The 144,179-nt window shown below is 38.2% G+C and overlaps 3 protein-coding genes across 3 annotated transcripts; 1 reads left to right on the top strand and 2 right to left on the bottom strand.

Annotated features, from left to right (window-relative positions):
* Positions 1 to 21,077: 21,077 nt before the first annotated feature.
* SUCLA2 (succinate-CoA ligase ADP-forming subunit beta) lies at positions 21,078 to 64,228 on the bottom strand. The gene is made up of 11 exons (XM_039218031.1): positions 64,088 to 64,228; positions 58,962 to 59,142; positions 46,937 to 47,036; positions 46,586 to 46,748; positions 36,071 to 36,199; positions 33,557 to 33,695; positions 29,500 to 29,661; positions 29,266 to 29,408; positions 24,369 to 24,489; positions 23,834 to 23,922; positions 21,078 to 21,857 (listed from the first exon to the last, which is right to left on the bottom strand). Exons 1-11 carry the CDS (start codon positions 64,175 to 64,177, stop codon positions 21,783 to 21,785), a joined length of 1,392 nt encoding a protein of 463 aa, XP_039073962.1. The 5' UTR covers positions 64,178 to 64,228; the 3' UTR covers positions 21,078 to 21,782.
* Positions 64,229 to 79,140: 14,912 nt separating this feature from the next.
* On the top strand, positions 79,141 to 88,036 carry NUDT15 (nudix hydrolase 15). Its single transcript, XM_039218032.1, has 3 exons — positions 79,141 to 79,310; positions 82,710 to 82,906; positions 87,441 to 88,036. Exons 1-3 carry the CDS (start codon positions 79,153 to 79,155, stop codon positions 87,578 to 87,580), a joined length of 495 nt encoding a protein of 164 aa, XP_039073963.1. The 5' UTR covers positions 79,141 to 79,152; the 3' UTR covers positions 87,581 to 88,036.
* Positions 88,037 to 94,952: 6,916 nt separating this feature from the next.
* Positions 94,953 to 114,173, bottom strand: MED4 (mediator complex subunit 4). Its single transcript, XM_039218033.1, has 7 exons — positions 113,992 to 114,173; positions 107,629 to 107,695; positions 102,796 to 102,966; positions 100,734 to 100,791; positions 99,408 to 99,494; positions 98,124 to 98,255; positions 94,953 to 95,842 (listed from the first exon to the last, which is right to left on the bottom strand). Exons 1-7 carry the CDS (start codon positions 114,114 to 114,116, stop codon positions 95,670 to 95,672), a joined length of 813 nt encoding a protein of 270 aa, XP_039073964.1. The 5' UTR covers positions 114,117 to 114,173; the 3' UTR covers positions 94,953 to 95,669.
* Positions 114,174 to 144,179: the final 30,006 nt, after the last annotated feature.

Here is a 144,179-nt window from a genome sequence, read left to right as displayed (position 1 = left end):
TGTCTTTCTCTGACTCATTTCACTTAGGATAATACCCTTCAGTTCCATCCACATTGTTGCAAATGGCAAGATTTCATTCTTATTTGTCACTGAGTAGTATTTCATTGTATGTGTGTGTGTGTACCACATCTTTATCTACTCATCAGGATCACTGGGTTCTATTCCTAAAGGCAAATGGCAAGATTTCATTCTTATTCATCACTGAGTACTATTTCATTGTATGTGTGTGTATGTGTGTGTGTACTACATCTTCTTTATCTACTCATCAGGATCACTGGGTTCTATTCCTGAAGGCAAATGGCAAAATTTCATTCTTTTTCATCATTGAGTAGTATTTCATCATGAGTGTGTGTGTGTGTGTGTGTGTGTACACATTTTCTTTATCCACTCATCAGAATCACTGGGTTCTATTCCTGAAGCCAAGACTACACTGTATATTAACTAACTTGAATATAAATAAAAGGAGGGAAAAAGAATTATCACAGGGAAGCTGAGGGTTCCGAGGCTTGACAAGGCAAAGGCTTCAAATTCAAGATTCAAATAAGGTTCAGGGAAACAGTTGGACCAAATCTACTAAAGCTAAATATATGATTGTCTCATGGCCTAGCAATTCTACTGCCAAGTATTATACTCACAAACAGTGTGTGCATAATGGACAAAACTTGACTCAATCCAAATGTATGTCAACAACGCAATGCATTAACTATGGCATATTCATATATTACAAAGAAAGAATAAACCACTTTTATATTCAACAATATAGATATAATGTTGAGTGAAAAGAAGGTAGATACCAAATGTACATACTATATGATTCCATTTATATGAAGTTCTAGAACAGGTAACACTAATTTGTAGTGAAAGAGGTCAGAAAAGGGGTTACTTCTGGGAGAGAGAGTGGATGTTAACTGGGAGGGAACATACAGGAACTTTTGGAATGCTGTGAATGTCCTAGATATTTGTCCTGATAGTGATTACATGAGTATAAACTTGGGTAAAAATTCAAATAATCTGCATGTTTTATATGTATATGAATATTTTTTAAGTTTATTTATTTGCAAGAGCAAGAGAGGGGGAGGGGCAGAGAGAGAATCCCAAGCATGCTCTGAACTGTTAGCTCAGAGCCCGATGTGTGGCTTGATCTCATGAACCATGAGACCATGACCTGAGCTGAAACCAAGAGCTAGACATTTAACCGACTGAGCCACCCAGGCATCCCTATATATTAAATAATTTTAAAAAATTTAAGCCGAGGCTTTGAGACTAAGGACTTCAGTCTTAAATTGGTGAGGAATAAAAGATTTCAATTAGAGGTGCTAAGGTTGGAGCTCTCAGGCTTCAGTGCTCAGCATTAAAGATAGTTCAGGATTCAGAGGCTAGAACTGAAATATCTGCAAACAAATAATGATAATCACTACCATCTGTTAAGCACTTTCTAAGTGCCAGCCTCTAGACCAGGCATTTTACAAACATGACCTCATTTAATATTTGCACCAACTTCAAAAGGTAGATGCTGTTATTATCTCCATTTTACAGAATAAAGACATGTCTTGCTCGAGGACATGCTGCACTGAGTGGCAAAGTCAGGACACAAAAATAGATCTGCCCAGGCTAAAAAGGACAGAATGATGTCAAGAGGGGGAAAGAAAGATTTCCGGGTTCGGCTGCTGTAGGTCTTCACATTTCTTGGTAAGAGACTAAAAATTTCAGAAACAGAAGTTCTTCTCCTTCCCTAGTCAACCAAGCAATCAATGCATTACTGAGGAATGCTTTGGGGGCCTGGAGGGCTTAGTCAGTTGAGTGTAAGACTTTGGCTCATGTAATGATTTCATGGGTTCCTGGGTTGGAGCCCCACATCAGGCTCTGCTGACAGCTCAGAGCCTGCTGCAGATTCTGTCTCCCTCTCTCTCTCTGCCCCTCCCCTGCTCATGCATGCTCTCTTTCTCGCTTTCAGAAATAAACATATAGATAGACAGATGCATGGATGGATGGATGGATCGATTGAAAGAATGAAAGATGATTGAAAGAACAAAAGAACAAAGAATGTTCTAAGGGAAAAAATAAGGTCAGATAAAATGGCTTCTGCTTTTGTCAGTCAGCACTCTTCCTCCCTTTCTTCTGGAACAGGACTAGACAGATATCAGGGTCCCATCACATCCTCTTCCTTGGGCACATGAGGCTCCAGCATTGACACATGGGTTAGAAGGCAGTACTTCACTGAGTCAGAGCCAGAAGCCCCTATGGCCAAGGCCAGAGGGCCACCTTTCACTGCCTTTCCCTTACTTCTTGTGCCACTTTGATCTGCCTTTTGTGAGCTGCCCCAGGGTATTTTCAATAAATCCTGTGTTACTGGGGCACCTGGGTAGCTCAGCTGGTTAAGCTTCTGACTTCAGCTCAGGTCATGATCTCATGATTTGTGGGTTTGAGCCTCCTGTCGGGTTCTGCGCTGACAGCTCAGAGCCTGGAACCTGCTTTAGATTCTGTGTCTTTCTCTCTCTACCCATTCCCTGCTTGTACTCTCTCAAAAATAAACAAACATTAAAAAATAAGTAAATAAATCCTATGTTATTTAATAGGGCTCTTGGCTATAGCAAAGGAGTCCAATTCGAACCAGCTTAAGTGAAAAGAGGAGTTCATCAGGAAGAACCATGGTGTTTCACTAAAGTCAAAGATAGAAACGCAGTCCCCAGAATGCAGGGGCAGCCTGGAGCCCTGTAGGAACCTGAAGGTCTCTTTACATCATTCCCTCTCTTTTCCCTGTGTATCTTCTCTCTGCTTCCCTGTTACCACAGACCAGTCTCCTCTGCCTTTCTAGCTGGAGAGTGGCATGTGGGCACCCTGCTCCCCGGATTTATACATTCTAGATCATGCATCCAACAAGAAGCCCATCTCTCACTCTTACTCCCAAAAACAAAATTGCAAGGAAAGGATTGATTGGCCAGCTGGGATTAAATGCCCCACCCAAGCAAATGTGGCAGAGGGTCAGGATCATCTAGAAATGGCAACTCCTACCATAATCATGTTAGATGTTTGAGGGAAGAAGAAACTAGTGGAAAAAGATGGTGGACACAATTTGACAGGAATCCACCACATGGACTAACTTAAGCAATCCTTTGACCATAGTGAAAAGCATCAGCTTTGGAGCTAAAGGGACTAACTCTACATTTACCATCTGATGTTAGGCCAGCCTCTGCTTTCTCATTTGCAAAGTAAGGGTAATATTATCTACCTCACGGTGTCACTGAGAGAATTAAGCAAGGAAGAGAGAATATGTAAAGCACTTAGTACACCGCCTAACACACTAAAAGTGTGGAATATTTCTAATTTTATTTTGAAATCAAAATAATCATAGGAAGACTAAGAGTGCCTTGCATATACTGAACTGTTTTTGCTAAAGTGGAGATTTTCCTGAGATATGCAGCTTGCTAATATATGGCATTTCACTGGGACATCTCATGGTTTCAAAAATTTGTTTTAAAAAATACATATAAAATTACCTTGTGCTTGTCACAAAAAAGTGAAAAGCAAGAGGAGAAAATGCTGCAGGTACCCTCCCTGTGAAGCAGATAGCAGTAAACTTTGTCCTTAGGCTGCTTGGATTTGCTAAGGATGAGCACTAAGTATGGACATTTATCAGAGAGAAGCTATAAATAAGAAAGTCCTAAAGAGGCCAAAAAGCTAATGAAACTATGGCAGGAGTGAGGGAGAAAGGAGGGGAACTTTCTAGTTGTCAGGGAAGGCACGTGGGAAGTTCCTCTTTCTTTTTCTTTCTTTCCACAGAGCAAAGATAACAATGTACTATTTTAGGAAATCCTGGCTATCTTAAACATATGTCCTTCCAGGACCAATTTAACACCTTGAACTTCATGTTATCAATATCAAGGTGGAATTTTCAAAACACAAAGACAACCGATACTGACTTTGATCACTATGCCAGGGCTTTGTGAAAGTGCCTTGTTAAAAAAAAAAAAAGGCCAGTCTCTTGAAACTTACCAGCTTGACCTATCATGGGTTAGGATTCCCAGCACAGTGAGCAACTGACTTCTGGCTCCTGTGGGTATCTGAGAGAACTCCCAATTCCTGCGTCTGAATAAGACTGGAGAAAGTGCTCCATCTATAGTACTTGCTGGAAATCAGCAAAGTGTGTCTAAGAGTATTCAGATTTAGAGCAGCATTTTGTTTATAAAAATTTATAAACAATAACCCACATACAATTAACATCTTCTATGGAATAACTGCTCCTCAGGTAAACAATTTAACTGTAACCTAAGGTTTTAGCCTACATTTATGATATGAAAGGACTCAAGTCTTCTTTATAAACCATTGAAAATTGAAAAGTTCTCTTTAGCAATATGAAAAATACAATGTGCTCACATGAGAATCATAGAAATCCTCCCGGCAGGGAAAACTTTTTTACAACAGTCCTACAAATAATCATCCAGCCTCTCACTTAACACTTTGAGATGAGCTACTCACTAACTTAGGGGGTGTCCCTGCCATCATTTTTCTCATTTACATTTATACTCATTGGTACTTATTAAACTTTGAAACAAAGCAAAATGAGCCTAACTTTTATACTAAAATACCTTTCCAAAGACAGGACAATTGTCATCGTGCCCAACCTCACCTTCTTTATACCCAGCTAAACTTTGGCAATACTCTCAACAAGACACTTTTTCCAGGTGCCTTAACATCATGAGCACCTTCCTCTAATGTGTTACCATCGCTCATGAAACTGGATATTGGGAACTGAACAACATAGCACAAAAAGTGAAGGAAGTTTATGGTCATAGGATGTAGCCAATGGCTTCCAAGGTGATATGAGCTTTCTTTAGAAACTATATCGCATCATTACTATTGCTTTAAAAACATTAGAAAATGAACTGCTTTCTTTAAGATGTTTTTCACTTACAGTCTTATACTTTATTTCTATTTTCCTTTAAAGCTGCACTTATTGAAGTAGTTATAGGCCAACACTGACCTTAAACTAAACCAATTGTAAAAGAACCAATTGCTGATGCTGGTCAAGAAATGGCTCTTTTGTTGGCAAGCAGAAAGGTCACTAGAGGGTCTTTATAGGAGTAAGCTAAAGAAAATGTCTTTCAAATTGGGCACTCTCTCGAAGAAAGACAGAGAATAAGAAATTATGTGGGCAGCAATTTCCTACACTGGTAGAAGAATAATGAGCCATGAAAAAAGGGAAAGTCACACAAAATTACCACCATGATCAAGTGGGATTCATTCCTGGGTTACAGGGATGGTTCAATATTCACAAATCAATCAATGTGATATATCACATTAACAAAAGAAAAAGTAAGAACCAGATGATCCTGTCAATAGATGCAGAAAAAGCATTTGACAGAATAAAGCATCTTTTCTTAATAAAAAACCTAGAGAAAGTTGGGATGGAAGGAATTTACTTAAACATCATAAAAGCCATTTATGAAAAGCCCACAGCTAATATCATCCTCAATGGGGAAAACTGAGAGCTTTCCTTCTGATCAGGAACATGACAGGGATGTCCACTCTCTCCACTGTTGTTTTACATAGTGCTGTAAGTCCTAGCATCAGCAATCAGACAACAAAAGGAAATGAAAGGCATCAGAATTGGCAAAGAAGAAGTCAAACTTTCACTTTTTACAGACTACATGATACTCTACATGGAAAACCTGACAGACTCCATCAGAACTCTGCTAGAACTGATCTATGAATTCAGCTAAGTCACAGGATACAAAATCAATGTACAGAAATTGGTTGCATTTTTGTACCACAATAGTGAGGCAACAGAAAGAGAAATCAAGAAATTGATCTCATTCACAATTGCACAAAAAAACCATAAGGTACTTAGGAATAAACCTAACCAAAGATGTAAAAGATCTGTATGCTGAAAACTATAGAAAACTTATGAAGGAAATTGAAGAAGGCACAAAGAAATGGAAAAACATTCCATGCTCATGGATCAGAAGAATAAATATTGTTAAAATGTCAATACAACCCAAAGCAATCTACACCTTCAATGCAATTCCAATCAAAATTGCACCAGCATTCTTCTCAAAGCTAGAGTAAACAATCCTAAAATTTGTATGGAACCACAAAAGACCCCAAATAGCCTTAAAGTAATGTTGAAGAAGAAAACCAAAATGGGAGACATCACAATCCTAAACTTTAGCCTCTACTACTAAGATGTAATCATCAAGACAGTATGGTATTGTCATAAAAACAGACACATAGACCAATGGAATAGAGAACCCAGAATTGGACCCACAAATATATGGCCAACTAATCTTTGACAAAGCAGGAAATAGTATCCAATGGAAAAAAGACAGCCTCTTTAGCAGATGTTGCTGGGAGAACTGGACAGCAACATGCAGAAGAATGAAACTAAACTACTTTCTCACACCATACACAAAAATAAACTCAAAATGGATGAAGGACCTGAATGTGAGACAGGAACCCATCAAAATCCTAGAAGAAAAAGCAGGACCCAACCTCACCCGCAACAGTTTCTTACTCGACACATCCACAAAGGCAAGGGAATCAAGAGCAAAAATGAACTATTGCGACCTCATCAAGATAAAAAACTTCTGCACGGCAAAGGAAACAATCAATAAAACTAATAGGCAACTGACGGAATGGGAAAAGATAGTTGCAAATGACATCCAATAAAGGATTAGTATCCAAAATCTATAAGGAACTCACCAAACTCCACACCCGAAAAACAAGTAATCCAGTAGAGAAATGGGCAGAAGACATGAACAGACACATCTCCAAAGAGGACATCCAGATGGTCAACTGGCACATGAAACAATGTTCAGAGTCACTCATCATCAGGGAAATACAAATCAAAACCACAATAACATACCACCTCATGCTTGTCAGAGTGGCTAAAATGAACAAATCAGGAGACTCTAGATGCTGGCGAAGATGTGGAGAAATGGGCAGCCTCTTACCCTGTTGGTGGGAATGTAAACTGGTGCAGCCGCTCTGGAAAACAGTGTGGAGGTTCCTCAGGAAACTAAAAATAGATCTCCCCTATGACCCAGCAATAGCACTGCTAGGAATTTACCCAAGGGATACAGGAGTGCTGATGCATAGGGGCACACGTACCCCAATGTTCATAGCAGCACTTTCGACAACAGCCTAAATGTCCATCAACTGACGAATGGATCAAGAAGATGTGGGTTATCTACACAATAGAATACTACATGGCAATGAGAAAGAATGAAGTCTGGCCTTTTTAGCAATGTCGATGGAACTCAAGGATGTTATGCTAAGTGAAATAAGTCAGGCAGAGAAGGACAGATATCGTATGTTTTCACTCATATGTGGAACAGGAGAAAGTTAACAGAGGACCATAGGGGAGGGGAAGGGGAAACAAATAGTTAAGGAGAGGGAGGGAGGCAAATAATAAGAGGCCCTTAAATACTGAGAACAAACTGAGGGTTGTTGGGAATGGGTGAGAGGGGAAAATGAGTGATGGGCATGGAGGAGGGCACTTGTTGGAGTGAGCATTGGATGTTATATGGAAACCAACTTGACATTAAACTAAAATAAAAGATGAACAAATAAATAAAATCTGATATCTGAAATTTGGTCGGTAGTAGGCAGTAGCTCTACCTCTCAAGAAAAGAAACAATCCTTGCAAATGCCCTTTCGTGAATCTGAGGTGACATAGTAGAAAATAAGGATGGACCTCTAACCAGTAATGAACTAGCTGCTTTGACCTGTGGAAAATAAACCTCAGGTTTTGTCTGTCTTTCAGTGTGACTGAGATTTTCATGGGAGAAAAAGCAGCCAATTATTGGCTGCTTAATTATAAGCACTGTCTTGTTGAGAAATGGAAAAAAAGCAGCATATTGAGCTATGTTGACCTAAGGTGACAGCTTATAAGAATATTAAGGCAAATTTTAAGCATAAATAATATGCTCCATAAGTTATTTCCTACCCAAACTTTTGTTCTTTGCTGATTAAAGGCAAAGCAGCAATGAACTGAACTGCTGGAGTTACTTCCAGCAAAAGAGAGAAGAGATCTCTTATCCTTGCAAATTAATGGGTGAGATGCTCATTTGATTTTGCCACCTGTGAGGGGTTAATGCCTCATTCCTCCTCACAAGATCTGGTATTCTTCCTACTTTCATGAGGTGTTAGCAGCTTTTTTTTGGAATGTGATTATAAACACACTGTCCAATTATACATTTGGTATCTGAGTCCTTAACCAATGCTCCAGCTTTGCTAGAGCTTACCAAGGAGCCTATTTTCATTTGGGTGAGTTGTTCTCACTGCCTCCTATCTTGGGGCATAAAATCTGTTGTTGGAGCAAATACATTTCAGTTTGGAGGCTTGAGGAGCTAGCTCACCATTGTACCTTCTCAGCAGATTCAGACGTACTTCGAGTCTGCCCTCGGCTCCTGCCAATGTCAGAGAATGGTTTAGCCCTGAAGTCACAGATCTTTCCAGTCTGGGAGATTAAAGCCTGTGAATCAGCAGGGAAGAGCAAAAAGAAAGTTAAAAGAGAGGAAAGGTAGGCCACTGGAAGAAAAGAAGGGAAAGGGACATGTCCCAGGAGCTGCCCCTGCTCCAGACCTCCTAGATGGGGGACATTTCTGAACTGAGTTTAGGGTTCTTCCAGGAACTATTATCAAATGACAGAATATTCTAAATCCTAACATCACTTCCACTTTAAAGTCAGCAAGGTATAGTGAAGGTATGTAGAAGTATGGTTTGAAAAACACAGATTTTGAAGTTAGAAAACCCAGTTCCATTAATAGACTCTGGACACTTACTTAAGCCACTCAGCCTTCTTTGCATCTCCTCATCTGCTCGTTGTCCTCATCTGCTAAATGGGGATAGCACCTGCCAGTGACATCATAGTAAGCACCAAATGACTATGCACATGAAAGTATTCTGGAAACTAATGCACTAAGCAAGGGTAAGTTTTCATTTCAACCATGGGTGGAGGGATGGTTAACAGACTTCTACTTCAGGGATTCTAAGAACTAAAGAATACACACGACAAGCAAAATCAAGATGCCATTGATTTACATCATTAAGTTACATCCACACTCTAATGGATCTATGCATATTTCTACACATCAAATAACATGGGGAGCCTTAAAAGGAACATGAGTATTTTTCAAATATTTGTAGGGCTGCCATGTGAAAGAGGGTTTAGATGTATCTAGAGTAGCTCAGAGATAGACCCTCAGACTAGCAGACAAAAGCTATAGGGAAACAGATTTAGGAACAATATATTTCAAATATTCAGGACTGTTTGAAACTGGGATGGCTCCCAGTAAGGAAACAAGCGCCTAGATGTTTAAAGTGTTTAAATTGTAAGGAACATAAGTGAACTCATATCTTCTTTGTTGGCTTATGTCCCCCTTGTGTCCAGAACAGTGCCTGGCACAAAGAAATCACTCAGATATGTTGCACAAAGGCATGAGCATATCCTGTGATCACTTTGACTCAAAAGCTACGATTTTGTAATAGATGTTCAATAATAATTCTCCATTCTGTGGAGTCTGTGTCAGTTCAGCAGCTCAGCTGGAAATTTCAAAAGCCATAATCATTTAAAGATTTTCTTCAGGTCAAATTCACAAACCCAGAAGGGCAGCTCTGTATCTTCAGACAAATGGGTAGCAGAAGGTCCAAGCTCATTGTTACACCAAGAGTGTGGGATGGAAAGTAGATAAAATAGTCAAGCCTACACAAATCTATCAACAAAAGCAAATGAGATTGAGGAGAGGGAGAGGGTGCTCTTGAGGTAGAGTTCCAAGAGACTCTGCAGTGTGGAACATTCTCTTGCCCATCCCTGTATCTCTAATACTCCGCACAGTGTCTGGTACAAAGTAGATGCTTAAAAATCATCTGCTGCGTTTAGTTGAACTGGAATTTATATTGGACAATCATTAAATTATTTGTCATCTCTTTTCTCATTAGGTTCACATTCAGTTTATCTTTATTCATATGCTTATTTTTATTTCATTGCATAATGTCTTTCTCCCCAGCTACACTATGAACACCATGAGGGAACATGCCTCTTATTTATCGCTGTATGCCAGTATAACCTTGATACACTGTATGGCATATAGGAGGTGCTCTATTACTATCTGTTGAATGAACTGAATGAACACTGGAAGTAGACCTCTGAAATAATTGTGGAGATAAAAGAATTCTAGAATCACAGAATCTATCTGTTATTAGAGATCTTGGCAATCCTTTCAATTACTTATTATTAAGTATTCCCATTTAGGCCAAACAATTTAAGAAATGAAACAATTTAGTCTATGTAAAGTAACAGTAAATGCAATACAAATATCAAGGATATTTCTTCTAAAATGACGTTCAAGAGTATTCACAAGAGTACTAGCAAAAACTCAGCTTCAAAATTCTTTGAGGGAAACATTTTACTTGTTTACATTTCCATCATCAAATTTCAGTCAATCCAAGGTTTTTAGATTAGCTAAAATAGTCCTCTTCTCTGGGCAACATATTTGGGTTTCCCTTCTCATTGCCACCTGCAACTGGGGACAGGCTGGGCAGGGAAAAGAAATCAAGCCAATCACAGGACATGAATTTTGGCAGCTTTTATAAAAGCCACGGGTGAAGCAGTGTTGTTATTTGGTGACTCCACAGTTGTCTCTTGGGAGCTTTTCCACTCAGAGTCATCTTCATCTCTTCACTCAAATGTCTATTAAGGCAGCGCTACTCAAAGTATGGTCACCGAATCCATTAGTTACCAGTGGGTGACAAATTAAGAACTTACACCAGCTCGTAAATCAAAACACTGAAGCTTCCTTCATTGGAAAAATCTTGCTGCCAAGACAAAAATATTTATCAGGTGAACTACACTGTGACATAACGGATGTACATCCTGGCAGAATATCCTTACCTGGTGGCAAATCAATAATAAGCAACTCAGAGACTGGCACTTTTAGTAGCATTATGCTAGGCATAAAACCATCACTCTTTCCTGGGGGATCTAAAGGACAATAGGAAGCTTCAAACCAAAGGAACAATTCCCTAGTTATGGATCCTGACACACACACACACACACACACACACACACACACACACACACACATAATTATTTCTAGATCAGGTGGACACAGTATTTACTTTAGGGAGGGAACCACCGAAATGGGGTATTTGGGCATGACCAGTCTGGTACACAGAAGGTGCATAAAATATTATCAACTCATTTTCTCCTACCCCTGCCCCAATCCATTGTTTTTCAAAGGACTACCTTCTTTAGAATCACCTAAGGAATTGATTAAATCTGCAGGTTGCCAGGTCTTCTGTATTAGAATCTCTGGTTAGAAGACCTAGGAAACTACATGCTTAACAGGCATCTGAAAGATTTTTTTATGTATACCAAAACTTGGGAGCCACTGGACTAGGTCAGCTGAGACTGCAAAAAAAAAGACCTTATTGCCCATAGAATTTTACAGCTGCCCAAAAAAAAAAAAAAAAAAAAAACAAAAAAAGAGGGCATTAAGTACGAATTCTTTTGTCCTGGACACACTTATTTCAGAAAGTATGTGACTACAGTGTAGCTGATCAACTAATGCAAATACTACTCAAACAATAAACAGGCTTTGCCCTCCAGTCTGTCTATCATTTACTGTTGAAGCAACCCAAATGTGTGGTATATGGAAGGACAAATTCTTCCTCTATACTTTAAGGTCTCCCTGCTGGATTGAGAATTAAGTTTACAGAAGACAGGTTAATAGGAATTTAAAAAGTTTTATTACTTGTGTGCAGAGCCCTAATAATGAAACTGAGTCCTCAAGAAATGATCAAGGCATGCCCTTTTTATATTCTTTAGACAAAGAGACAATAAATTTGTGAGGAATTGACAAGATAAAAAAAAAATAGATGTTTGGGAACTTTAATTAGTAAGAAATTCTAACCAGAATTTGGGATGAAGTAGGTTAAAAAAGAGTAAAAAAGTTTGTTTCTACAGCTTTCTTGGCTTTAAAGTTCCTATCTCTGGTGATAAGGATGTCTTTTTTTAACCACTTAGTTCAGGGAGAGTACATTTCATATGAGAAATTGATTTTTGCTTTCAGGGGAACAAAAGAGGGTCTGAGGGTCTTTGCATTGTCTGTTTCTTAACTCTTATTTAAAGTAATCAATATGCCATGATGGCATATTTTGAGGCAGCCTGCCCTTGGCCCATGTTTAACTGCTCTTAAACCTCATTGGATTCTTGACTCTGGGTAGCCCATTTCTCAGTACAATACTAAATTTTCAATTATGTTGATTTGAGGAACAATGGATCCTTTGGTTTTGACTTATTTTAACAGAACTTCCTCATCTTAGAAGTAGTCTGGATTTCAATCAATCTTTTTCTCAGCAAGGAAATTTCAAAATAATGGACTTCCTTCAAATAACATTTCTCTCAAATGTCCCATAACTACCTGGCATGCCAGACCCTGCTCAACTAAGCAGTTCGGTGGCACTGCTAGAAGTTAAATCATCGGCACTGCAGTGACAATGTAAAACGGAATGTCAATTTTTAAAATCCCCTCACCATACTGCCTTGTCAACAATAATACCTCTAGGGAGTGCCTGGGTGGCTTAGCCAGTTCAGCATCTGACTCTAGATTTCGGCTCAGGTCATGATCTCACGGTTTGTGGGATGGAGCCCCACATCCAGCTCTGTGCTCACAATGCAGAGCCTGCTTGGGATTATCTCTCTCCCTCTCTGCCCCTCTCCTGCTCATGTGCTCTCACTTTAAATAAATAAATATTTTTAAAAAACAAATAATGATACCTCTATAAGATAGGCACTAGACCAAGTGCTTTACCATAAAAATTACATTTGCCTGCAGTGACATTAATGCTCAGCCAAGCAACTAATCTCAGTACACAGCCAAGTACACCAGAAGAGGCATCAAAGGCAGAGTCTAAACCACAGGGTGAACACCAAGGAAAGGAGCCAGAATAGGCACCAAAGGTCAGGAACACTGGGTCTGCCAGGTAGCAGAGTTAGATACAGCCTCTTATCTGTTCAGCTGTCTCCGCGAGGCTGAACGTTTCATGCTGACTTGCGATATCAAACACATCAGAACCAACAGCCTGGGCAAGTTAAGTCTCCAGTTTTTGAAAAGTTGACTCATAATGAAAAGACTCTCACAAGCTGAAAACATGGTCCATATCAGCTGAATCACACTTTTTAAGAAAGCCATAACCCACTTGTTTATACTGTTCCTTTGGCTATCACTCTCGAGTATCCTTCCCAGAGTAAATAGTGGATCACAGACTCACTCCCAACCATAGAGGGACAAGGGAAAACTGAAGAAAGGCACAGGCCACTCCAGACTGGTAGGTGGCTGTCTCAATAAGCAAGGGGGTCTTACTTATGTGGCTTATCTTGGGCAATTGAGAGACGAGTAGATGTTCACACCTGCCTGCCCCAAGCTTTAAAAAGTATATATAGGGGCACCTGGGTGGCTCAGTCAGATAAGCATCCGACTTCGGCTCAGGTCATGATCTCACAGTTTGTGGGTTCGAGCCCCGTGTCGGGTTCTGTGCTGACAGCCAGCTCAGAGCCTGGAGCCTGTTTCAGATTCTGTGTCTCCCTCTCTCTCTCTGACCCTTCCCTGCTTGCTCATGCGCTCTCTCTCTCTCTCTCTGTCTCTCAGAAATAAATAAAATATAATTTTTAAAAAAAAGTATATATAGAGGCCTGCACTGGGTTCAGTCACGTTAGTCCAGATGGTCTCAATTACATGTTGCTCTCTCATGGCGGCGTCCTTGAAAATGGCTCCAGCTGAGGAAACGGCTAACAGGCAGAAACTACCTTCCAAAGATGGGGAGCAGGTAGGGAGCCTCTGACGGCCTAGATCTAGTTCAAGGGTCAACCAGTGATCACGTCCTCTTGACCTCCTCCAGCAGTAAGAAAAAAGATCAGATGCAAAGACTCAGATCTCTGCCTTCCCACTTCATGAGAGTTATGCCACACCAGACACAAAGTGGATCATCACTCAGACCAATATTTCCATTTCTTCCTATCACCCCCATCTGATGCCAAGTACTATAGCTTATTTTTCCTCTAGTAGATCTGAATCATCAGAACCAGGACAATTTTTCACACGCAAACACTGACAGCTTTGAAAACTAAATGAACAAAGGGGAAAACAAGTCTTCACCTCCACACCCTGTTATGGTTTTCAACACTTTCCTACCTCCTACTCCAAGTAAAACTTAAATAAAAAGTGTCCCTGCAAATGCTAGTTTCATATACACCTAAGAATATACAAGAAATTGGTACATGATAAAGATGGCACTCCAAAAGTGGTGAGGAATGGGTGAAATAGCAAATAATGTTTGGGAAACTGGCCAGCCATTTAGGGATAATTAAAATCTGCATTCATACCTCAGGCTCAGAACTAATGCCAAAATAAGAGCAACCTTTTCAAAAAAAATTTTAATGTTTATTTATTTATTTATTTATTTTATTTATTTCTAGGAGAGAGAGAGAGAGACAGGGTGAGCAGGGGAAGGTCAGAGAGAGAGGGAGATACAGACTCCGAAATTGGCTCCAGGCTCTGAGCTGGCAGTCAGCACAGAGCCCGACGCGGGGCCTGAACCCACGAACCGCGAGATCATGACCTAAGCAAAAGTCAGACGCTTAACCGACTAAGCCACTCAGGTGCCCCAATGTTTATTTATTTTTGAGAGAAAGAGAGACAGAATGTGAATGCAAGAGGGGCAGAGAGAGAGAGGGAGACACAGAATCCAAAGCAGGCTCCAGGCTCTGAGCTGTCAACACAGAGCCCAACGTGGGGTTCAAACCCACAAACTGTGAGTTTATGATCTGAGCTGAAGTCAGACAGTTAACCAGCTGAGCCTCTTAGACACCCCTAAGTGCAGCCTTTTAATACTAAGTATATCATGAAAAGCAGAAACCATAAATATTGTACATTTGACTGCATTAAAGATGACACATGGGAAGGATAAATACTGTATGATTCCACTTATATGAGGTATCTAAAATAGTCAAAGTCATAGAAACAGAGATTAGAATGGTGGTTGGTAAGAGCTGGAGGGGAGGGGAAAATGAGGAATTGCTACTCAATGGGTGTAATTTCAGTTATGCAAGATGAGTAAGTTCAAGACATCTGCTGTACAACCCTGTCCTGTAGCAAACAATGCTGTATGTGCACTTAAAAATCTGTTAAGAGGCTAGATCTCATGTTAAATGTTCTTACCACAATTTTTAAGTATCATATATGATAAGACAAGTAATATATAATAGGCAAATGGTTAATCTCAAATATGCAGAAGGTTCTTAAATATCAGTAAGAATGAATCATCAATAGAAAAATATTGGAAGAACATGAAATGGAAGTCACACAACACACACATGCTCCTGCACAAATGACTAGTACACAGATGAAAGCCTCATCAACATTAAACAGGGAAGACCTGTCTTTTGCCCATTGGAATTAGCAATGCGCTGTTGTCAAAGACTTGGAAAAACTGTTATGTACTATGAATGTGAGAGTAACCAGTACGGATTTTCTGCAAAGCAGTTCAGCTACTGCCATGAAAATGTTAAGCATAGCTATGCTTTTACACAGCTATCCCACTTAGGGGTTTTTATCCGAAGAAGAATTTATGCACCAGAGTGTTCACTTCTTTCATTCAGAACATTAAAAATGTAGATAACAAATTTCAATAGTGCAAGATTGGGTGTGTAAAACAATGGTACACACATTCTCTTATGTGTGCATTCATTAAAAATGAGGTAGACCTGTATTGGATGTGATGGAAAGATGCCAAAGTGTAAAGAAAAGCACGTTGTATAGAATTTGATCCTATTTATGTAAAAGTACATTCATGTATCTGTGCACATATGCTCATATGTAGAGAAGTCCAGAATATTTACCAAACTGCTAACAGCTGTTGTCTCTGGGTTCTGGTGTTGCCATGGAATCTTACTTGTCTTTGTACTTTATGTATCAGCGGGGTTTTTATCTGTTTTTACAATGAGTATGTGTCATTTTCACTGAAACAATGGTCTCTTTTTCTAAAATGAGGCTGCTTTCATCAAACACATATATTAGAAACAATAAAAAGATGCTTTCCGGCTTTTAGAACTGATCATAGGAAAAACCCTGAACCATTTAAGCTTTGTCTCTAGTTCCCATATTATGAAATGTCCATCACATCACCCTGGGACTATCACCCTGAAATGCATGACTGCAAAGTCTCAACTGGTGGTCAGTCAACTCCTACCAAAGACATTGACAATGTTCCTGTTCACATTAGCAACATACAAACCAGACATGAAGCTCGGGCCATCGCTGGCCCTTTCACTGCATACCCCAATTTGCTCAATTGATTTTCTGTATTAGCATTGACTAGACTCCAAGGTACACAGCAGTCTGTGGCTTTTTTGATTGATGGCCGTTGCTTCACAAATGTACAAAGCTGTGAATACTATCGTATTGACTATAAAGTATTCAATGTTGAGCCTCTCAACCATAGTCGTCTGTTTACATCCTACTTCCAATTTCAATGTTTACATCCTCACAACTGGATGTGATGGAGCTTTTCTCAGTCCTACTCAAAACATAATCTGTGGACTGATGCTGATCTGAACCACAAACAGTTCTCAAATCTGCAACAGAAAAACAGATAGTTAAGACTAAGCACTTGGAAACTTTTTAGCAATTTGAAGTTTTATCCTGTTGAAGAAAAATAAAGAATCAGGGCTCATGTTTTGTATGTTTTTAAAAATTCACACTTTCTAGTAATTGTTTTTATTGTATTTTATAAAGGAATCAGTACATGACTGATTAGAAAAATTTTAATTCCTAATTTTTACAAAATGGCCCTTCACCTCAATTTGAGAGGAGTCGGCTTCTATAACGAATATGCACTAGTATGAATATGTTAGTACATTAAGTTTCCTACCGTTTGTTTGCTATAACAAAGTACCACCAATTTAGCAGCCTAAAAACAGCACAAATTTATTATCTCACAGTTCTGTAGGTCAGAAGTCCAGATAGTCTTTGCCTGGTTTCTCTGCTCAGGGTCTCACAAAATCAAAATCAATGTGTCAGCCAGTTATGCTGTCATAAAGAGGCTCTGATAAGAAGCCACATCCAAATGCATTCCAACTGTTAGCAAAATCAAGTTCCTTTTGGCTGTAGGACTGAGATCCTCATTTCCTTACTGGCTGTCAGCTGAGGGCTGCCCTCAGCTACAGACCTCTCTGTGGTCCTTGCATGTGGATTCCTACATCTCAGAAGCAGCAATTGTATACTGAATTCTCCTCATACTGGAATCTCTCAACTTCCCCTTTGGCCACATCTCTCTTACCTCCAGCTGGAGAATATTCTATGCTTTTAAGGCCTGGTGATGAGACTGGGCCTTGCTATAGACTGGATATGTGCCCCTCCAAAATTCCTACATTGAAACTTGGTACCCAATGTGGATATTATTAGGATATGGGGCCTTTGGGAGATGTTCAGATTATGAGGGTGGAGCCCTGAATGGTATTAGTGCTCTTTTAAGAGGCCTCATAGAGTTCCCTAGCTTTTTCCTTCTACCATGTGAGGGTACAGTGAGAAGGCATCGCCTATCAACTAGGAATCAAGCTCTCACCAAATACCAACTCTGCCAGTGCCTTGAGATCTTAGACTTCCCAGTCTCCAGGACTGTGAGAGATAAATTTCTGTTGCTTATAAGCCACCCAGTCTCTGGTGTTTTGTTGTAGAAGCTCCAACAGACTAAAACAGGCCTACAGGGATAATCCAGGATCATCTCTCTATTTTAAGATCAACAGCTTTAATCACAGCTGCAAAATCCTTTTGCCATACAATGTGACATATGCATAGTTTCCAGGGATCAGGGTACCGGTAACTGTGAAGGGACTGTGATTTTGCCCTAACAGAGAGGTTCAGGTAAAGTCCAGGGACTCTCACATATTTGCTTATTCGTGGAGGTAAAGCCTAAAGCCAGAGGAGTGAGAGCAGTAAGGACAGACTGACAGAGGCGATGTGGAAGTATGCTGCCGACTGCATCGTCAGTGAGGTCAAGTGAAGGAAGGGAAGTGGGGGTGGCTGGCACAGCAGTACCCCCTCCCCATGAAACATGAAGGGGAGGCAATACACAGGAAAGCAACAGTGTACACACAAGATCAAAAGATATGAAAAGGAGAAAGCAGCTGGTTACTTGTGAAGAAGCAAAAGTTGTTCATAGCTTTATCTTCTTCTGAGGCAGAGTCATGAATAACAGAGACCCTCAAATGTCCTCAAAGTGGAAAAAGTAGCTGACAGAGCCGGATTTTTTAAAAGAAGAACAAAAAGTGCCATAGCAACAATCCTGAGAACATTCAGACAGGGGATGGCAAAACGCTGGTGCCCAAGGATGCCTGGCTCTATTACCTTAAGTCCTTCCTTTGCCCAGTCCCCTGTCTCTGGGCTGTCACTTGGGACACCAACTTTTAAATAATTATTATGTTATCCCTTCACCTTCACCTCTTCGCTTTAAATCAAACTTTAGACAAGTGAATTATCAACCTTTTGTTCTGTCTTCAATTTACAGTGTGAACCTCTAAATCTTAGATTTTTTTTTGCTACCACCCAATAAATCATACAAATCTGAAAACTGATTTTCCTACAGGTCTTATCTCACCTCCTTCCTTGTGTCTCAACAAAAGGGCATGATTGTAATTACAGTCCCCCTGCCCCCCAGCCTGCGAACATTTACACTCATGATCTTAAGATTTCTTTAAGTAGAATTCTTTGCCAGACAGAAACAACTCACCAAAATATTTAAAAAATTTTTAAAGCTTCAATGTCCTGCTGGGGTTGTTGGGGTTGTATAGCCTGCTTGCCTTCCTTCCTTCATTTTTCTTTCCTTCTTCTCTTTGTTTTTATTTTAACATGTCCCCTCCCCCCCCCCACCTTAATGTGTGGATTTCTAAAGTCCCATATGCTAAAAAGTATATCTATCAGGCTTGGTATCCTAGGTCCTGCTGTAAGGCTGATATCACAGCCAAAACTGGTTACATTCTTTGTAGAAAGTGGAGTTGTTTATATGGATTTACTCAACTGTAACAGAAAGAATTCAAATGTTAAAGTAGCCTTTTTTTCACAGGAAGCAGGTAGGGCTACAGGGACTGAAGTATCAAGCCTGTAAAAAGAATACTCAAGGGTGAATGGACGCTTGGGGGATGCAGTGGGAGGGTGTCCAAGTAGCTACCAGGTGGTTGCTTCAACTCCCCATTCTCCTCAGTACTCCCTGCATCTGCCCCACCATTACACTCCCTCATTCTCACCAAGTTGTTACATCCTGTGTCACTAGATACTGTTTCAATTCCACAGAGTTCTTAACTGTATCTGCCCCCATTGATCGCTCTATCCTTGAAACAATTCATTCCTTGCCTTCCCTGATAAACATCGCTGTGGTTCTCCTGGGCCCACCACTGAGGTGGGGTTTCACCACAGCAGCCAAGGCATTCTCCTTGTCAGGCCTGCAGACATCAGAAGCCTTCCCAGCTCCCAGATTCTCCCTACTACCTCAATCTTAGCCCCAGGTTAACTCAGCAACCAGCTTGCTCTATGAGCTTCCCAGCATAAGTTGTGATGGTTTTAAAATATGTTGATAAACTCTTTGATTCTTTTCCTGTCAAGAATGGAGCTGAATCCCCCTCCTCGTGTGAACTGGACTCAGTGAGTCCTTTCTAACAAAGAGGGTGGCAGAAGTGACAATGAAATGAGAACAAAAAATCTGAAATTAGAACACAAAAGGCATTGTGGCTTCCAACCCTTGTTCTCTTGGATCACTTACTCTGGGTGAAGCCATCCACCATGTCACAAGGATGTTAAAGCAGCCTTGTCGACAGGCCCATATAGGGAGAAACTGAGGCCTCTGGCCAACAGCCATGTGAGTAAGCCATCTTTGAAGGAGGCCCTCCAACCCTAGTCAAGCCTTCAAATGACTATGGCAGCAAAACCACCTAGCTAAACTGCTTCCAAATCACTGACCCACTGAAACTATGAGATAATAAGTATTGTTTGAAAATCACTACGTTTTAGGGTAATCTATCATGCAAGTCTAGATAACTGAAACACTGGTTTCTACCAACAGCCTATATTATATCCTCTCCAAAATACCAAACATTGTTTTAAATTCCTGACTAGACCCCAACTAATACAAAATGCCAATCTCTTCTCATCATTGGCTGGCATTCTTTGGAATAATTGTTTTTAATTAAAAACTAAAGTTTTAGACTTACAACTTTATCACAACTTTCAATAATTTTATGGCTCTAATTTAGTCTCTTAACATATGAGCAAGGGAAGACTAATAGATAATGATATATGACGAGTTGACTTGAATATTTTATATATCCTTTTTATATAATTTCTCCCTCCCCCTCCACCACCCAGTGTCCTTCTCTTTCTCTGTCTCCCTCTCCCCACTAAATAAGTTTAGTCAGGATAAGAAAGGAGTTAAGGAAACTGAAATACACTGAAATTTAAAAACTTGTCCAAAGTCTTATAGATAGTAAGGAAGCCAAGATTCAAACCAGACAGACTCTTTTCAAATTCTGTGCTCATAATCACTATGTTATGCAGTCTCTCATAATGTGTGTGTGTAATGATCACACATTAAGAACATCAAAATAGGCAGAAGTCCTTATATTCACCAGTACAGTTACATAATTTACTGCTCAACTGATGTTTCCTTCCATGGTATCTACACTGTGAATCACATGATATTAGCACTGTTAACAGTAAAATATCAACTGTTCTAAGCAGTAAACAAAAGACTGATACACACACACACACACACACACACACACACACACACACACACACACACACAAGGACACAAAGGAAAATGTGGGGTTTTTTTTAAAGATACTAGATGGTTCAAACATAAACATCAGAATTCAAGGGAAGTATTTGTAGATAGCTCCATAATATGTAATGTCATGCCCCAGGACATGATCTACAAATCAGTTCCTTAGAGATATTGAGTGCAATGATGAACACATCACCATCTACTGTATTTACTTAGAAAAGGGAAAAAACAACAACAACATTAACCCAAGTCACATTGGGAGATTTTTATTAACTTAAATTGACATTATTAATTTTGTCTGCCAAGTCTTTAGTGAATATACCTGTATCTGATACAAACCTACAGGTTCTTATCAATACCACAGGACCATGAAAACTTACAGTAATCAGTGTTTTGTAATGATTAAAACAATGTTCAAATAACAAGTTACTTCACTGAGATACTTAAAAGAATATTTTGGGGAGTGTATGAAGGCTCTGTTTATAAATAGTAATTGATATATTTATACAGGTATTTGGTTCTGAAGATAAACACTTCTTATATAAAACATTGTTTTAATACATTGCTCCACTAAAGAGGCTAGTTATTAGATATATTTCTAGAGCTAAAGAATAAAGCTTTATCTTCATATTTATTTTATTCATTTGACTCTCATCAATGAAGAATGTTGTATCTAACAATAAACTGGCATACTGCAAGTGACATTCCGTAGAAGTAAAAAAGATGGTTGCAACAAAAAAAAGAGATCACCGCGTTACACGTTCTTTATACAAACAGTCCACTCTGAACAGAATTAAATGCAGAGCAAATGCTTTTAAAAGTTTTTGTGCCTAGCTGGCAATTACAATCTTCACACAATCAAGAGAAAAGGAACAATAATAATAGAGAACACAGTATTTTTAACGATTACAGCACATTTAAAACCTTCAGTTATCCTCTGTTCTCTTAGATCAGATCGGCAACTGAAATTTCACGTCCACCTGGGCTTGCTTGGCTAAGGTCACTATTTCAGAGAGCTTTACAACCTGAAAGGAAAAAAACAAGCAGCTTTTATCTCTTGTTTTCATGAAACCATAAAATGAGAACTATTGATGAATATGAAATTAATGCATGTTAAGTCTTTTTCATTTAAAACATCTGGGCTATTCTGACATTGTTATAAATCACTTCACACTCTTATAAGCATTTGCCACTCTTGAAGGACAGTCAAATCTGACACTATTCACAACTCATGCTTCAGTTCAATACCTTCTGATTTTATATATATTCCAATTGAAGATGTATGAATATTTTATACCTATTCCAACGGAATATATGTATGTATATGTGTGTGTGTATATATATATGTATATATACCTCTTTTTTATTGCCTAAATATTTTCTCTTTTAAAGACAGAAACCGTGATTGTCTTAGCTGGATGCCACACAATGCAAAGCACATCTAAATAAATATCTGTTTAAATAATATGTACACATCTTAACTTGCAATATTGGGATAGGAGCTTGGGTCTAGGGAGTTAGTTAGTATTTTACTTTTTGTCAAGCTGAATTCCAATGTTGTCTCTATCATCTAAGAATAGCCAGCTGGTACCATACAAAATATTACACAAAATAAAAAACAAACAACAATTTCAGCTTCTCTCCTGTCCCCAAGAGAGTAGTAAAGAGAAGGTTTTAAAGGTAAGTCCCTTGGGTTTAAATCCCATTCTGATGTTTATCACATGTGATCTTGATGAATAATTTATTTAGCCTGTTTCTACATCTATAAAAACAGAAATTATATAAACGAATTTGTAATGAGAGAATACCTGAAGAGAAAGCTTAGCATTGCATGCACAATAAGTAATAAATAGCAGAAGATGCTACTATCATCATCACCACATTCACATTAATACTATTATAACCTCCATGACCTCATAGTCTGTAGAAAAGCACTAGTCACAAATTAAGCCAAGTGTTCACTTTTATCTGTCAGAGTCTATTTAATCAAGATTCTATTCTTCTACTTACTTTCCATGTCCACAATGCTTTCTGAAACACTTTCTGTCTACCATTCCCTTGCTCAAAATCTTAATTTAAACTCAGGATAGAGTATAAGTCCCTGTGTCACTAAAGTGCAGTTAATTTTATTTACTAGTATTTTCCCAAAGTATGTTCCAAAGAAGGATATAAGACCTTTACTATTTTTGTGAAGTAACATACTAACTTAGCAAATCTCAAAAGCCTATTGCTAATTAAACCAAACAGCCCCAGAGTATTCCATGAAATAGCTATAAACAAAGGTAGGAAAGAATCAAAATTTCTCATTTTAAAAACACCTCTATGGAGCGTCTACTATGGAGTGTAATCCAAGACAAAGTATTAGGTAAAAAAAATGAAGTAAAATATATGTAACCATCAAATAATGTGAGAAAGTGGATACGCGCGCGCGCACACACACACACACACACACACACACACACTTTAAAAACTGGAAGGATGAACTAAAAACCTCTTTAAAAAGTGGTTATGTGTGGGGATGGAAGAAACAGGAATAAGTATAAAAGCTAGATTCTCTGAATATACCTTGTTTTACAATTCTGACTTTGGAACCATGTAATATCTATATAATATAAAACAAAAAATCCTTTAAAAGTAATTAAATTATGGGTGTCTGGGTGATTCTGTCGGATAAACATCCGGTTCTTGACTTCAGCTCAGGTCATGAACCAGGATTGCGGGATCCGGCCTGGGCTGGATCAGGCTCAGTGCTGAGCATGGAGCCTGTTTAAGATTCTCCTTCTCCTACTCTCTCCTCCCCTCCCCAGACCCTGCCTCCCACACATGTGTATGCGTGCTCTCTCTCTCAAACAAACAAACTAATTTAGATTCTAAAATGAACCAGCTAATATTGGTAATGATGAGTATCTTAGCTAAATATGAGGAGCACTGGACCCCTTATACCTATCACCATCTTAACACACTTTGCAAATTTGTCCTTAGATTAGCACAGCCTATTTACCATTTTAGCAGCTTCATCCAAGTCATCACAAGCAAGAATTTTAAGTCCACTGTCTGTTATCAGCGCCTTAGCATCATCAACTCTTGTACCTGGAAATGAGTTATGCAAATATAAAGATGTTTTAAATATTTACACAAAATCATTTAATGTCTGTCACAATATGAAACTTCAAGATATTCAACATTACTTAATGTAAGTGCTTCTGAAACCAAAGAAAATACTGTAGAAGTCCAGAGTTACTTCATGAACTATCTTGGCTTACCATGTCATTGGTAATGCAGGAAAGTCAGATTTCAAGACAAAGAACAACAAATAAATAATGTGCCATATTATACCAAGCAAATCTATAAATTTTTTTGCCCCATGTCAGAAATTTTTTTAAATCCACGTACAAAAAATGTCCTATTATGTTACATTTATTTAAAAGACATAGCTATTTGAAAACTGTATTTTAAATGAACTGAACTCCTTGGGATTAGGAACTTTTAAACAATTGGAGTTCAAGGAACAGCTGCAAGATATCTTTTAGACTCACCTTGTAACCGTACCACAATAGGTATTTTAATTTCCAAATCCTTTACTGCCATAACTATGCCCTGTGCAATAACATCACACCGCATGATTCCTCCAAAAATGTTAACCAGAATAGCCAGTACCTGTGAACAAAATGTTTTTTGTAGATTAAGCCTTAAAAAGCAAAGAGTGGGTATCCTTCCTTCCCAGGAAAATACTAGTGTCTGTGCCTTATGATACAAATTAATTCCATGGTAACATTTTCAGACCAAACCATCATACTCTCTCTAGCTCTTGTCACTAAAATTTATCAGTCCACTACCCACCAGAACTTATTCTCCCCAAGTTGGGTAATTTCAACACCTGGCTCATATTCTCTTGTCTCCTCCCTATATGCCAAAGATTTCCTGACTGCATTTACTTGTTTTCTATTAAGCACACCCCATGACTGCCCCAGATCGTGATTTAAGATAATGTTACATGCAAGATCTCCAATATAGTGTTCACTACCTGACTATCATTCGTTCTTCATTTAACCTCATCAACTCAACCAACTTCTCACACAAAACAGAACCTCAAAATCACTCAGCTTCTCCTGAATACCCATTCCTGGCTACACTTCACATCCAAACTTCAAGGCCTGTGCAGATTAGCATTTTTTCATCATCACTGATAGGTCTGAATTACTGTTCTTCAATCACTTCCTCCCCTAAAATCTTTTTTAATTTTTTTTATTTTTTAAAGAGTCTTAGTTCAGGAGTACCTGGGTGACTCAGCTGGTGAGCACCAGACTCTTGGTTTCGGCTCAGGTCATGATCTCACAGTTCATGAGTTCAAGCCCTACATCAGGCTCGCTGCTGTAAACATGGAGCCTGCTTCAGATCCTGTGTCCCCTCTCTCTCTACCCCTCTCCCACTCATGCTGTCTCTCTCTCAAAAATAAAATATTTAAAAAAAAAAATTTTCATTCACCTATACCACAGCTTCCAACTAGTGAAATACAAATGATACAAACAGGTTACTGACATACCAAGATATTGCTCCCCTCTACCCTTAGGGCAGCTAGGAAGGTTCTGGAACAGCTAGTTACCTCTGGCCTAGTGGCCTCTGACTGTAAGCAACCTTCTCTATCTATCACCTGTACCCCTTTGAAATATCATTTTCTGTGAATGACAGGACATTAAAAAGGTTGAAACACACTGAACTATGATATGCATTCCTTACCTTTACCACTCTTATTTCTAGACCTTTAAGAAATGAAAAAATAGACTAGAATTCATAATGACCTTAGCACCCTCTCATCTCCCTCCCTCCCACCTCATTCTGGATAGCTTCAATACCATACATGCATCATCTAACACTCTAGACTTAAAGTTGCTGGATCTCTACCATCTCACTTTTACTTCCAATCCATTTCAACTTATTACCAACAAAGCTAAATCCTTGACCAGAATGAATATTTCTAAAAGATCAACTCTGTAAATCACACTCTCTGCTCAACCTCCTCTCCTTTTACCTATTACCTCTAACTCCATCAAAACCCATTAGAACTCCCTCATCCTTGTTCTCGTTTCCCCGACTCTCAGCTCTCAGTAGATCTTCCTTCACTACAGAGCCCAGAATTTGTGGCTCAGCAATCCAATGATACTGTTAAATGCATGCCTAATTCCTCATGCCCTGCATCTGTCAAAACCAGTATGCCTCTGCCATCCCTTCAAATAATGCACTATTGGATGATTTCAACCAATCAGTTTACTCACCCCAACTTCAAGGAATAGCAAAACAATTAGAACAAAACAACAACCCTGACACACTAGCATAACCTGAAGGGCAGCACAATAATGACTCTTCAGCAACCCTTTCTCTAGTGTTCTGCCTCCTACCTCTCACTTTCCTCATTAGTCTCCTATCCCACTTCAAGGGCTCTAATGTTTAGCATATGACCTTCCTTTCTCCATGACACCTCAAAGAAGGAGTTGAAAACTAATCTCATCCCCTTATTACGTGTTGTGTCTCCTCCAGGTCTTCACTCCATTACTTATATTCACTCTCTTCTTCATCCTCAAATCTCTTCTCTCTCCAGCTAGAAACAGCTCATCTGCTGGTCTTCTAAACAAACAAGCAAACATATACTAAATAGCTCTCCTTGACCCCACCTCCATTCAACTGCTAACACTATGTTCTTCTGTGCTTTCAGAAAAAAATACCCTGAAAAGGTAATCTCTCCTGGATGTCTCCAATCCCTCTATTCTAGATCACAGTTCAACCCATTACAACCTGGTCTCTGCCCCCTTCTCCCTACTGTTCTTGATAGGGTTCCCAATCATCATTACTCTGCCTGATCACTCCTACAGATGGATACTACTGCCCATCCCTTAATTCTCATAACTCTCCACCTTGCCCTTGGATGCCACCACTTTCTCCTGATCTGCAGCTGCCAGTTTCTTTTTTCTCTCTTTTATTGGGTCTTCCTGCTCTACTCAATCTTTCAACTTCGGGGGGGGGGGGTAGGAGGTGGGAAGTGTGGGTAGAAAGTTACATTCTTGGATTCCTCATCTCACCAACACGGGTCTCTTACCAACTCCTAACACTTCAACTTTTCTCAAAGTACTGAGGACTCTCAAATACACACCCAGCCATTACAGGAAGTAGAGTATCCTTACCACTGCCTGCTAGATACAGTCACCACAACCCAAACTAACACATTCATTCAGAAATACCGACTTTGCCTCTGACAGCACAAAGTATCACCACCCAATGATTCCCTCCAAACAAAAGTCCTAAAGTTAACCCAACCAACCCTTCTCTATGGCCTCCCAACAAAAAAGGAAAAAAAAGGATTTAATGATTCTATTTCAGAAATGCCTCTAAATCAGGTTTCTTTGCTTTCTTCTTACTGACACTGCCTTTGTCCAGACCTCCTAATATTTTCTGAACAAGCAGGTGTAACAACCAAATTGATCTCTCCTGACAATGCCTCTCTTCTCTCCATTTCACCTTATAGTAGCAGAGTTACCTTCTTTTAAATATATGTATATAATTAATAAATAAAGAGGGGATGGAGATATACATATATGTATACATACATGTATACACACATATATGATATATATAGATTATGGTAAGGGGTTAAAATCCAAACTAACTACAGATACAAAGATCTTTACAGTGTGGTCTCACTTGCCAACATTAATCATTCATTTCAATATTCTTACACATAAGCATCTTACCATTCCAGAAACACAGTGGTCTTCTTTGGACTCTATACGCCTTTGCATATTCTTTCTCTTGCCTAGCTCATTCAATTTCTCAAGACAGCTCAAGGAATCATTCATTCAGTGAAGGCCACCCCCATTCTCCCAGTTACTGGCACTGTCTTCTGTTCTTCCCCAGCACTACACTCAGTTTATCACCCCTGTCAGACTATAGATGCTTTGAGCAAAGTGACCATGAATTTCCAAATGCAAGTTCAGTGCCTAACACAAAGAGACATAATAAGTATATAGCTACTTCAATGCTATCTACATTGTCTCCCTGGGTTCCTGGCCTGTTTCCAACTCCAATGCCCTTTCTGTAAGCCCACAACACTGAAAGTCTTCATATGCTTTTCTCTATTCTTGTACCTAGACCCTAAAAGCCATACCTAGAAAAATAATTAGAATTCTAGTTCACATTAGTAAGTACTCAACAGGTAAATAATTAGATAATACTCTACTTTTTAGAGTTTATGGCAAAAGCAGCCACAGAAATACAGTTCCAATAAGATTTGTTAACTTTTTTTGAATAGTTATTAAACAAGGGAAATAAAGCACTTTTGTTTCTCATTGTAGGTCAATGCTTTTTGTAAAACTAAATATGGCAAATAATTCTATAGGCTCAAAGAATGGTAAATTAGATTTTTAAAAACAATTCTACAGTCTAATAGCACAAGTAAAAATGTACATTGTCAGCATCATCAATAATAAATACTTACCAGTGACCTCTGTGTGTACTGAGAATTATTCCAACCACAGGAAGATGAAACAGTAAGAAATTATCCTTACCAATGAAGAATTCTCAGTTCTAAATTCAATAAAACTAGTTCCATGGCAACCTCTATCTTATTTTTCCATTAAGTCTTATAAAACCAAATTGGCCACATAGTAGATATACTTCTTTAAAAAATGATTGATAATATGTCTATCTTTTGGATGTTTCACATCCTTTGTATTCTGATAGTCATTTATAAAGTCAAAGTTCGAGTTTATGGCATATCTATATATGACAGATTTCATAAATTCATTAAAATGAATGATTTACAAGCACACCTGAATGAATGCAAAAAGTGGTTCAACACATGTTCTCCAAAAAATTCAAAATATGTATTTTGAGAGATATATATGAATGGGTGAACTAGATGGCATGTGAATTATATCTTAATAAAGTTGTTTCTATAAAGATATATATGCAGACAGAGGATGATAGGAAGTGTGAGTATGAGAAATTGTGTGTGTGTGAAATATACAAGCATTAATAAGTCAAGAAAAAAACGATCAAGTCAACAGTTACAAAAATTATCTGAGTAGAATTTAAAATAATTTTAATTTTCTTCATTGTAGCTTTGTAGATTTTTGAGACTTCTGGGCTTTCATGGTCAACTAGTATCTCCAGAATTTTTCCACAGGAATGGCTTCCAAACCAGATCACTACCATTTATAGTATCGCCTAATACCATCTAAATATCTTCATCTTGTTCTCTAAATTACAGTGGGACTTTATCTTTTTTTTCTAGTTAACTTTTACTGCATTGATTTCAGGGGCTTTTGCCAAACTAGCGATGTCTTTTGAATTATAACACTCTACTACTGTAGTGACCACATCTACTAATTAATCAAATTACTTCTCATCATTCAAATTTTAAAACATACACCCTGACCTTACCTTTTTATCTGAAGTGATAAGCTTAAATGCTTCTGTTACTTGATGGACTGTAGCACCACCACCAACATCAAGAAAGTTCGCTGGAGTCCCTCCATGAAGTTTTATTATATCCATTGTGGCCATAGCCAAACCAGCACCATTTACTATCAAGAGGGGAAAATGATTTGTATAAGCAACAAACCCAGAGAAGAGAAACTAAGCGCAGCCAATCCAAATTTAAACAACACACAGTACCTAGACAGCCTATATTTCCATCAAGGCCAATGTAATTGAGATCTGCCTTAGCTGCATCTTTGTCCCTTTCATCCTCCTGGGTCCAGTCCTGTAAGTCAAAGATTTTCTTCTGACGATAAGCAGAATTAGAGTCAAAATTGATCTTTGCATCCATGCACAGCACTGTGAAGGAAGAAATAGGTGATCTTAATTTTAAGACAGACACAATAAACTAACCAATAGTAGTTCTTAGTTTAGGGGAAATTTAGGTTTTGTTACTCATTCAAAGTATTTCAATTTATGTTCACAATGTGTTCAAACTGTTTATTAAAAAGAATATTTGGGAATTAAAACTGCTCCGTCAAAGTTAGTAGTCCTACATCCACCCTGGACAGGTGATAACAGATAAAAGAGGAAAAAAAAACTCTTCAAAAACACTTAAAATTTGTTTTAAAATTACAAAAAATTAGCCATCCATGCACCTAGCTAACCTTGTGCCCTGGACCCCAATGCCTCTCACTTACTCAAATACATTATTCCAGCAATTCTATCTTTCCTGCATTATAAAGTACCCCCTTTACCTACTGGCTAAATCCCAACAACTTGTAAAAATGCTATTATTTTTCCCACCTTAAAAAACATTTCACCACCTCTTCACCCTTATCCTTCTCTTCATATACAGCAGAAGTTCTTGAACAAATTGTCTGTTTAAACCAAGGGTCAGTAAAAAAACAATATGGCCCATTGGTCAGATATGGCCTATGCCTGTTTGGTATTGCCTGTAAGCAAAGAATGGGTTTCACATTTTTACATATTTTAATGGGTTCTGAGGAAGAAAGAAGGAGAATAACAAAAATATGAAGCATCATTTGTGGCCTATGAAACATAAAATATTTATATCTGCCAGTATCTTTGCCTAAACTCATCGGACAAATTTTTCTTCTGCAATCCTCCCTTAAATCCATTCTAATCAAGTAATACCTCCAGCACTCTACCAAAATGACTCATATGAAGGTCACCTCTCTCAACTTCACCTTTCAGTGCTTTATCCCTTTCTCACTCTGATATAACTACAGCATTCTCACTGTTATACCTGATAAAAGGCTGAAAGAACTGATCAGTTTCAGCCCAGAAGCCTGCCCAACATGAGACAAAGTTTCAAGTGCAGCTAAGTTAACTACAAATGACAATAAAAATCAACATTCTTCCAGGGGAAGATAAAAGAATTTTGTCTCTAAACCGTATTTTACAAAATATCCAGATACAACTAAAAGTTACTAGATCCATGAAAGAAAAACAGAAGAATGTGACCAATGGTAAAGAGAAAAAGGAGTCAAGAAAACCAAACCTAATATGATTCAGATTTAGAATCAGAAGACTGTGAAAGTTATTTTAAATATGTTTAAGGATTTAAAGAAAAATATGGCCATAATTAAGGACCAGATAGGTACCCTAGTAGCAAATAAAACTATAATAAAAAGGAAAATTTAGAACTAAAAAGTTTAATACCTAAAATGAAAAGTTCACTGGATATGCTTAACAATGTATTTATTAGAGATGGATCAATGAACTTTAAGATAAATAAACAGATGTTATCTAATCTGGGGGGTGGAAAGTAACCTGTTAAACAGTATGAAGTTATCTAACATGTAATATTGGAAGGAGAAGGAAGAATGAGGGAGAAAGTATTTGAAAGGACAAAAAAAGATATATCAAGCTAGATTTGTATGTCCAGTAAAAATATTCTTCAAATCAAAAATATTCTTCAAAATAAATTTTCAATAAATAAAGACCTCATCAAATTAATTAAGAAAAACTATCCATGTTTCTTTTGAGTACTATAATAAGCTAAATAATGGCCACCCAAAGATACATAAGAACCTGTGAATATTACCTTATATGTTAAAATTTTTATAGATGTGATTAAAATAAGGAAAAGGAAAAGATTTTCCTGGCTTATCTAGAATGGCCCTAAATTACATCACAAGTGATTTTATAAGAGAGAGGCAGAGGTAATTTGGATACACACAGGAGAGGAAGAAGCAAAGGACCACAGAAGGAGACTGGAATGGTGACCACAAACCACAGAACACCACAAGTTACAAAAAGCTAAGAATGGAGGCTTCCCTAGAGCCTCTAGAGGGAGTACCTTGAATTCTGTGGCACTAATTTTGGACTTCTGCCTTCCAAAACTCTCAAAGTAGTATCTGTTTTTTTTTTTAAGACACCTAGTTTGTAGTAATTTGTTACAGCAACCACTAGGAGCTAACACAGTTACCAAAGGACATCAAGAGAAACTCTGCAGTCTACTGAGGAAAATTTATGTCCGATAAACATGAAAAATTCTCAACATCACAAATAATCAAAGAATTGAAAAATAAGACTCATGTCCTGATTAGCAGTTTGACAGAGTTGAAAACCAAGATAACACTCATTTCTAGCACAAGTAGGCATTGAAATGGACACTATGTATGTTAGAACAACTTTTCCAGGCAATTATCTGACAAAATACACCTCAAAATGTTATCATCCTGACCCAATAATCAAACATGTTAAAATATCATTACTCTTAATCCCAAAATTCTAAGAATCTATGTGAAAGCTAATCAAGGCTGCAAAGATTTTTATACAAATATAAATCTGTGCTGACAGCGTGGAGCCTACTTGGGGCTCTCTCTCTTCCTCCCTCTCTGTTCCTCCCCACTTGCTCTATCTCTCTCCCAAAATACATAATAAATAAAAGTAAAAAAAAAAAAAAAAAGGATGGTAGGTAATGAGATTATAGGAGTTTTTTCCAACCTACCTATGCTTCTTGGTACTTTGCAAATTTTCTGTAATAAATATAAAATGCCCTTAATCAGAAGAAAAAAAAACAACAAACTCCTTCAAAATATGTAGAAATGCATACAAAGAAAAGATAAACTAAAATACAAAGGGAAAAAATTGGTTTTTAAGAGACTTAAAGACATTCCCTTAGCAACAGAATATGGCTATAGAATTTCACAGCTGAAAGTCATTCAGGAGTCTTGCTTTCAATGTTATTACATAAGCAAAAAAATGAATAAAACAAAACAAAAAACTTTTATACAAATAATTCTCCTTCACTGAACATATTTCATTTTGAAAATGTGCATCAGCCTTTGCTCTTTATAAAAAATCCAATTTTTTTTTTAGTTTTATAAACTACCTCTATGATCACAAGAGAATTTATTCATTCTTTTTTATACAATCATATAAAAGACCAACTAAAAATCAATTTCTATAATAAATAATGTAACTAATTGTAAGTATACAAGCGAAAGATGATCTACAAATGTTTAAGAGATTAAAATGTCCAAAGTGACTTGAAATAAAATCAAGTAATATAGTTAATATAAAGTATCAAGAAAAATTTAGGCTACAATAATGCAACTTATATTTTTAAAATGGCTATACATGGAAGGTGTGATCATTCAGAATCAGATTTACCTTTAAATACATGCAAAATAAAAGGTGTCAGAGTGACAAGCTAATCTTACTTCTCTGTTGTATAAAAATATTAAAAGGAATCAAGTACCAGAGTCTACCCTTTGTATAATGAAGATCCATGACAACTCTAAAGTCTGAAACTTGTGGGAGACTAAGATGGCTAATTCCTCAAAACTGCTGCCATTTACTCACTACCATGCTAATTACTCTAATCAGCACTACCCAAAACTTTCTGCAGTGATGGCAATATTCTATATGTGTGCTATCTAATATGGTAACCACATGTACTACGGAGGAGTTGAAATGTGATTAGCTCAACTGAGGAATATTTTAATCATATATCATTTAATTTTAATTGCCACCTGTGGCTGGTAGCCTCCATACTGAACAGTGCAGCTTTAACTTCCCTGTGTGTACATAAATATATATTTTAAGTGTTTGTCTTAAAAGATATTTATTTTAAATATTTGTTCACATTCAATTTATTATAAAATGAGTTTCTACCTAGAAATGAATTCACTTCCTTATGAATTCAACTTCCTTACTGAAGCATACAATTGGTGGATAAATACATAATCAATATTTGATTAAAAAAAAAAAGATACCTTACCAGCTCCATCTGAATCCTCTACCATTGGATTTATTTCTACCATAGTTGCATCATACTTCAGGAAAAGGTTGTAAAGTTTCATCATATTTTCTGCTGCAGAATCCACAATATTAGGTGGAAATCCCATCTTCTGTGCAAGCTGAAATTAATTTGTCTCTTTATTAGCGGCATGTTGCATATGTCCACTCAACATTAAATTATTGTAAATAAAAAACCTTATAGCTTATCATTTAAATAATAAGCATAAATCATTCGTAGTCAAACATGAATGACTGAAATAGTCATTCTACTATTTCTAAATATACTACTACTAAATGGTTCAACAAAACTTTTTATTCAAAATTCTCACAAGACAAGCAGTATGGCCATTTTACAAATGAGAAAGAGATTCAGAGAAGTCAAGTTCTGCCTAGATTCCAGTCCCAGTGTTTATTCCATTGCCTCAATATTGCCTCTAAGCCTTTTGGCAACCCTAAACTAAAAGAGGCTTATATTTTATTAAAAGACATACGAAAGGCAGACTGACAATCCCTATGGTCCAAAGGATGGCAAAAATATTAAATCATTTGATTTTACCTTTTAAGTATTTATGAAGAGTATCTACCAAGTAGTTAGGACACATTCAATCAGACCAGTATAACTGCCATTCATTCAAAAATCTACTATCTAATATGAGATCGGCTCAAAAGATTCAGGTACTTAAGCTCCTGTTCTAATAGAGGAGTTTACAGTCTTGAGCAGAGATTCCTAACTAGAGATACACCTGAAGAAATTTTTTTAAAAATACACACACCAAGGTCGCAAACTAGAAGTTCTGGTACACAAGTCCGACAGTGGACCAAGCCATTCGTAATTTTTGAAGTTCCATAAGCAATTGTGAGCCACTGATACAGAAGCTCCATGCCTGTATGTTTATTCTAACTGCTGCCATTGCTCAAAAACACAACGAAGGAGGTTTTCCTCTTTTCTAATCCCTACTTAAGGCTGCAACACATTTGAATTTTAATTAGAGAAAATCTTAAATTCTTTAAAGGTGGATATGATTTTTGCAAAAAAGACAAATACCAATAAATAAATAAAGAGGATAATCAGCCTTAAAAATGTCATTTTCAATGAAGACTTACTTCATATAAAGAATAACAAATGGGAAAAAATTAAATATTATTTCACTAAGAAAGATTTTCACTAGGTTATAGTTCACCATTTTATATCGAAACATTTGAGAACTGCAAGAGAATTCTGATCAATCTAGAAAGACATTAATTTGGCAAACACTGTGCATTTCTGCTCTTCATGCAAAAAGCTGTAATCTTAGTAGATTATTCCTTCAAGTGTTCTTGGAAATCAAGTATTCTTTCTCATCTAAATTTAACTGTCCAGCCATCACTCTCACATAACTACCTAATGAATCAAGGCTCTGTCTCCTTTAAATATACCATTCTTTTGCTTAAATGACTTTACCAGGTTAATTTCACTGTCTCCTTAAACTTTTGTGCTAGTCAAAAATTCCTGCTCTACTGTACTTCAATATCATAAACTTATTTTGAAAGAGTTTCCCACTAAAACATGTTACTTTCATTCAAACTTTTCTTTTAAGATGGCTCACTTATTTTTCATATCCAAACTAATCAATTTAATTTAATAGCAGTATTACCAACCTTATCAATCAACTCTCACAGGCTATGGTATTAAACTTCATGCTCGGGGTTTTTTTGGAGGGGGTGGTGGATAGAAAGGGGAGAAGAAGCATACAAAAAGACAGCACAGAAAACTAGTTAAATTATAGGCAAAATTTATTGTTTATGTGCAGACACTAAAAGCTCATAGCTCTCATCAGATTCTCAAAAGTACCCATCAACCACTTCCCTCCAAAAAAATCACTGATCTATTATAGAGATATATAAGACAGTGTCCCTACCATTCCATATAATTTACAGAAAATAAAGGGAAGATTGGAACATATTAAATGCCACCATGGGTATGTAAAATCCAGACTATGATAAACAATAAAGCATAATCACCCCAGTTTCATCAACAAACAAAAGAAGGATGAAGAGATTCAGGGAAAGAAAGCCTATAAATTAGAAAAAAGACCTATGAGACAATAACCAATAGCAATGAAAGGCCTTATATGGATCCCTCACACAAATTATAAAAGAAAAAAGAAAAAAAAGAAAAACCTAAGACAAGGGAATTTGAATGAATGGGTTGGTAGTGATTGCAAGGAATTATTAATTTTACTAGGTATGACAATGGCACAGGGGCTAATTAAAATAATCCTTCCTTTTAAAAGACAGATATTAAAATATTTATAGAAAATATGAAAGAAAATATTGTAGATACTTCTGAAGGCTTCAATTTCAAACAAGATATTAACATACACTGACACTAAAAAATTTTTATAAAAAGAGTTTTCTCAATCACTTCACTTATACAAAGTTAATTCTCTTTCTTTTTTTAAGTATTATACTTATCCAATAAAGCTAGATAGAAATTTTTCAGAATACAACATACCCGGACAGCTTGCTCCTTTTTAATGCCTTCTACAATATCAATAGGTTCTTTAACTATGGCTTCAGGAGTCTCAGCAGCTACATCTTCAATGTTGACACCACCTTGAGAACTTCCTATTAATACAGGACCCTAGCAAGAGGGGAAACAGCCAAAACATCTAGATTTTATTTTTGGACCCATCGATAAAATTTTAAAACTTGTTTATGCACACTATCAGACTTATGCATCTATCATTTCCCACTTCTATCTTTAAATTGCCTTGAGGATTTATCCTTACATCTCCCGCACAGTATCCCTTTATAAATGTTCAACTGAAATAATGGAAAAGAAGTGAAAAAGTAGAGGAAGATAATAGCTCACCTATGAGACAAAAAGATTAAAAACAGACACAAAACTTATGCCAAATTAAGTTAATATAAATATGTATATATAAAATATAGCTTACATATTTTCCGTAAGAACTGAAGGACAACTATTGTTTAAAGGACATTTTAAAAAATAATTTAAAAAGGTACCGATATTTAAAAAAAAATCTAATGAATAAAAGTTGATTTTATAAGCTCTAGCCCTACTGCAAGTCAATAAAAAAGAAAGCTACTTACCTTGAAACAATAGTTTTGACTATGATCATGAATGATATAAGGTAAGATATAAATAATAATTAACTTTTAAGTCCTTTAAAATCAATCAAGAAAAAAACCTTAAAGCAAAATAATCTAATAGATTTGTTAATTTATGCACAAAACTGGAAATAATCTTAACATGCAAAAACAAGAAAATGGTAAAACTATATTACTGAAGATTACTAATGTATAGGAAAATGATCTCAGTAGTGTTATATGGAAAAAAATGACATAAAACTCTAGATTATTTTCTCAACTGTGTGAGGTTTTTTAACATAATGTTTAAATGTGCACCCACTCACTAATCACACAAACTGAAAAACAATGGGAACATATTAAATGGTAAGACTTTTGTTACCTTATGTGTCACTATTCTCCCCCTTCAAATTTTTTTTTTACAATGAACATAGTATTCTTAATCCAGGAGAAAAGAAAGGGTGACTTTCATGGGGATAGAAAAAACAAAAGCAAAGGACTATTTTCACTTTTCTATCCCAGCAACTAGTATGTTTCAGCAACAAACACATTTCAAGATTTAACATAAAGGAATAGTATTGTATTCATTACTGTTTGGAGAACAAAATAGTCCTTCAAATCCTCAAAATAAGCAATAGCCAAAGGGGGTAGGGAGGAACCTATTACTTTTTAAAAGAATTAATTGTTACTTAGGTGAAAAAATGACTTAAAAAATGGTACCAGCCGGGGCGCCTGGGTGGCTTAGTCGGTTAAGGTCCGACTTTCGCTTAGGTCATGATCTCGCGGTTCGTGGGTTCGAGCCCCGCGTCGGGCTCTGTGCTGACTGCCAGCTCAGAGCCTGGAGCCTGCTTCAGATTCTGTCTCTCCCTCTCTCTCTGACCCTCCCCTGCTCACGCTCTCTCTCTCTCTCAAAATAAATGACATTAAAAAAAAAAAAGATGGTAGAATAGGAAGCACTAGACTTGTTCTCCCACAGAAACACTAACAATAATATATGATCTGAATTTTTTATTCCATTTTAGGAAAATAAATCTCTATGGGAATGCCAGAAACCAGTTAGGAATCCATAGTATCTTAGGTTCAACTGCAATGAAACAAGTTAAAAAAAAGAAAAAGCCATTTCATTTCATACAAGTCAGCCCCTCCTCTAGGTTGACACAGCTTAAGATCAAGAGAAATAGCCCAATACTGTGCTTCTCCCTTGGAAAGGAAAGGGGAAAGTGGAATGTGCATCCAACACTTTTGCTTTTTGGGGGACTATTGAAGGAACTGGTTCCTGTCTTACCTAACTTGGAAAACTGACTGAGAAAAGCATAGTCTAATTTCCTAGGAGAGCTCAGCAGTTAGGGAAGCACCATAGAACTTATACCATTGCAGAAAGAAGCCAACATAGCTCTCACAAGTTGGGGAAAAGCAGCCAGCTCACGGATTTTTTTTAACAACTCAAGGAACCAGAAAAAGAACAAACTAAACCCAAAGTTAGCAGAAAGAAAGAAATGATAAAGATTAGAGCAGATACAAACAAAAGAAAATAGAAATAGAAAAAATTAATAAAACTAAGAGTTGGTTTGCTGAAGAGATCAACAAAATTTACAAACCCTTAGGTAAACTAAGAAGAAAAAACTCAAAAACAAAAATTAGAAGTGAAAGAGAAGACATTACAAATGGATGCCACAAAAACAAAAAGGTAAGAGATTACCATGAATAATTACATGCCAACAAATTGGATAACCTAGAAGAAATGGATAAATTCCTAGACACATACAATCCACCAAAAATGAGTCATGAAGAAAAAAAAAGCTGGACATATTATAAGGAGATTAAATGAGTAATTAAAAACTTCCCAACAAAGAAAAGCCCAGTACCAAACAACATCACTAAAGAATTCCACCAAATATTTAAAGAACTAACAGCAATCCTTCTCAAACTTTTCCAAAACACTGAAGAGGGAGGAACACTTCCAAACTCATTCAGCAAGGCCAGCCTTGATACCAAAATCTGACAAAGATACTATAAGAAAACTACTAACCAATATCCCTAATGAATACTGAATGCAAAAACTCTCAGCAAACACTAGTAACCAATTTCAGTAACACACTGAAAGGATTACACATCATGAACAAAATGGGATTTATTCCTGGAAAGCAATCATGCTTCAACCTAAAAAAATCAAAATAATTCACCATATTAAGAGAACAAAGTTAAAAAACCATATGATCTTCTCCATTAATGCAGAAAAAGCATTTCAAAAACGTCAACATCCTTCTATAAAAACACTCAACAAACTAGGAATAGAATGAATTACCTCAACATAAGAAAGGCCATATATAAAAACCCACAACCAACATACTCAATGGCAAACACCTTGAAAGCTGCCTTCTAAGATCAGGAAAAAGGCAAAGATGCTCATTCTTGCCACTTTATTCACTATAGTATTTGGAAGTCCTGGCTAGAGCAATCAGGCAAGAAAAAGAAATAAAAGGCATACAAACAGGAAAGGAAGAAGTAAAATTACCTCTGTTAACAATGTAGTCTTGCATATAAAAACCCTACAGAACCTCCAAAACACTAAGAACAAATAAATGAGATCAGCAAAGTCACAGGATACAAAATCGACATACAAATATATCTGGCATTTCTTCACACTAACATTGAACAATCTGAAAAGGAAAGTAAGAAAATGATTCCATTTACAATAGCGTCAAAAAGAATAAAACAGGATAAATTTAATCAGAAAGATAAAAGACTTCTACAAGGAAAACTGTATCCCAGTGCTGAATAAAACTGAACAGGACACAAACAGAAAGATACTGACTGGACGACTTAGTATTTTTATTTTATTTTTTAATTTTTTTTATTTATTTCTAGGGGAGAGAGAGAGAGACAGCGTGAGCAGGGGAGGGTCAGAGAGAGAGGGAGTCACAGACTGAAACAGGCTCCAGGCTCTGAGCTGGCAGTCAGCATAGAGCCCGACACGGGGCTCGAACCCACGAACCGCGAGATCATGGCCTAAGCGAAAGTCGGACACAGTATTTTTAAAATGTCCAATACTACACATAGCAATCTACAGATTAAATGCAATCCCTACTGGCACTTTTTCCCAAAACAGTATTTTTCCCATTATCCCTTTTCTGAAAAAATGGGAAAAAAACCCTTAAAATTCATATGGACTCTCTGAGGACCTTGAATAGTCAAAATAATCTTGAGAAAAAATAGTTCCTGGTTTCAAACACATTACAAAGCTATAGTAATCAAAACTGTATGGTTCTGGCCTAAAGACAGACATATAAACCAACGGAACAGAACAGAAAACACAGAAGTAAGTCCTCATATATAGTCAAACAGTCTCTGATAAATGTGTCACTGCTACACAATGGGGAAAGGATAGTCTCTTCAACAATGGTATTGGAGAAACTGAGTATCCAAGTGCAAATTAATGAAGAGAGACCCTTACTTTACACCACAAACAAAAACTAACTCAAAATGGATTAAAGACTGAAATGGAAGACCGAAAACAGCAAAAATCCTAGAAGACAACAGGGGGAAAACTTCCTGACACTGTATTTGGCAATAATTTCTTGGATAAGACATCAAATCACAAGCAATAAAAGCATAAAGAGACAAACTGGACTACATCAAACTTAAAAACTTCAATGATGTAAAAAACAACCGAGAGTGAAAAGGCAACCTACAGAGTGGGAGAATGTAGTTGCAAACCATTATGATTGATAAGAGATTAATATTAAGGATATATAAAGAACTATAATTCAACAACTAAAAACCAAACAATCCAATTTAAAAATGTGCAAAGGACTTGAATAGACATTTCTCCAAAGAAGACGTAGAACTTCATCAGCTTATCGTAGTATAACAAAGTACAGTAAACTGTGTGGTGTAAATAACAGGTATTTATTTCTCACAGTTCATGGTTCACAGCCATACTAATCTCCTTATCAAATGGTTATTCAGCCATATTCTTCATATTCTTTTGCAAATAGCTTTCTTATCATTTAGCATTTTAGCAGGCTGAGAATTTTCCAAATCTTTAAATTCTGATTCCTTTTTGCTGAGCTTAACTATCACTTGTTCAATTAGTTTCTCTCTTCTCAAAGTTTACTTAAGTAGTCAGAAGGAACCAAGCTGCCTCCTCAATACTATGCTTAAAAATCTCCTCAGCTAAACATTCATCCCTCAGGTTCTACCTTCCACAAAACACTAGAATGTAAACACAATTTAGTCAAGTTCTTTGCTACTTCCTAAGAAGGATCACCTTTTTTTTCTATCATTCATCCTTTCAGTCTGAGACCTCAAAAGAATGATCTTTCCATATCAATATCTATCCATATTTCTACCAACATTCTATTCATGATTATTTATATACTCTCTAAGAAGATGGAGTTTTTCTCTATAGCTTTTTTCTTTGAGTCCTCACCAGCACCTTTAAAAGTCCCTCTGTAATAATCCAAACTTTTTCTACCACATTCCTCAAGACTCTTCCAGTTTATTCCCATTACCCATTTCCAAAGCTACTTCATTGTTTTTATGTATTTGTTATAGGAGCATTCCACTTCACAGTACCAACATGACCTCACCTAAACATAATTACCAAAGGCCTCATTTCCATATATCATCGTATTAGGGCTTAGGGCTTCAAAATATGAACTGGGGTGGGGGGATAAACAGTCACTCCATAACAAAATACAAATGGCTAACAAGTATATGAAAGGGTGATCATTATCATTAATCACTAGAGAACTGCAAATCAAAACCACAGTGAGATAGTACCTCTAACCCTTTAGAATAACTTCTGTCCAAAAAAAAAAGGCATTGATAAGGATATGGAAAAATTTAACTGTTGTGCCGTGTTGGTAGAAATGTAAAATAGTATAACCATTGTGAAAAACAGGAGCAAGGGTCCTCAAAAACTTAAAACACCGTATTACCATATGATCCAGCAATCCCACTTCCAGGTATTCATCCAATAGAACTGAAAAATGGTTATCTCAATAGATATCTGCATACCTACATTATCTGCAACATTATTCACAACAGTCAGGAGGAAGAAACCTGAATGTCCATCAAGAGATAAAAAATAAAGAAAATAAGAAAAATACACACACACACACACACACACACACACACACACACACACACACACACATGAATATATCCAGCCTTTAAAAAATGGAAATCCCGAGGCACCTGGGTGGCTTAGTTGGTTAAGTATCCTGACTCTTGACTTTAGGTCTGGTCATGATCTCACAGCTCATGGGATAAAGCCCCACTTTGGGCTCTGCACTGACAGCATGAAGCCCATTTAAGATTCTCTCTCTCCTCTCTCTCTGTCCCTCCCCGACTCACATGTGTACTCTTTCTCTCAACATAAACTTGAAAAATATAAAAAATAAAATATAAATAAGTAAATGAAATTTTAAAAAGGAAACCCTGACACATGCTGCAACATTGATGAACCTTGAAGACATTATGCTAAGTGAAATGAACAAGTCACAAAAAAGACAACTACCACATGTTTCCATTTACATGAAGTTTGACTGTATCTAAAACAGTCAAACTCTTAAAAACAGACAGTAGAATGGGGATTGCAAGGGGCTGAAGAAAGGGGTAGAGGGGGAATTGCTCAATGGATATAGTTTCAGTTCTGCAATATGAAAAGTTCTAGAGATCTACTGTACAACAATATGCATAAATTTAACACTACTGTACGGCACACTTAAAACTGGTAAATTTTATTATGCAGTTTTTACCACAACTTCAACAAATGAAATTCAGTATTTTTTCTGTGTACTGTCATATATCAATATTCCAGGAGGGTGATACATACACACGAGGACAATGGAAACATTACGTTTGGAACTCTCCCAGACCTTGCATTATGTGTCTTCATTGGCTGGTTCTGATTTATATCCTTTGGCTATAGTAAAGCTGTAATCATAAGCATAGACTTTTCTAAGTTCTGTGATTCACTCTAGCAACTTATGAAACCTCAGAGGATACTAGAAATCCCCAAACCTGTAGCCAGCTAGTGAGCATAATGGTAACCCAAGGAACCCCAAACTTGAGGCTGGTATCTGAAAAGAACACAGGCATGAGGAGGACTGTCCCCTTGACCTGTGAGGTCTGACCCAATTCTGGGTGCTTGGTGCCAGAACTCACTACAACATATACAGCAAATTTTTTTTAATTTTTTTGTTATGTTTTATTTATTTTTGAAAGAGAGAGAGAGAGCGCAAGCAGGGAGGGTCAGAGAGAGAGGGAGACACAGAATCCGAAGAGAGGCTCTCAGGCTCTGAGCTTGCTGTCAGCACAGAGCCCGATGTGGGGCTTGAACCCACTAACTGTGAGATCATGACCTGAGCTGAACTCGGACATTTAACCAACTGAGCCACCCACGTGCCCCCAGCAGACAAATTTTAAATGAAAGAATTAATTGTGTCTTCTCAGCCTGAAGAAAGGTAGCAAGCTTAAGTAGAGAATTGTTTGAAATTATACTCTAATTTTCAGTTCTATAAACTTCAAATGAAAAGGTATTCTTCACATTCTTTCTGGCAAGGGTAAAGGTATTTTTCATATCCTCTTTAGCAAGGCTAGAGCTTTTACAAAGATCTAAAGACAAGGAGAAAACTCAGATTTAAGAAGAGCTTGTTCAACTAATATCATACTACTGAAGTAGAATATAGGTAAACTAATCTATAGATAACCCCAAAATATAATTTTATTCAACAAAAGAAGTAGAAACCAATGAACTTTTATTTATTTATTTTTATTTATTTCTGAGAGAGAGACAGCGTGAGCAGGGGAGGGTCAGAGAGAGAGGGAGATACAGAATCTGAAGCAGGCTCCAGGCTCTGAGCTAGCTGTCAGCACTGAGCCTGATGCGGGGCTCAAACACACGAACTGTGAGATCATGACCTGAGCCGAAGCCGGACGCTGAGCCACCCAGGTGCCCCGAAACCAACAACCTTTTAAAATATTTGAACATTTTATTTTAGTTTTACTTTTCTTTATTATCTACTGATAAGAGAAATAAAGAGCCACATAGAAGGCAGCATTACTGGGGGGGAAAACATAACATTAAATCCTCATTAAAGTAATGATTAGGTCTCCAAGAGTTAGCTGTAAGTTTGGGGCGGGGGGGGGGCGGGGGGGAACAGCTAAAAAAAAAATACAGATGAAATAATAACATAAAATAAAGTGAAGAGCTTCTCCCAATACTAATTCCCAACCAATTAGAAAGAAATCCCAAAACTATAGGCAACTGGTCAGAAGAAAGCTTACATGAGTAAATAAATATAAATCAGTTAAAATAATGATAATGACTATAGTTCTGTATTTGGTCGTGACTGCTGAATGAATGCTTTTACTGTTTAAATGATTTGGTTTTAACTTTTAAATTTTAGTAATAAATGTTCAGAATAACTAAATTCTAGCAAATTAATGTAATTTCAAACAATTTAATAATGCTATTTTCTCCTTCTTAACCTAAATTCCTCTTCTCTCATTGGTCTCACAAAAAAAAAATTGCCTTAAAATAGGCCTGAATTTTCAATAAGTCACTTAATAAAGATTGCTCTTAAAAACAATAAAAGTATGGAAAATAAAATTTGGAATACTTGTGGCACATTCTATATCTATTCCAAGGAACGTAAAAAAAACTTGACATAGTTAAACATACCATTTACAGCAGATTACAAATATTTTACTCAAAAAAAAAAATATTTTGCAAATGTGATTTGTTAAATTTGTCTCAGCCCAAAAGTATCCAATAAGCACTAGGCAAAGGCTAAGAAATCTAATTTTTAACTAGCGCCAAGATAGAGTAGTTACTTAAACTGATTTTTTGACATACGAAATCTAGTAAATATGATAAATATCTGCCCAAGCTTCCTGACTTAACACATACAAAAGAAGACCAATAGGGCCTATGACTCACTCCTAAAGGCAGATAAGGAACAAAAGCAATGTTTTATGATCAGTAGATTCCTATACACAGAATTTTATTTCAATCAAAAATGCTCTTTTCTTTTCAGTTTAAAATAGCTGATTTTTTTTTGTTGTTTAAGAGAGATTCCAAAAAGATCTCGTCAAAACCCAAAAGTAACACCAGCCCACTCTACATTGGTCTAATGTGATAGCATCAAAGAACATTTGGCCAAATGGTTTTACTGGTACTATCAAATTTTTAATCTGAATTATTACAACTGTGCAATATAAAATGAAAACATACCTTCTCAAATAGTTCTCTAAGAATTCAAGTTCTTAAAATGAATTCAAATTTGATTCTCTTCCCCAATGCTATATCTTTAATAACATGTATTCAGTGTATTTATTATATTTAGAACTTTAATAACATATTCAGTTTGCAATATTTACTCCAATCAAAATGAGGTACTCTGAATATGCAATATTATAAGACTTCTATCTCTATAACAAAAACTAAAAACAAAATAAAAGATGTTGATATAACATCAATGGAAAAGAAAACATAATGAAAATTAGTGAACTTATAAAAGTATAATTTTTATAAATGTGTATAATATATAAGGTTATTGTCACTGAGATTTCTAAAGTAACTTACAAATTTAAATTCTACTGTATAGAGAAACCTACAATGATAAACACAGTACTTATAAATAAAACAATGTCTTTTATCTTACATCCTGAGTTTTTACTACCATCTAGTGTTATACCTTAAGAAACACTTTCTTTTGTAAAAATTAAGTTATGAAAGACACTTTATAATATCACTCAAACATTATCAGGAGATGTAATTAACTATAAGAAAAAAACATCACACTATGGAAAATAGCTATTTTTAAAAAAGTTGTTTTATATATGAAAACTATTCAAATTATCCTTAAAATTTTTGTTGTATTATTAATTGTGTAATTGTATAATTTACATTAAATCCTTACTAGGGCTTCCAAATATGTACTCAGCTTGCCTTGTAAAACAAGGTAGAGAGCACAAAGATTTGGCCGATTAAGTCAAACCAATGCACTCAAAAAGCCAAATAATTAAGAGTATAAAATGGTTATCAATGCTCTTTCCATGGCAACGGGTCTATGAAAGGTCTTCTTCTACCCCAGATGCCTTAAATGCTAGCACTTTTAGGTTCCACAAAGAGAGGAGAGCAGAGCTAGGGTTATGCTCCCTAGAATCATATTGTATGCTAGTGAATGTCACCCTTCAACTTGTCAAATATGAAATCAGCTAGTGAAATAAACCCCAAACTGTAAAAAAAAAAAAAAAAAACACCAAAAGGTTGAAAAACCAGATGAAGCCACGGAAACATTCTTTTAATGGATTCAGAAACTCTCTTTACTAGATTTTACTCTGCTAGAAATTATTCTCTCAGTCTAGGGAGTCTGGAGAAGATTTAAGCTGCTCTTAGCAAATTAACAATTTAGAAATTCTGTGGGTTCTATTTCAGCAAAGTTGTGCCTATAGCTTCTGTTACCACAATATTAATATATTAAATTTCATGGCATTAACCACGTTTTTTAAGTAAATTTTATTTTTTTTTAATATTTTTATTTCTTTCTAGGAGAGAGAGAGAGAGAGAGACAGCATGAGCAGGGGAGAGTCAGAGAGAGAGAGGGAGTCACAGACTGAAACAGGCTCCAGGCTCCGAGCTGGCAGTCAGCACAGAGCCTGACGCGGGGCTTGAACCCACGAACCGCGAGATCATGACCTAAGAGAAAGTCGGACGCTTAACCGACTAAGCCACCCAGGCGCCCCTAACCACGTTTTTTTAAATGACACAAAAATAAATATTGTGCTCATGATAGATATAAATTATACCTTCTTCATCCTTCCCATACAAACAGAAATAATCAACTTTTGAAACTGAATGTAATAAAATCATCCTAAAGGTATCATGTCTACAATTACTCACTTGAAATGACCTTTCCATTGTTATTGCAAAGTAGTATTCTCTCCGGGGATATTTTCGCTCACAAACCAATACTTGATTGCATATTCTGCCCTTTTCTCCAGTTTGCTTGGTAAACAACTTCTTCCCAATCATTTGTGAAGAAACAGCTTTTGCTTCTTCTGGACTGAAATAAGAAAAAGTACTCAAATTCTTTTCTCCTCCAACTGAGGAAAGCAAAAGCACATGATAGCCAAAATATTATCTCATTTAATATTCAAGTTTCAGGATTTTTATCGGTTCAATAATAAGGGGTAATTTTTACAATGCATTTTTTTCTTTAATACTGATTTTTCTTTAAAAAACATGACTTACGAGAAAACTATCTTCACTCCTCCTTTGAGGCCACTCTCAAATGTTCCTTTTCCTCTACCACCAGCTAAAACCTGTGCCTTTATCACAACATCTTTTGAACCTAGGAGAAAAACACTTCTATTAGGTAAGCAGTGTGGAACAGCATGCAAGACAATAGTTTGTTATTAAGCATACATATTAAGTGATGTTATTAAAATAATGTAGTAGTCTCATTTACCCATAGTGTCAAAAAATGAAGTATTTCACATGTATGAATTTTCTAGATTAGAACATTAAAACATCCATCATCTAAAGATCCACAACTTAAAAAAATTAGCCACTCATATGACACCATTTCTTAAAGAATATTGAAAATAATTTTCCTTTTCCATAACACTAAATATCTAAGTGCTTTGGAAAGTAATTAAAGTATAAAATTGAGAGTCAAACATCTTCCCAACATGTCCTTCCCTTTCTACTCACACGTAAAATTGCTATTCTGTGAAAACTTGAGTTAAAAATGATACTTTGAGCAGAAATACACCATGACTTAAGGGGAAAGTACCAGTATTGATACCAAGTTACACTGTTCCTCTAAGAGAAAGACCCGTTAAAATACATTCTTGAGCTATACTGTTATGAGGAGTAACAGGAATTATATTTATCAAAAGATTCAGGGGAGTTATGTTTATAACATACAATTTTTTTTTAACATACATACTCTGAATTTTTCTTAACGGGTAGATTGATGTCTCTTTTATCTTCCTCTTTCTAAAGTGCTGAAGAAAATTAGCAAACCAGCTATATAGGCCTAGGTACCACACTCATCATTCATGATCCAGGGCTATAGCTCTTAGAGGGGCATTCTCTGTCTCCCCAGACAGGTAGAATTTCAGAACCTGCTCATTTTCCGTCTTACAGCATTTTGCTTATACTAACAGCAAAACACTAGTATTACATTATGGCAAAATAATAAGCTTTGATGTCAGGGTTAGGGACACTGTTTTATTCTTATTCGTCATAAGCCCAAAGCAGTCCCTGGGATATAACCACCCATCAATCCATGTCCACACCATGCAGAATGAGAGGGGACTCCCACCTAATCAGATAAAGCAACCAAGCCAAAGAGGTAACAAATACGGTTTATGATAAAACCAGTAAGATATGACTTAAAAGTTTACACTTAACTATTACAAAAAAATATTTAGAAAATTAATGACATAAATGAGTCTACATTTAGCAGTCAGAAGATGGCCCTGTGAGTAGGTCAAGGCAGTATTTAAAAGTACCCTCTTTCTCACACTCCATATCCACTCAGTCAGGAAATCATACTGAATCTATCTTCAAAATTTATGCAGAATCTTGACCGCTCCTCAGCACTTCATTTGGATCTGGTCCCAGCCACCATTATATCTCACCTAGATTACCCTTGTCCCTTACAGAATATCCTCAGAGCAGCAAAGTGAGCACATCCCTCCTCTACTTAAAATTTGCCATGTCCATTTTACTCAGAGTAAAATTCATACTCCTTACAATGGCCTACAAGGTCCTATAGAATCTCCCAGTACTCTTCCTATAACCTTCCCATTGCTCACTCCACTCCAGCTATACTAGTCTCCACTGTTTCCAGGCATGCTCCTGCCTACAGGACTTGTCTCTAATGCTCCTGCCACCATGAATATTAGTCATCCAAGTACAGGAATCCCCTGCATTTTCACAAGTTTGCATTACGCCACTTTGCTTTTACGGAAGACCTACATCAGCATGTTTTCACTAACCAAAAGAAATCTGAAAATGATTTTCACTTCTATAAGAACTGTGTTCAGTGCTTGTTTTGCAGAGAACCGTTACAGAGGGAGCATACACCCCAAGCTGCAAGAGTGGCCCCACCATGCTCCTTACCCGGGAACTACACTCAGTGCCTCAGCGTCAAGCCACCATAGCTTTGAACTGTGTCTGAGCATCTGTGCTTTATCTTGACTCATTTTGTGCATCTTTGTTAACAAGATGTGTTCTAAGGTATCAGAAAAGCCTAGGAGGGGTCATTTATTGGATCTGGGAATGCTTGAAAATGTTTCCATATAAATTGTTGGTAATTGCTCTTTTGCTTTATGCCATTTTAGCTTACAAAAAGTTTCACAAGAATGCTCTACTTCAGATACCAGAAGAGAAAGGTCCTCATTCCCTTCAAGTTTTTTCTTCTTACATATCATTGTCCATGATGCGTATTCTGATCACTCTACTTAATCCTACAATCTGCTACCTGTGACCAATCCCTCTTACCCTGCACTTTTTTCCCCACAGAATTCATCACCTTCAAACATAATACGTAATTTTCTCATGTTTATCATTTATTGTTTTGCTCACCCACGAGAATATAGACCAGAAAGATAGAATCTTTGCTGTGGTTATGATATTCTCAAGCTCCTGGGAAGGTTCCTAACATATATTTTCTGAATGTTGAATAAAAGAACGTTTAAAGGTGGAATGAATTTGGGGCACCTGGGTGGCTCAATTAAGCATCCAACTTCAGCTCAGGTTCATGATCTCACAGTTCATGAGTTCAAGCCCTGCATGGGGCTCTCTGTTGTCAGCAGAGCCTGCTTTCGATCCTCCCTCTCTCTCTGCCCCTCCCCAACAGCGCTCACACTCTCAAAAATAAACATTTAAAAAAATGAAAAGAATTTGTAAAAAATCTATATTTTCCACTGCTCTTTAAAAAACTCAAAACTGGGGGCACCTGGGTGACTCAGTCAGTTAACTGACCGACTTTGGATCAGGTCATGATCTCCCAATTTGTGAATTCAAGCCCCGAATCGGGCTCTGTGCTGACAGCTCAGAGCCTGGAGCCTGCTTCAGATTCTCTCTCTCTGCCCCTCCCCTGCTCATGCTCTGTCTCTTAAAAAATGAATAAACATTAAAAAAAATAAAAAACTCAGAACTGGAAATACTCAGCCCTGCAATGAAAGCTGATTAGAAGTGCCTTGTTTACACAAGATAGACCCTTTTTTATCTGTCACAGTCCCCACCATTCATTCCCAAGTGAAACATATTAGATAAAAATTAGAGAAAACTTAAGAAATTTCCTTAAAACTAACAATAAATTTCCTACTGAGAAGACAACAGGTAGCCTCAGGGACAATGACAAATTACACAATTCATGCTCAAACTAAAAGAACCAGCCACTAGTCATTTTACCTTTTTCCAGTTACCTGCCAAGTCCTGGTTTTCTGGTACTTTAGAAATACTCATTTACATCCAAAGAGGATAAATGTAATCCCAACAGTGTAAATATAATGTAAAAATGGTGAATAGTTAAAATGATGCTTTGCTGGGCTAAATTCAAGTACTCCTAACATTAAACTGAGGACTTAAAATACTGACCTATTCAAGTAATAAAGCTCTACTTTTTCAAAAACATTTTATAAGACAGAAGGCTCCTTCCTCAAGGAAGAAAGGAAGTTGGCACTTCCTTTCTTTAAGAATATAAATTCCTTAAGGACAGAGATGATTCTTCAAAAGTTCCTTCTATAAAAGTCTTTCACAACAAAAGAAAAGGAAAAAAACAGTTAATTAATGCAGTTTCATCAATTATCAAGATAAAGAGAAGGATTACAAGAGACATCTGAGGACAACTGATTGAAACAAGATTTTATTCAATTCCATTAATTCATTTAACAATTACACCTATATATCAGTTACTATGCTGGAGCTGTAGATACAACAATGATCAAAAGGGATCTACACTGCCCTTAGAGAGCTTACAGTCTTATTAGATTTGGCTCTTTGCTCTAGTTAGACAAGAGCTTTTATGGATTCCAAGATTTTAAAAAAATATATTCACTATCCGTCCTAGCTTCAGTTATTGACAAATTGTTTTAAGCGTTCTTCTATACAGTCATCTAATAAAACACTGGGAAGGAGAAAAAAGAAGGCAAAGCGCTATTGACTTCTAATGTCCCCCCCCCCAGGCTGGCATTCCTTAATTGGCAACCTGTGTATATGTTTATTCAACCAGACAGAAATTCCATCTTAATTATACTAGAATCCTAAACACTAGGTCTAAGACATGGAGTGGCTAAATAAATTAAAAAATAAGACTCATACATGTGCCTATAAGAGACTCCCTTTAGATTGAAGGAAATGAACATTGTGAAAGTGAAAGGATGAAAAAAGATATTCCACACAAATAGAAACCAAAACAAAGCCAAAGTAGCTATACTTATTTCAGACAAAATCAACTTTATAACAAAGACTAACAAGAGACAAAGAAAGGTGTTACATAATGATAGTGGGGTCAATCCAACAAGATGATATATCATTTGTAAATATTTATGCACCCAACAGAGACACCTAAATATATAAAGCAAATCTTAACAGACCCAAAGGGGGAAACAGACAGTAATACAATAATAGTAGGGGGCTTTAACACTCACTTACATCAATGGATAGATCATCCAGGCAGAAAAACCAATAAGCAAATATAGGCCTTAAATAACAAATTCAAGCATGGTCTAATATATATACATATATAGATCTATATATATAGATATGTAGATAGATAGGTACACACATATATTTATATTTATTTATACATTTATTAAATATATTATAAATATATTTAAATATATATGTGTATATATATTGGATGACATTCCATCCAAAAGCAACAATATATATTTTTCTCAAGTGCACATGGAACATACTCCAGGAGAGATCATATGGTAAATCACAAAAGAAGTCTTAATAATTTAAGAGGGCTGAAATCATATCAAGCATCTTTTCCAACCACAGTGGTATGAAACTAGAAATCAATTAAAGGAAGAAAACTGGAAAATTCACAAATACATAAAGATTAAACAACATGTTACCAATGAGTCAAAGAAAAAAAATTTAAAAATAAAAAAAAATACATTGAGACAAACAAAACGGAAATACACGAAAATTTATGGGATGCAGAAAGAGCAGTCTGAATTCACAGTAATAAATGCCTATTTTAAGAAACAAGTCTCAAACAAATTAACTATGCACCTCAAGGAACTAAGAACAAAACCTAAAGTTAGTAGAAGGAAGGAAATACCAAATGTTAGAACAGAAATAACGGAAATAGAGACTAAAAAAACAATGGAAAAGATCAATGAAAATAAGAGCTGCTGCTTCAAAAGGATGAACAAAATGGACAAACTTTCAGCTAGGCTCACCAAAAAAAGAAAAAGAGTGGACTCAAATAAATAAAATCAGACACAAAAGGTGAGATATTACAACTGATAACTCAGAAATGTAAAAGAAAAGAGACTATTATGAGCAAATACATGACAATAAACTGAACAACCAAGAAGAAATAAATTCCAAGAAACATACAACCAAGATTAGATCATGAAGAAACAAAATCTGAACAGATTACTGGTATTGAATCAGTAATCAAACACCTTCCAATAAACGAAAGTTGAGGACCAGATGGCTTTATTGGTGAATTCTACCAACATTAACAGAAGAATACCAATCCTTCTCAAACTCTTCCAAAAATGTGAAAGAGAACACTGGCAGTTCACTTTACAGGGCCAGAATTACCAATATCCAAATCAGACAAGGATGCCAAAAGGAAAGAAAATTATAGGCTAATATCCTTCATCAACATACATGCAAATATCCTCAACAAAATATCAGCAAACTGAAAGCAACAATACATTAAAAGAATCAATATCATAAAAAAATCATATACCAATATCAAATGGGATTTATTCCAGGAATGAAAGGCTATTTAAATATCCACAAATCAGTGAATGTGATATTAACAAAATGAAGGGTAAAAATCATATGATCATCTCAACAAATGCAGATTTTGTAGGGCAAAATTCAACATCCATTTATGTAAAAATCTCCACAAAGCATGTATAGAAGGAACATACTTCAACATAATAAAGGCCATATATGATAAGCCCACAGCTAAGATCTCATTCAATAGTGAAAAGTTGAAAGCTTTAGCCCTAAGATCAGCAAGACAAGAATGTCCACTCTTGCCACTTTAATTCAATATAGTTCTATCCACAGCAATTAGGCAAGAAAAAGAAATTAGAAAGGCATCCAAATTAGAAAGGAAGAAGTAAAACTCTCATTGTTTGCATTTAACATAGTGTTATATACAGAAAACCCTAAAGACTCCATCAAAAAACTATTAGAACTAGGGGCACCTGGGTGACTCAGTCTCTTAAGCAGGAGTTCAGGCCCCACATCCAGCTCCATGCTGACAGCTCAGAGCCTGGAACTTGCTTCAGATTCTGTCTACTTCTCTCTCTCTCTCTTTCTCTCTCTCTCTCTCTCCATGCTGACAGCTCAGAGCCTGGAACCTGCTTCAGATTCTGTCTACTTCTCTCTCTCTCTCTTTCTCTCTCTCTCTCTCTGTTCTCCCCCAACTTGTGCTTTCTCCCTCTCAAAAATACATAAACTTAGAAAGAACTATTAGAATAAATGAATTCACTAATACTGCAGGATATAAAGTCAATACAAAAATTGATTACATTTCTATACATTAATAATGAGCTATTAGAGAAATTTTTTTAAAATCCCATTTACAACTGCCTCAAAAATAACAAAATACCTAGGAATAAATTTAACAAAGGAGATAAAAGACCTGTACACTGAACTGTAAGGCACTGATTGAAAACCTGAAGAAGATGCAAATAAATGGAAAGATATTCATGGAATGGAATAAATACAGTTAAAATAGCCACAGCAATCTATAGATTCAATGCAATCCCTATCAAAATTCTAATGGCATTTTTCACAGAAATAGAACAAACAATTCTAAAATTTGTATGGAACCACAAAAACAATGCCAAATAGCCAAAGCAATCTTGCAAAAGAAGTAAAAAGGTGAAGGCATCACACTCCTGTATTTCAAACTATATTACAAAGCTACAGTAATCAAAATAATATAGTACTGACATACAAGTAAATACATAAAACAATAGAACAAAATAGGGAGTCCAGAAATAAATCCATGTATAAATGGTTAATTAATTTATCAAAAAGGAACCAAGAATATACAATGGGGGAAGGACAGTCTCTTCAAAAAATGGTGTTCGAAAACCTGGACAGCCATGTGCAAAAGCATGAAACTCAACCACTATTTTATACCATACACAAAAATTAACTTGAAGTGCTTTAAAGACTTGAACGTAAGATCTAAAAACCATAAAACTCCTAGAAGAAACCATAGGTGACAAGATCTTTGACACAAGACTTGGTGACGATTTTTTTAATGTGACACCAAAAGTAAAAGCAACAAAAGCAAAAATAAATAAGTGGGACTGCATCAAATTGAAACATTTCTGCACAGCGAAGGAAACCCTTAACAAAATAAAAAGGCCACCTACTGAATGGGAGAAAATATTTGCAAAGCATGTATCTGATAAGGAGTTAATATCCAAAACATACAAATAAATCATAAAACTCAATTATGAAAAAGAATCTAATTAAACAATAGGCAGAAGATGTGGATATACATTTTTCCAAAGACATACGGATGGCCTACAAACACACAAAAAGATGCTCAAAATCACTAGTCATCAGGGAAATGCAAATCAAACCACAATGAGGTATCATCTCAAGTCTGTTACAATGGCTATTATCAAAACAACTAGGAATAACAAGTGTTGGTGAGGATGTAAGAAAAGGAAACACTCATGCACTGTTGGAAATATAAACTGGTGCCGCCACTATGGAAAACAGTGAAGGCATTCCTCAAAACAATTAAAAGTAGAACTAGTAGGGGTGCTTGGGTGGCTCAGCCAGTTAAGCGCCTAACTTCAGCTCAGGTAGAGATCTCTGTTTGTGTGTTCGAGCTCTGCGTCCGGCTCTGTACTGACGATCAGAGCCTGGAGCCTGTTTCAGATTCTGTGTCTCCTTCTCTGCCACTTCCCTGCTTGTGCGCTCTCACGCTCTCTCTCTGTCTCGATCTCAAAAATAAATAAACATTTATAAAAATAAAATATGGATCTTAAAAAAAAAAAAAAAGAACTCCTATATGATCCAGCAATTCCACTTCTGGGTATTACATATCTGAAGAAAACACTAACTTAAAAAAATATATGTACCCCATGTTGATTGCAGCACTATTTACAGCAACCAAGATATGGAAACAATCGAAGTATTCATCGATGGAGAAATGGGTCAAAAAATTATGGTATATGTGTGTATGTGTGTGTGTGTGTATTCAGGCATAAAAAAGAATGAAAGTTTGCCACTTCCAACAACATGGATAGACCTGAAGGGCTAAGCGAAATAAGTCAAAGAAAGACATATTCCATATGAACACTCTTATATACTGGGGGAAAAAAAACAAAACAAAAACAAACAACTAAGTTCATAGATACAGAGAACAGATTGGTAGTTGCCAGAGGTAAGGGGTGGGGAAGAGGAAAAATGGATGAAAGGGGTCAAAATTAAAGAAAAAGAAGAAAAAAATGGGACTCAAGACCCATCTCAAACTTCTAACCTCATGAAATGTAAAAATTAATTTATGTTTAAGCAATTAAAAAATACGTACCAGATATAAGTACTATTATTAATGAAATTTATAATTTGGCAATTGAAGTGTACTCTAAAAAAGGTCAACAAAATATGGAATAAAAAGACTAGTCAGACAACATAAATTTCACTAGGTTGAACAATTTTCAAGCAGCACAATAATTACATTGTGTGTAATTTAAAATATGGAAAGCCAATGCAGATGCGGATTTATTTACAGAAAGAGAACTAAGATGTATTTGTATCTGAGCTATGTACTAGCGTTTCCCCTCTTAAAACTCTATGAAGCATAGCTTTTACAGTTCCTCGGAAAATTAGAAAAGGGAGAAACTTCCCAAGCCTAAATGATATTATTCTTGGCAATATAGAACCATGAAATTAATGAGTTGTCTACCAAAGGCCTATCATTAAAACTGGATATGGGAGGGGCACCTGGGTGGCTCAGTCAGTGAAACATCGGACTTCGGCTCAGGTCATGATCCTGCGGTTCGTGGGTTTGAGCCCCGCGTCGGGCTCTGTGCTGACTGCCAGCTCAGAGCCTGGAGCCTGTTTCAGATTCTGTGTCTCCCTCTCTCTCTAACTCTCCTCTGCTCATGCTGTGTGTGTGTGTCTCTCTCTCTCAGAAATAAATAAAACGTTAAAAAAATGGATATGGGAAAAACAGTCTACAAACAAACAAACAAACTAGAATTAGATTTCTTTCCAACTACTCTATCCCTAATTTTATTCACAACAGGCAAAACTTGCCTCCAGCACAGGTGTTTCCAGCTTTTTTCACATCATGATATACACAGAAAATTACAGAACTTGAAGGGAATACTGGGGAAAGAGGTTAGGACTATTGCAGGAGTCACCAGCTGTAAGGCTCAGTGGCCCCAGTCCCCATGCTAACCCAGCTTCTCTTGCTACCCACGGAATTGAGGGGAAGCAAGTTTATCTTGTAAATGCATCTGTATTTCCCTATATCGGTTGGTGATTTAAGAGCTTTTTAATAAATGGGAATTAATACTTTTGTGAATTTTTCAATAACTCAAGAAACAAAGTAGCCAAAATCAGCTTTGGGAATTGCTAGCTAGATGGACAGAACCAGGCATATTCTAAGGCACCTTATACCATATTTTGTGCAATTAGATTCCATAATCAGTACCTTTTGATATTAATGACTCCCAACAAAGGACAAAACTGTCCTCAACATCTTCATAGTAGTTGCTAAACATGTCTTTAAAAAGTAGCATTTCTGATCCTCTAAATTTAAAAGTCCTCATTAGTCACTAATCACACTTCCACAGTGTAATCATCATCTGCAGTGTTATTTGACAAAAACATACTTTCTAGATAAAGAAGATACATTCTGTTCCAATGGGCTCAAAATCAGAGCTGCCTACCTGCTCCTTATTTCGTAGAAGTCCTGGTCCCAGAGTCCTTGCCAGAAATACTCATAGTATATCCTGTACATATTAATCATTCTTTCTTCCTTTAATCATTTAAGCATCATTAAAATTTTTTACAAGGAGTAAAGAAATCAAGAAACTGGCATCCAAATAAATCCTACTTGTTTTATGAAAAAGTTTCTACATGATTTTTTTTCTGACAAAACAATGAACTTTGACTAAATGAGAAAATATATGGAAAAGATAGAAAAGCCAATTACAATAATATGGAAATAGGAAAATATAGCTTTTACTGACCTCATTACATATCAATCAGGCCTTGCCAACACTGGCATGAAAAACATTTTATGGTTTAGCATTATTACAAATGAATGAATTGGTAAACAAACAAAAAAAATCATCTCTCAAGAGATCAGACTAACAAAAATAAAAGAACAAAGTCAAAGGGTCTAAATGTCATCCTTAAGAACAGAACAGCAGAATAAGAAAACCTTATACTTAATCAATTGCATTTCTAAGTTTTCCCTCCTTCTTAGCTGGGTCTTCTATAGAAATTAAAGTTTAGGTCATATAGATAAAATCAAATCTTAAGGGAATAGTTATTAGAAAGAAGACTTTGCAAGACATACCACAGAAATACAAAGTACAATCACAAGTTTTCTTTAAACTTGACCTTAATATACAGTTTTGAGGGCAAAATTGAAGCACATCTTTTATCATGCACAAGTTCAAACTACAGGTCACCGTTAATTAACAAAATTTCAACAAAATTACTTATCAATTTATACAAGGCTTTCAATGAATAGAAAAAAGTTTGCCTATAATCTGAATAAAAAGGATTTTTTTCTGATTAACAAAAAAATTAAGCTGTAAATGAAAAATCATGTTTCCAGGTCAACATCTCATTCAAAAACATAGCTTATAATATAGGATATATTTCTGAACTTGCATATGCCCTCACTTTTGAAAGAAAAACTCATTCTAGAAACAAGTACAACATGAGTAAAACTTTTTAAAAATTTTAAACATTTTTAAATGCTCCATAGCCTTCTTAAAAAACTAATAAAATAGGGGCGCCTGGGTGGCTTAGTCGGTTAAGCGTCCGACTTTCGCTTAGGTCATGATCTCGCAGTTCGTGGGTACGAGCCCCGCGTCGGGCTCTGTGCTGACTGCCAGCTCAGAGCCTGGAGCCTATTTCAGATTCTGTGTCTCCCTCTCTCTGTCTGACCCTCCCCTGCTCATGTTGCCTCTCTCTCTCCTAGAAATAAATAAAAATATTAAAAAAAATAAAATAAAATAAAGTCTTCACCAAAGCACATTTAAAGCTGTATTAATCAAGTATACATACAAGAGAGATTGTGCTAATCTCCATAAAAGTGCTGGGATAGTAGATACTGCTAAAAATAAAATGCAGTGTACAGCTAGTACATTAATCATGATTAATGGCCCCATATTAAATCATTAAAACTGTAAAGTGAAGGATTTCTTCTAAAGTCATTATTTGTTTTTTAATTAAGAGATTAATATAAGTTAACAAAATTTACATTAACAAAAACTATTAAGGTTTCTCTTATCAATAAAAGAATCTACAAATAAACATGGGCAAATACTTAATTCATTTAAAACATAACAACAGTTATTGATTACCTATGTGCCAGGTACTCTTCAAAGAGTCTGGGATACATCAGTGGACAAAACAAGACAAAGAAACCCTGCTCTCATGGGGCTTACAGTCTAGCGCTCAGCTTCTTTTTCCCTCCCTTTGGTTCCATACTTTTCCCATCAAACCATATAAACAGCTAAGATTTCCCTCACCATTTCCTTGAAGAATCATCACAAGCACCAATCTTTTAAGCTTCAGAATATTAAACGGACCTTCCTTCCCCATAATTATATTCCAACTAAAAACAGGACTTTAGATTCCTGATGCCAATGGATTCTTAAGTTACTAGCACTATGGGAGCTCTTAATAACCTCATAATAATTTTAGAATGTCAACAATCACAAAGTACCATCTTCTCTTTTAAGTAATATTTATTTAAAAAAAATAAAGTTGTTATATTTTATAAAAGTAAGTTGTTATAGTCCCCATGTCAAAGTGGCAAAAGTTTTTCTTAAGTTAGTACCTAATTTTTTGGCAATTGCATAAGCTTCATCTGGTGATTTTGCCACGTGTCCTTTGGGGATGGAGACACCAGCTTCTTGCAACAATTCCATACTCATGTATTCATGTAGTGAGAGATTCCTTTGTTGCTGCTGCTGTATTTGGAGTCCATGGTTATTAAACAATCCAGAACTTCCCAGAACCTGGAGATATTGGAGACATATTATATATATGATAGTGATTTATAAGTTATTATTAAAAACACCTCCTCAAAATACATTTTTATATAGAATAATTGATTCTTCATAACTCTAATAAAACTGTTAAATTGAATCATCAAAGTATAATATTCAGACTACCTAAATTATAACCTAAGAGCTAACCTACCTGCTAAATATCAAATGTCACCCTTGTAGTTTTAACTATTTCATCATCATGTCTAGTCCTTATCTTTTATTTGAGCTTTATCTCTAATGACCTACAGATTTCTACCTCAGTGCCAAATTCAGCAGATCTAAAACCAACCTCATCTTTCCCTTTCTTATCTCCACCATTCTTCAAGCACCTAACAAATCACTTGGCACTAGATATGCAGTAGTTGAATGATCTAGTCCCATTTCTCTTTCATACACTCAAGATTCAAAACCCTGGTTTCACTTATAGTGGTTACTACAGGTGAAACCTATAGTGATAGGTGTGTGCTGCTCAGATTCCCCTTTCAGAGCCCCAACTGCTGGAGTGTTGGCTGCTGATAGCTCTCAGCTGAGTTCTCTCACTGGCATTTCCTTGCCCAAAGTCACACCTTCACATTGTCAACCTACATCCAATGACTGGCCAGTGGAGATTACGGTAAGGATATAAAGTCCTAGCACTTCACCCAATTTGGGATAATTCTGAAGGACCATGTTAGTTCCAGATCTCCCACAGGAAAGGGAAGGATCCTACTGCAACTACATGACAGTTCTACTTCTCCCACTACTCAATGCTCCTTCCTTCACTCTCCCACAGGTGTTGATCCAGATATCACTCTCTAGTTGACTTCCCCCATGAAACTCTTCATTTCATAGCCTGCAAGTATCATTCAAATTCCTCAATTCTACCAACCTTATATGGCAATATGTAGAACAAATTAAGTGCTATGAAAGCTCCGGAAGAGTAAATTGAAATTACACATTTAATTGTTATCCATACATTGCCATTTTCTATACACAGAAAGCAGAATACTGAAATATGGTTCATATGAAATACATAATAGAAGAATTGAATTTAAAGGACTCATATATAAATAGTCTATTTCTTAAAGGGGATTCATGAACCATTTGCATCAAAATGCAAATGCACCGGAGATGTGTCTAAAAATGCAGATTCTGGGGTCCCAGTCACATCTACAAAGTCAGAATGTCTGGAATGGGCCTTGGAAAATCTGTATTCATAACAAGTCATTCACCTGATTCTTAAGCACACTATAGTTTGAGAACCACTAGTCTAAAAGTCAATCATGCTTAGTAACATCTTATTTCTGATTCATCTGATAAATAAAAACCCTGGATAACATTTCATTAGGGTAGCTCAATTCTCTGATTTAGTGTCACTTCAATATTAAAACCCATCAACATCCCAAACTGTTCAGTACAAATCTACTTTCTGAAATCCCATTCCTGGGTATATAGCCAATAGAAATTAGTGTTCAGTCTATCAAAAGGCAAATATATATTTAAGGACACTTGGCTGACTCAGTTCGTTAAGCGTCCGACTCGATTTAGGCTCAGGTCATGATCTGTGATTCATGAGATACAGCCCTGCCTCGGGCTTTCGCACAAGAGCCTGCTTGGGATTCTCTCTCTCTCTCTCTCTCTCTCTCTCTCTCTCTCTCTCGGGCTTTCGCACAAGAGCCTGCTTGGGATTTTCTCTTTCTCTCTCTCTCTCTTTCTCTCTCTCTCTCTCTCTCTCTCTCTCGGGCTTTCGCACGAGAGCCTGCTTGGGATTTTCTCTCTCTCTCTCTCTGCTCCTCCCCCACTCACACTGGCACTATGGTGCTCACTCACACTCTCTCAAAATAAATAAACATTTAAAAAATAAAAAAAAAGGCTCATAGCAGGCTTATTCATAATAAAAAGTGAAATGACCCAAATGCCCATCAACAAGATAATAAATGTTATATTCATATACTCAGATACTACAGTGCAATTTTTTTAAAGCCTATTGCTCATAAAACAGTGTATTAACCTCAAAAACATAATTTTGAGGAAAAGAAGCTAGACACAAGAATACATACTTATATTTTTTATATAGTTCAACACCAGTCAAAATTGGTGATAGAATTAGTGGTCGCCTTCTGTTAGGGAGTATTGATAAGTGGTGTTTTTAAGGGCTGAAATTATGACATATCTTGATCTGAATGGTGGCTACACAGATGTATACATACATAAAAATTAATCTACCTACACACTCAAATTATACGCTTCATATAAATTATACATCAAAGTAATAATAAAAATAGGAGGGGAGGGAAGTTTTTAGCACAGCTTGGCAAAAATAATTATACACTCAAACATTTTTTGAATGCTTATATACCAGACACTGTGTTAGGGATGCTAAAGGAATAAACCCAACTTGGCGTCAGCTGCAGATTTCATGTAGTATATATGAACATATAAATGAACAACTATAACACATATAAGAGCATTAATAGAGTCATTAGGCAGTACTTAATTAACTGAACAGACTAGAAAAAATACTACAGAGACCTGATCTCAGTTTAAAAAAAAAAACAACTAATAGCTATAAAGAACACTTAGGTAATAACTGGGGAAATCTGAATCTGAATTTCCTAAGAATGATAACTATAAGTTTCCTAAGTTTATAATAACTATAATGTGGTTATTTAGGAGAATGTCCTCATTTTTAAAAGGTGTATGCTAAAACATCTAGGGATAAAGTACCATGATACCTGCCACTTACTCTCAAATGGTTGAGAATATAATTTTATACATATATAAATATATATATTCACATGAATATCATTTTTTAAAGATAAAGCAAATGTGGCAAAATGTTAACATTTAGGTCAAGGCAAGTGCTCACTGTACTACTGCTGGAACATTTCTACCAGTTTGAAACTTTTCCCAAAAGAGTTCAAGGCAAAGCAATAACACAAAGCTCTGAGTATATTTTTACAGTTTCTTTCAAGTCCCTATATTCACAAAGACTCAGTAGTACTCATAAGGTAATACTGATTGCTTTTATACGACCTTAAAGGTTTTTTAGCATCTACGGTATTGATAATCCTTTCCTTGCACCGCTAGAAGTTATGACTTGAAATATCAGTTTTTAAACTCATTGGCAATACAAATCCCTGCATAATCACAAGGATTCATACAGTTAAGTCTTTGTCTTTCTTGACATCATCACTTAGAAGATTCCTACTGCCAAAAGGCCACCAATTTCTGGCTAAATTTCTACGCCACCGCCCTTCAATGATTTACCTCATTTAAATAATATTTATTCAAAAGTGGGAAAATGTAGTTACTGGGGAACATAATAGAAACTATCTTAAATTAGTTCATCTGCTCATAACCTGAACTATTTTATCAAATATACGCTGACAAAGAAGATATTGAAACTAGAAGCAGTCAGAGAACTAAACAAAATGTTTAAGAGTATTAGCTAAGCTCAGTGTGTGACGGTGAACAAGTTTTCTAGGACCCTGCACCTCTGTGTTCTCATCTACAAAAGCAAGAGGTTAGATCAAGGGCCTTCCAAATTCTAAATCTATTATTTAATATGAGGGTGGAAGAGAAGAGATATTAAGACAACATGCTAGGCATCTCCATATGGAGAAACAAAAGCTTTTAAAACAATTTCCAAAGAATAAAGATTATGATGAAAACATATTTGTTCACCAAATCCTCATTTTCTAAAAACTAGATAGCACTTTTTAAAACTCATAAGAAGGAAGCTCAAGGCCAAAAAAAAAAAAAAAAATCACTCCTCCTATTAAAAAGAATACTCATAATATTCACTGCCTCCAGGTTTAAAGTATCAACAGCTTTCAGAAAAAGAAAAAAAAGGTCTACATCGATTCATTTTTGTCATGTCTAAGGAGTTAATTTCAGGACATAATCTAAAACTCTGAACTTGACTTATGAAGCCAACCATGCGCTTTCACAAGTTTGTGTCAGCGTTGGAAAGGACAGGCCAAGTTTTTCCGAAAAAAGTGAAGAGCAGATTCAAGCAAACAGGCTTTGGAGCCAGACAGTTCTGGAATTAGGCGTTAGCTTTGACTTTACCTGCTTCCTGACCTAGCCCAAATTACTTGTTCTCTTAGCCCCAGTGTCATCAACGACGAGTATCTTAATGACACCCTTAGAGCGTTGCTGAAAAGCCTAACGAGAAACTCTACGTAAAATACTTATTTAGCACAGTACCTGGAAATGGTAAACACCCCAAAACAAAAAAACTAACGAAACAAAAACCCGTGCTCATTATGCTATACTCGATACAGAAATGAGGTGATCCAAAAGATAACTGTCCTCCCCAGTTGGTAAGCTAATAAACATCATCTTATTCCCACGGTTAACACCAACAGCATACAACTCCTGGGGCGGGGCGGGGGGGGGGAGGACTTCCCTGCCTCGTCCCAAAAAAATGGCCAGTCAGCAAGCTGGTCCTGTGAAGTCATTCCCACCTATGACAGCTTCCAAGGGACACAAAAGTACATCTGAAGGGCATTTCCCCCTCCTCAAAGAAGGGCCGCAGAAGCCTCGGCCCTCCGCGCGGGGCGCAAGGAAAGGAGCTGCCCAGACAACTCCACCTCTACCTCCACCTCGAAGCGCCCCCACCCGCCTCCCTGCTGCCCCTCAGAACCTGGGTGAGCAGCCGCAGCCAGATGGCCCGGGCTCCTCGCAGGCTGAGGACCAGAGCACACCAGCGCAAACGTGGGCCCGCTCTCTGTCACGGCAGGCAGCACTCCAGGGCAAGCCGCCCGCGGGCCCGGCTGGGCACCCCATGTCACGCAATGTCACCTACTGCGAAGTGACCCCGAGCCGGGCCTCAGATCCCCTCACACCTCGCCCACAGGCGCCAGGTCTCCCACCTCGCCCTTCCTCCTGCCGGCCCTCCAAGCGAGAGCCGGCTGGGCCGCAATACCTGCGCGGCGGCCCACAGCGCCGGCCGGGACCCGCGGCTCCTAAGGGCGGCTGCGGCCAACAGCCGGCTGTAGAACATGGAGGCCGCCATTTCTGAGCCCGACCCCGTCCCTTCGGCGCCGTGCGCAGGCGCAGAGGCGCGAGGCTGCCGGCGACCCAGCTGCTTTCGACGCGCACTCCACCCCTCGCCCCACCCGCCGCGGGCGGGACCTCGGTTAACTGCAAATGCGGACTGTCTTAGCAGGAATAGCCGGCTCAAGCCAAGTCGGGCTTGGCGGGTACAGAGCAAACTTTGACCCTCAAAAGTCAGCACCGCAGCCTCGATAGCCAACCTGTGGCCAGAAAGCAACCTGAACGTTTCCTAGCAAACATGTGGTATTGGAAAGATGACCATCGTCACCATCTGTGAGACTAGTCGCCTTATCTTTAAGATGGGCTTCATTTATAAAAATAAGCACTCAGTGTCTCTTTTGTGCCAAACTCTGCGTTCATAGAGCAGTGAGGGAGAAAAAGCGATTCTGACTTCAGGAAAAAACCACCACCACCACTATTAGCCACTACTTACCAATCCAGACGGCACACCAGCATCACCTGGGAAGCTTTAGAAAATTTCCTTCACCAGGCCCATCTGAGGGGTAGAGTCATATTTCTTAGAGTTCTCAAAGTCATTGAGCATTGAAAACCCCAAGATGACGTGTGCCCCATCAATAATTGACCATTGGACAGATGACTGGGCGCTTGTTCTCTGTATATCTAGCTTTAAAATGTGTCGAAGTTTTCAGTGTATAAGATGTTAACCCAGGAATGGATGGGTGTAGCTGACAAGCATCATACAGACTCTGACACCTGCTTCTGAAGTACAGTGGCCCAATGCACGGAACAGCAATGTATAAAGAAAAAAATGAATCCCAAACAAGCAGGCTATGGGCTTATGGAAAAGAAAGGGGCTTTTTGCAGCCCCCAAATCTCTGAGCAAAGGAAAGACTTTCTCAAGGACTTTTTCATTTCATTGGCACTCATGGAGGACTGACTTCAAGGCTCTCTTCATCACTAAAAGATACCATGTGCAGTTAGAAACAGGGAGGGGAAAAACAGACATTGGTAGTTCAAATGTCTCTTGCTCCAACCTTCTACTGCCCATGATTGCCAATCAAATAAAATCTCAATAATCTGGGGTGCCTGGGAGGCTCGGTCTGTTAAGTGTCCGACTCTTGATTTCTGCCCAGGTCATGATCCCACGTTTCATGAGAGGGAGCCCCCAGTTGGGCTCTGTGCTGACAGCCCAGAGCCTGCTTGGGATTCTCTTTCTCCCTCTCTCTGTTCTTCCCCTACTAATACTCTCCCTCTCTCTCTCTCAAAATAAATAAATAGGCATTTTTAAAAATCTGGATAATCTGTCTAAAAAGCTGTGGCTGGGACCATATGTTCTGTTAGGAACACATACCCCATCAGCTATGAATAGGATGTACTTATTTTCAAGCCATTTCTTTTTAATTGCTAGTAAATACAGTAGTTAAGCTACCAGATCAAACTAACCATCTGAGTCTAAGGCCACTTATTTAAAGGTCCCATGGGCAAGTCCATGAACTTATAAGATGTAAGGCTGTAACTCTGCTAGGAGCCTTGCTGGCCACACACCCTTCAAGTCCAGCTCACCGGTGATCCATTAAACATGTCTCTTGGGGCGCCTGGGTGGCTCAGTAGGTTACGCATCTGACTTCGGCTCAGGTCATGATCTCACAGTTCATGGGTTCAAGCCCTACGTCGGGTTCTGTGCTGACAGCTAGCTCAGAGCGTGGAGGCTGTCTTCGGATTCTGTGTCTCCCTCTCTCTCTGACCCTCCCCTGTTCATGCTGTCTCTCTCTCTCAGAAATAAATAAAAAAAACATTAAAAAAAATAAACATGTTTCCTGGTATGTCCTCTTCAATACTAGCTTAAAAACAGGCAAAGCAGCAGCAGAAATATGGAAAAAGCCAAAGAGTGAGAAAGAGAACATGCAGATCTTGCAGGGCCGGTTCGTTGGAAGCCTAAGCAAGGGACACCCCTTCCTCAGCACTCCTTGACTGTGTTCAGAGCTCAGTATGTCTTAACCTCACTCAAAGAATTCAGTGAGGTAAAATGATGGGACTCCTACCTGCTGATTGTTATTAGGCAATCAACCTTAAAAAATGAAATTACTAAGAAACTACTTTTTCCACAGCAAAAGTTTTTGTAATTCTTCTCTATAAGGATCTCAGAAACTAGTAGTAGGCAGAATGTAGAAGGTAGAACATGTTAAGGTGGAGGGTGGAGGGAGAGTATATGAGGAAGGGTCGGGGGAAAGAGTTATCCTTCACGTACAATGGCCTATAGTCTCCCACTGTGTCTCTCTGCCTTCTACTTGGAGATTAAGGATGGGATGGTATGCAGGAAAAGGGGTGGGGGGAATGTTCTAAGGGAGAGAAGACTTTTAACTTTTTCACAGTCCTTTAAAATCATTAAAGTTTTTATATGCTGCACATTTTATTGCCCAGGGCAAAGCCTATTTGTTAGATGATGGGGATTAAGGAGTACACTTGATGAGCACAGGGTGATATATGGAACTGTTGAATCACTATATTGTACACCTGAAGCTAATGTAACACTGTATGTTAATGAACTAGAATTAAAATAAAAACTTTAAAAAAATCTCTAATTCACTTTACAAATAACTTTGCAGTATGTGAATTGAATGTAAATGGAGTTATAGAAGAAAGAGATGACTTAGCAATGTTAGCACTGCCTATCAGTGTTAACACTATCTAGATTTAGGAGACTCTAGATATGCAGCCAGTTAAGGAATGCAAACTTATAGACACAGATGAGAAAAGTGGCTGTCATCTATGACTTTGAAAATACAATGGACAAAATGTTGGAGGCTAATTCAAACTTAGAAATGAGCATGACAATTCCCTGAGGCACAGAAAAGATGCTTGGTTTGTACTGTAAGTCATACAAGAAGAAGGAGGCAAGTCTGAAATGTAGCTCAAATTACTCCTGCTTATTTCTTTTACAGAGAAATGAAACACATGAAATTCTCAAAAAATAATAAATTGTCCTGTTGTTAACTATAGAATTAATAGAATTACAAAGTGCTATAGAAACAACTTCCAATATATTTGCTTACCCTAAACTTTACTGAGGGCTGAGTGAATAATAGCTATTTACTAAACACTTAGTTTCTAGTGCCAGATTCTTACATACATTTTTTCTATCCTTTATGGTGCTGTGAGACATTTTCAGAATTCTCTGGTTTTCATCTTCTTCCATTTTACCCATCCAACCTCTGCCACAGAAAGAAACAGTTACCAGATTTATATAGTTTCTTGAACTAAAGTTTAGGCTTGAAGGAAGATGAGTAACAGAGTATGGGACAGCTGTATGTTTACACAGGATTTCTCTTAGTTCTCCTAAAGCCTTGGAAATAATAATAGTAACACTTATCTAGACCACCCTAGAATGGCAGTGGCAAAGGGCAAAGAGAAACACATCTTCTCAGTAATCCTCACAATCCTGCATTTCACAGAAGGAAAAACAGAGGCTCAGAAGCAATAAGTAACTTCCCCAGAGTCACAGCTTTTACCAGCACAAAATCTGAACCCAATTCTGTATTGGAAAGATAAGAATTTAAGATAATAACTGAGATTCATATTGTCATATCACATTCTTTAGCCTTTTACCTTTCACCACCTAAAGGAAAGAATGATGATGCAAATCAGCAGAGGACAGGTTTTGAGATGCAAATGTAAGGGCTGGAATTGCAAGGGACTGAACTTCAAGTTTCAAAAGCCAGAACCAAGATGGGCTCAAGGAAAGTTGATGTCTCAGAAATGGAATTATCTTGCCCCTATAGAAGATAGAGAGAGGAAAGTGGGATGGAAGCAAAGAACTTTGGTGGTTCCTTGATGAAATCCCCTATATATTGCACTCTCCAAGGCCACTGTGTCCAGGATGAAGGGTAATTCCACCCCCAAAGAGATTTGGGAATCTAAAACAAAGAGTATTGGAAGGAGACACAAAATACCTTCCGCAAAGTGGCAGCACAGGAGTGGAATCCTCTGGCAGGTTGGTGTGCCCTTTAGATGGAGCTGAATCATATTCTCAGGATTTGTACTCACCCTACCTACCAAAGCTGTGAAATCCTGCAAGGGCTTCTAGAACCCTCAAGAGCTATATAGACAAGCATCAAAAGATAGCAGGTGGAAACATGGAAGATAGACCTGTAATGAACAATGGCACAGAGCAAATGGGATGAGGGATGTGACAATAAATGTCAGCTTAGTTAGACAACAATACCAAAGATTCGATGTTCCCTGTTCATCTGTCACTGCATATATCCCCTGGATCTAAGGAGGTGGGAGGGGGATAGATCCTGATTTAACAGAGGTTAAGATTCTGGCACTTGATGTAATAAGGTTAATAAAGGAATTCAACTTCAGATGTAGAAAAATAGTCATATTTCTCCCATACACGAAAATATGAAATGAACGTGTATCAATGCTCCACTGCTCCATTGTGGAAGGTAGAAGAAGATTCCTTCATCCTTCCCCAGCCTTGTCATACTTTCATTTTGAGGCTCTGAGAGGATGTTGCCTTGAAGAGTCTCCTGAACCAGTCTCAACTTTGGCTGCATCCAAGAATCACTTTGAGAACTTTTAAAAATAGCTTTGCTTAGGCCCCACCACCAAAGAGTCTAATTCATTTGTTCGGAGTGGGAACTAGAGTGGTATTCTATAAAAAGTCCCCCGAGTGTTTCTAATAAGCACCAAGTAATGACAACCATCCCTGTCTTGCTCCTTCTGCTCTCCTCTCTCTCACTGGAGGAGGAGAACTTGGTAAGAGAAAAGGCAGCCACTATGGGTGGATTTAAATACAGTGGATTTAAACTCAGTAGACCTGGATTAAATTCTAGCTCTGCCACATGCTAGTTGTTTGGTTGTTTTTTTTGTGTGTGTGTGTGTTTTTTTTTAAGTTCATTTATTTATTTTGAGAGAAATGGAGAGAGAGAGAGAATCCCAACTAGGCTCCATGCTGTCAGCACAGAGCCTGATGTGGGGCTCAAACTCACAAACCATGAGATCATGACCTGAGCTAGAGTCTGACGCTTAACCAACTCAGCCACCCAAGTGCCCCTAGCTATATGGTCTTAAGGAAGCCAGATATTCTCTCTGAATTCCAGGTTCCATGTTTGTAAAAATGAGTGAGTTCATCTTTAATAGCTGCTGTAACAAATTGCCACAAACTTGGTGGCTTTAAAACAACATAAGTCTAGTCTCTCTCAGTTCTGGAAGCCATAAGTCCAAAATTGTTGTCACTGGAATGAATTCAAGCTGTCAACACTCCATCTAGGAGAACATCTTTGCCTTCCTTTTCCAGCTTCTGGTGGCTCCTGGAACTCCTTAGCCTGTGGCTACTTCTCTCCAATCTCTGCCTCCTTCTCTTCTATCTGTGTCAAATCTTTCCATTTATAAGGACACATGTACATTTAGAGCCTGCTATAATCCATGATAATCTTCCCAACTCAAGATCCTTAGTTTAATCACTAAGAGACAGAAAGATTAATTTTCAGGAATCAGCTCATGGAATTAGAGAGCCTGACAAATCTAAAATCTGCAGGGTGAACTGTCAAGCTAGAAACCCAGGGAAAAGCTGATGCTTCAGTCTAAGTCCAAAGGCCATCAGGTGGGAGACACATGAAGAGCTAAGGTTTCCTTCAAGTCTGAAGCCAATCAGGCTGGAGAATTCTTTCTTTCGGGAGAGTCCAATCTTTTGTTCTATACAGGTCTTCAACTGATTTGATTGGGTGAGGCCCACCCACATCATAGAGCTATATGTTTTACTAAAAAGTCCAATGTTTTAAATGTAAATCTCATACAAAAACACCTTCATGGATATACCCACCATAGTGTTTGACCAAATATCTGGGCATCATGGCCCAGCCAAACTGACACACAAAATTAACCATCACAGATATAAATGTGTGTTTGCACATTCTGTCCACCAAGGAGGCCCGGGAACAGCAACTTCAATAACAATAAGCCCTAAAGGGATTATAAGGCTTCAAAGGTACTTTAAGCAGTGGTACAGGAATTGTGAAGAATCAATACATAGTAAATTTAATAAAATGAAAGCTGTTGAGAAAGAAAACAACATGCAAATCACCAGCTAAGTTACTTAATTTTGATACTTATCATGAAACACCATCTATATTATATTAGAGGAAAATTCAAGGCTGCAAGCAAGCTTGCTACCTATAATGGGAGAAAGAAACATTTTAGGAAATCAGCATGACAAGCTACTAAATTAGAGGTAACTATTATTGTCTAATTGTCTCAGAGGGATATTAGTTTGAAACTAGATGAGAAAATTTTAAATTAAACATAATTGTCCCTTACTTGAAGCATCTACAAGGCTATATACCCTTTATTTCAACACAACTAAGAAATAGAAATGTGTATTCGTCTGCTTTAGCTAGATTATGCCACAGTAACAAACAACCCCCAACATCTCAATGGTTTACAACAATAGTTTATTTCTCATTCATGTTCCATGTCAGGGGTTGCATGTTGGTGGCGACTCTGCCACCATATTTCTTCTCATTCTAGGACCTAGACTGAAGGAACAATTTCTATCTGGATATGACATTCTTATGGCAGACAAAGGCGTTAACTTTGTGAGAAATAACAATGGCTCTTGAAGCTTCTGCTAAAAGCTTCTGCATATTGTAATCTGTCTCTCACTAAAGGAAGTGAAATTGCTAAACATAATAATAAGTCAGAGACTTATATTCCTTCCAAGGATGCACCACAAATAACATGGAAGTGGGCAGGGATATGCAATCAGTTTTGTAGGGAACGGGGTCAGTGAATATTTGGGAATAATAATACAATCTATCACAAAATGCATTCACTTACTGAGCAATTACTATGGTGGAAAACACTGGAAAAATGTGGTGAAGATGAAAGACATTGTAGCCTTAGTTGCTTAGAGATAACTACCATAGAATGCCTGCTATGGGGCATATACCACACTAGATCTTCTTCTACTTATGGTGTCCCATTTAAGCCTTCTCATAACCCTATAAGCTATTGTAGATACTCATCATTCTCATTTTAAGAGAAAACTGAGGTTGGCTAATGAATCCAAGATCTCTCTCATAGTTTGTAAAAATGGCCACAAATTCTTCTGCTCCCCGAAACCATACTTTGCAATGGAACATGGCAGATCATTCTGTCGAAAAGCACAAACAATTGCTCTACTCTTAAATCTGAGTTGGCCACGTGACTTGCTTTGGCCAATGAGACATTAACACACGTGATAAGCAGAGGTGTGCACACTGGGGCTTGCCCTTTTGCTGTTCTTGAATCATGCTGCTATAGGAACAAGTCCAGGCTACTCTGATCTGCCCTTAAGGATAGTTGTAAATAGAGAGGCAAGATGTGAGTGAAATGTCAGTTTTTTCTTTTCTTCAGCCTGCAAAAGGATTACATTAGTTGAGTGAGGGCAATATTGAAGGCAGAAGAAGATTCTTTTGTCCTGCCCCAGCTTTGTCACACTTCCATTTTGAGGCTCTGAGAGGAGGTCGCCTCTTAAAGAGTCTCCTAAACCAGAACACACTTGGTAACACGATATATAGTCAGGCAGAGGTTGGCTCTTGAGCAACTTTGGTTGTTACATGGGGACTCCAGATTTCCTGCCTTCGAGATCCCTAGGCACATGTTAAGTCCACATGGATTCAAGGAAACTGTCTTCCAAAAATGTTACAATATGTCACAAGCCACATATATCAACTTCATACATCTGGACATCTTAAGTAAAAATAAGGAGGAGAAAGGTGACTGAAAGGCCGAGAGAGACTGAATGTGATTTAAGGGGTCTGACTCAGTTATTCGACTGGACTCTTTTGAACCAGACTGAATATTTAATGAGTTCTCTACAGACCCATATCCCAACTAATGACAAAGAATTTGGGGAGAAAAATGGAAGGAAGGCAAGAAGGAAGGAAGGGAGAAAGAAAGTCATTTTTGTACATCTGAGTTATGATGTGAATTAAATTGTGATTCTGTTCTAATACATACAATGCCATACAACATAAAACCATAAAGTGGATTCTTGAGTTATTTACAGCCTTGAATATCAAATACAGGTCAGGCTGTGAGGAAAACAGTCCTCTCGTGGTAAAGTCCTGGAATTGGGCAGGGGAAGGATCCTTGTGTGGCTGGCTACCCCACCCTTCTGCTGGGAATCTGGATAAACTAGGAAGGAGATGTGGCAATAAGAAGCTGTTGGGTTCTAATGCTTCAATAACTACCCTGTCCAACTAGTTGGAAACTCTCCAAAAGGGAATTGTTACATGTGGAGTCTCTAGAAAACAGTAACAACTACGTGGGTTGATTGACACTTCTCTTGTATGATTCATAAACATATAAATGGTGTCTTTTCCCCTTCACAACTATTTGTATTTCATGTGGATCACACCACTGTTTTATATACGACATAAATGTTTTGGGGAAAACTGTTTTCTAGTTTGCTTAGATACATTGAAACTATTTTGTTATACCAGTAATTGACACGAAATGTTGGGGTTTGGGAGCTAATGGCTAAGAAAGAATTCTTAAGAACTCTTGGTGCAAAAAGGGTGCAGAAAGAGCTGCACCGGGGTTGTGCAGTGCAGTGGCTGATTATATACTTTCAAGTTGGGAGGAGGAATTTGGAAGAAAGGTTTCCAGGACCTTGAGGAGCTAGCTGCTGTTGGGAAAAGGTCATTTACTATTGTCTAGTAAAACCTTAGTCATGAGACCCTTCAGACATATATCAGTGGGCCATATGTTTGAAGGATAATTGCTAACATATATCTCGGGGGGTAATGGGCAGAGATAAAGGAAGTTTCCAAAGGGATTTTCATATGTTTAAGTAAACTTATAGGAACCTGGAGGTCAGGCTAATGTCAAGCTAAGGTTGCCTTTTGCCTCTATCTAGCAAAGTATTAACATAGAAGCAGTTGAGTTCCCGGACAAAGGTTGCCCTGCCTGTCCCAAGTACTTGTCAGTTGGCTGTAAGTTATAAGGAAATTAAAATTTTTTTTCTTTTGCTGTTGTTCTCCACATGAGTAATGAGGAGAGAAGCTTCTGTTTAAGTATTCATCTATAGGGCACTTACAGATGAGTCACTGCTCGGAGTCCCCGGGACACCAAGATCAAAGATATTCTCCTTGACCTCAGTGCTTCTCTGGGCTGATACTATTCTTTTGTCATATCTTTACAAGATTCTTCAAAGTGCAGGCAAGACCAGGCTGTAACATATAACCAGACTTTATCGAAGGCTTCAAGATAGTAAAATAGAATTATAAACTCCAAAGAGAAAATTTTAAACTGGCTACTAAATGTGACTTCTGAATATCACAGGCTGTCCTCACCAACCAACCACTCCTTTAGCCCCTTTCTACTACATGTTAGGAGTAGCCTACTCTCCTTAACAGGAATGCTGTGACCAGGAACATACTCACTCCTCTCCCTCCCCCAGCTAAGACTACCTCCCAGGAAACCCCACAATCTCTAGGAAACAGCTCCAAACACAAGGATGACAACTTTTGACAGTAGTAAATAGAGCAGTTTACCTCTCTGCCTTGAACCTCTCCACCGCTGAACTGCAACTTAAATTTTCTTTCCACAAGTCCATATCACATTTTTCTTTTTTGTCCTCTTTTTTTTTAATAGGGGATTTTTAAATTTTTTTTAATGTTTTATTTATTTCTGAGAGAGAGAGAGAGACAGCGTGAGCAGGAGAGGGTCAGAGAGAGAGGGAGATACAGAATCTGAAACAGGCTCCAGGCTCTGAGCTGGCTGTCAGCACAGAGCCACGAACCATGAGATCACGACCTGAGCCAAAGTTGGATGCTTAACCGACTGAGCCACCCAGGCGCCCCCTTTTTTGGCTTCTTTTAAAGTCAGGTTTATTGAGGTGCAATATACATACAGTAAACTTCATTCATTTTAATGCATAGTTCTGAGTTTTAACAAACACATAGTCATGTTACCGCTGCCATAATCAAGATACATAACAGGTGCCTCATCCACAAACATCCCTCTTGCCCTTATAGTCTGCCTCCTCTCTTGCTCAGGCTAAATGGACCTGTTTGCTATGTCTGTAGTTTTACCTGTTCTAGAATGTCATATAAATGGAATCATACACATGGCAGTTCTTTATATCTCTCTCATTTAATATAATGTAAATTTATCCATGCTAAATGTACCCTGTTTGTTCCTTTATATGGCTGAGTACAAAGTTACTACACTGTATGAATGTACTACAGTTGATTTATCCATTCTCCAATAGAGGACCATTTGAGTTATTTCCAGTTTTTGATAATTGTTAATAAAGCCACCATAATATTTGCATATAGGTCTTTGGATGAACATAAGTTTTCATTTCTTCTGGGTAAATAATAAGAATGGGATTGCTGAGTTGTAGGATAAACCTCTGCTTACCATTATACGAAACAGTAAATTGCTTCCCAAAGTGGTTGCACCATTTTGCATTCCCACTGATGTGTAAATAAATGGGGTTTGGAGCTGATGGCCAAGTGAGAATTCTTGAGACCTCTTCTGTGCAAAAAGGTGGTTTTATTAAAGTACAGGGACAGGATCCATGGGCAGAAGAGCTGCACTGGGGTTGTGAGGGGTGACTGATTATATACTTTCAAGTTGGGAGGAGGTGGGGATAGATAGCATTAAACCTCTAAGGAATTTTGGAAGCAAGGTTTCCAGGACCTTGAAAGGGTTAGCTATTGTTAGGAAAAGGTCATGTATTACTGTTTAGTAAAAACTCAATAATGAGACCCTTCAGATGTGTATCAGTGGGCCATATTCTTGGAGGATGATTGCTAACATATATCTTGTGGGGGTAGAGATAAAGAAAGTTTCCAAAGGAATTTTTATGTGTTAAAGTAGACTTACAGGATCCTGGAGCTGGGGATAATGTTAAGCTAAGATTCCCTTTTCCCCTAGCAAAGTGTCATCATCGAGGCACCTGAGTTCCTAGAGGAATGTCACTCTGCCTGTTTCAAGGACTTGTCAATGGGCTGTAGGCAATAAGGAAATTTAATTTTTTTTTTTTGCTTTTGCTTCCCACATCCCCTGCCATCAATGTATGAGAGTTCTAACTGGACTGCCAGCATTTGGTATTACCAGTTTTTGTGGTAAAAAAGAAAAATCTTATTCATTCTAATAGATCTATACAAGTGCCTCAGTGTAGTTTAAATTTTTAATGACTCATTGTGTTGAATATAATCACATTTATTTGCCACTCATATCTCTTCTTTGGTGAAATCTCAGTTCAATTATTTTGCCCATTTATTGGGCTGTTTTATTGTTTTTTGACTTGAAGTTTCCTTACAAATTCTAGATCCAAATCCTATGTCAGAAATGTGCTTTGCAAATTTGTCTCTGATGTCTGTAGCTTATCTTTTCATTTTTAAAAATACTGTATGTCTTAGTTATTTCAGGCTTCTATAATGAAATACCTACCATACACTGGGTGTCTTAAACAACAGACATTTGTCTCTAACAGCTCTGGAGACTGTTAAGTCCAAGACCAAGGTGCCAGCAGATTACTGTGAGAACCCTTTTTCTGGTGTGCAGACCGTCAGCTTCTTATTCCTCACATGCTGGGGAAGGAGAGATCAAGTGCTCTGCTTTCTGGTAAAGGCACTGATCTCATCATGAGGATCCCACCTTTACGACTTCACCTAAATCCCAAAGTCCCCATAATCAAATATATTTGGGGGTAGGACTTCAACATATAAATTTGCAGAAGGGTGAAATACAATTCAGTCCATAATAGTGTCTCTCAAAGAGAGTAAATTATAAATTTTGATGAAGTTCAAATTATCAATTTTTTTTAACAGATCATACATACCTTTGGTGTCATATCTAAAAAATCTATACCTACCCAGATCACAAAGATATGCTCTGATTTTTTTTTTATAGAAAATGTATTCTTTTAGGTGTTTTTATTTAGGTACAGTTCATTCTGAATGAACTGTTACACGTGGAGCCAAGTATAAATGATTCTTTGTTGTTATTGTTCTAACACCGTCTGTTAAAAAAAGGTCTATTTTTGACCTCTCCTTTCTGCCCATTGATTTATGTGTCTGTCCTTTTATAAATACCATATTCTTTTAATTAGCGTGGCTTTATCCTCGGTCTTGAAATCAGCTAGTATGAATCCTTCAAATTTCTCCTTTTTAAAAATTGTTTTAATTATTCTATTCCTTTGCATTTCTAAATAAAATTTAAAATCAGCCAGTTTCTACTGGGGAAAAAAAAGCCTTCTGGTATTTTGGCTTGGGTATCATTGAATCCATGTAAATTAATTTAGAGAGATTTGACAGCTTAACAATATGGAGTCTTCTAGGGTGCCTGGGTGGCTCAGTCAGTTAAGCGTCTGACTCTTGATCTCAGCTCATGATCTCATAGTTCGTGAGTTCAAGCCCTGCATCGGCACAGAATCTGCTTTGGATGGTCTCTCTCTTTCCCTCTCTCTGCCTCTCCCCCACTCGTGTGTGTGTGTGCTGTGTCTCAAAATAAATAAACTTAAAAAGAATAATATGGAATCTTCTTATCCATGATCATGTATTTCTCTCCTTTTGTTTAATATCCCTTGGTAACTTTTAATAGTTTTCCATGTACAGGTTTTGCACATCTTTTGCTAGATTTATCCCTTAGTATTTTATATTTTCTATGATATTGTTTTCAAATTCAGTTTCTGAATTTATTAACTATTATTTATTATTACTTATTTTAAATATTTTTTGTATTTTATTTTTTATTTTTGAGACAGAGACAGAGCATGAGTTGGGGAGGGGCAGAGAGAGAGGAATTCTGACACAGAATCTGAAACAGGCTCCAGGCTCTGAGCTGCCAGTACAGAACCCGATGCAGGGCTCGAACCCACGAACTGTGAGATCATGACCTGAGCCAAAGTTAGACGCTTAACCGACTGAGCCACTCAGGCACCCCTATTATTACTTATTTTATAATGAAGCATTGAATATCTCATGTAATTTATTGAATGCTGTACTGAAAGTGAAAAACAGAAGGGTTGTATAGGTATGGGGACCTGTAGCTCACTGCTGCCCATCACATTACATATCACTACCCGGGGAAACATCAACATTCTAAATTCAGATTATGGTTTCTACTGGACACGTATTGCTTTTACACCATCATAATGTCAAAAAATCATAAACAGAACCATCATAAATTGGAGACTACCTGCATATAGAAATATAATTGATTTTGTATATTCACCTTGAATTCTATAAACTTGCTAAATCTGCTTTAGTATTTTTTTGTGAATTCCTTAGGATTGTCTGTGAAAAAAAGCAGTTACTTCTTCCTTCTTGATTTAACTATCCTTTACTGATATTTCTTGATTTTATTGGTTGCACCTTGCTTCTCTCAAGCCTTCAGTTTTCACCATTATATTAGACCAATAGGACTGCCATAAGTATCACAGCTTCAACAACATTTACTTTCGCAAAATTTTCACACAATTCTGGAATCTAGAAGTCTAAGATCACAGTGTCAGTCGGGTTGGCTTTTCCTGAGGCCTCTCTCCTTAGCCTGTCTTCTCCTTGTGTTTTTACATGGTTTTTCCTCTGTCTGTGTTTGTGCCTTAAACTCCTCTTCTCGAAGAACACCAGTCATATTGGGTTAGGAGTCACCCTAATGACTTTATTTTAACTCAGTTACCTCTTTAAAGCCCCTACCTCTGAATACAGTTATAATCTAAGGTACTGGGGGTTAGGACTCCAACATACAAATTTAGTGGGGGGAGGGGACAAAACTGAGACTGTAACAATATTAAATATGTTAGCTGTAGGTCTTTGAAGATGCCCTATTATCAGGTTAACATTCTCTTTAAAATTTTTTAAAATCATAAATGAGTACTGAATTTTCTCAAGTTTTTCTGCATTAGGATGATTATGCATTTCCTCTTTCTCTCTTTTAACATAGTAAATTACATTGATTTTTCAAATATTATATTTTTGGGGAATACTCCAATTCAGTCATGACATGTTATCCTTTCTATATGTTGCCAATTTTTATTTGGGAAAATTTTACAGAATATCTTCCTGGCACATAACAGATTAAAGGATGTATTTGTGAGTGAAAGGGCAGATGCTGTACAACTGTTAAGTCACTTACCAGAACATAAATAATAAGCTTATTACTTTGAAATACGTAGGCAAATATCAGAAATAATAGTTCAAAGAGCTAAAAGTTAATGAAAGCAGCACTAGTGGGCAACGTTGTCCATACCCATCCTTCCTTCTTTTTCTACCATTTGACTTTTAATTTATATGTACACTAAGTTTTACTTCATATCAACGAAAAAAAAATCCTCCCCATCCAGACCAGAGGCTAGTTATTTGCTCGTTTTTAGTTCATTTTCATTACAACTCTGATTCAGATGGGATTATTTTGCCGGTGCATAGTGTGCAAACAATCGGAAGAGTGCCTCTCCTTCCTTCCAAATAACTAGCTCCTTCCAGCACAATTTCTTGTTTGTCCTTAACTGTCTCCCATGCTGTGTTAATACTCTCACATATTTATACTAGGTTGTTTTCTATACTATCCGTATTTGTCCTGGTCCACCAGTGACTGGAGCTATAACTAGAATGAATGTACTGTGGTGGTGAAGTTAATCCAAACAAAAAAAGAAACAGGAAGTGCAAAGGCCCAGAGGTTGATAAAAGCAGGTGGCTGGTAAAACGCATGATGGAGCAATCTGAGAACAGATAAGGATAATAAATGTTGAAAGCACAGCAGTAACTGGCATCACTTAAAACGAAACCTTGACAGGCAGTCCTGGGAAAGGAGTCACGACGAGTCTCAAGCTGGGATCCTCACGTGAGGCAGAGCCACCACGCACGAATGTCAGTCCCAGGGACTCCGGCGTTGATTTCGGGGGCCCGCGCAGGCTCGGCCCAGGGGGCGGGGCGAACGTCACTTCCCGCGGCCTCCGCCGGGTCCTCCCGCGCTATGATGGCCCGCGCGGAGCCGCAGGGGCGGCGGCCCGGAGTCGGGATAGGAGTAGTGGTGACTAGCAGCAGGCATCCTCGTTGCGTACTCCTGGGGAAGAGGAAGGGGTCGGTTGGAGCCGGCCGTTTTCAACTCCCCGGGGGCCATTTGGAGTTCGGGTGAGCAACCGCCGAGCCCACACGGAGAGAGCCGAACGTGCACGGAAAGGACGCTCTCTCTCCGTGCGTGCGTCCTTGCGTGCGCGCCGACGCTGCGTCCTCTCGCGCGTTCTTCCGCTCTCTCCTTGGTCCTCGGTGCCGCTAGGTGCAGGCTCCGGCCGCGTGGGGGCGCTGAGCTGTGGAGGGCGGCCGAAGCGTCTGTGGTCAGCCGGAGCCCCGCCAGCCCAATCAGCCTTTTATCCGCGCCCGCGGGCGGGTGTGTGGGGTGTGATTTTCCTAACGTTTACACGTGAGAGACGGACAGTGGGTCTTTAGGACGATCTTGTCCAGTTGTGTCAGTTCAGACACTTGTAGGGTTTGGCTGTGCTTTAAACGTGCACGGACGGACGTCCTGTTTCCTGCCCGCAGGGTTAGCTGCGCCCTGATCAAGCGGATGGGCTAGTGAGGCTCTCTGGGCCTCCGTGTCTTCATCTTTACAGCGGGGAAGTTGAACAGAGCACTTTAACGTGGCATTCTGTGGTTTGATGGTGGATCAGACCGATAAATGAAGTCGGACGGTTAAGGGTCAGGTCTACCGCAGGGTGCGGAAAGCCGGGGATTTTGCTAAAAGGTGGGTTCTGAAGTGACAATGAGGTTAAAATCAACGGTGGATGAACAGTATCTAAATCGGTCAGTGCCAGCTCCTGTTTTTCCATTACTGTAAAAGTTCAAACATAAAAGTAAGCATTTGGTGGATCCTCTCATGTACTTACTACTCAGCTTGTTCTTATTTCATCTTTACTGCTCCATCCCACCAGACTCACACATCCCTTGTTTTCTAGACTCTTCCTGAAGAAAAACGCAGTCATTTATTATACCACGCCAAACAGTTTGTTATGTACCTGTAATAGACATTTTTTTAAAAATGTAACTCCGTTTTCATACCTTAAGGAAATACATTTTCACACCTTAACAAGATAATTCGTTAATAACCTGTGATATTCAGCCTGTACCACTTCCCCCATTTGTCTTCAAAATGTATTGTTTTGTACTAATCAAGTTCAAAGGAAGATTGTACTTTGGGATTGATTGTAATTTGGGATTGATACATTTAAGTCTCCAAATCTAACAGTAATCCTCCTCCCTCCCCCCTCTTTTTTATACCATCCCATGTTGAAGAGCATAGGTCATTTGGAGAATTTCTTACATTCTGACTATATTCTTCTAATCCACCTATTTGTTAGAAAGTGATAGTTAGAGACATGATCCAAGTGCCTTTTAAACAGACTTTGTCTTTGATCGTGGAATTCTTACGATTTTTTAGCACATGGAAATTTTTAAATGGTCTTCAGGATTTTAAAAAGCATCAATAAGTTTATCATTTTTAGGTAATTAAGATAAGCCATCAGTTAATAACTAATACAATTTCTAGGTTAAGGATCACATTGCCCAGAGACACACACTGTATTGTCCTTTGTCAATTGCAATGGCTAGAGATAGCCATCTTAATGATAATGCAATAAAGTATTGGAATCTTTACTCAGATATCCAATGATAGTAACCAAAATGGACCTTTAATGAGCTTTTTACTGAGTGCTAGATATTATGCCAAGTTCCTCACATGTATGCTTTAACTTATCTTTATATGACTGGTACACTGAATGGGCTAAGTTTGAGCGGAAACAAATAGATAATGGGTTTATTTTCTTCTTCCCTTATCTTTATAATTTTTTAAGTTTATTTATTTAAGATAGAGACAGCACCAGTGGGGGAGGGGCAGAGAGAAAGGGAGAGAGAGAGAATCCCAAGTAGGCTCCACATTGCCAGCTCAGAGCCTGACACGGGGCTCGCACCCACTAAACATAAGATCATGACCTTGAGCAGAAACCAAGAGTTGAAGGCTTAACCAACTAAGCCACCCAGGAACCCCTTCTTTTCTTTTTCTGCTGTTCTGTGACATTTCCTGCAAATTCTATTGTTGTCCTGTCACTTGATTAGAAAAATAAATCACATTTGGTCATTATGATCCACTTCCAAGCATTTGTCTCTCCCTATAGTGGGGAAAAGGACAGAGAAGGAGGGCCTCCTCCTTTTCCCACTGTTTCTGATTTCCTTCCTTCTCCAGTGTGTTGGGGAGGGAGGGTATGGGCCAAACTTTTTTCATGACTAGTGCTGCTGTGATCCACCCATTGGTGCCCTCTGGATGGTGTGCCCTCTTCTTCAGGGTATATCTGTTGGTTGTTTAGAAGTCCCACAAAGATATCTATCCTGTACAGTTCTCAGACATAGGTGGCTGATTTAGCTCTTGCTTAGCACACGACCTTGATTTTTCTTTCTGCTGGGATCCCCAGCAGTCTCTTACAGTATCTTCTGGGCCCAGAAGAAAATTCACAATGAGAATAACGCCTTCACTGTCACCCTTTCTCCTTGCTCATTCATTGTGGGCTTCTCTAGACAGTCTCCTGCCTTCCAGATTCTCAAAGTGGGAATAAACATCAGCCTCTGTATTCACGTGCATCCCTAAACACCAAAGGACACATTTTAGACTTACCCAATAGCTCTTACCTTCCTACTACTTCTACTCTGAATCACAGGCCTGTAAGTTTCTGCAGATCAGTACAACTTTGGCAGGGGAGTAACACACCAGTATCTCCTTGGGAGTCACACCCAATCTCTGTGACCAGTTTTCTTGAAGCACCTCTCACTTGGCTTTGGGCAGAATTGTCCTTTCATCAGGACAAAGGGAAATGTTGCAGCTATGCTTGAAAATTCATGACTTTCCTCCCTGCCCTAAATCTCCTTTCTTATTATGTAGACTGGGTCGGGTGAAGGTCAAAGACTTGAAACCTATTTGCTCTCTTGCCATACTCTTTAGAATTTGAGGTGCTTATTTCATATTTTCCTCAATTTTAAGGCTTAAATGAAAATTCTGAGACTGCAGAAAAAGATGTTGTCCACTTCTTGAAATACTTACAACGACCTCGTTAGAGAGTAGTCTTATCTCTTTTTATTTGTCCATGGTAGAAAGTCATGGACTTCAAAATCGAACCTAGGTCTAGCTGACTCCGAAGCCTATGCTCTTAACTATATACTAAACTGTCTCCTGATTGCATATAGCCTCCTGGCACATGAACGAGTGCTGAATTGGCTAAATGTTCCTTTTTTTTTTTTTCTCAATAGGAAGTCCGTCCGTTTGGTCTTCAGATAACTTCAGATACTTTATACTTCAGATAAAGACAATATTCAAAGGCAGGATTGTTGATTGATTGTTTTAAAGCATGAGCCAATTAAGATTTGTTGTTTTTTGTTTTTTTGCTTTAGACTAGAAATTTCTAGGCAGGACTTTCTTGGCAAAAAAAAACAATAAAAAATAAATTACATAACAAGAATTGAGTACAGTGCTGTGCTTCTGTTTTCCAGTGAAACTTGGGAAGAATGTGCTCAAAGGGAAACGTGGGAAGAAGCAGCTCTTCACTTGAAAAATGTTCGCTTTGCCTCAGTCGTGAATTCCTTTGTTGAGAAAGAAAATTACCATTATGTGACGATATTAATGAAAGGAGAGGTGGACATGACTTATGATTCAGAACCAAAGAACACAGAGCCTGAAAAAAATGAAAGTAAGAGACTTATGTGTAATAATGCATGTTTTTTGAGGAGCCTATCATCCAAGTATTACATTATGTTTGCTGCATGAAGAGAATTAGAGTCTCTTCATATGGAAATGTAGATACACATACTTAAATCCTGGAGACTTAAGCATATAGCAGGGAAGAGAAGTGGCCCAGAGCCAGACTACTTGACTTGCATCCTGGTTTTTCCATGGAGAGATTTGTTACCTTGGGCGAGTTACTTAATGTTTCTGGGCCTCTTTTCTCCTCTGTGATAATAGCAACTACCTCTGATGGGTTGTTGTAGGGATAAAATTAGTTAATACCTGTAAAGAACCAAATGAACACTGTAAGTACTCAGTAAGTCTTAATTTTATTTTTAGTGTTTAATTTTGCTTCAAACAGATTTTAAGCAAAACGTTGAAGGTGCTATCCTTGGTTTTCTCACCTGTGTAAGATATAAAATTTCCTTGTATGGAGAGTGACTCACCTGACAAAACAATTATCCTCAGTGTTGAGTCAAGTAACCTGAAAGCTTTAACAATACTGTGTGCTAAGCATTATCCTAAGGGCGTTGCATATATCATCCCTCTTCAAATTTCATAAAACTCCATGAGATAGAGTAAAATATCAAGTTTAGCAAATATTTGCCTTGTGAAAGCTTATCCAAGCGGTTTTGTGTGCTGGACCTCCCCTATAAACATTTAATTTATGCTCCACTATGGAAGAATCTAGTAATTCAACAAATGCATACTGAGTATTGTGTGCCAGATACTGTTCTGGGCCCTAAAACAACAGTGGTCTGTGGAGCAAAGTCCCTCCCCTCTCAGATTTTACTTTTTTTTTTTTAAATCCAGGGGAAAGGCAACACATTAGCAGATATTTTACAATGTAATACTTACAATGTAAGGAAAAAGAATAAAAGTAAAATGTGTAAGGACAGTGACCCATGGGTGCTGTATCAGGTAGGGAGGTCATGGAGGGCGTGTGAGTAGGGACTATATATTCTGGAGGAAGTGAGATTTCTAGAATGGATAAATCCTGATTTAAGTGGTTTGCTGACTGAATTCATTGACTGAACAGAAGGCTGTGTTCTACCCTAAGGCCTGTTGAGTCATATATGACTGTTTTATAAAACAGGTAACAACTTGAAATCATCTAAAGTGAACTAGCAGAGTCTGAGCTGTTTTTACTCACTACATTCCAACACCAAACCTGTAGCTCTTTTCCTCACATCAAACAGTTCTCCAGACATCAATTGGATGCCCTATAATTCAGTTGAATTCTTAACACTGTCTATCTAGAGTCAGTGTCAGATCCAAAAAGTTAGAGCGCTCAGTCCCACAAGACTTCAAATACCAGTCTCAAGTCCTGGCCTCCTATACTTCTGGCCACCTGGCTATAAATTGGGGTTCCCACATCCTCCTCCTCAGGTTCAGTAATTTTCTAGAATGCCCTGCAGAACTCAGGAAAACCCTTTACTTACATTACCAGTTTGTTATAAAGGAAACAATTCAGAAACAGCCACATGGAAGATGCACTGAGCAAGGTGGGTGGGGAGAGGGACACAGAGGATTTGTACTCTCAGTGAGCACTTTGATGCGTTCACCTCCCAGGATGCTCTCTGAATCCTGTTGTGTGGGGTTTTCATAGAGGTTCCTATGTAATGGGATTAGTACATATTATTATCGTCCTCTCTATGATTGATTAGATCATTGACTGTTGGTGATTAACTCAATCTCCAGCCCAGTTGTGTTTTTCTGGTTACCTGCCCCCAATTCTGAGCCTATCTAGGGACCCCCAGCCACCCATCAGCTTATTAGCATAAACTCAGGTATGGTTGAAAGGGGCTTATTATGGATAACAAAAGATGTTCCTCTCATCCCTATCATTCAGGAAAACACAAAGGTTTCAGGAACTCTGTGCCAGGAAACAGGGAGGAAAGCCAGATATATATATTCATTATATCACAGTAACACACACAGAAATACCCAAGAAGTACCCAAAGGCATTCAGTTGGCCTAAGGTACAACTAAAATCATTCATGCCTTAAGAAGAAAAGGTGAGAAATGTACCAGGTGGACCAGGGGAGCTCTCTACAAGTTCTTCTATCTCTCACATCCCCAGTGCTCCTGGATAAAAGGAGGAATAGAAGAGAGAGGAGTCCAGGGTAACAGTGGAAACAAAAGTCAGTAGTCTTGAAATCCTGAAGCTGTGAGGACTACTTGTCTTTTTAATATTAAATTGAAGTAGAAATATCTTCAGTTTAAAGCAAGATATAGTTCCTGTAGCTGAATTTTTAAAAATTAGTTTGAGGTGTCATTTATTCAGGTAGTAAGCACAGATTGAAATTTTAAAAATTAGTTTGAGGTGTCATTTATTCAGGTAGTAAGCACAGTTTATTATTGTTCTCTTAAAAGAGAGCCCTCAACTTGGAAGGAATGACCATATCCTTATTTTTATCTTTTCTACCAGCAAAAAAACCTGACATGAGAAGAGACAAAATAATGAAATAGTTTGGTCTTGCATACTTAGCGTCCTTCACAAGGAGCAGACATAGTACTCATTTGTGGAGAAGCGCTGAGGAGAAAACAGTGGAGCCATGGACTGTCCCACCAGCGCTGACCAGTCTCTAGCCAGCTGCCTCTGTCTCTCAGTCCCCCCCACCGCGCCCCAGCCTCTGTTGGGATTGGGGTCGCTGAGGCCTGGTTCAGGGCACAACTTCCCATCCTGGTCTGCACTGTGGGCCTGTATTTCTAGTTACCTTCTCCTGATGTTAGAAGGCACCTCAGGTTTGGTTCAAGTGTTCACCTTCAAATCGTCCTCACTGGTTTTCCTTTCCTGAACCTTGACTACATAAAGTGCAGGTGTTTGGGCTTATTCCCCTTTGACTCTCCCGTGCCTGTCCCTATTCAGAATCTATTGTTCAGAACATGTTGAAGGAAGAAGGGAAGGGAATGAGGGGATGAGGTTCTCCAGTATAGTATCTAGACTGGCCTAGTTTTGAACAACTTCCAAAAGATTATTATCCTACATTATAAAGTTCTCTGTTAGAATTTTTGTTACTGTGTTATGGTGTGTATTGTTTTTCCCCTCCTAGAATCTGGTAGTTTTGACTCATTTTTACATGCTTTGTGATTTCTTTCATTTATGTAACTTTTTTTTTAGTTTGTCCACCTTCATTTTTTTGACCCTCTCACATGCTAGTAATCTGGAGTCAAACAGTATGATTTTATAAGGCCCCAGGTTACTAGCACCAAGTCAGATTTGATCAGAAACATTTATTCCTCTCTAGCCCGTCATAACAATATAGCAGGAATTATTTTCACTTTTTTCCCCTTGGAGAGCTTCTGCTGGGTAACCAGCTGCACCACAGTCAGGGTGCATCGGCTTGGTGGTGGTGGTTTTATTTATAGCATAAAGATGCTTTTTCTCTACCATGTTCATCAGATCTTGGATCTGGATCACCTGCTTCAGGTTACCAGTTACGCATCTTTTCTCCAGCCATCCAGTTATAATTAGGATCAGCCAGATGCTTCATTTTCTTGAAAACGAGATAAACTTTACAGATAGCTCCCTTGAGACTGTTAATTCAGCATCTTGCAGCACATTGTTGGGTGACACCTCTCTTTCTCTCTCTCTTTCTCTCTCCCTCCATTCTTCTCTCTTTCTCTTAGACTGCAGTCACAGTTGCTGATCACTCTTTCCTGAACTTGCTCTAATTTCATGGTTTCTTTGTCCTCTGTCCCAGCACGAAACAGCATACCTGTATCTTACAGGCAGAGAAATACTTAGTGGAAGAAACTGCACTTAAACATAAATATATGCATATGACCATGAAGGAACTTAGGACACAGAATATACATCTTAGTAATACAATATTTATATATTCACCTGTTATGGTGCTTTCATGTTATTTGTATTTAAATCATCAAAGAGAAACTGCTGCCTAGAGTGTTTTTCTAGGATTTTGTGTATATCACAACTAATAGACACTGTTAAATCTTTCCTTTTTCAATGGATTTTTGAAAAATGGTCCCATCCATATTGTCTTGCTATCTAAAGTATACTGCAGCCAGAGAATACTTTTTATTCTCTGCACAGCTTCCATTACTTTTTAAAAAGATGGAGGGTAGCTTAGAAAGATTGTAATTTACCTTATTCTATAGGTGGGCAACTGGTTTGTTTTAATGTAGCGTTGCAACCTGTCATATGTAAAGTTCTGTATGTTTTGTTTAGCCAAATATTTAAGCAAAAATTGAATTATCTTATATCTGGGTTTTACCATCATGGGACCCTTGTAAAATTGACCTCAGTGTTAAAATAGAAGCATGTTTTAAATGATCACCATTCTGTTAAGATCTTCATTCTAAAGGCAAATTATGTTGGTACAGCTGAGCTAATGCACAGCATCACAATGACTAGTACTAGTTGCAAGTCATTTTTATATTTATTTTTTTCTAAGTATAGGTTAACTTGCCAAAATAGATATTCTTTGTTTCCTTCCAGCTAAAGAAATTGATTTGGTATCTTTCTTTTCTAGGTTGGGAGTGGGTTCCGTGGGAAGAATTTCCTCCACTGGACCAGCTTTTCTGGGCACTGCGGAGTTTAAAGGAACAAGGCTACAATCCATTTAAAGAAGATTTAGATCACCTGGTAGGGTACAAAGGCCATCATCTCTAGGGGAAGAAGATAACCTCAAACACTTTGAAAAGACAACATAGGGTTCTATGAAAGCATGAAAAATATCTGCATTTCAGAACAACTCCATTTTATGTAAAAAGTTCCATATACTTACCAGTTTATTTTCTGCCTCTTAATATATACCCACCACCCTTTCAGCCAGTACTTGTGAAAAATTTGCTGGCATTATATCATGAATTGCATTTCAGACTCAGAAAATGTGATAAATGGTGATATTGTGGCAATTCTGCTTTTTGTATTTTTCTGTGATATTTACTGTGCAGTTTTTCATTACTAGCTTGAATGGCATGGAGGGCAGTGGAATTTACCCTCGTGTTTCAGTTCAAATAGAAATCCTAATTCAGATGCTAAGATAGTATGCCTGTGGCAGAACTTAATCAGGTTTGTTGATTTTCCTCGTCTGTTTTATTTAAAATAAAGTTTTTGGTACTATAGTGTGACAGTCTTTGCAACTAGAGTGACAGGACAGGTCATTAGGATGTATTTCCCAGGTTTCTGATTCAGAGCCTACCTCAAGAGAAGTAAGACAAACTGAGATATTATCCTGTCATTAACAGGGAATGGGCTTTTGGGATTTCTCACATAATCTCTGTGAAATCCAGCTTCCTTAGATATAAAATGAGATTAGACTAGGGCAGTGGTCCTCTAGGTGTGGTCTGGGGAGGTCCATGAGACCCTTTCATGGGCACTCAAGGTCAAAGCTGCTTTCATAATAGTATAGGACATTATTTACCTTTTCCACTGTCATTCTTTCATGACTGTACAGAGGAGCAGGCCAGAGGCTAAGTGATGTGTGATATTGTAACAGATTGAATGCAAGAGGAAACCAGGCAAGACTTACAGATGAAAGTCTTCCATAGGTTTATCTCAAAGATAGCTGATTGGGAATTCATTGATTCTTCAGGCTAGTCCCTATCCAAGCAGGTATTTTATAGCTTCAGAAACTTACCACAAAGTAGAGTTTTTCCATATCTGTTACTTTAAATTTTTAATGGACAGATTCATTAGGAGCTTAAGAGATTTTGTTTGTTTTAAATCTATCTAATTAGACATGAAGGTTTATTTCAATGGAAAGAAAAAAAACTAACCTGGGCTATATGCAGAATTTGAGAAACTCGACAGATGAACTGTAGAGGAAGGGAAGAAAAAAATAAGATAAAAACAAAGAGGGAGGCAAACCATAGAAGACTCTTAAATACAAAGAACAAAGTGAGGGTTGCTGGAGGGAGGTCTGGCTGGGGAGAGGTGGGTTAAATGGGTGATGGGCATTGAGGGCACTTTGCGGGATGAGCACTGGGTGTCATATGGAAGAGATGAATCATTGGGTTCTATTCCTGAAGCCAAGACTACACTGTATATAAATATCTTGAATTTAAATAAAAATAAAATGAAATAAAATTTAAAAAATAAGTATTTTCAATGCAATGGTAAAAAAATTTTTCTAAAAGTTAAGTTTCATGTTAGAAGGGGATTGCATTTACCCCAGCACTTCACATGCTCCGTTGGCATCCCGTAATCACTCAGTAAATATTTCTCCAAATAAGCAGATGAATAGAGGTGGATTTAGAACTCTTAGGTAAGCAGTTAATTCTTAGATGGTTTGAGAATAGCCTTTAATGGAAAAAAACTAATGCTGACTACTAGCAATATTCTCATACAATTAAATGTCAGCTACAGTTCCTGAAGTACACCTCGCTCTGCCAGGATGCTGAGGAGTCTGAAACATCTTTTCCTTCATCTGTGTGCCAGGTCAATCACTGATGTGTCCTGTATTCCCTGGTAAGCAAGTGCAGTATCCTAGCAAAAACCCTCCCAATGGAGCATGTGGTGAATTAAGCCTCCCTTGGAGGAAACAGTTCTTTGATAGCTGCACTGCTGGCTTTCCAAGTAAGGCAAATGCTTTCAAATGAAATACTCTCTTTGGGGCAGCAAGAATCACATGAGCTTAGAACTGTGGAGAGAGAAAGCTCAGGGAGTCATCTGCGGGGGAGAAAATAAAGTCTTCTTCAAACCTAAGATCAGCCACATATCAATGCTGCCTTAAAAAAAATAATAATTAGGTTATTTATGTTGTACTTAGAACATACAGTGCTCTGCTTGAGTAGCATTTGTGAAGAATGCAAATTAAAGATAACAGTGCACATTGACTGAGAGGCATATACCAAGCCTTCCACTTTATGGACTTGAAGAAACTGAACATATGAGTCCATACTTAAGATCCTCCACAAGCATTTAGTTTGTATCCACTGTGTGCTAAATACTATGATAGGCACTTAATTATATTTATATTGTAAGTTGAATCTATCACATTTAATCCCAAATTTCTATTCTAGATTTCCCATTTTTAGTTTACTATGTTTAAGTATTTGGCTTTTTGCATAATAATAATGCTCAATAGCTCTGTATGCAATGACATAGGACCCCTCATTTTACTTACCAGAACAGTTCATGGGCAGAAGGAACAAAGTAGCAGGCAGGTGAGCCAAGCTGTTCACCAGCTTCAGTTTGCCTTCATCTTCCTGTCCTCTGTTTTCTTCTTTACAGATTCACTTTCCATCCATTGTTGAGAACTCCCCAAACGACATTATGTACAGTTCAGACCTTTTTTCTAAGCTCCAGACACACCACTCATCTCTACCTGAGCTTTTCCACATCCTTCTAATTTGGTATGTTCCAAACTGAAGTTGCCTTTGTTATTCCTCTCCAGGAACAACTCCATCATCTGCTGAATTGCTCAAATTAGACACCCTTCCCCCACGTAAAGCAGCCACTGTCTTCTTGTCCATTCTATTTCTTTCCTGTCTTCTGAGTCCATCCCCCATGAGGATGTCCCAGCTGCCTCTCCTCGGTGCAGGTCCTCGTCATCTTTCTTCCAGATTGTGCCTGCAGCATTTACCCCTGCAACTAACTGACTGAGGTCAAATACACATGACTTAAAATTTACCCTCTGACTTATTTTTGACAGTATGCCTAGAGTGACTTTTCAGAAAATTAAATCTCATGGTCATTTGGCGTGATTCCAGTTGAAGCTGTTAAAATAAGGCTGCTATGCATGTGTATATGCTTTCTTAGGGTTCACATGTGTACTGATTACTGTTGGATGTAAACCTAGGAGTGGGAAGGCTGGATCACAGAGTATACAAATCTTTGCTAAAGAGATATTTTTTATGTTATCTATCTATCTATCTATCTATCTATCTATCTATCTATCTAAGCGGGGGAGGGTCAGGAGAGAGACAATATATTTTTTTAAGATTTTATTTTATTTTTTAATTTACACCCAAGTTAGCATATAGCACAGTAATGATTTCAGGAGTAGACTCCAGTGATTCATCCCCTATGTATAACACCCAGTGCTCATCCCAACACGTGTCTTCCTTAATGCCCCTTACCCATGTAGCCCATTCCCTCACCCACACCCCTCTAGCAACCCTGTTTGTTCTCTATATTTAAGAGTCTCTTATGTTTTGTCCCCCTCCCTGTTTTTATATTATTTTTGCTTCCCTTCCCATATGTTCATTTGTTTTGTATCTTAAATTCCACGTGAGTGAAATCCTAAGATATTTGTCTTTCTCTTACTAATTTCGCTTAGCATAATACCCTCTAGTTCCATCCATGTACTTGTAAATGGCAAGATTTCGTTCTTTTTGATGGCCAGGTAATACTTCATTGCATATATATACAGTGCATCTTTTTTATCCATTCATCCATTGATGGACATTTGGGCTCTTTTCATACTTGGCTATTGTCGATAGCACAGCTATATACGTTGTGGTGTATGTGCCCCTTTGTTTTTTTTTTTTTCAGAAACTTTTATGTTTTATTTATTTTTGAGACAGAAACAGAACATGAGCGGGGGAGGGTCAGAGAGAGAGGGAGACACAGAATCCAAAGCAGGCTTCAGGCTCTGAGCTGTCAGCACAGAGCCTGATGTGGGGCTCAAACCCATGAACTGTGAGATTGTGACCTGAGCCGAAGTCGGACGCTTAACCAACTGAGCCGCCCAGGCGCCCCTGTATGTGCCCCTTTGAAACAGCATACCTGTATCTCTTAGATAAATACCTAATAGTGCAATTGCTGGGTTGTAAGGTAGTTCTATTTTTAACTTTTTGAGGAACCTTCATATTGTTTTCCACAGTGGTTGCACCAGTTTGCATTCCCACCAGCAGTACAAAAGAGATCCTTTTTCCGTATCATTGACGACATCTGTAGCTGCCTGAATTGTTAATTTTAGCCGTTCTGTGAGGTGGTATCTCATTGTGGTTTTGATTTGTTTCTCTGATGATGAGTGATGTTGAGTATTTCTTCATGTGTCGGTTGGCCATCTGGATGTCTTCTTTGGAAAATTGTCTATTCATGTCTTTTTGCCCATTTCTTCACTGGATTCTTTGTTTTTCGGGTGTTGAGTTTGATAAGTTCTTTGTAGATTTTGGATCCTAACCCTTTATCTGATATGTCATTTGCAAATATCTTCTCCCATTCCATTGGTTGCCTTTTAGTTTTGCTGATTGTTTCCTTTGTTGTGCAGAGCTTTTTATCTTGATAAGGTCCCAATTTTTGCTTTTGTTTCCCTGGCCTCCAGAGAGGAGTGGAATAGGAAGTTACTGCAGCTGAGATCAAAGAGGTTTTTGCCTGCTTGTGTTAAGATTTTGATGGCTTCCTGTCTTATGTTTAAGTCTTTCTTTCATCCATTTTGAGTTTATTTTTGTGTATGGCGTAAGAAAGTTGTCCAGGTTCATTCTTCCACATGTTGCTGTCCAGTTATCCCAATACCATTTGCTCTTCAGACTGTCTTTATTCCATTAGATATTCTTTCCTGCTTTGTCAAAGATTAGTTGGCCATATGTTTGTGGGTCCATTTCTGAGTTTTCTATTCTGTCCCACTTATCTAAGTGTCTGTTTTTGTGCCAGTACTGTACTGTCTTGATTACACCTTAGTAATACAGCTTCAAGTCTGGGATTATGATGCCTCCAGTGTTTTTCTTTTTCAGGATTGCTTTGGCTATTCAGGGGTCTTTTCTAGTTTCATATAAATTTTATGATTCTTTATTCTAGCTCTGTGAAGAATGCTGGTGTTATTTTGATAGGGATTGCATTGAATATACAGATTGCTTTGGGTAGTATTTACATTTTAACAATATTTGTTCTTCCAATCCATGAGCATGGAACATTTTTCCATTTTTTAATGTCTTCTTTCTTTCATAAGCTTTCTATAGTTTTCAGTGTATAGATTTTTCACCTCTTTGGTTAGGTTTATTCATATGTATTTTATGGTTTTTGGTGCAATTGTAAATGGGATCAATTCCTTCTCTGTTGCCTCATTATTGGTGTATAGTAATGCAACTGATTTCTGTGCATTGCTTTTATGTCCTGTGACTTTGCTGACTTCATGTGTCAGTTCTAGCTGTTTTCTGGTGGAATCTCTGGGTTTTCCATATAGAGTATCATGTCGGAGAGACAGAGAATCTTAAGTAGGCTCTGTGGGTCTTGATCTCATGACCGTGAGATAATGACTTGAGCCAAAATCAAGAGCCACTGAACCGAGCCACCCAGGCATTCCACTAAAGAAATCTTAATGTGCTCAATTTCTAAGATGCCTCTTCAAATCTTGTTGGGGGTATTATATAACATATGATATATAGAGAGATATAGATATATCTCTATATATCTTTTTAACTTTCTAAAACATTTTTAAAAATCCAAATTCTGAAATACACTTAGACCCCAGAGTTTTGAATGAGGGGTCATAGAACTGCATCTATAAATGCAAGGTGAGCGTGGAGACAGCAGTTTGATGTCATGTGTGAACACAGCAAGGCAAGCCAATGAGACACTTGCCAAACCTCCCGACACCTCGACCTTGGACTTCTAACCTCCAGCACTGTGTGAAAATAAATTCCTGTTTAAGCCATGAGTCTGTTATTTTGTTGTACCTAACAAACTCAGCTGACATGTGGCCTAAACCTCACAAGCTTAAGGAACTGTAACAGCATCAATGAACATTTGCTTTTATGGTTTCCTACACTTTCCATGCCTGCCATCCTTGAAATGGAGTTTTGGCAGCATCAAAGATACCTTGTACAACAGAGTCCAGAGTGTGAAGTTAACTTTTGATGTGGAAAACAAAACAATGTTAATATGAAAATTTTCAAATATGCCAGAAGTAGAGAATAGTACATTGATCTTCCCATATACTCTGTACTCAGATTCAGCAGGTACCAAGATTTTGTCTTATTTTCTTCGGTTCTCTCCTTTCCACCTCCTTTTCCTTGGCTGTTGTATATATATTTTTAATTAGACGGCCAGTATTTTACTAATTGTGTAATAGACACTGTTATAACTGCAATTTATGTATAGTGGTATGCCACTGAATTCACATTAATACAACAGCAAAGACATTGAACCATGAGGCTAATTTATACTTTCGGTTAGAATTCCAAACTAGAATACTCATTTCATTCCATGTATTGTTAAAGATATCAATCTAAAAAATGTACTTTGTTCCCAGGAAATTGCAAAAGTTGGAAGACCAATGTTTTTCTACAGGTCATATTTCATTTAAATATTAAAAAGGAAAGAAAGCTGGAATAAATGAATTCGCAGTTCATTGCAAGGATGTAAGCAAATACTATATAGCACCTTCAGGAAATACATTCTCATTTTAAAAAATGTACATGTGTGGATCTTTAAATATAAAGAACCCACCCCAAAATGTTAATTTCTATGATCCCTGGATAGAATGTTAGTTTTATTTTCTCCTTTGTACTTTACTGTATTTGCTAAATATTCCATTATGGATGTTGTATTACTTTTGCAATCAGGAAAAAAAATGTTAAAAGTACACTAAAACTAATAAATCAAAATGTAGCTGTGTAAGCCTATTATTTAAACATGGAGATTAACCATCAGAATTTAAAAGTGGTTAAAAGTGATTCCAAGAACTGCAGTAAGAAGGAAGGTGAAGGCAAGACAGTACTTTCCATTCTAAGAGCTTTCAGACAATGTTATTCTTAAAACCAGACATTATTATGGTAAGTTTTTTCAAAAAAAGAAATGAAGGAAAAAAAGAAAGGAGGGGAAGGGAGGGAAGGTGGGATGGAAAGGAGAGAAGGAACAAAAGAGAGAAGTAAAGGAAGGAAGGAGAGAGAAAGGAAAGAAAGGAGGGGAGGGAGAGAGGAAAGGGAAAAAAAGAAAGAAATCAGAAGGAAAGGAAAAGAAAGGAAAGGGGAAGGGAAGAAAAAGAAAAAGGAAGGAAGGAAATGAGAAAGAGAGGAAGGAAGGAAGAAAAGAAGAAAAAAATAAAAGAGAAAAAGAAAACCTGTGGGAAAACTAATGGGGAGAAAACACCAAAAAGCAACAACTTCATTTTATTTCTTCCAAGACTGTCAGTATGGACCTTTGTGAAACCTATCAGCTGAATGCATTACATCATGTTCATTCACACTCCAGAATTCTACTTACGGATGTATAAAATACAACTGGATTTACAGAAGTATTTCCTACCTACACTAAAGGCATATTTAAATTAAAAAAAAAAATCATACAAAACAAAAATGTTTATTTACAAAAATTACAATAATTACAGACAGTACAAACTGAGACCACTTCCCATTACTATGACAGAAGCTACCAGCCTTCACTTTCAAATGAGGGTTTTGTTATTTTGAGATGTGATGCACATTCAGTGATCCACTGCCCTTATTTAAAATGCTTTTCTATATTATTCCAGGGGCTGATTAGTGATAGGTACATGGGTTATTTCCCTCAACTTTTATTTCCAGAACTACTATGTACAAGTCCAACACAACTGGAATATAACAGCATAGGGCATCAATGACATGAGTCATTTTTTTTTCCAGCAGTAAATTTTGATTACTCTTTAAATATTGAGTGGTTTAGAATTGAAACGATGATTTTTGGCTTCAAAAAGAAAGTCCAGTGATTTTTGAGTGGGCTGCACAATTCCACTATAGGCAATATTACCTGGCTTTTTTAACAGGCTCACTATTGTTTAAGGAACAGAATTCCACAGAATTCAACTCTGTCTGAATTTTGTCTTCTATGTTCTTTAATCAGAGTCACTACTACTGCTTGAAGAGTCTGTTGACATAACTTCTACATCATCTTCATTTTCTTTATTATGCCCCGGAGGTTCCAGCAAAAAGTCGTTACTGTGATTCGGTGGTAACATATTCATTGACATGTCATTTGACTGCCAAGGATACTGTGGAGCAAGGACATCTGGAGAAAAGCAAGAAGCATATATAATGACACTTCTACTATTAATTTACTTCTTGATTACTCTTCCCTTCATGCATACAACCTGAAGTAAATATGTCTTTTAAGGCCAGGAATCAAAATATACATTTGGCTAAATTAACAAAAAGCAAATTTATCAAGGAAAAGCATGATATTTTAATAACTAGAACCTGTGTTTTATTTTTTAAAAAATTATGCTTCCATCTAAGTAGCTTTATGTAGTCAGCTGACCTAATTTCTTTTGTAAGACACTTACAATTACAGATCAAATGTTCTTATATATATGTAAATTATATGCAAATATATATTAGGTCATATACTTCTCTCTCTAGATTTTAAATAGCTAATATGTACTCTACTAAGTATTATAAGTTTAAACTGCATGATATGCTTTAAATCACTCTTCTCCCTCAACCCTGAAAACACTTCTTTGCCAGCAGCCACAATGCTGATCTTTGTCAGCAGAGGGCACTGGAGGGACTCTGCAAGGGGAACAGGCCTCTCTACAGGATCCTTCTCACTGCAGTGGTGCTTGTGAGATTTTGGCTGGCGTGCAGGACATCAAGTGGTGCTCAAGTTGCAGTGGTATTAAGTCTCACCATTGCCCCAAAGGTGGCTTCCCAGCAAGGCTCCCTGGAACCCTAGCAGGTAACCTCCTGCTTGCCAGCTCTGGCCTGACCTCATCTAACGTCTCTGCCAGCCAGTGGGCCACAGCTATACCCTCTCCACCCAGGGTGCCATGAAGAGCCTTGGGATGGGGGTGGGAGGAGCCTCTTCTCAGTTGGGTCCTTTCTTGGGTACTCTATCCTGGTCCTAGATGTATTAGCTGCTCCCCCATCTGCTATTATTGTATTGTTTAAAAATAGTTCTCTTTACTCTTTAGTAGCATCATCTTGTTACTAGTTAATAATTCTTTAAATGTTCCTTGTTCATACTGCTGGTGTCGTTTCTGCCTCCTGACTGGGCTGTGACTGGCATATAATACAGTATAATCAAAATGAGAAAAATGAAAAGATATCAAGGGAAACTAATGCACAGTGAGTTCTCAGTTTGTACTTTAAACATGATGTTTACATAGCATTTTCAGTAACACAAGAACATCCTTACAATAAAATGTGAAGCAGAAAGTATTATTTAGGCCATGCTTTTAACATTGTAAAAAATACAAGGCAAAAAATGAAATAGGTAAAATATTAAAAGTGATTGCTCAAAAAAACCCCAAGTTTTTAAACTTTAAATTTAAACTTAAAAAAAAAATTTTTTTTTAATGTTTTAATTATTTCTGAGAGAGAGAGAGACAGGGTGAGCAGGGGAGGGTCAGAGAGAGAGGGAGACACAGAATCTGAAGCAGGCTCCAGGCTCTGAGCTAGCTGTCAGCACAGAGCCCGACTTGGGGGCTCGAACCCATGAACCATGAGATCATGACCTGAGCTGAAGTCGGACGCTTAACCAACTGAGCCACCCAGGCGCCCCTTTTAATAAATTTTTGTTATTAAAACTTTTAAAATGTTCTACCAAATAAAAACAAAAGTCACCTACAATAAATAAAAGATGGGAAACATAAAGGCTAAGAATAACACAAATCTATATGCAGAACTTGAAGAAGGATGAAATTCAGAATAAACTGAGTCTCACAAGTGTGCTATTTTATTTAGTTATTAAAAAGTCTTTAAAAGCTTTGTTATTCATTTTGTTAATTTGGGAGTTTTTCAGGGTGGGTTCACTTTGAATTCTTTAAAATGAACATACATATTTCCTATTCTGTTTATATAGTATATTTTACAACTTTATTTAAAAAGCTATGTGTAGATCCTAATAATAAAACAGAGGCCTAATGCCTAAGGAAAACAACCTATTAACAAACGAGAGAAAAGTAAATTTATTCTAATTTCATAAACTCCAGCTAGAGCAATCTTTAAAGTAGACTAAGTAGAGAGCAGGATAATTAGCAGAAAACTTAAGCTATTAAAATGAGTTGGGTCAGATGCCTGAATGGCTGAGTCGGTCAGGCATCCAACTCTTGATTTCCGCTCAGGTTATGATCTCACGGTTTGAGTTCAAGCCCTGAGTCATGTTACATGCTGACCATACAGAGCCTGCATGAGATTCTCTTCCTCTCTCTCTCAAAATAAATAAACTTAAAAAAACAAATAAATAAAACAACTTGGGTCTAGAACTTTAAACTTGTTTAACAGCCAGATATTCCATCATCATGTCTGAAAAACCTCAGTCTGTTTCAAAGTATTCTTCTGATTAACATTACCTGGCAATCTGCCTGCTGCAAGTGCATCTCCTGGTAAATGACCATTAACACCATTAGTGGAAGGATTGTTCATTTGACCCAATAATCCACTTCTCATCTCTAAATCAGTTGGGTATGGTCTCCGTGGGTCCCCTAAAAAATAGACTGTTTTTAATTCAATTATATACAAAATAAGCATTGATACCTTCTCTAAAGAAGTATAAAACTTCCTTGGTTCACTTTGAAAAACTCAAACTACATTTCAATTTTGGAACAGGAAGGTCATCTTAACTGTTATTAAGAGCGTATTAAAAAATACATGCATTTCTTCTCTAAATCTGCATATACTACTTTCTATACCAAAAAAAGAAAAAAAAAGAGAAAGAAAAGTCTGTCATTTTAGTAATTCCAGATGACAAATTAAGAAAATTATAGTGATTTTGATTCTTGTAACTTACTTGCATTTCCTAGTAAGAAGAAAACAAATAATACATCCTCTGAAGGAGAATAATCATGACACACTTTTTTTTATAAGACAGAAAGGACTGACTGGAATGGTTATTTGAAGGACTGTCTACATTAGAAGTTTTTCTAACCAACTTCTTTGATCTTGTCATTTAAAGACTAATTCCTAGAACTTTGGAAGAGAGTATCTGGAGCCAATGTTCATTTCTAATCATGAAGGCATACTGTTTAGTGTGGGGATGATGAAAACTTGGCAGATTTGGACCAACTTTCTGGTAGTACTTCTTACTCCCTCCAGATCACTTTCCCGCCAAACTGGTAATTTATAAACTACTACTCCCAAGCTACTGATGTTGAGATATTATCTCCCACTCCTCCCAGAAGACTACTGCTCTATCTTAGGTCCCTGCCTTATGTACTGTCAATCTATGTTGCAGTTCGTTGTTCATTTTGCGGCTTCTAATTACTCCTGCTCATTCCAGTCCCCTGTATTTGCTGTTGGGTGCTCAGTGCTTCACCTATATCACCCAAGAGCTGGGACTATCTGCTTTCAGGGCTAGAGCCCTTGAGGAAACCCCAATGGTTCTTAAAAGTGGGCTTCTGGCCAGCCTGGGCATTACGGGCATATAAATCTATAGTTTTCGAATCATCCTGTACTTTTAAACATTAATTTATTATTTTCTTTAAAAAGGAAAGAAACACAGTTCCTGTGGCAATAGCTTTGTAGAAAACCAAACTGATAAAATCCCCGGCCCATATTATTCCTTATAAGATATTAAAGATATGAAAATCACCTAGATTTAAAACCACATATGTCTAGTAGAAACAGAAGTATTTTACCTGGAACCCAGGTCAGTGGGGCGCACACAGCATTACTCGCACTAATCCTATGTGCATATTTAATTATTTCTTCAGAGGAGATGGCACCTGAGAGTTGAGAGGAGAGTGTAGTGTGTTAGTCTAGTAACTTAAAAGTGTATAAACATATACCTCATAGTCACACATCAGACTTAATTTTATTATAAGTAAACAGGATAAGTGGAGTTTCCTACCTTCTCTAATAACTAGTAATATGTATATTGTTAAACTTAAATCATAGAGATTTCCCAACTAAAGAACAAAACATCCAGAAAAATCATCTGACAAAGTGTCAAATTTGGGACATTAGCATGATAATGCCCACTAATCTCTATTATTAACTACCATTAAATATTCTTACTGTTCTGAAAGCATCAGTGAACACAAAGAAAATAGAGGCAAGAGTGTTTTGTCTCCCAATGATATCTAAGCTATTAAATTAGAACAGCAGTTCACACTATAGTCAATTGGTGGCTTCCTTGACACTAAGGATATAAGCAGACCTAAGTAGAAACATGTCCACAATATATTCATTACATTAAAAAAAGTAAGCCACTAAATAATATGTATAGCATGACTTGGTTTTTGTTTTAGAATATATGTACATATGTATTTGCATTGCTCTTGTTCTATCTGTATTAAACACCTTAAAAAAATGGACACATAACAAACATTAGCAGTAGATATCTGAAACAGGAAAAGAAGAAGAAAGAAAACTCTGAGGTGACTAAAGGTAAATCATCTACAAAACCATTAAAAGTAATCAAAGTTTTCATTGTAACTCTCACTTTTAGTACATAAACTAAAATCCAAAATGGAAGTCTTTTAAGGAGAGAAGGACAGGAAAAGGTATACTGGGCTTCTGCACCATTATATGTGCACACACCCCAAAGCCACATCTAGTTCCGACTTCATGACACTCTAGTCCCACTCCGTTTGTCCACTGCATATTCTCTTTCACTCTTTGCAAGATCCATCTTTTCCAAGATATATCTCAAATCCCACTTGCTTCCAGCTCACAGCTGTCTTCCCTTCTCCCAACAACTTTAGACGCTCGTTGTCTTTGCTGCACATTCGGATACATAGCCGTAACTTGCATTTTATTACTGCTTCTTATAACCTGAGAAAGGTGTGATGCCTCCTCAATAATATATAGCTCAGTGCTAGAACCTAGTAGATACTTCACAATAAAAATTTGTTGGAACCATTTCAATACCAGCAAATGATTACCAGTTAACACTCTCATCTGCTTCTTTAAACCAAAACTTGGATTTTTCAGAGTCATTCAGTGTTTCCCACTGTACCAACCTTTTCTTGCTTTTTCTATTGATTTGAGCTTTTCTTTTGCTTGGTAAACAGCTGTTGCCTAATTTGAACATTAAAAAAAGAAACATGGTTATATTCTTAAGTATATCAAGCAGAATTTTTGGCTTAACACAGAATGATTAATTCCATACAAACATGCAAAATTTGGAAATGCCCATAAGTTATTTGTAATGTTCTGAAACACCACTTGGGTATCATTTGTATCAGTTAATGAAAGAAATAATATATTTCATGAATCAGTCTCCATTCACAAATTCTATCACAAACATGCAGAAGAGATTCTGACCACATACTATCCCAAAGCATTCTATACTTGCATTTGGTTCAAAGATAAAATATCAAAATGTTTTTTTTGGTTTACAAGATACATTCTTGGATTGATAATCTTATTCATTTATATATTACCACTACCTCCAAGTTTAATAACTGCTATAATGAAAATACCCACAGCACCCCCCCAAACTGGAAAGATACATTAAAGGGTAAAATGAAGTTAAGCTAGTACATATTTGCATCCTCAACTATAACACACCAGTTATGAGTATGGAGACAGACAGAACTAGGTTTAAGTTCTATCTCTCTACTTTTCACTCTCCCTGGGGAAAGTAGTTATTAATTTTAAATCTCAGTTTCTCCATCTGTAAAATGGAATAGTGGTACTAACCTAGTATAACTGTTAAGATAACTGAGTTAAAACATTTAAAGTGCAAACAAGCACAAGGCCTGATGCACAAGTGCTCAATAAATGTTAGTTGCTATTACCTAAGGCATAAAATTCAATCTTTTTATCGTCTTTGGGTTAACTTTATTTAACTCCATAATTATATTTTTGGATATCTAAAGAATATAATCTGAAATGCAGAAGAAAAAGAAAGCTTTTTTGCAATGATATTCATCAAAGTATTACTTAAAACAAGAAGTTGTAAAACTAAGCAAAATGAATATATGAAAAACCCTTCAGTTTTAATAAATAGTAATAGAAAACCAGTTAGTATCCTACTAATTGCACAATACAAAGTGAATTCCTCTGGGGGAAAAACCCCACAAAACTACGTTGTACACCTGAAACTAATGTAACATTGTATATCAACTATACTTTGATTTAAAACAATTATAAGCCTACTAGAAAATAAAAAAAAAATACATCTGAAACTGAAATGAAATGCAAAAAACTATGAATAATGGCACAGAGGGACTAAAGGCAAGTTTTTCCTCCTCCTTCTACTTTTCCATATTCTCTGAATATCTTTTGATAAGCAAGTTATTACTTTTCTAATGGAAAATAGATTTTACTACGTATTTTTTTAAAAGCATTTACTTGGGGTCGTTTCTTCAGCGGTTAATTTACCCTGAACCACTCAGGTTTCTATTTATTGGAGCCCATTTTGACACATTTTGAAGATTCATCAGGGATAAGGATTCCAGCAATGTCTGGTCCATACGAGAATCAAGCTCAGTTGTTTCTGCAATACTACCCTATAACAATTACATTAGTTAGTATTTAGTGAAATAACTGGGCAAATAATAGCAAAGAAATTGCTTTTTTAAACAGTAGCCAAGAACAAGAAAAAACAAAAACAAAAACTAGAGTCCTTGACATATGCCCAAATCCCACCCACTTTAGAATGGAAGATGAAATAAGTTAATGTGAGTTTTAATCAATTTATATAAAATTGGTACCTATTTCTACTGGTTTCAAGATATTTTTTAAGTTGAATTAAGGATTTAGATTACTAATAACTGAAAAGTTCTATCAGGACAGGATAAAAGTACAACTTCTATTAATTCAATTCAATTCTATTAATTCAACCATGTGAAATCTTTAAATAATGAAAATATGGTTCAAAAGTAATACAAACTACCTTAAAATATTAAGTTAAAAAGGGAATGACAACAACCTTTCATTTAACCAAACTGTCAAGTTGTCACTTTTAGACTTGGAAACTTAAGTTTTCTGCCACTTCAAAATACTTGGAAATAGATTTCTTTTTCAGAAATAAATTAAACAGTATCCTTTTTCTAACCTCATCTTCTATCAACTTACCAGTATTTGTTCTGCTTCCTTTAGCTGTTTTTGTAGTTGCTGAATATCACTGTCTCTCTTCTCTACTTCCTTTTCTAAAACTTGCATTTCATGATGGATTTTTCCCTGATTAAGTGCCAATTTCATCAGTTCTTGAAACTCCCCATCTCTGTGAATTAACAACTCCAGGACCTATCAGATAATAGTTAATTAAAGCAGACAACAGAATATTGAAAAGTTACATTCCAATGAAATAAAGAATCTACATGTAAATTGGCTAGACTATAAAATTTTAACACCTCCAAAGTATTATTCTAATCAATAACAATAAAAATAGCCTACATATGATTATTTTGGAAAACAGATTAATATCAAGACTTTTTGCTTTTTCTAATTATATGCTATTCTTTCATGCAAACAAGAACTACCAATATGCCAAAATGAACAGGTTTAATCATTTCCTAGGAAAGATAAAATTTTTAAGTTTATCCTTAAAAATACAAAACAGTCTGATTAAAAAATAGGCAAAGAAAATGAACGGACATTTTTCTAAAGGCATACAAATGAACAAACGTACATGAAAAAGTCCTCAATATCACTAATTACCAGGGAAATGCAAATCAAAACCACAACTGGATTATCACCTCATACCAGTTACAACGGTTATAATAAAAAAAAAAAACACAAGAGGTAACAAGCGTTGGTGAGGTGAAGAAAAGGGAACCCTCATGCTAGTGGTGGGGATGTTAACTGGCGCGCTCACTGTGGAAAACAGTATGGAAGTTACTTAAAGAGTTAAAAAGAGGATGATCCAGCAATTCTATGTCTGGGTACTTACGCAAGGAAAATGAAATCATTATCTCAAAAAGATACCTGCACCCCAATATTCACTGCAGCATTATTTACAACAGCTAAAATGTGAAAGTAAACTAACTGTCCATCAATATATGAATGGATGAAGGAAATGTGGTATGTATTTTTTTTCTAGTTTTAAGTTCCAGTTGGCTAACATACAGTGTAGTATTAGTTTCAGGTATACAGTATAATGATTCAACCCTTACATACAATGCCTGGTGCTCAACACAAGTGCCCTCCTTGATCCCTTACAACTTCCCCTCTGGTAACCATCAGTTTGTTCTCTATAGCTAAGAGTCTCTTTTTTGGTTTTCCTCGTTTTTCTCCCCTATGATTGTTCGTTTTATATCTTAAATTCCATCTATGAGTGAAATCACATGGTATTTCTTTGACTGACTTATTTTCCTTAGCATAATACTCTATAGCTCCATTCATGTCATTACAAATGGCAAGATTTCATTCTCTTTTTCTAATTTCCTTAAAATATTTATTCATTTCTTGAGAGACAGAGAGAGACAGTGTGAGTGGGGGAAGGACAGAGAGAGAGGGAGACACAGAATCCAAAGCAGGCTCCAGGCTCTGAACTGTCAGCACAGAGCCCAATGCATGGCTCGAACCCATGAACCCACGAACCGTGAGATTATGACCTGAGCTAAAGTCAGACAGACACTTAACCAACTGGGCCACCAGGTGCCCTTTATTTTTTTTTTATGTTACACACACACACACACACACACACACACACACACACACACCATATCTTCTTTATCCATTCATCAATCAATGGACTTTTGGGCTTTTTTCCAGAATTTGGCTTTTGTTGATAATGTTGCTGTAAACACCGGGTGCATGTAACCCTTGAAATTAGTAGAAAATGTGGTATGTGTACACACACACACACACACACACACACACACACACACAGAAATATTATTCAGCCATAAAAAAAGGAAATCTTATCATCATTTGTGACAGTAAGGATGGACCTTGAGGCCATTATATTAAGTGAAATAACTCAGCAAGAGAAAGACAAATACTGCATGATCTCCTTTATAAGTGGAATCTACAGGAGATAAACTCATAGAAGAAGAAATCAGACTGGCGGTTGCCAGGGGTGGAGGTGGGCAAAATGGGTGAAGATGATCAAAAGGTACAAATTTCCAGTTATAAGATAAATAAGTTCTGGGATGTAATGTATAGAAATGGTGACTATAGTTAATAGTATTGCATTGTATACTTGAAAGCTGCTAAGACAGAAAATTTTTGCAACTTAAAAAAAGTTCATAAAAATGTACAGGAAATGGGGCGCCGGGCTGGCTCAGTTGGTTAAGAGTACGGCTCTTAATTTCAGCTCAGGTCATGATTTCACAGTTTTTAAGATCACACCCCGTGTCAGCCTGCTTGGGATTCTCTCTCTGCCCCTCCTCCACTCAAACACTCTCTCTCAAATAAAAAATAAACTTAAAACATATATATATATAAAATCATACTAAACCGGTAACTTCATTCATAGTATTGCTTTACAATGAAGATGGTTTAAAAAAGAGCAATTTCCAAAAATAGTAAATAGGTAGAATGCAGATACAACCTTTGGCCTATGAAGGTTAAAAAGTATAAAAGAGAAAGTCTGGGTCCAAATCTCTAGTCCTTCGTTTACCAGGGATACAGTAACAGCACCTTATCACATAAGGTTATTGTGAGGATTTATGATATAATGCATGCAAAGTACACACAGGAAGAGCTCAATAAAGGCTAGCTATCATCATCACTACCCTATGAGAGAATTAAGATGCAATCTTAAACACCCTTACTTTACTGTGCTAAGTAGAGAGTAATACTTCAAGAAAGGAAATGGCTATCAAAAGCCATTTTAAAATCAAAATTTTAAACTGTTAACAAAAATTTGTTACAGAGTAAAAAGTATAGACCTGCCTCTTCAAGTTCCTTTTGATATGAAGTTCTTCTCAGTTTTATAGGACTTCTGATTCAACAGACAAAAGACTGAGCTATATCCTGTCCATGTAATTAAAAGTATTTAAATAACAGAAAGCTTCTTCTACAAAAAGTGTATTCTACTTAATACACCTACAATCCTCATTCTTTTTAAGTCACAAGAGAAAGCAGTGCTTGCACTTCTATAAATGCATATTTAAAAAGTTATTAGCCAACTTGTTTCACAACAAGTTTCAATAGGTTTACAGTTTGACCTATACTGAATACTACTATAGAGAAGTAAAAATTCTTTGGAGATTTTATTGTTGAGTAGAGAAAAAGTATTCAACTGAAGTCAGATCTCGGTTCTAGTTCTATTCATCCATCATCCTCTAGTTCACTTACCCACCCTGGAGCTCAAGCTCTTTTATAACACAGGAGGTTATAAAGACCACTAAGGTCCCTTTTAAGTAAAGTTCTACATACATGAAAATATGAATACTCAAATAAAATCATGGCTAAAAACCTTTCAAATGGGCACATCCCACTAATACTTAACAGTTTCAATGAAGATTCACAGTACTAAGTATAACGTTTAATTCTGTTCTGGGGTGGTGATGGTAACTATCCACCATTACCAAGCTCTCCCTATGTATACTTAATACATGCAGTATATGCAGTATACTAAATCATTTAGTATATGCAGTATACTAAATCCTCACAACAACCTGTGACAAGGTACTGTTCTTTTTTTTTTTTTTTTAAGGACAGAACTGTTAATTTTTAAAAAGTGTAAGGAAGGTTAGTGCTGATGAGGCAGGTCTTAATTATGACCTACTGAATCATCTGTGTGTCTGGCTCATAGCAAGCATATAATTGCCTACGAAGTAAAATTAGAACTTATATTTTGTTTCGCTTATTTTGTAATAAATTCTTATTCAACTTCACAGGTATTTACCAATAAAGTATCTGAGACTGGCATTCTTCTATTACCATATTTCTCTATAAGCTATTCTAAAAACAAAATAAACAACATACAAGGAACAACTTTAATATCCCTAAAATTACCAACTTTTATTACCTGTAACCTTATCTAATTCCCCTTTCTTCCTGAGGGGATTAATCCTTGAAGAAAACAGTTTTCTGGTACTTCTCTATCGATAGTCAATCAAATTTCTCTGCCCTCAAAACATAAGATAAAACTAAGACAACAATGGGGTAGAAAGTAGAGATGTTTCCTGTCTCACATCCATCTGTTTTCTCTTAAAAATTTTTCTAAATTATGGTAAAAAACACATAAAATGAAATTTACCCTCTAAACTTCTTTATAAAGTTTTTGGGTCAAAAAAAATCCCATTGCAGAAAATTACAAAGCACAGAAAGGAATAAAGAAAGTAAAAACTACCTATAAACCTAACATCTACAAAATAACTTCTATTAATAGCTGTATGCTCTTATTTCTATTCATTTTCAAGTTGCATTAGGGGGACAAGCCTATAATAAAAGGTTTATGAGAACATTAACTTTTTTGATTCCAAATATTGTTTTTTTTTTTTTTAATGTTTTATTTATTTCTAGGAGAGAGAGAGAGAGACAGCGTGAGCAGGGGAGGGTCAGAGAGAGAGGGAGTCACAGACTGAAATAGGCTCCAGGCTCTGAGCTGGCAGTCAGCACAGAGCCCGACGCGGGGCTCTAACCCACGAACCGCGAGATCATGACCTAAGCGAAAGTCGGACGCTTAACCGACTAAGCCACCCAGGCGCCCCGATTCCAAATATTGTTTTAATGTCCATTTAACAAGGCTTTGCTGGTTAATTAAAAAGACAAAAATGAATAAATGTGTAACTAGAATTATAAGAGAAAAAGAATACTATTAAACCCTTAGACAACTATTTCCTTCTTAAGCAGCATTACCTTACATAAGAGATTCAAAGAAAATACCAATTTAAAAGTTGTAATTAATAATTTAATAGAATTCAATCTTCCTATATTCAAACAAAGTAAATGTAAATAGGAAAACTGCAGAAATAATGGGGATTTCTTGGAATTTAAAACAAAGCCACTTACCTGGTTTTCCTCATCAGGTGGTAACAACTTTTGGTTTCTTGAAATTGCCAGCATTTCTATAAGTTCTCTAAAAAAAGAAAAACAAAAAATAAAACAATCTTTGCAAAGTAAATACAATAGAAGCCTTCTCAACTATCTACCTAACTGACTTCATGGTACCCATAGCACACTGAGTATTCACAGCCACTGCCCCACAGTGACAGTGCACTTGGGCTCTCAACAGCTGCAAGACTCAGGTGTGATTGTTACCAGATACATTTATGCACATTTTGTTTACTAGTGTAATTACAGAAACTAATATCCATTACAAAAATACCAATGAAATATAACTGCCAACAGAAAAGAGTTGTTTCTATAAACTGAGGTGAGTGCTTGGGAAAGACTTGAGAGATGTCTGCAAAGGCCTACTTCAAAGAAGCAGGGAAAGTCATACAAATTCAGCAAGAGTTGGCCCTAAGACTGCTTGATGAGCATCTAAGTTCTCATTTCACTTTATCACTTTTTTTTTTAATATTTTTATTTATTTCTAGGAGAGAGAGAGACAGCGTGAGCAGGGGAGGGTCAGAGAGAGAGGGAGACACAGACTCAGAAACAGGCTCCAGGCTCTGAGCTGGCAGTCAGCACAGAGCCTGACGCGGGGCTCGAACCCACGAACTGCGAGATCATGACCTAAGCGAAAGTTGGACGTTTAACCGACTAAGCCACCCAGGCGCCCCATCACCTTATCATTTTTTAAAAGTAATCTCTACACCTAACATGGGGCTCAAATCCACAATCCTGAGATCAAGAACTGCATGCTCTACTGACGGAGCCAGCCAGGCACCCCTCATTTCACTTTAAAGAAACAAACTAGAAACTGTAGACTTTGAATTATGGATGGTTTATGTAAGAAAAGCTCCTACATTCAGCAATTGGCCATGCCCCTTCATTTACATATCACCCATGCCTGCTTTCCCAATATAATGGCACAGTAGGGTAGTTGCAGCAGAAAATTTATGGCCTGCAAAAACCAAAAATATTTATTATCTGGCCCTTCCTCTACAGAAAAAGTTCTCTGGCATCTGTCTTAGATGAAAACATCATATTTTCAAATATAAGTTTATATGCTTTAAGGTAAAATAAAATAATTAAGTAGATGGAATTATTTTTTAATGATTTAAAGATTTTTTAATGTGCCTCAAACTCACAAACCATGAGATTATGATCTTGAGCCGAAATCAAGAGTTGGATGCTTAACCAACTGAGCCACTCAGGTGCCCCAACTGAAATTTTTATATTTTTAATAATGTTTATTTTTTGAGAGACAGAGTGTGAATGGGGGAGGAGCAGAGAGGGAGACAGAATTTGAAGCATGCTCCAGGCTATGAGCTATCAGCAGAGTCCCACATGGGGCTTGAACCCACAAACTGTGAGATCATGACCTGAGCCGAAGTCAGACACTTAACTGACTGACCACTCAGGCACCCGTGAATTTTTTAATTAACTGAACAGGTATCAACTATAAGGAATTCTTACATATAAGAATTTCTTTCTGTAATGCACATTTACTAGATATACCAATTTTCCTATATGAAATTAGTATAAACGTCAGTATAAAATATATTGCAGGTAGTGTCTATATATTAGTTTCAAATTTGCTGATACATTGGACTCTAGAAATTATCCAAGAGGGACAGCTGCACAATTACCTGACACCACCAGTCAGCCCCAGTGTTTGTACCTTCTTGCTGGCTGCTACGCTATTTTCACCTTCATATTTCCATCTTCCTATGGCTAGCTTCATACTATTTTCCTGGATGGTGCCAATTGGACCTGACCTTTCCCACTGCTAGTTCTCATACCATTATGTATGAATTAATTTGCTAATTAATGAAAAAAGGGGATATGGCAATGGAAAAGTCTTCATTCACCCACTCATTAAATATTTCTTGAGTGCCTATTATGTGCCAGGCACTTTCTAGACGCTTGAGTTATAAAAGTGAACAATGGAGGGGTACCTGGGTGGCTCAGTTGGTTGAGCCTCTGACTCCTGGTTTCAGTTCAGGTCACAATCTCACAGTTCGTGGGAGCAAGCCCCGAGTTGGACTCTGTGCTGATAGCACACAGCCTGCTTGGGATTTTCTCTTTCTCTTTCCTTGGCCTTCTCTCTCTCGCACGCATACACACACACTTTCACTCTCTCTCTCAAAATACATAAACATTAAAAAAAAAGTGAACAATGGAATTTAAATTCTAATACAGGAGACAAGAGTAACCAAGAAAACAGGTAAATAAAACCAGGGTTATAAGGGTTGGGAAGAAAATAAAGCAGAGTGTTAGGGAGTGTCAGTGAGTTGGTCTGGCTACTTAACTGGGTAGGGTCAGGGAAGGATTCTCTAAGTGAGAGAAGCCAGCCATGAGGGAAGAATGCTTGTAAAATGTCACAGCTAGTTCAGGGGACCCAAGATGGCTTGAGGAAGTGTGGTGAGAACATAGTAGGCAACTGGGGAGCAGGGTACAAAATAAGGGTAAGAGTAGTGAGGGAGGGGCCAGACTACTGTGTTAAGTCCATGTAGGTCTTGGTAAAGGATCAGTATTTCATTCCAGGTACAATGAGAATCAACTGGATCACTTTAAGCTGAGAAATGACATGACCTGATTTATGTTTTTAAAACAAGCTAAGCTATATGGAGAACAGATTGTAAGAGGGCTAGAATGGAAATCAAGTTAGGTGGCTTCTGTAGTGTTCCAGGCAAAAAAATGACACTGGCTTTGACTGGGTCCTTGTCACTAGGATTTAGTAATGGAAACAGGTGAAACATGTACAGACTCAGAATATATTTTGGAGGTAAAGCTGACAAGACTTATTATGGATTACATGGACATTTCATGAATGCAGCATGTTATATGAACCATTTTTCTGTACCCCATAGATGAGATATAAACACTTAAGCATCTCTGATCTACAAGAAGGCTGGTTTTGGGGGGTGGAAGAGGTGGGCATGGGGGATATGGTGGGAGATGTGGAGCGGGACTTTTTCTGCCTTTCTTGCAAATCTGGGAGTATAAATCCACAGAAAACCTTAAAAGGGCTTGCGTTAGGCACAGGACTACAGGGGGAAGGAGAAAGTTGTAACACAGTACTGTTCAGTACTAGAACATATAGAACAAAGTGGAAACCTCTGTCCTCCTCAATGGTTAAAAGAGGCTGAAGGAAGCCCTGAGCCCACTCTCTGGTTACAGGTGTGAGACACAGAACCCTCTCCTGGTGTAGAAGAAGCTGTACTCCTCACATATCAAATTAGAATCCATCCACAATTCCCCTGAGAAATATAATTTAGATGGGGTTAGACTGAATATTAGTGGTACTACACTTCAGGTAAATTATAGGTATACAGAATTAATAGGCTGCTGTGGAAACCTCAAAACTCCTATCAAGATGGTTTGTGAGGGACAATGAGTTCTGAATTACAAACACATTAAGAAAAACTTTTAGGGGCATCTGGGTGGCTCAGTCAGTTAAGCGCCTGATTTCAGCTCAGGTCATGATCTCGCCATCCATGAGTTCAAGCCCCACACTGGGCTCTGTGCTGAGAGCTCAGAACCTGAAGCCTGCTTCAGATTCTATGTCTCCCTCTCTCTGTCCTTCCCTGGCTCACACTGTCTCTCTCTCTCTCTCATTCTCAAAAATAAACATTAAAAATTTATTAAAAAAGAAAAACTTTTAGATTACAATGTTTTTATTTTTAAAAATTCATCCAAAGACTATCTCATTCTATCACATTTTCCAAAGTAATAAAATATACTAAAAAGGTATATAATCAGGTAACAGTCAAAAACATATCCTAAGTTTCAAACCTACTAGTTTTTAGTCAAGAGGTTATATTAGTGAGTTTTCTTTTCATTTTTTTCATAACAAATGCAAAGAAAAGAAAAATTGCACTAAGAGGATAATGACAAATTTCACAGATTACAGAATCAGTGTATGTAACTATATGATCGCTAACATAATGGGAGTTTTTCAAAAGCCAATCACAATGGAATAGGCTCACTCTGTGAAGTCTTCATGAGTCCTAGGTGGCAAACCACAAAGTGACATCTCTAACACTACCACGGCCATCCATCTCCAGGGTCATAAAAGATAAATTTTCATTTACTTACTGTCACCTAGTCTTTCTTCTTGTTTTTTCAATGTTTGTTTATTTTTGAGTGAGAGAGACAGAGTGTGAGTAGGGAAGGAGCTATGAGAGGGGGAGACACAGCCTGAAACATGCTCCAGGTTCTGAGCTGTCAAGCACAGAGCCTGACGGGGGGCGGGGGGGGGGGGCTCGAACTCACAAACCATAAGATCATGACCTGAGCCAAAGTTGGACGCTTAGCTTAACCGAATGAGCCACCCGGGTGCCCCACCTAGTCTTTCTTTAGAGATGAATAAATAACAGCAGATTAAGTCATGAGAAAAATCAGAGGATAAGAAAAACAAACTTTTAAGGCAATGGTTATTACCAGGGTGCAGAGCACATCAAGAAAGATGAAGCTTATCTCCCATTTGTCAAAAGATTCAGTGAACGCTACAAATCAATGAGAAATCAAAGTGGCAATCCTGGGGAAAGGGCAATAGGAAAACTACAGCTTCTTTTAGAGAAATCAAAAGAGAACTCAGCACCTTGACAAGTCATGCACAACTAGAAAGCTGAAGGAGGAAGGTTTCAGAGACAAAGGTTTCAGATTCTTGAGGAAAATTTAAATGATCCACTACTCCAGGGGGTCATTGCATTTCCTCGAACAGAAAATGCTATACTCAGTAATCAAGGAAAGAATCAAATAGAGAAGATAAACTGTTCAATTCTAGCTAGATACAAGAGAATCTCAATTTAGTCTCAAATTTAACACAGTTGATATAAATTACTTAATTATGCTATCTCAGGTGAAGAGTACATGACTATCATGTACACGCACTGCTGAAGGTACTGACACCATCAGGAAAACACACCTTAGATATATAACCAAATAATCCAGGAGCAAGATCTTAAGAGTGACTATGGAGTTGTCCAGTGTCAGGAGAAATGTTCATAGACCATTACCTTGGACGAATAGGTTCAAAAAATCGCAGTGCCCGAACTTGCTGTGTATAAACTATATACTAGAGTCACAAAATAGACAAATTATGTTACAGCAAGTAAACTAGGAAAAGAAATGAATTTACTGGGCTCCAGAGGAAAAGGGTGAGAATAATTCACTGACTATATACTAAGGCAAAGATTTGAAATTCTAAGACTGAGAGGTAGTCAGAAAAAAAAGGCAGCAGCTACTACTTCCCAAAGGGGGTGTCACTTCTTCAGAAGTCAACATATTCACAAAGTGGCACATTAAGTGACACATTTGGTCTCTATCTCACCAGGCATAGGGAACTTACCAAGTATTTCAAAGCCGAGAAGTGATACGAGATGCTTTTTAAAAAGATAGCTCTGACCTTGGGCAATAGAGTTCGATAAAGTGCAGAAGCACAAAGAAAAATAAAACTTTCGGGAGACTACATTAAAAAATAGTTACGACAGTGGGGGTGGTAACCAGAAGTCAAATTTGCACAACGTTTTAGGAGGAAGAATCAAAATAATTTTAATATCCAAGTGAAGGTGAGGGAGTTAAAGAAGGCCTCAACTTGACAAACTACCATGAACCATGGCAGACTAAGGAGAATGGCATCCTATTTCTACCTCTTCCACACACGCTGCACTCTGACCCTCCCAAACTTGCAAGTATGGAAGCACCACCAAGTCGTGCGTGCTCTTGCTTCCAAGCTTTGGCACATGCTGTTCCAGCTACCTGCCGCCTACTGAGTCTGGTGAACTTATTCCTCCCGTGCAGTCCTTTCTCCAGAAAGCCCACCCTGCCTACAACCGAGACAGGCACCGAGTCCTCGGGTTCCAGTATCCCGCAGTGCACGACTCTGTAAAAACAGGCTCCGCACCCGGTCACTGTTTACGTTCGTCTCTTCCCCTTGACACTGGGCTCCTCCCCGTCGGAATCCAGTCCCCCAGCCCCTTCACTACCTTCTCCCAACGCCTAGGACCCAGGGGGAGTTCCTTAAGTGTCTGTCGAGTGTCCGTAGACGAAGGTTCTCGCACCGGGCGATCTCTAAGGTCCGCTACGATTCTGACTGTGTCGGGGTTCCAGAGTCAGTGTCACTATTAAAATGTCCTCTAAGGCGAGGGTGGGAATTCCCGTCTCGGTGTCTTGGAGGGTTGCGGACCTCAAGTGCACAACACTTGTGTACGGTCTTTGGGAGCGAGGCCTCCCCGCCGAGCCCAGGGAACGAACACCCAGGCAGGCCCGGAAGACTCCGGGCCCAGCCCGGCCAGGCCCTCAGGCCGACGGCATTACCTCGACAAGACCTCCAGATCTTCTAGCGCAGACAGGAGCCGCTCTCGCGTGCTGTTACCGCCGGCCGCTCCGGAGCCGCCTGCCGGCCGCTCCTTCTCCTTCTCCCCACTCGAAGACGCCGCCATGCTCCCCACAGGCCCGTAGCCGCGACTGCGCAGCTGAGCACTGGGGAGCAGAGGCGGGCTCCGGAGGCGGAAGCAAGGGTCACGGAGGCGGGGGGAAAAGAGGCCAGTCCACAGCGCCCTCTATGCTCCTGGAGATGAACTGCGGGCGGCGGCGCCGTCGGTTGGGCCAGCGAGTTTCTCAGTCTAACCTAGGGAGAAGAGCCAGGGGACCGGAAGGCGCAATGCGGTCAGGTTCTCCAGCGCCTTGTGGTTTTCACAAGGAATCGGAAGCTCAACGAATTTTAAGCATTTGGGGAAATTGCATAATGACCCACCTCTTGTATCAGGTTCTTTGTGAAATGGACTGGTCTCAGTTATTGACCTATCTTTAATCTGCATCCCTGTGATGCTAACCCCACCTTCCTGTTTGGCCTCTCCTGGAGATTGTAAGCACTTTAAGACGGGAAGCATAACCTGTCTTTTATTCGTTATTGTGGTAAAATACACATAACATAAAACTGACTCTTGTTAACCGTATTTCAGTGTACAGTTCAGTGGCATTAAGTACATTCGTGGGGTTATGCTACTATGACCACCATCCGTAATCTCTTTCCATCTTGCTAAACTGTAATGCTGTGCCCATTGAACAGCAACTCCTCATTCCGTCCTACCCCTGGAGCCCCCGACAGCCACCGTTCTACTCTCTGTCTCTATGAGTTTGACTACTCTGGGGACCTCATATAAATGAAATACTACAATATTTGTATTTTTGTGACTGCCTTATTTCACTTAGGGTAATGTCTTTCACTTTCATCCATGTTTTACCATGTGTCAGAATTTCCTTCCTTTTTTGTTAATATGTAGATATGACGTTTTGCTTATCCATTTGTCCATCCATAGACACTTAGGTTGCTTCTACATTTTCATAATCCATCTTTGTAATCGTGTATCTCCCAACAAAATGTTTTGTTCATTGATCAAGATGACTGTTGAAGTGAATGACTCAATACAGGATGTAAGTGGCAGTTTGTGAAAATGGTTTACATAATTGATATAACACACTTTCCAAATTAAAGCCCAAACTCCACCTTAACCCACTTTTCCTGGAAAGAACAATGTAGTCGGGGACTTTCCCTACCTGGAAAACCTAAAGTTACAACAGTATCGGCAGTGCAGATTCTATACCAGGCCAAGCTGTGGTTTTAAAAGATGAGATGGAGAGATGTCACCTACATATGACAGCTGGGAGTGAGGCCGGGGTACCTTATTTCATCGCCCTGTCCTCTGGTCTGTTCTTTCTGAGGTGCTGAGCTGCTTTCCACTGGGCTTCAGACTTGAGGATTTTCTCAGGGACTCATGCTAAAAGAAAAAGAATATTTATGACAACTGTTCCATAATCCTGAATGCTGATTTATTCACTTACGATGAAAAGTAATAGAGCCAGGCACAATTTCACTTATAGACAAACCTATAAAGGAAAATAATTTATCACCAGAATGTTGCTTGGTAAACTTGGATTAGAACAAATGAAGATAGATTTTAAAAAATTAACTAGTGCAATCATCGGGATTTGTATCTCCACACATAGGGATGTTTGTATTAAGGTGACTGGAATATTTGTGTTCATAGGTCAGGGCACTTTCTTCTCCAGACAGTGCAAGAGACCTGTGGACACTTTTTGTTTTCCAACCATCCCCCTACTGCTGCTCCTGGCTAACCCCTTCTCTTTTTTATTTTTTTAAGTTTATTTATTTCTTTTGAGAGAGAGAGAGAGAAAGAAAGCACAAATTGGGGAGGGGCAGAGAAAGAAGGAGAGAGAGGGAATCCCAAGCAAGCACAGTCAGCAAGGAGTCAGACATGGGGCCTAAACTCACAAACCTTGAGATCATGACCTGAGCTGAAGTTGGACACTTAACCCACTTAACCGACTGAGCCACCCAGGCTTCCCTTACCCCTTCTCTTAATACAGTCAATTCTCAGATAATGGAATACATTAAATTTAAGCTTCCTAATGACACTTGTATTTTAAGCATGCCTCCCAGTAGCTCTAGTTAATAATTTCTTTATTTTAGGCAGAGAAGGACAAGTATCATATGTTTGCACGTATAGGAGGATTAGGAGGAACTTGACGGAGGAACAAGGGAGAGAAGAAGGGCGGAAATGGTGGGGGAAAAGGAGAGAGGCAAACCATGAGAGACTCTTGAATGCTGACAAAAACTGAGGACTGATGGATGTGGGGGGGAGGGGGGATGGGCATGGAGGAGGGCACTTTGGGGATGAGCACTGAGTGTTATGTAGAAACTAATTTGACAATAAACTATTTGTAAAAAAAAAAAAAAAGAAAAAAAAATAATTTCTTTATTTTGAGAGAGAGAAAGCAAGAGCACACGAGTGGGGAAAAGGCAGGAGAAAGAGAGAAAGAGAATCCCAAGCAGACTCCATGCTGTCAGTGTGGAACCCGGCACAGGGCTCGAACTCACAAACCTCGAGATCATGACCTGAGCTGAAATCAAGAGTCCAAGGCTTAACTGACTGAGCCACCCAGGCACCCCATGGTCAATAATTTGTTATGTTACGTTTCTGAGGGGCTAAACTCCTGTAGCGTCTGTTGATTTATTCAGTTCTCACAGGTCCATCTTCCGCCATGATTCTGGTAGGGGGAGGGGAAGATCCTATTAGTATGGCTTTCACATAAAAATTCGGGAGGAATATAATCAGTTAAAAATGACCAATTATATATAGATCCTACTTTACAGACACAGCCAGTAGATGGACAATATGTGTGTGTTGTGAACTCCAGAACTCCTCAGATTTATTGCAAAATCATATGAACATTGAACATTGTCCACAGACTGATAAGTAATAGCATTTCCAGCAGATAAACTCTTTTGCAAACTGCCAGTTCTGGCTTGACAAAGAAAATATGAATTATTTTATATTATAATTAATATGAATATTATATATGTTATAGTTACTAGAGAACTAATTCGTGCAAAGCAGTTTCTCAATCTATAGATTCAAAAGGGTAAGTACTACCTTCTTGTGAATTTGCATGTATTTAACATGCCAAGCACTGGTCTAAGCACTTAAAAAGAAAAATGAAGTCGATTAACTTTTGCAACACTCCTGGAGGTAAGTACTGCTTATTATCTCTACATTACAGATAAGGAAGTTACAGAGACAGAGAAATTCAGAGACTTGGTCAGAATCAGACTGGCTTCAATATCTGTTCTCTTAGCCACTGGTGATCCTGGCTCACTTTTTAAAGGAAGACAGGGGTGCCTGGGTGGCTCAGTTGGTTAAGCGTCCAACTGCGGCTCAGGTCATGATCTTGCAGTTAGTGGGTTTGAGCTCCACGTTGGGATCTGTGCTGACTGCTGCCAGCTCAGAGTCTGGAGCCTGTTCCAGATTCTGTGTCTCCCTCTCTCTCTGACCTTCCCCAGCCCACCCTGTCACTCTCTCTTTTTCTCTCAGAAATAAATTTAAAAAACATTAAAAATTAAAAAAAAAATAAAGATGGGTCTTCACGCATTGGAAAAGCGTTGGGAACCTCCTGTCTAAAATGCAAACACTTTCAAAAGCACAACTGGGGATTTTGAATAAAAAGTAGCTATAAACTTTTGTTGTGGAAGTTTGAATATGCAGCAAGAAACTCAAGCAGGCCTGTCCCTACGAGTCACAGTGACTACATATGTTATGTACATTTTTAAAATTATTTTTTAAATTTTCATCAAGCAGTATATGAACAAGTTAGAAAGTCAAATACTGCGCAAAAACTAACAAAATGCAAAGGTCTTCAGTCAGGACCTCCTCCCCCCTCCCCCCCCACCCCATGTTCTCTGACATCCCTCTTTCCCCAGTAGGAGCCACCCTCGACATTTTCAACTGGTTCTTCTATGCTTTGCTTCCATATTTGAAAGTGATATGCATACATTCTACATCTTTATCAGCTGTTTTAGAGATTTCTTTCCTATTATGATGAAGGAGGATTTTGTCTTTCTTACATGCTGCATTTTCCTTTTTCTGTCCTCTCAATAGATAGAATCCAATTTTTTGTTAAATCGATAGTCAGTGTTTCTATTGCTATACTATTATTTACACATAACTGTTATTTTTTATGTCTATTTGTGTTTTATTACTTTTTAAAGTTTATTTATTTTGGAGAGAGAGAAAGTTTGAGTCAGGGAAGGGCGAGAGAGGGAGAGAGAGAATCTCAAGCAGGCTCTGTGCTGTCAGCACAGAGTCTGAGACGTTTCTTGAGCCCACAAACCGTGAGATCATGACCTGAGCCAAAATCAGGCACTTAACTGAGCCACCCAGGTGCCCCTAAGTAATTATTATTCATCTGAGATGCTTAACAGATATTTCTGTAGACATTTTGAAAAATAAAATGGAAAAGAACAGAAAATGTCTAAAACATCAAAGCACTTTGTACAGCCTTGTGCAAACTTTTCAGTTACATATTTACATATGTGTGTACTGGGTCAAATATAAAAAATATTTTTACTGTGGATTGAAAAAAGTTTATAAGCATTGGAGAATAAGGAGGATACCAACCCTCCCTCTTAGAAAAACAGCACCTTCCAGGGCATCTGGGTGACTCAGTCAGTTAAGCGTCTGGCTTCTGCTCAGGTCATGATCTCGTGCAGTTCATGGGTTTGAATCTTGCATCGGGCTCTGGACTGACAGCTCAGAGCCTGGAGCCTGCTTCGGGTTCTGTCTCTGTCTCTTTTTCTGCCCCCCCCCCAAAAAAACCAAACATTAAAATAAAAAAAAAATGAAAATAGCATCTTCCACTTGAAGGACCCAAAGGGAAAATCTGTATAACTTTTGTATTCTGGAGGCAAAATGTTAAAACAAGCATGTACAAATAAAGTGGTTTGTTGAGTTGATTATCTAGGATGCACTGCATAGACGGAGGGCATTGTGGACTAAATTGCCTCAAAATTCATATAATGAAGCCCTCACACCTGAGAACCTCAGAATGTAACTGTATATGAAGATAGGGCCTTCAAAGTGTTTCAGCTAAAATGAAGCATTTCAGTTTCTTTTAGGGTGGCCCTAATCTAATCTGATTGCACTCTTTATAGGACTATGTGGAGACAGCCTAAAGTGGCCTTCTATAAGCCAAGAAGACAAACCTCTGAAGAAACCAAACCAAACTTTGACCTTGGATTACCAGCTTCCAGAACTGTGAGCAAATAAATGTCAGTTGTTTAAGTCACTCAGTCTGTGGTATTTTATTATAAGAGCCCTAGCAAACTAACAGAGAGCTTGCACATTAGTGGGCATCTGGAGATTTCTCAACATGGCCTTGCATATACCTTTGACTTCCCTGCCCTTATCTTGATTTGTCCTACATTCTTGGCGAGACCACACGCCAGGCTAAATGCAGCTGCAAATGGCTGTACCTCGGACTGTGCATCCTTGGTCAGACCCTCTCCACTGTCCTGGACAAAATTTCACCCCATTTCCTGTCTCTCCAAACCTCAACACTCTTTCTCCCAATTCCCGCTCTCAGCTTAGGACCTTACTTTCCACCTCACTGAGAAAAAGAAGAAATCTGAAGATAGGACTCCCACACACTGTGGCCCCCACGAGTGTCTGCCCACCAGCACTGTGCCCCCCGCCCCTGATGCTCCTCTAGCTACTTGCTTGTGCACTTGCCCTGTTCCCAGCCAGAGAACTTTCTCTCCCAGTATGTGTATCTTTCTGAGATCACTGATAAACCCCCCCACCTCCCAAATGACAATGTTTCACCCTGTACTTACCATTGGTATTGCCATACCTGCTACTTTCCTAGTTTTAGAATATTCTTACCCCACCAGCAACCACTTTACTTCTTTGCTCCCCTATGCAGCAAAACACCTACAAAGAGTTACATAAAAACTGTTTCCAATTCCATTTTTTCCTTATACCAATTTCAATTAGTTTTCATCCTCACCTTCCCACCAAAACTCAGATTATAAAGGTCACTGAAGACCACTGTTCTGCTAAATGTAATGGTCGGCACTCACTGTGTTTGACGGCTCTGAGGCCCTGGACCTGTTAACATCCTCCCTTATCCTGGAGAACACTTTCCCCACTTGGGTTCTAGCATGTCAGGCTCTTCTCATTTTGCTCCTTCCTCTCTGATCTCTCCTCTCCATCTCTCTGGCTGGTTCCTCCACTCAACCTTGACCTCTAAACAGAAGAGTGTTTGCGGGACACTTCTGAGTCCTCATCTCCACAACTCACTTTTGGTTATCTTACCCAGTCCAGGGACTTTAAGTACTGACTGTATGCTGACTCCCAAGTTTCTATTTCCCACCCTGACCTGTCCTCTGAATTCAGGCTTGTATATCCAGTTCCTACTAGGTACTTCTGTTAGCGCACAGAGAACTGGTTCTGCGCTTGGGAGGTGCTGGAGCGGGGGTGGGGGGTGGTAATACCCTGCTGGAAAATCAATACTCAAAAGACAGGTGGTGGGGGCAAAGGAAAGGTTAGTTTATTCAGGAAGCTGGTAACCTGAGAAGACAGTGGGCTGATGTCTCAAAAACCATCTTCCTTGTCCAGGTGAAACTGAAGGGTTTTGAAGGGAAAGGCTTGGGAAGTGGAGGAAGGTGCTACATGCGGGAGAAGCAGGTGCCCTGAAGGTTAGTGCGAGGTGGACATGACCCGGAACAGACTAGCTGGCTTCAGCCGCAACTATTTGCCAATGCAGTCAGGCCTTATCTTCTGGGAAAGTTTGGTCCTTCACTCCTCAAGGCCAGTGGTCTGCAGGTCTCAAGGAAAGTAGGTTAGTTCTGCTACACACCAGGGGACTTTGGTCAGTAAGCAAGGAGTGCATAAGCTTGAAGCAAGTTAGCCCTTAAGACTGGTTGAGGGGCTGTTACAGTTCCCCTTGGGTGTCTCAAAATATAGGCAAACCCAAATTCCTGACCTACATCCTCCCTCACCCAACACACATACCACACTACCTGCAGCATCCCCCCACCCCACCCAACCCAGTTGACAGAAGCTTCTTCACTTTGTTTTAGGCAAAAGACATAGGGTTTTCCTTGACTCTTCTCTTTGTTTTTCATACACCACATCCATCAGGAGATCAAGATAGTTCTGCCTTCAGGACATGCCCAGAAGTTGTCCGTGTCTCATCTTTCCACTTCTTTTTTTTTTTTTTTTAATTTTTAATGTTTATTTTTGAGAAACAGACAGAGTTTGGGCAGGGGAGGGGCATAGAGAGAGGGAGATACAGAATCTGAAGCAGGCTCCAGGCTCTGAACTGTCAGCACAGAGCCCACGGAGGGCTGGAACTTATGGACCTTGAAATCATAACCTGAGCTGAAGTCGGATGCTTAACCAACTGAGCTACTCAGGTGCTTTTCATCTTTTCACTTCTAATCGCAGGTCCACATCTCCATCATGCCTCAGCTGCATTTACTGAGATTGCCTTCTAGCTGTTCTCTCTGCTTCTCCCCTCACATCTGTGGGCACAGCCTTTTCTCAAGGAGGCCCACCTGGCCACCCTTTTTCCGACTTTCAATCTCCCCCACATTCTATTCCCTTTCCTCTGCTCTACTTTCTCCCATAGCATTTGTCCTTTTCTAACCTTCTATATAAGTTAGTTGATGGGGGCACCTCAGTTGGTTGAACATTCAAATTCGGCTCAGGCATGATCTCACAGTTTGTGTGTTCAAGACCCCTGTTGGGCTCTCTGCTGCCCCGCAGAGCCTGCTTCAGATCCTCTGTCTCCCCCTCTCTCTCTGCCCCTTCCCTGTTCATTCTCTCCCTCTCTCTCAAAATAAATAAGCTTAAAAAAATAGTTACTTGATGTGTGTTTTGCTAATTATCTTTTCTGCTGGGATGGAAGCTATGTGAGGCCAGAATTTCTTGTTTTCTTTGCTTAGTGATATTGCCCCAGTGCCAGAAGGATGCCTGGCACAGAGTGGACACCAATGACTATTATTGGATTTGTTGTTGACAGAAGTGCTAAAATCACCACAGATGCTGAAAACAAACTGTAGAGATCTGTAGTTTTGCCTCTAAAGGGTAAAGCCTTATATTCTGTCTTTTCTGTCCATGTTCTTCTTAAGAATTTTCAAAAGCAACTCCAAATATTTATAATATCCTCAACCAGAAATGGAATATTCTGCAGCATAGTGATGGACTCTGTCATGGTTACTTTGCAACCCAACAAACACGAGTCCTGAAGCTTGTTTCCCCAGCCAATTACCAAAGTAAGTTTGAAGGCTCATGTTGAAAGTCAAACCCACTAAGGGTGGGATAGAGAGTCAGACTCAGGCAGTTCTCTCCTAGTAGTCAGGCAGTGAGAAAAGGAAAACAGGCCAAATACATTCATTAACTCTCTTTAAGAAGAAAAAACCTTGATATTCTATTTCAGAGCCTGGGCTTCAGAGCCCCTAATCCCAGGTAAAAATAACTCTCAGTTCAGGATCAAGCTTCCATCTCAAAAACACCATTTATGGTTTTTGAAACCAGGAATTACCTCTCAAAAAGCTACTGGGGGTGGAGGAGGGGGAGTGGATTCCCAGCAAGTTGCTGGCTTTTAGGACAGCAACTTCAGTTTTTGTGGGATTTTTTAATGTTTATTTATTTTTGAGAGTGAAAGTGTGAGCGGGGGAGGGGCAGAGAGAGAGAGGGAGATAGAGAATCTGAAGCAGTTTCCATGCTGTCAGTGCAGAGCCCAATGTGAGTCTCAGACCCACTAACCATGAGACCATGACCTAAGCTAAAGTCAGATGCTCAACCAACTGAGCCACCCAGGCACCCTGGCAACATCAGTTATCAATTACAAAGCCTCAAATGTGCCATTTAAACTGCTTTCAATAAGTCAAGTTATCTCTGGTAAATCCAGCTGGGACTGCTCTACATCAAGAGAATTTTCATAGTCTGAATAAAGCCTCTTATCTCCTTCACACCCCCCTAGTTACAACATAAAGCCTTCATCAGAAGAATTCAATCCTCCATGTTCCGAAGCACACCACAACAAGAAACTCCCTCTGTCCAAGACCGCTCAATGTTAATTAAAGTCATTAGCCCCATGGAAAGCATGGCATTAGTCTTTAACTCCCTACATTCCTGTTTTGGAATTGAGAATTCCAAATTGAGAATTGGGATTAAAATTGAGCATTGAGAATAAAAAAACAGTTTAGGTTACACATCTTATTCCCTTTAAATATTTGTGGTGTGGTTTCAATGGAAAGGCTTTCTAGAATGAACAGACTTTCTGTAAGGAAAATCTCAACTTCTCCCTGAAATTCCCCAGGCATCGCTGAAAACTAACCACTTCTCAGTAACTCAACAGAAGAGTGGGCAGCATTACTGGTCTTCTTTCATAGATTCATTTATTTTTTCAATAAATGTTTACTAAGCCCTGTTTATATGCCAGGGACCACACTAAATGCTGGGCCTATAAAGGTGAACAAGACAACAGTCTTCCTGGAGGAAGTGAAAGCAGAAACTCCTAAGAAAGCAGATGAGGCAGGAAGACTGGTAGGGATAGAGGAAGAAAGAACCAGAGTAAGGAGTTAATGTCAGATAGAGAATGGTTAAAATACCTCACCGACTTCTTTTTTAAATATTTTTTACGTTTATTTATTTTGAGCCCAAACCAAGAGTTGGATGCTTAACTGACTGAGCCACCAGGCACCCCATAACTCAGATGTGTAGTGGATTGAATGGCAGACCTCCAAAAAGATACGTCCACATTCTGGAGCCTACAAACATGACCTTATTTGGAGAAAGGATCTTCGGAGAATTAGTTAAATTAAGGGTATCAAAATGTGGTGACCCTGGGTTATTCAAGTGCACCTTAGATCCAGTGACAAGTGTCCTCATGTGAGATACAGAGAGGAGGCACTGGGAGAAGGGAAGGCCATGTGAGGACAGTGGCAGAGATTAAAGTCATGCAGCCACAAACCAAGGAATGCCCGCAGTCACCAGGGCCAGGGAGAAGCAAGGAAGGGCACTTCCCTAGACCCTTTAAGGGAAACAGCTCTTCCAACAACTTGAGGCTTCTGGCCCAGAATGAATTTCTGTTGTTTTTAGCTACCTGGTTTATGCCAATTTATTACAGCGGCCCTAGGAAACTAATACAAACTGGTCTGAATGAGTAGACGTTCTAAATTAGATTCTAGGGGTGCCTGGGTGGCTCAGTCGGTTTAGCATCTGACTTCGGCTCAGGTCATGATCTCACAGTTCATGAGTTCCAGCCCTGAGTGGGCTCTGCGTTGACATCTCAGAGCCTGCTTTGGATTCTGTCTCCCTTGCTCTCTACTCCTCTCCTACTCATACTCTGTCTCTCTCTCTCAAAAATAAATAAACATTAAAAAATATTTAATTAGATCCTAAGAAAATACAGGTTCATTTCTTCTCATATGTAAAACAAATTGCTGAGTGTTTCTTGGGCACCTGAAGATTAATAAACTAAATGCATTTATATTAGCAGCATTGGTTGGTATATCATGAGCTAAAACAATTAAAAACATCCTGTGCTCAGGGGTGCCGGCATTGCTCAGTTGGTTAAGCATCCAACTCTTGATTTAGGCTTAGGTCATGATCTCACGGTTCATGAGTTTGAGCCCCACATCAGGCTCTGCACTGCCCTCCCCCCCGCCAAATAAATAAACAAACTTCAAAAAATCTCATGTTTGGGGCGCCTCGGTGGCTTAGTTGGTTAAATGTCTGACTTCAGCTCAGGTCATGATCTCACAGTTGGTGAGTTCAAGCCCTGTGCTGGCTCTGTGCAACAGCTCAGAGCCTGGAGCCTGCTTTGGGTTCTCTGTCTCCCTCTGTCATTCTCTCTCTCTCTCTCTCTCTCTCTCTCTTTCACAAAAATAAATAAACTTAGAAAAGAAATCTTGTGCTCATTAGTAGAAGTCTGGGTTATGGATTAAACGTTGAAAGACATCTCAGAGGACATCTGCTCTAGACTGACCCTAGCCTGTGATTAAACATTTTCTGGTAGAGGAAAGCTAGCTTCCTCAACCATCAGTCATTTTCATTTATTTTGAACCGAAATGTACATCAAGATGAATTTCACACATTGGGCCCAAACTGTCTTCTGAGGTTATAAGTAATACATTTAATCTGTCTTTCACAAAACAGGCTGTCAAGGTTTTCTTTCTTTTTTTCTTCTCAATATGAACTGTATTTATAGAATTAACAAGGAAGAAAATGGTTATGCTTTCAAATATGTATTTCAAAAGTCTTAGTTTTAGATTTCAAAATAAAACCTGAATAATTCATTTTTTTAAAAAGTAGCTAAATACTGTGCTGGATAGTTATATATAGCTATTATTTTGTTCTAGCTTTATTGAGATACAATTGACATATAATATTGTATAAGTCAAGCTAAACAACATAATGGCTTGACATGTGTGTATATTATGAAATGATTACCAGAGTTAAGTTTAGTTAACTTCCATCACTCAAGTATTTCTCTGAACTATGATTTGTTAGTGTTTTTTCTTATTATAAAAAGTATAAAAAATAAAGGCAAACCAAAAGAAAAGCATTTTCATTTTTAAAAATCTAGGAAATATAAAAAAATAAAATCATCTATTAACCTTCCATTAAGAGACACATATTGTTACCATTTTACTACAATTCCTTCCCAACTTTTCACTTTCCATACCAATCATCCCTAGTTCCTTCAGTAGCACCTCATTTAAAAGGGTTTTTAGATGTCTCATCATTCTGATTATCATCTCTTTCACACATTCTAGTTGGTCCTTCATAATATACAGCAACTCAATGTGAAGATGATGCTCCAGGTACAGTTTGTCTACAGCTGAATGAAAGGGGGCTTTTCTTGTGCTCTCGAGAATCACTGCAGGAAAGTTAAAAGATCAGAGCCTTTGCAACATTCTAGACTGCAGTTTAAGTCTTGATTCCATTGATTTATGGCCCCTGTGTTTCAGGTTCTCCATTTACAAATGAGGATAATCATGCTCCATTGAAACCTTCTTGGAAGGCATTAAAATAATATATATAAAGTGCTTGTTGCATGACATGTGGAAATATTATAAGTTATAATGATAGCTAATATTTATCAAGTCAAGTACTGTCGAATGCTCTATAAGTACAATTACTCCCCCTGTTTACAGACAAGGACCCTGAGGCCCAGAAAGTTTAGGCAATCTAGCCCAGCTTGCACATCTTGAGAGGCAGCAATCTGAATTCCAAACCTGTGTTTTTCACCATGACACTATGTCGTACAGCAACTAACATTGTAACTGCTTTACTTTCTCAATGCATCCTAGTATTCCAGTAACTTTTTGCTGATTTATTTTAAGTTTGCAATTAATTTAAGTTGCAATTAATTTTAGTTGCAATTAATTTTTGCTGATTTAAGTTTGCAATTTATTAAAACAATTCCTAACTGGAAGCATCCAACATATCTTTCAATATGTTGGAAGAGCAATAGAATAAACAAACATTAGTAAACCCATGTAATATGTTACCCTTCATCAATAAAAAAGAATGAGCTATCTGGGGTGCCTGAGTGGCTTAGTCTGTTAAGCATCCAACTTTGGTTCAGGTCATGATCTTACGGTTCATGGGTTCAAGCCCTGAGTTGACCTCTGTGCTGACAGTGTGGAGCCTGTTTGAGATTCTCTTTCTCCCTCCCTCTCTGCCCCTCCCCCCTTGCTCATGCGCGAGTGCGCAAACGCTCTCTCTCTCTCAAAATAAATAAATAAACATTTTAAAAAATGAGCTATCAAGCCATGCAATTATATGAAAGAATCTTAAACACATGTTGTTAAATGAAAGAAGCCAGCCTGGAAAGGCTCCGTCCTTTATGATTCCATTTAGATTATATTCTAAAAGAGGCTTAATTCATTGAGATGGGAAACAGATCAGTGGTTGCCAGAGGCTCAGAAAATAGGAAGAGTTGAAAAGGTGAAACACAGAGGATTTTTTTAGGTGGTGAAGCTATTCTATACATGTTGCAGTGATGGATACATGATACTAAGCTTTTGTAAAAACCCATAGAACTTTGTGGTATAACCACAGAGTGAACCATTATGTATGCAAATTAAAAGATTATTTAGGAGGTCAGAATACCCTAGGGAATGTGACAAAAATCATCTCACTATATCATAAATGTATGAATCAACCTCACCGAAGGGGGAGTATAAAAGGTGTTGATCTAGGCAATTTTTATCTGTAAGACTAAAGGCAAAATAAATGATATATAAATATTGTAGTCTAAGTAACAAAGTTTTTTCTCAGGGAGTATAGGTTAATAATTCTGAAACTACTATACATGTATACTGGAATTGAACAGTTAAATAAATAGAAGAGTTAAATAGGTAGATGTGGGAGCCAGGTTTCTCACTATTGGGGTAGGATGTTATAAACAAGCAAGGTGAGAGAGAATGCTAGAATAATCCATGTGGTAGAGGATTAGAGTTGGACACGTCAGTATGAACTCATGTTTACTTAATAGAGATACAGATGGTTACAAAAAGAAATATTTATATGTGTCTATGTATATATATATATATATATATATATATATACTGATTAGTACGTACACATATATTTCCTTGATCTGTCTTCTGGAGAAGGCCTAGAAGCAAAAATCCCTGTCCCCTCATAGCAACAAGCACTACCCTTAGGATGTAGATCTTGGTTCTTAATTTCTTTGGAGAAGTGGCTGATTCTAGCACTGGGGCCAGAAATATTCAAGATAAACCTGGGACATCTTGTCATGCCAGCAAGTAAGAAAGTGTTAGAAGAAAAAAAATTTTTTTTTGTGGGGTATGTCAAAGGGTCATCAGAGCCAAATGAAAGAATTCCCAATGATGAAAGGTGGAACAGTTTGAATAACGAAATAACATAGTATTGAATTATAACCTAAAATATAGGGGCGCCTAGGTGGCTCAGTCAGTTGGGCATCCAACTTTGGCTCAGGTCATGATCTCACGGTTTGTGGATTTGAGCCCCATGTCGGGCTCTGTGCTGACAGCTAGCTCAGAGCCTGGACCCTGTTTCAGATTCTGTGTCTCCCTCTCTCTCTGACCCTCCCCTGCTCACACTGTCTCTCTCTCTCTCTCTCTCAGAAATAAATAAAACATTTAAAAAATTTTTTTAAATATATAAAATAAGTATCCATGAGTCCATGCTTATGTGAATAAATGATTGGATAAATCAATAAATTGGGAAGAATAGAAAAATCTCTCATGTAGAATTCTATATAATTTATGTAGGTGCTCCACACACAAAGAGGTAGTGCATAAACTCCCCGCTGCCTTAAATGTATGCTGCTCATGGTAACTTCTTTCCAAAGAGTGCAGTATGTATGGAAAGGGTAGGGGGAGAAACCTTACAGTGGAGAAATCTGACAAATATGACCTCAGCCATGTGATCAAAATTAATATCAACAGAAATAAGTTGATCATAAGCACCCTTGATATAACATGATGAGAATGGCACTTAACTGTTCTGATCTTCCTCCAAACTCATAATTTCATCAGACAAGTCCCAAATGAGGGACATTCTACAAAGCAGCCAACTTCTCCAAAATGTCAAGGTCATCAAAACCAAGGAAAGTCTGAGAAACTGGTACAATCAAGAGAAGGAGCCCTAGGAGCCATGACAACCAACTGTAATGTGGTATTCTGGATGGATTCTGAACAGAAAAAGAAAACGAGGTAAAAACTAAGTGAATCTGAAGAAAGCATGGGCTTTAGTTAATAATGATGTATCAGATTTGTTTCATTAACTGTGACAAATGAACCATATTAATATATCAATAATAGAGGAAACTAGTGTAGAGTATATGGGCATCTCTCTACTATCTTCATATTTTTTTTCTGTTAGCCTAAAACTATTCTAAAATAAAAGCCTATTTTAAAACTTCTGATGTTTTTCAGGTAAACTACCATTAAACCATGTTTAGGTGCTCAGCAACGTTTACAATATTATAATATATATAATTGTTGCTCAGGGCAGAACAAAGTAGGATATTAATGTCATAATCCCTTGCTATACAGCTGTTAGTTTTTATAGAAGTTTCTGTTTCTTTTTCTTCTCTTAATCTTCTACAATAATTCTTCATTTATTTTTCTAAAACTTTCAACATATCAAGAAGTTTTCACACCCCCATATTTTTCTAGAAGCCTTGTCTCCCAGAGTCCTCTGGGACCAGTGAGGATGATTTTGTGAGAGACTAATTTAGTGTAGTGCAGGCATATAGTCTTCCGGTGGTATAACCTGATTTAAGAATAGAATTTAAGGTAGTTGGAAGAAAGAATGAATTGTATACACTCTAAATGTCTTTCCTGTTTTTCTCTGCTAGTGTTTGCTGAATAAAGTCAATATAATTCCAATCCAAAGCAAAGGTATGTGATGTTTTAGTTAGTCCCAGTAGCTTTAATGCCTTCAAGAATCTTCTGGGATGCAGCAGCCGTCATTCAACAAATCAATGCAGCTGGAGTATAGTCAATTAACCAAATACAAAGCCACCTAATTATAACATTACCCACATTGCTTCAGTTGACACACAAGGAATCCATAATAGATTGTGCCAAATTTGTGAACTTCAAATACAATATTAGAACGTTTTTTGCATGGAATAACATATGTTTAAATTTGTTCTCATGAATGTTGGCCATGTCTTTTTAATTTCATATAACCAGCACCTACCACACAGTAAAGGTTCAGTGTTTTTATTGAAGTTGATTGACTTTCCTAGCATCTTAATGTGAAGATCGGTTTTACATTCATTTTAACTTTTGTTTTCTGTGAGATCTAAATATTTGTTTTGGCTAGATTGAGGGAGATTTCCCAGAAAAGTTTCCTTTTTGGCTGTTAGAAAGTTAGTTCTCTTCCTGTCTCTAACTGTGGACACAATTCAGAAAAGATTAACTATAATCTCCATACTGCTGGTTTGTTTTTCATTTCCTTGCATTTCAAATAAATCCTGTTCATTTTGGTGTGTTAGCCTCTCACATGATAGGCAGATGCCTGATAAATGTTTACCGATTTAATTTAGAAAAACACCTTGTGAGAGCTAAACGCTGTAGTTCAATTGGCAAAATTGGCCTCAGATCACCTTGATCTTGTCTCTCTGAATGTTTATCACCATCCAGAAAGTACTGTATGACCCTGTGTGCAAATGAGTCACTGTATCCCCCGCAAAAGCAGAGATAAATATTGAAGTGCCAGGAAATGAAGAATTGAATCCACCTCAAAACCACCAAATTCCCAGACCATTTTTATTCCCTTAGTATAATGACATCATCATTCTTTCCCATTTTTCCATTTACTTTAAAATACATCCATCCTCGTGTTATCTGTTTTTGACACGGACCAGAAGATTCTTACCATTAAAGGCGTAAGGATGAGTTTCCTGCTAAATGTGTGAATAAAAGCAATGAGGTTAAAGGAGGTATCTTGGCACTCATCAGGGCAGAACAGTTACTTCTTTGTCTTTTCAGATTCTGTGGTGCTTGGCCCTTGCCTCTTCTTGGGTAACTTGTTGCTGTTTGACACGCTGGGCTTTGGCCAGGTCCGGTCCTCCAACCAACCCACAAGCTATTCCCTTCAGACAGCCCCAAGCCACCGGTGAGCACAGTGACTCTCTGTCCTCAGCAGTCAGTCTTCCAGAGAGTGGTCTGCCCATTTTGTGAATCTAACACCTGATATAAAATTTCTAATTACAGACACCAAATTCTCTCTCCTAGGAGATCTGAAAATGCAAGCTCCACCCTTTGTTAGGACCTTTTATTTTCATTGGAAAGCCCCTGCCAAACATTGGCCACATTTCACTCTGTCTGATCCATGCTTTTTTATCTCTTCTCAACCAGACAAACGCATATTGCTTCATTTGCTGGATGACCAGGCCATCCATTTCCAAGATCGACTTGTACACAATGCGCCTGCTGGGCCAGTGTGCTGTGCACAGCGCTCCAAAGGTATTTCTCAGGTTCTGGCGGGACTACTGTGTGGTTCCTCAACAAAAGCCTTACAATTTCAAAGGGAATTTAGATCATTCGGTTTTAGCTGCATTGGCGGTTCTTCTCTGAGCCTTTAGACACCAGTCCTGGCGTGGGTTTAATGCTGGATTTAGAGATGAAATGGTGGAATTGTGGAACATAAACATTTGACAAGTGACCGTTCTGATAGAGGCATATTTAAATCTTTTGCAAAGTTATGCCTTTTGGGCTTGCTTACATCCTAAGATATTGGTTAGTCAACTTGACATCCACAGTACTAATGGAGGGTCTGGCCCCTGTCTGTTCATCAAGGAGAGTAAGATGGGGAGGAGTCCAGGGATTATAAAGCTCTAACTAATCCTCTTTCTTATTCCAAGTAATGCTTGATATTCACATGGTTTCAGCTGGGTATGCACCCCAGGGACCTGGGCAGTACTCACTATGGCTCCAGGCAGTAGGGAAAAGAGACTGCTGAGGTCTGACACTGCCCTGGGCTATCTGTACAAGACAAAGGGTCATGGTCAGAAGTTGGTCAGGGAGAGATGAAGGATTCTGGACTAGACTCCAGGGAAGAGCAGAGAGTCCACAGTCCTCTGTCAGGGATAGTTGGCATAGTTTGGCTAGACTGTCTCCCTCTTGGATTTCTTTCAGGAAGTAGTATAGTAGTGGAAAACAGAAGAGGGTTAGATTAAAAAAAAAATCTTGTGTCAACCCTTGGCCTAAATCTTCCCGTTCATTCATTCATCATTCAGTGATTTTTTTAAAAAGTTTTTATTTATTTATTTTTGAGAGAGAGACAGCATATGGGCAAACGGGGGAAAGGCAGAGAGGGAGTGGGGACAGAGGACCTGAAGTGGGTTCTGCACACACAGCAAAGAGCCCAATGTGGGGCTTGAACCCACAAATGGTGAGATCATGACTTGAGTCGAAGGCACTTAACTGACTAAGCCACCCAGGCACCCCCATTCAGTGATTTATTGAGCACTGATAGTAAGTACTGTTCTAGATTCTTATAATACAGCAGAGGATGAGCCAAATGTTTCTTGCCCTTTTAGAGCTTACCTTCTAAGTGGGTATGGCAGATAATTAACAAGAAAACATACCAGATAATTTTAGTTTATGACAAATATTATGAAGGAGCCATTTTATATAAAATGGCCAGTGAAGGCCTCTCTGAGGAGGGTGATATTTTAGGTAAGAACCAAAGGATAAAAAGGGGAACCTTACTGTGCAGTGATCTAGGGAAGATAGTTCCAAGCAGAAGGAACAGCAAGTGCAAAGGGCCTGAGGTAGGAAACACCTGGAGTTATACCAAGGCCTGAGGAGACGGGAGCATAGTGAGTGAAACAGTGAGTTGGATGAACTGAGAGTGTCACACAGAGGCCTCATCATGTGTCACCTAGAACTCTTGCAGGTCATAGCAAGGAGTTAGTATTTTAGTTTTGTTACAATGGGAGTGCAGAGAGCAGTCATTATGTTGCTTTAGGGTGAGCATCACAAGATTTTGACAACCTAGTAGTCATTTAATCTTCAAGGTCACAGAGAAAAATCAGATTTTGAGTGACTGTGTTAAACATTTCACTCATGTTGTCTATCAGGATTACAGCCCCTACTAAGGGAAGCTTCTCTTCTCACAGACCTGCTTAAGATGTATCAGTTAGAACAACTGTACATCCATGTCATGAACTGCCCCTGCTCCCAATATCCAATAGGATACAGTGATTGGATACTAATCAGTAAGACTGGGTCACACTCATTTGTCAGTTTTGTTTTTGAGAGACAGAGGGCACAAGTGAATAAGAGGCAGAGAGAAAGAGGGAGAGGAAGAGAGAATCCCAGGAGGGGCAGAGAGATGGAGAGAGAGAAGTGGGGCTCACGTTCACCCGAAGTGGGGCTTGTGCTCACCTGATGCAGGACACGAACTGATCGTGACCTGAGCAGAAATCTGATGCTTAAGTGACTGAGCCATCCAGGCATCCTTTATCAAGTATTTGTTAAGTGACTGTTATGTACCAGGGGTACAATGGTGAGCAAAACAGACATTTTCCTTGCTATCATCAAGCTTACATTCTACCTAGAAAGACTAACAATTAGGGGCATCTGGGTGGCTCAGTCTGTTAAGCATCCGACTTTGGCTTAGGTCATGATCTCGTGGTTCCTGAGTTCAAGCCCTGCACTGGGCTTTGTGCTGACAGCTCAGAGCCTGGAGCCTGCTTCAGATTCTGTGTCTTCCCCTCTCTGTGCCCTTCTCCTGCTCAAGTTCTATCTCTCAAAAATATATAAATGTTAACAAAAAAAAGTTTTTAAAAAGAAAGACTGACAAATAGGGAAACATAAATTATTTTGCTCTGATAGGGAAAGTGCAGTGCTATGGGGACATATAACAGCATAGTCAAGTAACCTGACCAAAGAAGACTTCCTGGAAGAAGTGATGTTTAGGCTGACAGCTGAGGACTAAAGGAAGGTCAGCTGTAGAAGAGGAAGAGTTTTCCAAATGGAAGAAACAGCATATAGCCAGAGGTGAGAGAAAATATAGCATATTTTAAATAAATTAAATAATTTCAGTATGATGAGAGGTAGAGTACAAGATTGAGAAGTAATAAATGAGACTGGTGAGGTACTTTGGGACCAGGTCATGAGGCTACAACATGAAGTGTCTTATAAGAATGCTAAAGTATCTGTACTTTATCACGTAGGCAATGGGAAATCTCTGAAGTGTACAGAAAATGGATTGGGAGTGGAGGAGGATAGTGGTAGTAAAATCATTGTACTAACTCAGGTGAGAAATGATAGTCATTTGACCAAAAGAGTAGCCATAGAGATGGAGGAAAATTGACTGATTACAGATACATTTATCCACAACTGATGACCTGGCATCAACTCTCTTTGTGAAAAATTAAGGAGAGAGAGAGAATGAAATTAACCAGAGAAAAGCCAAAGAGGCCATGATAAATTGTGTAAGCCAAATTTATAAGGCGGTAAGGATATGTAGATGCTATGGGGAAAAGGAAAGGTATACAAAGTACAGGGAAAGAAAAGGGTAGTGGGAAAGGAGAGTACATGTGGCCCATGAGAGAGGGAGGGGAGTGTCAGTCCCTTGCCCAGTTCCTGACAGCTTTCCAGGTTCAGTTCCCAAAGGGTTCAGTCAGCTTTATCCTGTGCTCTGTTTATGACTTCCCATGAGTGCTGCATCAAAAGGATCCTTACCCTGTTCCTTTATACAAGTTAGTTTGATTGAGTTTTATTCCTTGCACCTTAAGGAATCTGAATAAAACAGTAATGTTATACAAATGAATTCTTCAAAAAGTGAAGTAATTAAAATAGAATGCAAATTAATGCAGTTATAATGAAAAATAAAACTCCTGAGTGATCACAGATGTTCATGTTTACAGACCAACTACTTTTCAATGTGGTTAGTCCAGCTACAATCAAAAAGTGGCTTCAAGGGCATAGATTCAGAACAAAAAGTACTGAATGACCTTAGTGCCTGATGGACCCTTCTCTCTCCCACTCAGTTTCTAGGGGGTGATGCTGAACCGCAAGAAACCATTTCTGAGGCAAAGGAGCACAACCCCTGAGGTGGTTACTAAGCCTGGAAGATGTGGCAAAAGAACCTGGAAGAGAAGCTATCTCTTGGTGACGAGGTAAAGAGCCAGTGGGAAGTGAAGGGATGATGGAAACCTAAGCTGATCAATCATGTTGGACATCAGCAAGATGGGGTAGAATGGGACAAGGTTCCAAGTGCAATGACCTTTGGGAGATCAGTTTGGTTGGGTACAGTACAAGAAAATTAGGCAACCTACCATGTTTCAGGCCTTGTGTATGAGTGAAACAGATGAAGATCTGGCCCATGTTCTTAGGGACTTACAGGCTAGAGAGAAACACAGACATGTACATAGATAATATAAGGTGGGAAGTGAGAAGACAGGTAAGCACAGGTGCTATGGGTTTACAAAGAGGTTCAAGATACAATGGCTGAGCTCAGACATAAAGGTCAAATCATAGTTATGCAGGAATGTCAGGAAGAGCAAAATTGCAAGTATATTTGGAAAGAGCTGAAGTACCAGAAGCAGGCTGTATTAGTAGAATGTAAAGAGAAAAGTAGGGAATAGCAGAAGAAAAGGCTGGGGAGTTAAAAGGAAGTCATATGATGAAAGACATTTTTATTTCTGAGACTTTAAAAAAAAAGTAAAAGTTTTTTCAACAAAAATGTTTTCCCAATTGCAAAAATGAGTACATTAAATACATCTTCCAATTATAAAAACAAAAACAAAACCCCAACAAATTAGAAATATAAGAAAACTGACAAAACACTATTATAATATAGTCATTGGTAAGTAGATTTTTGAATTCCAAATAATCAGATAACACAAAATAACATTCTACAGAAAAATATAATCAAACTCAATTTGCTAGAAACATGCTAGGATATGGACACTACAAATATAGACCTTTCTCTTTGTGAGCTAGAAACAAACATCATATATTCTTTTCTGTTTTGATGAAGCATCTACTAATATGGGTCATGTATTTAGCTACAAAGAAAATCTTAAGCTATCTTAGAGATTTTATAGACTTTTTTCCTGACTAGATTCAATTAAGCTAGAAATCAGTAATAAAATTTGATTTGGTTTCATAAGAAGTCAGTGAGCGATTTTTAAACAAGAGTGTGACACAATCATGTAGCAAATGGGTTGGAGGGGAGTTGGGAGACACAGGAGTAAGGAAACCAGGTAAGGAAATATCACAACAGTCCCAGAAAGTAGTAATGTGAGTCTGAACAAAGATAGGAGGAGTAGGGAATAAAAAGGAGTAGACAACTTAAAATATATTTAGTAGATAAATAACAAGGACTGACTAATTGAATTTAGGTGAGAGGGAAGTGTGGGTAGGGGGATGGTGAAGAGTTAAATGATTAAATTAAGTGGTGTCGTGGTGGAGGTAGTATCATTAATTTAGATGAAGAAGGCATGACAAGGAACCGGTCTGGGGAAATGGGGAGTTCATCTTTGAGCTTGATGGATTTGAGGAACATGGCCCAAATTACAGTTTAAGGATACAAAGAAAACTGTATACATCGCTATTACCAGGATGATTATTCTTCTTATGTAGAAGAAATTCCTCTTTTATTTGGTTCCCAGAAGGGAACGAAGGTGGCTTATCAAGAGTATTTAATAGGACTTTCATCACCTACCTCTTACACCCAGGAACAATTAAGACAGGTTTAGGAGTATCTTAAAATGGGACAGAATGAAATCTTGCCATTTGTAACAATGTAAATAGAACTAGAAAGTATCATGCTAAGCAAAATAAGTCAGTCAGAGAAATACAAATGTCATACGATTTCATTCATATGTGGAATTTAAAATACAAAACAGATGAACATAAGGGAAGGGAGGCAAAAATCATACAAAAACAGAGAGGGAGACAAACCATAAGAAACTCTTAAATACAGAGAACAAACTGAGGGTTGCTGGAGAGGCAGGGGTGTGGGTGGTGGACTAAATGGGCAAGGGACACTAAGGAGGAACTTGGGATGATCACTGGATGTTATACATAAGTGATAAATCAATAAATTCTATTCTTAAAATCATTATTACACTATATGTTAACTACCTTGGATTTATATTAAAAAAAAAAAAAGACGGGACAAAAAATGTCCAATCCAATTGGGAAGATAATACTAAAGACTATACAACCAGTGTTACAAATGTCCACTAAAGCAAATGTCCACCATTGGAAAAGGAGGCAGAACTGTAAGTGAAATGAGAATGGCCTTGCTTTTAATAAGTCATGGGGAAACACACACACACACACACACACACACACACACCACATATACAAAGTCCTGGGGAGACACAGAAGTCTTTTGGGTGCAGGATGGATCATAATTAATGGCTCACAGATAGGAATAAGCTGAGAGGTGGGAGGGAGCAGTGGAAGTCTCAGGACACAGAGGAGCATACTGGGGAAAGGGAGAGAGAAGAAACCCAGCGCCTGGAAAGGAGTTGGAGCTCATCAGGGCAGACAAAGGGCGATGTGGCAAAGATTGTGTCAGGAAGCTAGAGTTACTTCATGGCTCTTACGTAAATTAAAGCCATTAAAATTAATTTTGCCCTGTGAGTTTTCCTGATAATTTCTCCATACTTCTTTGGATAATTGATATCTAAGACCAATGAGGCTCAAGGAGAGACTTTTATCTAACACAGACATAAAGATAAAGCCTTACTTTTTGCTTTCACATTTGAGGATTAAAGGATTTTGGCTACTTGAGGGGGCTTAGTAAGTGTTGATTACAATGATTTAGAAAATCCTTTGGGCGTCAAGTGGTGACACAGCATAAGCCTTCTCAGAGAGTATATTTAAGTCTTCCTGGTCTGAAGTCACATGGTACAGAGGTCATGGACAGGGAAGAGGCAGACCTGCTTGGCTGTTAAGTGGTCTCAGGAAAATGGCATGACTTCTTTCATCTGTGGTTTTCTATACTATTAGATAGAAATTGTAATTTCTTCACTCATTCAATAAGTGTTTTGAGTGCCCTCTGTGTAGCAACTACTGTTCTACCTGACTTATAATACTATTTTGAGAATTAGATGAAATAACATAAATGAAAATACCTAGCGTGGTGTCTAGAATCTGTCAGGCAATAATTATATTCACTGTTCTATCCAAGAGGATTCTGGGGGGTATTTGAACCATTAGTGGGTCAGGCCAACAAATGGCCAAGACACTCAGGGTGTTTGTTACAAATATCAGGGTGTTTTGTGGAGCAAAAGAATTGACTGAATTGTCAATCCAAGAATGGAAAGACCTTTAATACATTTTTGAAGCAGTAGGATGAAGGGCACAATGTTGCCTTTGGGGAAGTGAAGTAGGTCTGAGCCACAGTTATTCTGGGAAGCCTGTAAAGGGTGTGATGAAGCAGCAGCGGTGTTCCAAGTTAAGATCCATTGGAACTATGAATGCCCTCCTGGGTCTAGAACATTTAGAAAGAACTACAAGGAAATTTGCTTCAACGACATGTTCAGAGTTAAGGTGCATGACGAAATAATTGCTCTTCTGAGACATCTTTAACTGTGAACACTGCAGTGCACCCACTGAAGCCTGGAAAGTGAATTTGTAATTCAGGATAAATATTTTGAGGTGACTGGATAAGGGCCTTAACTCAGATATTAGTTTTTTCCATTGCTTCAAGTTTCAAATAATTCATTTGAAAAAAGAAAGGAAGAAAAGCTGACTCAAGCCGCAAAACATGTTTTCTCTCAGTATTACTTTTCCTTCTAAAGAGGGCTGGTTTCATTATCAAAGGGTGTGGCATTTTCCACTTCTCTTTTATGAATTGAACGTTAGCCCAGACCTTGAAGAGCCTAATGAGGTTGATCAGAAGTCACAATGAGATGGAATATGCCTGATTCCCAAAGAGAAAATGGAAAGATCAAGGCCATTTTCAGGTGCCCCCTTAGTGCCCACACATTGTATGATTAACCGTAACTGTCTTTAAGGAGCTTCTAGTCTATCGGAAAAGACTGAAAGGTAAATAGGCAGTTATACGCTTTGATACACCCTGTCCATGGAGTAGCAATCCTGAGAGGCCAGGACTCCATCTAACTGACATAGACAGAATTATGGGTTTCTTGGGCCACTGAGCAGTACTCATAACGGATGGACTTGTGGGGAAATGCGGAGCTTTGGGAATGGAATCTGTGTGGCCTTGCTTGCAAGCTTCAGTGTGGCAGTGGTGAGTTCCAGGGAACCATTTGTTGCTATTGAAGGATTTGGTCAGGTCACCCACAGCAAAATCCATCTCCCCCCAGGGCAACTCAGACACTGACAAAATGGAATAATAAGAGAACAGTAATCCATTGACTCCTCCAAGAAATGGAGAAATGGCCTCTTCATGAAGACCCCTGCACACCTATAAGAAGCCAGGAGGGGGGCAACCTCCAAAGCCAGCATGCCCAGGAACTGAAGGGGCTGAGGGAATGGAGGAGCCTGCATGTCCCCTTCCTGAGCAATGCTGACCCACGGTCTTTGGGAGGAGGTTGTACCACAAGAATGGTCATTGGACAACATAGTCTTTGCCATTCTACTGGCCTGTGGAAAGTGGGAACATAGATAGACTCTCAACACTAACTGCATGGAAAACAGCCCTTGGACTCACTTCCACAAGGGTGCCACTTGGGACATGATTCACACAAATACCAAGCTTATAATTCATACATTCATCAAGGTGGGTATGTTGGAAAGGAGGGCCAAACATACCATACAAAGTGAAAGCTTGATTGTAGAAGATTATCCTGCAGCAATTGCCTCTATTAAGGAGGTCACAGAGCAGGATGTTTACTTTTTTTTTTAATGTTTTTATTTATTTCTGAGAGAGAGAAAGAGAGAGAGAGAGTGTGTGTGAGCAGAGGAGAGTCAGAGAGAGAGGGAGATACAGAATGTGAAGCAGGCTCCAGGCTCTGAGCTAGCTGTCAGCACAGAGTCCGGCGTGGGGCTTAAATTCATGAACCATGAGATCATGACCTGAGCTGAATTCGGATGCTTAACTGACTGAACCACCCAGGTGCCCCAGAGCAGGATGTTTAAAGAGCATGGACTTGGGAGCCAAATGCTTCAGTCTTGATTTCTTTTACTCTGAGACTTTGAGCAAGTTTCCTCATCTCCTAAGTCTCTGTTTCTGCATCTGTTGAAGGGGATAATAAAGATACCTATGTCACAGAGTTGTTAAGACTAATGTAAATAATCCAGGTCAATGCTGACATATAATAAGTACTTGATAAATAGCATACATATAAAGTGTGAGTGACTTATAAAATGTGAATCATATCTTATTTGTCCAAACATAAGCAAAATTCCTATTTAATTGCCCATAGAGTAGTAGTTTGTCATGGGGTGGCGATTGGAAAAGATGAACTGGGACACAAATCAAAAGCATATTCTGCAATATGCTCTTTTTTCCCCCTAAGATGCTCAAAAATCCCTTGTTGATCTAAAGCTTTTATGGAACATAGTTTGGAAATCATTGCATTATTGGACCAAAAATAAAAGCTATATTTCTAGGGGTGCCTGCCTAACTCAATCAGTACAGCATGTGACTCTTGATCTCGGGGTTGTGGGTTCTGACCCCATGTTGAGTGTAGAGATTGCTTAAAAACTAAAAGCTTAAAAGAAAAAAACTGTATGTCCTAAACTGATTATAGTGAGGTCAGGCATACTGCCCACTTGTGCTAGAATAACCAGAGGCAACTTTTAAAGTTGGACCCACTGAAGACATACCTTCTAACACTTGGTGTCTATGCTAACGAGTGTGATCTTGATTTTATTTGAAGAGTTTCTGATTGACAATGCCATGGAAAACAGTTAACAGGAAACCAGCTTAGAGGAAATAAAAATCTTTATTTGGGGGGCACCTGGGTGGCTCAGTAGGCTAAGTGTCTGACTCTTAGTTTCAGCATGGACCATCATCTCCCAGTTCATGGGTTCGAGCCCCACACTGGGCTCTGCACTGACAGTGTAGAGCCTGCTTGGGTTTCTCTCTCTCCCTTTCTCTCTCTCTCTCTGCTCATGCTCCCACTCACTTTGTCACTTTCAAAATAAATAAATAAACTTCAAAAATCTATTATTTGGAGCTACTCTGAATACACACAGAAGCTTTTAAAACATGTATAATAGGACATTAGTGAGTTTGTGAGTCAAAAATTAAAGTGCCTGTGAATTTCATATACTGATACAAATAATACTATTTTAAACAAAGGAGATGAAAAGCAGGTGAGAAAACAGTGACTAAGAAATTAACAGCCACCTCAAATTTGCCCAGCACTGTGAGAAGAACTGCCCAGGGTTTTTGTTGAGTTGCTTAAGTCATTTAAAACTGCGATATGAACTGTAATTTCTATTCAGGTTAGAAAAAAAGGTCTCTGAAAGGTAGATTGTCATTCAAGGATGACTAGAGGTTAAATCTGAGAATCATTAATTTTTAAGTCTTGTGGTTTTCAGATATTACCCCTGGGTGGTGACATTGAGGGAAAGGTCTGGGGGAAAGAAATCCCTGGCTTCTGGGAGTTCTTTGTCTCACATCTACCCTCCCTGTGGTCCCTTCTCCTCTCCATTCCTCAGCTTTTGCCTCCCCCATATAGCAAAGGGTTAGGAGTTGAGTTTCATGTGTATTTAATTACACATGCCTGGCAGGCAAAATGCTGTGGACGAGGCTGTGATCAAATGATAAGGCTACAGACAGCGACTAATTAAGAATGCCAAGCATATGTGAACAGTTTCATTATTTCCAAATACAGATTAATAAAGTTAATGTTAGTGTTTTATATATTTAATAATATAAACTCTATATTATTATGCTGATAGACAGCCGGGCATAACTGGTATATGCAAATTTTACTTTCAGAGCTCAACTCTTCTCACTTTTGGTCTACACAATAGTATCATCACGGCAAAGCAGGATTGGGACAAAAAGAACCAAGGCCAGAAGTGGCTGATGGAGAAGAAGACTCGTGAAAGCAGGTTCTGCATTCCTGGCAGTTAAAGGTCTTGGTCAAGAGTGAGGGGAAAGAAGGATAAAATACTAAGGGTGAGGAAAGGGAAAGTTGTTAGTGTTGAGACAGGAAGGAAGAGAATAGGGATTGAGAGGGATTTTAGGAAAAGGAAGGGGTTTGGTCAAGTAGGTAGACCTGCTCCTTAGCAGAAAAGGGGCCTTGTAAATACCTGAGCAGGTTCCTTCAGATATCTTTGAAGCTATTTGAAATTTTTTGTTCTCATCTCCCACTTGCCTCTACTACCTCAAAAGATTTATGGTACCCCAACTTCCTTAAACAGGGAATCACGTTTTTCATTCCACATTGGAGACAATGCTTGATAAGCAAACCAGCTGGCAGAGGTAATGTGAAACTCTTTCTCACTAAAATGTTAACAGCTGATACTGGATCCTTTGCTGTTTTGGTAGGAAGAGGAAGTAAGAGAATGGGAAGGCCCTGACATGAAAAGGCTTCCCAGAGAAGGAAAGGAAGCATATTAAATAACAAGAATAACAACAAATATTTATTGAGTACTTATGTCTCAGGTTCTGTTCTAAGTGCTTTACATGAATTGGCTTGTTTGATCTCCACAGCATCCTGTCTGAGGTACATACTATTACTAACCACCATTTTACAGATGAGGAAACTGAGTCACAGAGAAGTTAGGAAACTTACCTAGGTTCATACTGGTAGAATCAAGGTTTGAACACTGGCATTTCTAGTCCTAGCGTCTATACTCTTGGCCATGGCTGAAAGAAAATTGGCTCAGAGAAAGGATGGCCCAGGAAACAGAACTTCCGTACATGGATGATGTTGTGTAAAGTCAGCTGGTTTTCTTCCAAGGAAGAGTCCAGGCAGAGGTGTTTTATCTTGCCACAGATGCTGTCTCTGCCCCTTGAAGGAACACCAGCTGAGGCTGTTACTACATTCAGCCCTGTGGAACATTGAGATACACTCTTGATCCCATGTGTGTACTATTTTGCTGCTTGAATTAGTGATCCTGTTGCAGTTATTGAAGCTTTCTGTGCATCTGAGTCCACATTTGGAAACTGGGTTATTTCCATTTGTCAGCTCTCTGACTCAGAGGAATGCAGAGGGCTAATGGGCTGATACACGCAAAGTGCTTTGAACCATAAACCAGGACTAACTGAACTTTTGAGAACAGTATGACTTGGCAGGGGTATTAAAACTGACATAAATGTTAGAATATTCTCCTAGTAGATTCTTTGGATGTTCTTGGTTAAGCTGCCTGGTCCACCATGGCTGCCCAAGTTCTTCTCTAGATTTTCACACTGAACAGTGCTCATGGAGAACTGTCTGGTGGACCTGGACAATGCCCATATAGTCTGGGATTGTTCAAATTATGTAGAGATAAGGGTTCCTAATTCAAAATAAGAATCTTCAAGCCAGGACCTTGAAAGCCAATGCTTATCAAAAAAGATAAAAAAGAACTGGACCCACTCCAAGGAAACATTTAACCTAATTGCAAACACCATACCTGAGCGTTTAATTCCAATGAGAGTGTTTTAACTGACACTACCAAGGGCAGAACCAATGCAATTTTAAGAAGAAATAAATAATGATTTACAAAGAGATGTGTGGTAAGAAGATACCTGAGACTAAAAGAATGGGGAGAGAAGGAGTTTCAACTGTAGCTATGATTAAGGGCCAACAGGCACAGGAAGTAATTATCAATCAAGGTAGGGTGTTTTGTTGTTGTTGTTGTTGTTTTTAAGAAAAATGTGTCTGATTATTCCATACTATCTAATGGAATTTCCCTCTCATTTTTTATAGCATAGAAATATTAGTTGTCAACCCATGTTTTCAAATAAAACAATGAAAGCAGAAGGGTGATCACAATATTTTTAATGGATGCAGTCATCAATTCAAAGATATTTATGTTTGTATCCATGCCTTCTAAGGGACAGAATGCTACCTTAGCAGTCAGGCCTCTCCAGATCTGAGAAAGGAAGCAATCACTGTGAGCTAATAAATAAACACAACCAGTGGGAACTAAGGGGGAAATTCAGAAGCAGAAATGGGACAGTTTAAAATAGTTATAAAAGAGTTTGAGAGTAAAGGAAGGAAATTGAACAACGAAAGGGAGGCGGTAGACCATCAAGACCATACAGTATTAAGGAACTACAAATCCAAAACAAGGAAAATAAAAGACAGTTTTCCCAAGTGCTGTTGTGATTCAACCCTTTTCAGATAAAAGCTATGACAAATTTCCAAAAAGATTAGATGCAATTAATTTGATTTTAAGATGCTAAGCCTTCCTTTTTGGCAACATTCCTTCATATGTTTTTTTCTTAAATAGTTTATTGTCAAGTTGGTTTCCATATAACACCCAGTGCTCATCCCAACAAGTGCCCTTCTCCATGCCCATCACCTCCCTTTCCCTCTTCCCCACCCCCATCAGCCCTCAGTTTGTTCTCAGCATTCAAGAGTCTCTCATGGTTTGCCTCCCTCTCCTCAACTATTTTTCCCCTTCTTCTCCTGTATGATCCTCCGTGAGGAGGAAGCATTTCTTCATATTTGCAGACACTTCTTTTTAAGCACTGAAGTCCCTACCTTTTCCTCACCAAAGGGAAAGTAGTGATTCAGTC

This window comes from Hyaena hyaena, unplaced genomic scaffold (assembly GCF_003009895.1).
Source record: "Hyaena hyaena isolate Hyena2069 unplaced genomic scaffold, ASM300989v1 scaffold_728, whole genome shotgun sequence".
Classification (NCBI taxonomy): domain Eukaryota; kingdom Metazoa; phylum Chordata; class Mammalia; order Carnivora; family Hyaenidae; genus Hyaena; species Hyaena hyaena.
Note: the sequence above shows the minus strand (reverse complement) of the source record. Positions and strands in the feature narration are given on the sequence as shown.

Bases quoted from the DNA above. Each gene is read 5' to 3' on its own strand.
- NUDT15 (XM_039218032.1), top strand. From the start codon at position 79,153: ATGATGGCCCGCGCGGAGCCGCAGGGGCGGCGGCCCGGAGTCGGGATA. The intron at 79,311-82,709 runs GTGAGCAACCGC...TCTGTTTTCCAG, and splicing joins GGGGGCCATTTGGAGTTCGG to TGAAACTTGGGAAGAATGTG. The intron at 82,907-87,440 runs GTAAGAGACTTA...TTTCTTTTCTAG, and splicing joins AGAGCCTGAAAAAAATGAAA to GTTGGGAGTGGGTTCCGTGG.
- MED4 (XM_039218033.1), bottom strand. From the start codon at position 114,116: ATGGCGGCGTCTTCGAGTGGGGAGAAGGAGAAGGAGCGGCCGGCAGGC. The intron at 100,792-102,795 runs GTAAGTTGATAG...TGTTCAAATTAG, and splicing joins AGGAAGCAGAACAAATACTG to GCAACAGCTGTTTACCAAGC. The intron at 98,256-99,407 runs GTAAAATACTTC...TCTATTTTTTAG, and splicing joins CCCACTGACCTGGGTTCCAG to GGGACCCACGGAGACCATAC.
- SUCLA2 (XM_039218031.1), bottom strand. From the start codon at position 64,177: ATGGCGGCCTCCATGTTCTACAGCCGGCTGTTGGCCGCAGCCGCCCTT. The intron at 59,143-64,087 runs GTATTGCGGCCC...CAATATCTCCAG, and splicing joins CGCTGTGGGCCGCCGCGCAG to GTTCTGGGAAGTTCTGGATT. The intron at 33,696-36,070 runs GTATGTTGTATT...AATTAATTTCAG, and splicing joins AAAAGGAGCAAGCTGTCCGG to CTTGCACAGAAGATGGGATT.